The sequence below is a fragment of the Budorcas taxicolor genome, chromosome 11 (genome assembly GCF_023091745.1).
Source record: "Budorcas taxicolor isolate Tak-1 chromosome 11, Takin1.1, whole genome shotgun sequence".
NCBI lineage: Eukaryota > Metazoa > Chordata > Mammalia > Artiodactyla > Bovidae > Budorcas > Budorcas taxicolor.
In genome coordinates this window covers 61,421,244-61,523,306 of record NC_068920.1, presented here as the reverse complement: position 1 = coordinate 61,523,306, position 102,063 = coordinate 61,421,244, and the positions used below count along the sequence as shown (strand labels likewise).

Genomic DNA, 102,063 nt, shown 5'->3' with positions numbered 1-102,063 from the left:
TGAACAAGGCATGCACCACCAGGAGGGACTCTGAGTCAAATGATTGGCTAAAGACAACCGGGAAACTAATCCCATCACCATAAAACCCAAGACTGTGAGCCACGTGGCAGAGCAGTTCTCCTGGGTTCCCTTACCCTACTGCCCTCCATCCTTTCCCAATAAACTCTCTTGCTTTGTCAGCACAGGCGTCTCCTCGGACAATGCATTTCCGAGTGTTAGACAAGAGCCCAGTTTCCGGGGCCCGCCTTCCTGCAACAGTTAGACAGTTGTAAGGAGGGAGGTGCCAAAAAGCAATCTCTCCACAAGGTCCTCAGAGACCTGGATGCCTGTATGCATCTCTCTGCTCTACCATCCACAGCATCATCCTTACCCAAGGCTGGCTGGAAGATGGTTGTCAGTGGCCATTAGGAAAATGTGTTTCTTGAGTTTTAAAAATTTACATTTATAGAAAGGGAGGGAAGAGAGAGAAAAAGTCTTTGCTCTCAAGCCAACAGCTTTTTAAAAAAGTATTTCCAGGCTATGTGTGGGGTTCTTCATTGCTGAGAGTGGGCTTTCTCTAGGTGTGGCGAGCAGAGGCTTTTCTCCAGCTTTGGTGCTTCTCTTGTGGTGGAGCATGCGATCTCGGGTGGGCAGGCTTCAGAAGATGTGACTCCTGAGCTCCGGAGCACAGGCTCAGCAGTTGTGGCACACGGGCTTAGCTGCTTGGCAGCATGGGAGATTTTCCCAGACCAGGGATCAAACCAGTGTCCCCTGCATTGCGAGAAGGATTCTTAACTACCAGGGAAGCCCAGCCCACGGCTTTTTAAAAATGGGTTGAGCTACCTTAAGAAGTTACATTCTTCCCTTGGTAACTGTTGGCAGGAAACACCTTGTATAGATTAGCCTGTATAGATTCTCCTCTAGTGAGGGTGGAAGCCTGGCCTGATTCTGGGTTCCTGGGTAGGAAGGATGTAGATAGAAGATGAACAGCATCTGCAGGGTAGAATATAATCTCATGTACACAGAACTGCATACATGTATGTTTGTGTGCACAGGTAGAGACGTGGAGAAGGCTGCTCGCCGAAATGCACTAACTGTGGTTATCTTTGATGAGCTGTTTCTACTTTACAATGCATGCGTTTATACTGTACTGATGAAAAGCCATTTTAAAAGACCCCACCATAAAACACAACCATTTCATACGTCATGATTTTGGATAGAAACAGAATCCCTGTCTTTTCTCAAGAGCATGTAGAGAGTTTTAGGTTAATCCACACAATAAACAGTGACAATAACTCATTATTGCGGACACCCTGTAGATAAGAACCACTGGCCACAAGCTGGTATGAATTCCGTTTTTGCATTTCACTTAACTACCACGTGCCTGCTCTGTGCCAGGAACTGGAGATTCAGACATCATGGTTCCCAGTCCCTCCTCCACCAGGTGCTGGTGGCCCAGTGGTGTGTGACAGCATATACAAATAGAAGAACTGAGGCACCACATGGCTGTTTTCATGAAGAGCATGGGACCACACAGAGGAAGTGATCCACTGGTTGGGAGAAGTTGAGGAAGGGCCTCCCAGAGGGTGTAAAGCTTGAATTGAGGGGGAACAACCAGAAGAGGCAGATGGTGTCAAATGCAGTGCCCAGCATGCCTACTAAGGACCTGGGGCCACCTGCCCTTCTCACTGTAGGCCAGCCTCACCGCAAGAACTTGACTCTGGCATTGAAAAGCAGTCTAGGGTTCTGTATTCATTTTCTCTTGCATGTAACCAAGTTCCACAAACTTAGGGGCTTAAATGAATATCCATTTATTAGTGTGGTCTGTGGTCAGAAGTCCAGGAAGGCATGGCTGGATTCTACGCCCTGAGTCTCAAACCACTGAAATAAAGTTGCTGTGCTCTTTCCTGGAGATTCTGGGGAGAATTCCCATTCAGGCTCATTTAAGTTGATGGCAGATTCGGTTCCTTATAGCTCCCCTTCATCTTCAAGACAGCAGCATTCCCACCAGGCATACCTTCCAGGACCATCATCTCTCACCTCCCCTTCTGCTTTCCTCTTCTGCTTCTAAGGGTTCATGTGATTGCACTGGGTCACTTTAGATAATCCAGGACAATCTGTGTTTTAAGATCAACTGATCAGTAACAGTACTGTGAAGCCTTTTTAGAGCAGTTGTCCTCAAACTTTTTGGCACCAGGGACCAATTTCATGGAAGACAACTTTCCCACAGATGGGGTGAGGGGGATGGTTTGGGGATACATCTATTGCGACTGTATTTCTATTATCATTACATCAACTCCATTTCAGATCATCAAGCATGAGATCTGGAAGGTTGGGGACTCCTGCTTTAGAGGAGTAAAGTAACAGATTCACAGTCCTAGGGATCAGGATCTGGAATCTTGGGGTGGGTGGGTGATAATTCTGCCCACCACAGTACCCTACCTGGACCTTGGCATCCATCAGTACCAAGCACAGAGTACTCCTGATGAGCCCAGAGGAACACTGTGCCTCTTGCTAGGTGACCAGGGTCAGTCCCTGCCCTGCCAGGCTTCTTCCTCCTTTGAGAGGTGTAGGTGGATTTCATGGGCTTTCCTGGTGGCTCAGTGGTAAAGAATCCATCTGCCAACGCAGGAGACAGGGATTTGATCACTGGTCCGGGAAGAGTCCCCTGGAGGAGGTAATGGCAACCCACTCCAGTATTCTTGCCTGGAGAACCCCATAGACAGAGGAGCCTGGCAGGCTACAGTCCATGGGGTCACAAAGAGTCAGGCAACTAACAGTTCCACTTTTCAGTGAAGTTCATTGGTGCAGGAGCCCAGCACTGCCTGCCCTACAAGAAAAAAAAATTTTTTTTAAACACATGTAAACATTTATTATTTTTATAAAAAAATTCATCCCAACATTAAAAAATATCAGGAATAGTCTCATGAAAATCTAATCTGCTTTCTTTCCAAATTCAGAGGCTCTGGTAACCCCAAGTTCCTGGCCAGGCTGACACTGGGGTGCACCAGGGAAGGGAGGAGGGTTCGCACACCCCTTCTCAGAGGTATCTGCCCCAAGAGGCCCTTCTCTGGGCCTACACCCAGCTCTCCAGGGGGTTCCACTCGGAAGGAAACATAATCTACCGGGCACCTGCCAATGGCAGCAACTGAATACAGTAAGTCCTTTAATTCTCGCAACAACCCTGGGAGGAAGGTCTTGTTCCTATTTTATCGATACAGAAAGCTAAGCGCAGTCACGCGCCCAGGGCGCATGGCTGGGACCCTTCGCCAGCTTGGCCTCTAGCCTCTCGGATCCGCTCAGCCCCTAGCGTCCCGCCCTCTACCGCCCCCGCCCCCGCCCCAGGCGAGACCGCGTAGCCGCCCCCGGCTCCAGCACTACTCTCCGGGCAGGGCGGGAAGGGGCCAGAGCCGGGGACGCGCCGCGCCCGCCGCCAATCCTCCACCCGTGGGGCCCCGCCGCAGTCACACGAAGGGCCGCGCGGAGCGCGCCAAGCCCGGGCCTCCAGCAGCCGGAGGGCTGAGTCCGCTGCCCCGGGCTCCGGTCTGCCCCATCCCCGCCCCGCGCGTCGCCGCCGCGATGCCCGGGGACAGCCGAGCCGCGGGGACGCATCACTCGCGCCCGTCGTCCTCCGAGGAGCCGCCAGGCCTGGAGGTAACGGCGCCCCTAGGGCTGGTGGCTGCACGCGGACGGCAGCGCCCCCAGCCCCGCGTCCGGAGTCCTCGGGACTCCTGGGTGGAGAGCGACCCCGAGCCCAGCCAGTGCCAGCCGCTGGGAACGAGGGCCCCGAGGTGGAGATGCGGCTGCAGAGCCCCGCCGCCCCCGGGCTTCTTCGGTCTTCTGGGTGCTCGGGTGCGGGAGGCGCACCGCCGCTGGAGCGCAGAGGCGCCGTGCCCCTGGCCGCAGCCCCGCGCGTTCGGGCCGTTACTGGAGCTGTCAAGGAGGCGGGGGCCAAGCTGGGATCGGCGCTCCGGCTGCGTGTTGGGGGTCCTGTCTCCATGTGGCGCGTCCCCGGGTCTGGGTGGCCCGTGCCCGCCGCACGGCGCTCCATGGCGGAGGGTCCCGCTCAAGGGAAACGCCCGGGAGGCTGGAGGATGCGGGGCGGGGAGCGCTGCTGTCGCCCTGGCTCTTCGGATCCCTGCGGCCGGGCGGACGCGCTGCGCAGTCGCTCAGCTCCGCTTTCACCCAGACCGCCTGAGCTTGGGAAGACTGGGAACTGGAAAGAGTTCTTCTCGGGCTGCTTCCTTTCCCTGGACAAGAACTCAGTGGAGAGGCAGGCAGGGCGCCAATGGAAAGAGCCTCGGCTCTGATTCAGGAAATTTTAGCTGTGAATGACAAGACGCTGGAAGCCTCTGGTTTCCCGCTGTGTAAGGGTGGCGGTGATAAATCACACCCGTCTCCAGACGACGGTGTCGGTGGGGCCCAGGGCACCTTGCTTGGCGCACGGAGGCGTTTCCTTTAGTCCTGCAAGCGTGTGGGAGATGATAGGTGTTGTAGTCCTTTGTCTCCTTGAGTGTATGGAGAAGTCTTCCCCTTCCTCCCCCCTTCAGCTATGTGGCCCCTGCAACCTGCTCAGGATGGTCCAAGGGGCAGGCTTCTGGGTGGGGTTAAATGCCCTGTTCCCCCAGTGCTCCCTGGCCTACTGGCCTCCCAAAGGAGCTTGGCAACTTCCAGCAGGCAGATTCTACCATGTCCCCTGTCCCTTAAAGGATTAAGCGGAGAAAAGCAGGTCAAGGAGGAAGAGAAGGAAAAGGATTCTTGGTCCCTGGCTCCAGCCCAACCCAGGTCTTGCTCCCCTCATTCTGCAAACTGATGACACTGGCGGTGAGCACCAGTCTTCTGCGGCAGGAAAATCTTTTGAGACTGTCAGGTGTGTCTCACTGTGTGTTTAACGCTTCTTTGTCAAAATTAAAGAATGTAGAAAAGTAACTGCAGGCCTCCAGAAATGCCAGGAGGGCTGAAAACAGCCCAGAGTCCCGGCTGAGTCCTGAGTGAGACGTAAGCTTAATGCATGCCTGCAGGGGCCAGCCTGGGAGCAGGCGGAGCGGATGAAGAGCCTGGTACCAACAGGTCACTGTCAGCAGAACCCTAGCTTCTGAGATAACAGTATTGACTAAGTCATTGAACTGCAGCTCAGCCCTCAGCCACTTGGTACCAATCTGACCTGGTTAACCTTTTTAAAAGTTAGTTTGGGGTCACTTAATAAGAAACTGCCTAGTCACCTGAAATGCATTTCTGCCCTCTCCTTTGAAGCAGTTTTTTAAAACCCTTTTCAACCTGGTGTTGCTTTTGGCTGCCAAGCCAGGCCTCAGCAATATGTGAACCGTGAACTTCCAGATGTTCAAGCTGGTTTTAGAAAAGGCGGAGGAACCAGAGATCAAATTGCCAACATCTGCTGGATCATCGAAAAAGCAAGAGAGTTCCAGAAAAACATCTATTTCTGCTTTATTGACTATGCCATAGCCTTTGACTGTGTGGAACACAATAAACTGTGGAAAATTCTGAAAGAGATGGCAATACCAGACCACCTGACCTGCCTCTTGAGAAACCTGTATGCAGGTAAGGAAGCAATAGTTGGAACTGGACATGGAACAAACTGGTTCCAAGTAGGAAAAGGAGTACGTCAAGGCTGTATAATGTCACCCTGCTTATTTAACCTATATGTAGAGTACATCATGAGAAACACTGGGCTGGAAGAAGCAGAAGCTGGAATCAAGATTTCCGGGAGAAATATCAATAACCTCAGATATGCAGATGATACCACCCTTATGGCAGAAAGTGAAGAGGAACTCAAAAGCTTCTTGATGAAAGTGAAAGAGGAGAGTGAAAAAGTTGGCTTAAAGCTCAATATTCAGAAAACAAAGATCATGGCATCCAGTCCCATCACTTCATGGGAAATAGATGGGGAAATAGTGGAAACAGTGTCAGACTTTATTTTTCTGGGCTCCATAATCACTGCAGATGGTGACTGCAGCCGTGAAATTAAAAGACGCTTACTCCCTGGAAGGAAAGTTATGACCAACCAAGATAGCATATTCAAAAGCAGAGATATTACTTTGCCAACAAAGGTCTGTCTAGTCAAGGCTATGGTTTTTCCAGTGGTCATGTATGGATTGAGCATTACGTTACTAGCATGTGAGATGAGTGCAATTGTGTGGTAGTTTGAGCATTCTTCGGCATTGCCTTTCTTTGGAACTGGAATGAAAACTGAACTTTTCCAGTCCTGTGGCCACTGCTGAGTTTTCCAAATTTGCTGGCATATTGAGTGCAGCACTTTCACAGCATCATCTTTCAGGATTTGAAATAGCTCAACTGGAATTCCATCACCTCCACTAGCTTTGTTCATAGTGATGCTTTCTAAGGCCCACTTGACTTCACATTCCAGGATGTCTGGCTCTAGGTGAGTGATCACACCATCGTGATTATCTGGGTCATGAAGATCTTTTTTGTACAGTTGTTCTGTGTATTCTTGCCACCTCTTCTTAATATCTTCTGCTTCTGTTAGGTCCAGACCATTTCTGTCCTTTATGGAGCCCATCTTTGCATGAAATGTTCCCTTGATATCTCTAATTTTCTTGAAGAGATCTCTAGTCTTTCCCATTCTGTTGTTTTCCTCTATTTCTTTGCATTGATCGCTAAGGAAGGCTTTCTTATCTCTCCTTGCTATTCTTTGGAACTCTGCATTCAGATGCTTATATCTTTCATTTTCTCTTTGCTTTTTGCCTCTCTTCTTTTCACAGCTATTTGTAAGGCCTCCCCAGACAGCCATTTTGCTTTTTTGCATTTCTTTTCCATGGGGATGGTCTTGATCCCTGTCTCCTGTACAATGTCACGAACCTCATTCCATAGTTCATCAGGCACTCTATCTATCAGATCTAGGCCCTTAAATCTATTTCTCACTTCCACTGTATAATCATAAGGGATTTGATTAAGGTCATACCTGAATGGTCTAGTGGTTTCCCCTACTTTCTTCAATTTAAGTCTGAATTTGGTAATAAGGAGTTCATGATCTGAGCCACAGTCAGCTCCTGGCCTTGTTTTTGTTGACTGTATAGAGCTTTTCCGTCTTTGGCTGCCAAGAATATAATCAATCTGATTTCGGTGTGGACCGTCTGGTGATGTCCATGTGTAGAGTCTTCTCTTGTGTTGTTGGAAGAAGGTGTTTGCTATGACCAGTGCATTGTCTTGGCAAAACTCTATTAGTCTTTGCCCTGCTTCATTCCGCATTCCAAGGCCAAATTTGCCTGTTACTGCAGGTGTTTCTTGACTTCCTACTTTTGCATTCCAGTCCCCTATAATGAAAAGGACATCTTTTTTGGGTGTTAGTTCTAAAAGGTCTTGTAGATCTTCATAAAACCGTTCAACTTCAGTTTCTTCAGCGTTACTGGTTGGGGCATAGACTTGGATAACTGTGATATTGAATGGCTTGCCTTGGAGACGAACAGAGATCATTCTGTCGTTTTTGAGACTGCATCCAAGTACTGCATTTCTGACTCTTTTGTTGACCATGATGGCTACTCCATTTCTCCCGAGGGATTCCTGCCCGCAGTAGTAGATATTGCACTCATCTCACATGCTAGTAAAGTAATGCTCAAAATTCTCCAAGCCAGGGTTCAGCAATACGTGAACCGTGAACTCCCTGATGTTCAAGCTGGTTTTAGAAAAGGCAGAGAAACCAGAGATCAAATTGACAACATCCGCTGGATCATGGAAAAAGCAAGAGAGTTCCAGAAAAACATCTATTTCTGCTTTATTGACTATGCCAAAGCCTTTGACTGTGTGGATCACAACAAACTGTGGAAAATTCTGAAAGAGATAGGAATACCAGACCACCTGACCTGCCTCTTGAGAAACCTATATGCAGATCAGGAACAAACAGTTAGAACTGGACACGGAACAACAGACTGGTTCCAAATAGGAAAAGGAGTACATCAAAGCTGTATATTGTCACCCTGCTTATTTAACTTATATGCAGAGTACATCATGAGAAACGCTGGGCTGGAGGAAGCAGAAGCTGGAATCAAGATTGCCGGGAGAAATATCAATAACCTCAGATATGCAGATGACACCACCCTTATGGCAGAAAGTGAAGAGGAACTCAAAAGCCTCTTGATGAAAGTGAAAGAGGAGAGTGAAAAAGCTGGCTTAAAGCTCAACATTCAGAAAACGAAGATCATGGCATCTGGTCCCATCACTTCATGGGAAATAGATGGGGAAACAGTGGAAACAGTGTCAGACTTTATTTTTGGGGGCTCCAAAATCACTGCAGATGGTGATTGCAGCCATGAAATTAAAAGACGCTTACTCCTTGGAAGAAAAGTTATGACCAACCTAGATAGTATATTCAAAAGCAGAGACATTACTTTGCCAACAAAGGTCTGTCTAGTCAAGGCTATGGTTTTTCCTGTGGTCATGTATGGATGTGAGAGTTGGACTGTGAAGAAAGCTGAGCGCCAAAGAATTGATGCTTTTGAACTGTGTTGTTGGAGAAGACTCTTGAGAGTCCCTTGGACTGCACGGAGGTCCAACCAGTCCATCTTAAATGAGATCAGTCCTGGGTGTTCTTTGGAAGGACTGATGCTGAGGCTGAAACTCCAGTATTTTGGCCACCTCATGCGAAGAGTTGACTCATTGGAAAAGATCCTGATGCTGGGAGGGATTCGGGGCAGGAGAAGGGGATGAGAGAGGATGAGATGGCTGGATGCATCACCGATGGCACATGAGTTTGAGTGAACTCTGGGAGTTGGTGATGGACAGGGAGGCCTGGCGTGCTGCGATTCATGGGTTCACAAAGAGTCAGACACGACTGAGCGACTGAACTGAGATGGCAAGCCATTCTGGTGCTTTGACCAATACTTTCAGTTTTGAAATAGAAATAATCCGATGCTAGTGATTCTCTGCCTTACTGCTGGGCAGAATTACCCAGGGAGTTTTTAGAAATGTTTCTCGGTTTGGTGGGAGGTGAGAGGGAGGTTCAAGGGGTAGGGGACATAAATATACCTATGCCTGGTTCGTGTGGATAGATGACAGAAACCAACACAATATTGTAAAGCAATCAGCCTCCAATTAAAAATAAATTAATTAATTAAAAAAAGAAATTATCTGGGTTTAGACTCTACCTTGAGATTCTGATTTAATTGACCTGGGTGTGGCCTGGGCAATAGTAATTTTTTTCTCCTTATTTTGGCTGCACTTTCGCCTGCATTTTTGCAGAATGCAGGCTCTTCCCAATCAGGGATCAAACCCACACCCTGTGTATTGGGATTGTGGAGTCTTAACCACTGGACCGCCAGAGAAGTCCCAGCAACAGTAATTTTAAAGCTACTAAGTATTGAACGGGGCAGCCAAGGCTGAGAGCCCATGTCCTAGGCTGTTTCCTTGTGACTCTATGTGATTACCTCTTGATACTTCTTTTGTATCAAAAGGTAATCTTGTGCTTCTTTTTTTGTGTTCTTCTTAAACCTGTTTGTCCAACTCTTAGATCACCCTGTCTGGGGGCTCTTGGTTCACTGGTGTTCCCTTATAGCAATTTTCAGAGAGGTTCCTTGCCGGAGGAAAGGGCAGTGACCAGGAGGGCTTGAGAAGGTGTTAATTAAATCAGGTAGAGATCAACTCATGCACGTGTCTGCAGTCCTGTCTTGTTCTGGTCTGCGCGACCCCACGGGCTGCAGCCCGCCCGGCTCCTCTGTCCATGGGATTCTCCAGGCAAGAACACTGGAGTGGGTTGCCATTTCCTCCTCCAGGGGAACTTCCCAACCCAAGGACTGAATGTGCATTTCTTGGGTCCTGAACTGGCAGGCAGATTTTTTATCACTGCGTCACCTGGGAAACCCTAAATCAGGTGTGGTCACAAGCTGAAATGTCCACAGGGGCCAGGGAGCAACATAAAAGTAGTGACCCGGATAGGAATAATCCAGCTGGGGAGGGGACTGGGGCTTGTGACCCGGAGGGCACGTCCTCTGGACAATGAAGACCACAGCTACCCACCTCCAGTTGGTTGTGCCACGTGGGCTATCAATTGCCAAAATGGCCACACACTGCATCTTGGATCTATTCCCCCTCCGCAACGGGCCTTTGCAACCCCTTACATCAGGAGGTGGAGTCTATTTCTCCAGACCTGAGACCACTGGCCGGGAAACTTGCCCTGGCCAGTGGGAGGCTGGCAGATGTGACGCCAGCAGAGGCATGGAAATCACTGCAGCGTTGGTGTGTGTCCTCCAGATGCTTCTGGGGACCCACTGACCACGTAGCAAAGGGCCCTGGCCAGCCTGCTGCGTGCTGCACACAGCCGAGACGTGTGAGCGCAGCCGGTTCCAGACCATCTAGCCCCAGATGACTGTAGAGACCGGCTAAGTTGGCCCTGACTGGAAGGACTGCCTGGCTAACCCATAAAATTGGGGAAAATACTAAGCGTCCCTTCAGGTGACTGAGTACCAGGGCGGGCTGCAAACACTTACTGCAGTGCAACCCAGCCTGGCCAGATGTCACGATCTTTTGAAGAGAAACCAGAAGTTCACATTTCTGTGTTGGCTCCAGCTTTGTAAAACGTTTGGGTCAGTAGCCAGCATCCAGAAAGCACTCTCTAGGCCGAACAAAACATATCTTCAGGCTGCCCTTGGCCCTTAGGCTGTTGCTTTCTGCATGGAGGCACACGATCTGTTTATACCCACACCAAGTGGCCACTGATATTCTCGCCCTTCCTGCCCAGGTTAGCCTCCGAAGCCATTTCTTTGTATGGAACACTCGCCACACACTTCGAAAGCATCCCTTGGCTGTCTTCCCACATGGAAATGGAAGTTGCTGGCGTTGGCAGTCCTCAAGGAGAAAGTGAAATTTGAGATGGGTCTCCATGGAGGAGGGTGGAAAGGATATTCCTGGCTTTAGGCAGGCAAGGGATCAGGCGTGGGCGTGGAGCTGGGAGTGGGACAGTCAGTCCATCAGTTTGGGCCAGAGAAGGGGATTCCTGTAGGGAAAGTGGGGGAGCCAAGGCAGGAGGGAAAGGCCCTAAGGGCTAAGCCGGGGGGTTGACGTTTGATTTTGTGGGCACGCCAGGCAAAGTGTTGTCGACTGAAGGTTTGAGTGAGGTGCATGGGGAAGCAACGATCTGCTGTATTCTGAACATCAGAGTGCCCTATGGGAGGAGAGAGGGGAGGCAGAGAGAGAGACAGAGAGAGGGGACAGTGTTTCTAATGACATGGGGAAACTGACAAGGAGAAGCATGTTGCTTGAAATTTATGGTAACTTTACCTTAAGTTTTATAAATTTTCTTCTATATCTAAATAAGACATTTTGGCTTTTATCTTTCTTTGAATTTTTTTTTTTTTTTTGATGTGGACCATTTTTAAAGTCTTTATTGAACTTGTTGGGGCTTCCCTGGTGGCTCAGTGGTAAACCACCCACCTGCCATTGCAGGAGACTGGGTTCGCTCTGTTGTCAGGAATACCCTCTGGAGAAGGAAATGGCAACCTGCTCCATTATTCTTGCCTAGGAAATCCCTTGGACAGAGAAGTTTGGTGGGCTACAGTCCTTGGGGTCACAAAAGAGTCAGACTCCTGACTTAGATTTAGCAACTCAACAACAACATTTAACTTGTTACAGTAGTGTTTCTGCTTTTATGTTTTGTTTTCTTTGGCTGTGAGGCATGTGGGATCCTAGCTGCCCAAGAAGGAATCAAACCTGTAACCCCTGCCTTGGAAGGTGAAGTCTTAGCCACTAGACTGCCAGGGAAATCCCTTGGCATTTTTCAAAGCACCTTTATCAACAGCTTCGGTTTTATCAGGGTTTCTGAACTTAAAGGTATCTGGAGCTTACAGTTGTTCATTCCACCGGAACTTCTGGACTCCATCTCCCCCTCCCTCCTGGACCCCCTCCTCCCTCTTGCCCTGAAGGATTTAAATTATTCACCTTCCTCAGAATGAAGGCTTACAAAGTGGGGAGGGTAGGAGGAGAAAATGCAAAACTCTTACATTTGTTTTTAAGTCTTGGGAAGTGGAAAGGAAATGTCATGGCTCTGAGAAAAGGGAAGGAAAAAAAAAATCAGGAGAAGTCAATCATTGTCCAAGTGCCATGAAAATACAAAACCTATGAGAAACAGTAGTAAAATGGCCATATTTAGACCAGTGATGTTTTGATCTTGACTGCACATTGGAATCCCCTGGCAGCTTTAAAAGTTCAGCGCTGGGTCCCACCTCCCAGATAACTATGCAATTTGTCTGGGCTGCAAGGTCTTTACAAGCAAATGCTCTGAAGGTGATTGTATTGTGCCTGGGAGGTGAGATCTATTGTCTGGGCAGTCAGCAGTGTCTCCCCTAGACTGGGGCTGCTGTTTTGAGATATGAAGCCACTTTTCAGCTCTGTCTGGAGGAATGCCTGATATCCAGTCTTTGCCATTTTCACAGTAGACATGGGTGTGCATACGTGCTAAGTTGGCTCAATTGTTTCCAACTCTTTGCAACCCTATAGACTCTAACCCGCTAGGCTCCTCTGTCTATGGGATTCTCCAGGCAGGAATACTGAAGTGGGTTGCCGTGCCCTCCTGCAGGAGATCTTCCTGACCCAGGGGTTGAACCCACATCTCTTCTGTCTCCTGCACTGGCAGGCGGGTTCTTTACCATGAATGCCACTGGGTAGTGATTCCCAGGTAAACTTGAAAAGTATATGCAGTTCTGGAATGGCGTGTCTAACATAAGCCACTTTCTTGGGTTGGATGAAAAGTCATTCATTTTACGAGGAGGATACAAATGGGCTTAACACAGGTGAGAGAGCTCATGTACCATAACTCTGCCTGTTGAGAGTACTTCTTCCCAAGCTCAAATGGGTAGGAGACTTAGAAGTTGTACACACGTGGGATGGAGGGAAGGAAGAAAAGAAAAACCAGAGGACAGAGCAGATGGGATCCTAAGAAGAGATAGGTGTCAGAAACAGAATAGCCATTAAGAATGGGAAGGCTTTGAAACATTAATGTAAGTTAGCTGTTGTGAAAGTGTAAGCCTAATTAAAAATGACAGGCATGAGTTTGGCTGGCAAGGGGTCATTTGGATGGGGTGCCATGATGCTTACTTATTCAATACAGGGAGTCTGGGTGGGGTCTGAGGGAGGTAGCCCCAGACACCCATGGGCCAATTGCCTGAGAAATTACTCTGGACACCTGATATGAAGAGGCGACTCATTAGAAAAGACCCTGATGTTGGGAAGGGTTGAGGGCAGGAGAAGGGGAGGTCAGAGGACGAGATGGTTGGATGGCATCACCGACTCAATGGACATGAGTTTGCACAAACTCCAGGAGATGGTGAAGGACAGGGAAGCCTGGCGAGCTGCAGTCCATGGGGCTGCAAAGAGTTGGATACGACTGAGCACTGAGCGACTGAACAGTAACAATGTTTTTTTTTCCCCATTCTCCACATGGAGGCTGTGTGGATGATTACCCTCAAATTGGTAGCTGTCCACCTGTTTATATTTGTGGACAAATGGTTTCCCCAGGACTGGAAAGATTTTCTTGTATATATGTGTGTGTGTGGCATGTGGGATCTTAGTTCCCTGACCAGTGATCACTAGAGAACTAACCTGAACAGTGAAAGTGTAGAGGCTTAACACTGGGCCACCAGGGAGTTCCCTCATCATTAAATAATAATAATAATAAATTAATTAATTAATTTGCAATGGGTCTGAGTTGTGGCATGCAGGATCTTTAGTTGTGACATGCAAACTCTTAGTTGCTGCATGTAGAATCTAGTTCCCTGACCAGGGATCAACCCCAGTCTCCTGCATTGGGAGCACAGGGTCTTAGCCGCTGGTCCATTAGGGAAGTCCCTCTTGGAAATAGTAATGCCTAAAGGAGATCCGCCCTGGGCGTTCTTTGGAAGGACTGATGCTAAAGCTGAAACTCCAGTACTTTGGCCACCTCATGTGGAGTTGACTCATTGGAAAAGACTCATGCTAGGAGGGATTGGGGGCAGGAGGAGAAGGGGACGACAGAGGATGAGATGGCTGGATGGCATCACCAACTCGATGGACGTGAGTCTGAGTGAACTCCGGGAGTTGGTGATGGACAGGGAGGCCTAGCGTGCTGCGATTCATGGGGTCGCAAAGAGTCGGACACGACTGAGCAACTGAACTAACTAACTAAAGTGAAGTGAAGTGAAGTCGCTCAGTCGTGTCCGACTCTTTGTGACCCCATGGACTGCAGCCTACCAGGCTCCTCCCTCCATGGGATTCTCCAGAAGAGTACTGGAGTGGGGTGCCATTGCCTTCTCCAGAACTAACTAACTAATGCCTTAAAGAGATTTCACTTTAAATATTTTCTTTAAAAAAACTTCGGTATCAGAATTCTTTGCTGTCCCAGTGTGATCTTTTAGGAGCTTAATGGAATTTTCTTAAATTTAATGTGTTCATTAAAAAAAATCAACTTTTGTTGATGCCAGCTATTTTGTAACTAAAATATTACAGCTGTCTAAGCATGCCCTGGGGAACTCTAGTGTTCCTAAAGGTTCAAGATATTCCACAGAACAATAATTGATATTAGGTTTTCTAGTAAAATATTTTTAACTGCATAAAAGAAAATATGTAGTAATTGTTTAACACATTTATATGATGTTTTTTGGCTTTAATGACCTGTCTTTAAGACCCCGAGAACGCATGTGAATCAGTAGATGTTATATTCTTATAGCAGTTAATTCACCTGTGAGAGTGTTGTTCCACATCAAATTTTAATCCAAATGTTTTTTTTGTTGTTGTTGTTTATGGGGGGGAGGGCAATTTTTAACAACTTCATTGAGCTATAATTAATATGCACCAAACCATACTTGTTTAAAGTCTATAGTTTGAGGCTTGGTGTATGAATGTGCTCAGATGCTCAGTCATGTCCAACTCTTTGTGAACCCATATTCCGCAGCCCGCCAGACTCCTCAGTCCGGGGGATTCTCCAGGCAAGAGTACTGGAGTGGGTTGCCATGCTCTCCTCCAGGGGATCTTCCCAGGGACTGAACCTTCATCTCTTAGGTCTCCTGCATTGGCAGGCGGGTTCTTTATTACTAGGGCCACCTGGGAAGCCCAATATGAACGTAGAAATATACCGTTTAAGCACATTTATTAATAGATCTATGCGGCTTCCCTGGTGGCTCAGACAGTACAGAATCTGCGGTGTTACCCAGGTGGCTTTCATCTTTTCCTCTGAGAGCCTGTATTTGAATTCCCGAAAGCTAAGCAGGCTTCTCGCTGCCCAGAAAGCACCTGGAGGCCACCATGCGGCAGCGTTAGTGCTGGCTCCTCCCTGGGGGCCGGGGGGGGGGGGGGGGGGGGGGGGGGGGGCGGTGCGGCGCGGGGCCGGGGGCGAGGAGAAGAGGGCTTTCCTTTCGTGCTCAGTACTTCCAAACAGAGAAGCCGAGTGTCCCTTCTGGCCCTGACTTGCTCTCCCCTCTCTCTCCCACTGAGGACCAGGAGCTCCTCCTGGCCGCTGCCTACGTCTCGGACGCCCAGTACAACAGAAACGTCCCGTTTGAGACATCGCCTCAAGCCATCAGGTAATTCAAGTGTCCAACTGGCAACGCTTGAAACAGTGTTAAACCTAGAGTCGCCTGCCCTTTAGCACTTCATGTTCTTGAAGTTGAGCCCAAACTAAAGCCACTGAATCGACTAATATTTGGAGCAATGTTTGGGGTCTGGCGCGTGGCGTCGGGCAAACCCCAGGGCTGGTGCTCTTCCACGTTTTAGGAGCGCGGTGCCTCGCGCTAGGGCGGCACTCAGCCACCTGCCAAGGCCAGATAAGCGGGTGACACCGGGACAGGGAGACATCTGAGTGGGAAACGCGGCGTCTTTTTCGCCAGGCTGTCCTCTTGGAGCTTCCCACGTGAAAAGAAGACGTGTTCTTTTACTTTCGATTGCCTTTTGACGGGACTCATATGTTCTTTTCATGACAATTCAGCGTTTTCTCTCTAAGCCCCTAAAGGTTGAACTAAAACCAAAGATTCAGCTCAGAATAAGAAAAAAAAAAAATCTTACCATCAGGACTGAGGTGTCAGTACCTCCAAAGGCAGCAGCGGATGCCTCATGCCTGGATGCTGTCTGGCAGGTTTGGGGGATACCCGCTACAGGAAGAGAACCGTGTGACCGTGGGATCTCTCTGGGTCCACCATGCCGAGATGGGCTGATACATATTATAAATCAGTTAGGCTCCTGCACCATGTGATATTAATAACAGGTCACCCTGACTGAGGGTTTGCTCTGTGTCAGCCCTCCGAAAGTACATCTCAGGGTCGGGGGTCACCAACACCCCACCAGGAGGGTATTCATCCTAGCTTGAGACTAAGAGACTGCACTTTGAGAGCCGGTGAGTTTTTTCGCTGTGAACATTTTGTAGTGTGCGCTCAGTCAAACGCTACCCCTCGCTTCCTAGGATTGAAAGAGCGGTCAGAGCCTGGCCTTTGCAGTTTACCTCCCATTCCTCCTCTTCGAATGGGGCTCGGGGTAGCTGTTTAACTCCTGCTCCTCGCTTGTAACTTCCTCTGTTCTCCGCTCCAGACTTTACCACTTCTATAACCACTGGACGATGCGGGCAGCCACCTACTTCTTCATTTGGGTCGACCTTGCGCTTGCCCTCTTTGAGGAACCAGCCGTGTTCCCGCTCCCTTTCTTGGTAAGCTCTCAGCACAGAATGGCTAATCAGACTTTGTCACAGATGAATTCAGTCGCATTTTTCCCCTCAGATTTTCAGTATGTATGAATTTGGTTTCATTTTTCTTTCTGGGGGAAGGGGTTGGAAGAATTCTGTCTATTTCCCCAGCTGATGCTTTTCCTTAGTAGACGTTGGAAACAAAGTGGCGGTTTTGGGTCCTCTCTGCATACAAGGGCACGTTGGACAGACAAGTGATGTTTGAGGGCATGTTTATTTAATGTTGAGTAGACACTGTGACCATACAGTGTAATATGTGTCTTGTACTTGCGACACTTCCAGCTTTTTTCATAGTCATAAGTTATTATTTATAGGTGCTTTGAAGTAAAGCATCAGATTACCCAGTTACTGCAAATGGGTTCCAAGTAATAAACTGATGACCTGCTCACATTAATTCCCGACTCACACTGCTCTCGTCTCTCAGTGTACCTGTGACAGAGACTGTATGACTTGCAAAGCCTAAAATATTTACTGTCTGGTCCTTTGACAGATAAAGTTCATTTGACCCTTGCCTTAAAGAACAAGGTTTTCCTGCCTCCCATGAGTCTGCGGGTGACTGGCTCAACTGGGCAGATTTTTCTCTTGGCTGGGGTAGTGGGTCTGGCGGGCAGCTGGGGGCTCACAGAGAGCCCCTGCTCTCTGCTCTGCTCTCTCTCGGCCTCTCCCCGTGGCTCAGGCCTCTCCCTGTGGATGGGGGTCTAAGAAGCTGCATCCTAACATGCAAGCACCATCAACCTCCGCTCACACCAAATTTGCCAATGCCCAGGTGCCCAGAGCCCATCACATGCCCAAGCCCTGAGTCAACAGGGGAGGACCCTGCACAGGGAGGTAAAAAAGGGAGGTTTGTTGGGTGCCATCAAAGTTGGCAATCTTCCGTGGGTGCTTCCAGTGTTGGTGGTATCCATTTGATGAGGATGTCACAATTAATGATGTCTCTGGGCAGAAAACTTTTAGCCCAGTGTCTGTCAAAACAAACACCAAACCTGAAGAAGCAGAGCTGTGCATTCACAGACTGGAACAGAGCTGGTCCCCGCCCCCGTTGCCCGACCCTGGACAAGGTGCGCTCCCGTGGATCTCTTCTCAGCCCCTTGCGTCTCTTCTGTGTCCCCACCCTGCTGTTTATATTGCTCACACACAGCTTGGGCTTGGCTATCTGATCAGCCAGTGTTTGCACTTCACGTCTCTAAAGTCAAATTACGGGGGATGGGTGGGGAGGAGGGGACGACAGAGGATGAGATGGCTGGATGGCATCACTGATTCAATGGACAGGAGTTAGAGCAAACTCTGGAGATAGTGAAGGACAGGGAAGCCTGGCATGCTACAGTCTGTGGGGTCACGACTTAGTGGCTGAACAACAGCAACAGCATTACCAAGAAAATCTCATCTTGAGCCAGGGTGTCCTGGAATGCCCCCGGCCCTTTTGTAAGTCTGGTCTTGACAGTAAGTCTCTATAGCCCCTCAAGGATGAACAGGCTGAGAGCTGGACAGTTCGAAGGGGCTGCAACCCATATCTGAGCCCGGGGCTCATGAGGGCTGGGGTCAGGAGTGGAGAAATTGTGCCACCTGCTGCTTTCGGGGCCCAGAGCCAGCCCCTTCCTCCTTCCCTTGAGAAGTCCATTCCCTCCACCCTCACGGAGCTCTTCTCTCCCCACTGGTGGAGAGAAGTACTCCTGTTAGGGAGGATTTACTGTCTCCTGGCAACCGCAGGCAAAATATTAATATCAGTTGCACTCACAGACTGCAAAGCTACCTGCCTGTGGGAGTTTGGAATTGATACCCGTAGCTCAAGGAGGAGATGGTCAGGACATCGAGGTGGGTCTGGTAGCATCCAGCGAAATAAGAGCAGCAGGGCGGGAGGGCAGCGATCTAAGGAATGGTCCGGCATTTCAAAACACATCTCTGGAGCGTTATTAGAGACACTGAACTTCTAGGTGTCTGTTCTGAGTATGAACACGGGGAATTTGAGAGCATAGCACATGCCCATTTCTGCCAATCCCTGACCCCAGCTTTTCTGAGGAAATGCCCTCTGGGGGTTCTCTGCATGCTGATTTACCCACCCCCACCCCTCACCCCCGCCCCTTCCAGGAAACGCTGTCAGCTGGGTCATGGGATTCGTGGTTGAGAGGCATGTTTCGTTTTAAGAGAAAGAAAACATTCCAACCAGTAAGAATTTTGCTGTAACTTTCAGCAATGTTAAGCTAAGTGTTAGTTGCTCAGTTGTGTCCAACTCTTTGTGACCCCATGAGCTGTACCCTCCAGGTTCCTTGTCCATGGAATTCTTCAGGCAAGAGCACTGGAGTGGGTTGCCATTGCCTCCTCCAGGGGGCCTTCCTGACCCAGGGATGGAACCTGCGTCTCCCGCATTGCAGGCAGATTCTTTACCATCCGAGCCACCAGGGAAGCCCAAGCAAAACTGAGGGACATTGCTAAGTCTCACGGGGCAGTGTCAGGAGTAAGAGAGCATGAAGCCACAGCTCTGTTTTTTGCCACAGGTTACCTCGATAGCAGAAGTGCTCTGTCTGACTGCCTTCTTCGGGAGACTGGTTCACTTTGCGAAAGTCACTCCTCAGAAGGTCTTCTGGAAGGATACAAAAAACATCTGCGTCATGGTAACCATAGTGGTGAGTGCTCGTTACAGAGCCTTCGAGAGGCTGTGGTCAAAGGCAGAAAGTATGAAAAGACTCGGTAGGTTTGAGTGGGTTCAGGAAAATGACAGATGCTGGGAGAGCAAGCACCAGCGGCACAACTGCCAGAAAACCACAAGGGAAGCGCACATTGGGCAAAAAGTGACGGTGGGAGTATTTGACTGTTTCAAGGGCACTTCCAAATTAAGGGAAAAAGAAACAGAAACTACAGTTTTAAAAACTGTGCTGCAGGGCAGCCTCAGAACAGAGTGCTAGTTCCAACTCTGGCATATATCCTTCCATTCCTTTTTCCTTGAATTGCATTTACACATATGAACATGATTATTTTGTTCCCTGCTGTGTATTCATACTTAAGTTCAGGAACATAGTACCTGTATTATATATACCTATACATAGTATATCTGTATGAATGCTGCTCAGTCATTGAGATTGAAAGATTAATGTATTAATTGACAGCTTCTTAGCTTTTTCATAGTTCAGTGTAGCATAAAGACCAAATAGATGTTTTGATTTTTTTAAATAAAAATGCTCAACTTTTCTATGAAAAGTATGTGCTGTAAATTGGTGATGGCATCTCCTAAAAGAGGAAGTAAACACTAGCAAATATGAAAAATATGTTTAACTTGACTAATTAAGAAATATATATGGGAGGGCATGGTTCTTGAGAGGCTAGCCTACTGTGTTCCCCCTTTTCCTGGAAAAGAAATAAAGCCACTCTTTATGCGGCTGCTGCTAAGTCACTTCAGTCGTGTCCGACTCTTTGCGACCCCATGGACTGCAGCCTACCAGGCTCTTCCGTCTACAGGATTTTCCAGGCAAGAGGACTGGAGTGGGGTGCCATCGCCTTCTCCGGCCCCTCTTTATACCCCCCCCCCATAATAGAACTATACATGAAAGCAACAATAAAAGGCCATGCGTTTGCCTGTAAAGCAATCATAGCAAGATTGAAAACAGTTCAGTCCTTTCATCCCTTCAACTTTGCCATCGCTTACTCGAGGGAAGAATCAGTTGTTTCTTCTGGAAGGCTGGTTAGCAATCCCTTTGGAAAAGCCTTTTGTGTGCAAGTGCTTGCTTCCATATTTCCATTCCTGGGACTTGATCTTTAGGGAAGAAGGATGTGTTCAAAGATTTATCCACAAGATTGGTCATGGCTGAGCTGTTCTTAGTATTGAAAAATTGGAAACAGCTGGATTTCCTGACAATCAGTTCAGTTCTATTCAGTCAATTGTGTCCAACTCTTTTTGACCCCATGGACTGCAGCACGCCAGGCCTCCCTGTCCATCACCAACTCTCGGAGCTTGCTCAAACTCATGTCCATCGAGTCAGTGATGCCATCCAGCCATCTCATCCTCTGTTGTCCCCTTCTCTTCCTGCCTTCAATCTTTCCCAGCATCAAGGTCTTTTCAAATGAGTCAGTTCTTTGCATCAGGTGGCCAAAGTATTGGAGCTTCAGTATCAGTCCTTCCATTGAATATTCAGGGTTGATTTCCTTTTAGATTAAGTGGTTGGATCTCCTTGCAGTGCAAGGGACTCTCAAGAATCTTCTCCAACACCACAGTTCAAAGGCACCAATTCTTTGGCGCTCATCTTTGTTTATGGTCCATACATGACTACTGGGAAGACCATAGCTTGGACTTGATGGACCTTTGTTGGTGAGGTAATGTTTCTGCTTTTTAATATACTGTCTAGGTTTGTGATAGCTTTTCTTCCCAGGAGCAAATGTCTTTTAATTTCATGGCTGCAGTCACCATCTGCAGTGATTTTGGAGCCCCCCCCAAATAAAGTCTGACACTATTTCCATTGTTTCCCCATCTATTTGCCATGAAGTGATGGGACCAGATGCCATGATCTTCGTTTTCTGAATGTTGAGTTTTAAGCCAGCTTTTTCACTGTCCTCTTTCACTTTCATCAAGAGGCTTTTGAGTTCCTCTTCACTTTCTGCCATAAGGGTGGTGTCATCTGCATATCTGAGGTTATTGGTATTTCTCCCTGCAGTCTTGGTTCCAACTTGTGCTTCATCGAGCCCAGTGTTTCTCATGATGTACTCCGCTGCTGCTGCTAAATCGCTTAAATCATGTCCAACTGTGTGCGACCGCATAGACGGCAGCCCACCAGGCTCCCTGATCCTTGGGATTCTCCAGGCAAGAATACTGGAGTGGGTTGCCATTTCCTTCTCCAGTGCATGAAAGTGAAAAGTGAAAGTGAAGTCGCTCAGTCGTATCCAACTCCTAGCGACCCCATGGACTGAAGCCCACCAGGCTCCTCTGTCCATGGGATTTTCCAGGCAAGAGTACTGGAGTGGGCTGCTATTGCCTTCTCCGGATGTACTCTGCATATAAGTTAAATAAGCAGGGTTACCATATACAGCCTTGACATACCCCTTTCCCAATTTTGAACCAGTCCATTGGTTCTAACTGTTGCTTCTTGACCTGCATACAGATTTTTCAGAAGGCAGGTAAGGTGGTCTGGTATGAAGCAGAAGTAGGTGTTTTTCTGGAACTCTCTTGCTTTTTCAATGAGCCAACAGATGTTGGCAATTTGATCTCTGGTTCCTCTGCCTTTTCTAAATCCAGCTTGAACATCTGGAAGTTCCCGATTCATGTTCTGTTGGAGCCTGGCTTGGAGAATTTTCAGCATTACTTTGATCGCACGTGAGATGAATGCAATTGTGCAGTAGTTTGAGCATTCTTTGGCATTGCCTTTCTTTGGGAGTGGAATGAAAACTGACCTTTTCCAGTCCTGTGGCCACTGCTGAGTTTTCCAAATTTGCTGACAAATTGAGTGCAGCACTTTCACAGCATCGTCTTTCAGGGTTTGAAATAGCTCAACTGGAATTCCATCACCTCCACTAGCTTTGTTCGGAGTGATGCTTCCTAAGGCCCACTTGACTTTGCAGTTCAGTCTGGCTGTAGGTGAGTGATCACACTGTCGTGGTTATCTGGGTCATTAGGATCTTTTTTGTAGAGTTCTTCTGTGTATTCTGCCACCTCTTCTTAATATCTTCTGCTTCTGTTAGGTCCATCCGTACAGTTTCTGTCCTTTATGGAGCCCATCTTTGCATGAAATGTTCCCTTGGTATCTCTAATTTTCTTGAAGAGCTCTCTAGTCTTTCCCATTCTATTGTTTTACTTTATTTTTTTGCACTGATCACTGAGGAAGGCTTGCTTATCTCTCCTTGCTAGTATTTGGAACTCTTCATTCAGATGGATATATCTTTCGTTTTCTCCTTTGCCTTTCACTTCTCTTCTTTTCCTGACAATAGGAGATAAATAAAATATGGTACATCCACATCTGTTAGAATGGCCTTATATGCACTTATGTGTCTATGATCAAGGAGAGATTGCTTCTTGTTTATTAGGTCAAAAGAGCAGGTTACAGTATAGTTGGAACACATCTTTGTTACAGGAAAAGAAGAAAGAGTAATAGAGCGTCATAGAATGATCTGGAAGGACACCAGCTAAGGGGTTATGCCAAGTGAGGCAGGGTGATGTATTGTGAAATGCTGCTGTGATGGGAGTGGTCCCGGGCGGTGATTCGCTGAGGGCACTTTACAATTAGCATCTCAGCACAGCAGCCAGCCTGCCTCAACCTAGAGTGTCCACTATCTTTTCTCACCCTTTCTCAATTTGGTTTGAGTTCCTTCATACATCTGCTGAACTCCTGAAATACACAGAGTTGTCTCTCTGGTCTCATTTTTTTTTTTAGAAATATCTTCACTTCCTATTATTAAAAAATGAACACAGTAAGTCCCCTGCATACGAACCTGCAACTTGCAAACTTTCAAAGATGTGACCTGTGTTCACATGCCCGGTCGTGTGAGTCGTTCACGTGTCTGGTGTGTATTGTCATGTGTGTGCGTCTTCTGCAAGTCGGTGTGCTTTTGTGTACTTTTCTGTACAGGACTGTATAGAGTACCTCTGTATGTATCTTTAGTTCAATTCCAAGAGGTCCATGAGCGATCGTAAGGGCAGCAGTGATGTAACTGGTACTACTGTACTTTTCAAGGTACTGTACTCTAACATTAAAAATGTTTTTTTTTAATTTTTTGTGTTTGTTTTATCTAAAATGTATTTTATGTGAAAAGTATTATAAGCCTTTACAACAGTAAAGCTGTTGCTGTTGCTTAGTCACTAAGTTGCGTCTGACTCTTTTTCGACCCCATGATCTCTAGCCCGCCAGGCTCCTCTGTCCATGGGATTCTCCAGGCAAGAATACTGGAGTGGGTAGCCATTCCCTTCTCCAGGGGAGCTTCCCAACCCAGGGATCGAACCTGCATCTCCTGCATTGCAGGCAGATGCTTTACCTCTGAGCCACCAGGGAAGCCCCATTACAGTAAAATACTGTAAAGTAAATTACTATTTAGTTAAGTACTGTGTATAATTGGGTACCTAGCTAACTTTGTTGGAGTTACAAATGCACTCCTGGGACATAACATATTCATATATGAGTGTCTTACTGTACAAGAACCCTAGGTCTGAGATGGGACTTATGACGACATCTTCAGTTCAGTCCATAACATGGTATCGCCTGACACAGGAAGGTGGAGGATGAGACGGATGGGAAAACTTAAAAAAAAGGGAAGAATTGGAAGCGCGTGCACATCTTTCATGGCCGTGTTTGCTGCATGACCCCCTCCTGGGACAGGGTGGGAAGTCCGTCCTCATCTCCTAAGACTTCCAGCACGGAGCCGTGACTATGATGGACGCGTGAGCACTTTTCAAGCCCAAGTCCGACCTGGTCGCCATGCTCTCTTCTCTAAAGCGTCCCGAGTCCCACCAGAGAAAAGCCAAAGTCCGTGTCGGAGGCTCTGTGTCCCTCCCGCCGGAGGTCCTCCCCTCCTAGACCTGCACGGCCACGCCACCTCCTCAGAGCCCCGCCCTGCACACCCTCAGCCCCTGTCTCATCCGGGTTTCCTCCAGAGAGCTGAGCACTTTCTCTCTCTAGAGCTGGGACAATGCCTTGCGTGGAAGAGGCACTCCTCAGAGGTGTATGGAGTGAACCGGATGAGGGTGCAGGGTGCCCCGTCCAGGTCTGTCCTGCATCTATAATACTCCTTCACCTCCATCACCCTTATTTGAAATACTTGCTGGGCTCCCCAGGCTCTGGGAATAAGACTTATCTTTTTAGCCTGATCCTCAAATTCACCTGCCCTCAGTCTGAGGTCTTGTCACTTCCTGCTCCCCTCTGCCCCCACTGCCAGGAATCCCTGCTTCCTGAGCATCCCTTTGCTGTGTCTGCCTGCCACGGCTCTTGACTTCTCAGAGTTGTGTGCTTTTAAAGCTTTTATTTGCATTAAGATTACATCAAAGGGGACTTCCCTGATGGTCCAGTGGTTAAGAATCTGCCTGCCAGTGCAGGGGACCCAGGTTCGATCACTGGTCTGAGAAGATTCTATATAAGGTGGGGCAACTAAATCCACGTGCTGCAACTGCTGAAGCCTGCACGCCCTAGAGCCTGGGCTCTGCAGCTAGAGAAGCCGCTGCAGTGAGAAGCCCCTGCACCATGGTTAGAGAGTAGCCCTTGCTCGCTGCAACTAGAGAAAGCCTGAGCACAGCAGCAAAGACCTGTGCAGCCAAAAATTTAAAAATTAATCAACAACAACAACGAAAGATTGCATCAGGGAGTGCTTCCTCCAGGAAGCCTCCCCAGATACCGTGACCCTTGGTGAGCTGTCCGTCCATCCCTGCTGCGCTGGAATAACCCCTCTAACTCCCTCCAGGTGGTGCTCCATGCAGCGGCCAGCACCAGCCTCTTTCTGAGTCTGTATTTTCTCTCCCACTGTGATTGAGCTTTCTCAGTCCTCGTTGCCTTGCCTCCAAAGGGACTGATCTAATATTTCTGATGATGGTAGATTATTCTTTTTTAACTTATATTTTTCTAAACTGCTCTGGGACCTTCTTCCTTTGTCCATCCTCAGGATCACCTTAATAAGGATTGATAAGAATTTTCTGTAATCTGGATATTTTTATCCTGTTGTGTGTGTGCATGCTCCGTCTTGTCCAATTCTTTGTGACCCCCTGGACTGTAGACCAGTAGACTAGATTCTCCAGGCAAAGTTACTGGAGCGGGTTGCCATTTCCTACTCCAGGGGATCTTCCCAACCCAGGGATCGAACCTGCGTCTCTTGCATCTCCTGCCTTGGCAAGCAGGTTCTTTACCACGGATGCCACCTGGGAACTGGGCTAGAAAACCTGCCTCATATGTGGAACTGAAGGAAAATACCACATGGTGTGGACACGTGGTAGTGCTGGTAACTGGCGAGGCTCTGTTACCAAGCCTTCTGGGGTCCAGTCCCAGGCCTGCCCCTCTTGCTGGCTGTGTGACTGGGGCCTCATGATCTCCCTGTCTGTATGTCAAACATTTCCATCCAGGAGTGGTACCCTCTGCAGGGGGCGTGGAATAGTCTGTGCAAAGCTCACTAGAGGCCATGGCGCATGGTGAACTCTCAGAGGCCATGGCACATGGTGAACTCCCAGATGATAGCTGCTGTTAATGTTCTGCTATGAAACTGGATTATGCTGTTTATGAATGGGGTTCTTTTCCTGTGATGCATTGTGACCTTCCTCCTGGGTCAGTGAACATGCATCTGTATGGCACTTCCTCAGTCCTCTCGCAGTACTGACATCTCCGCCCCATGTCTGTCACAGCTGACCTTGATTGATCTGGTCATCTATGCGTCCCTGGAAGCTGTTAACATCCGAGGAGTTCGATGGTCAAGGGCCTTGAGGCCAGTCTTCCTCATTAACTTCCCTGAAAGTCGTCAGGTAAGGATATGATTTAGGATACACAAGAGGGTGTTTTTTTGTTTTTTGTTTTTTTTTTACTGAAGTGTACTTGAATTATAGAGTTGTGTTAATTGTTGCTGTACAATAAAGTGACTCAGTTACGCATTTATATGTACATTCTTTTTCGTGTTCTTTTCCACCATGGGTAGGGTGTGAGCACAGCTATCATGGGATACTGAGTATAATTCCTTATATACAGTAGGGCCTTGTTTATCCATTCTCCGCACACCAGTTTGGCTTCCCTGGAGGCTCAGTGGTAAAGAATCCCCCTGCCAATGCAGGAGATGTGGGTTAGATCCCTGGTTTGGGAACATCCCCCGGAAAAGGAAATGGCAACCCACTCCAATATTCTTGCCTGGGAAATCCCTTGAACAGAGGAGCCTGGTGGGCTACTGTCCATGGGGTTGCAAAAGAGTCGGATACGACTTAGCGACTAAAACAACAACATATCCCAGTCTGCATCTGCTAAGCGAGTGGGGTTTTGTTTTAGCAGAAAATTCGCTGATTGTGTGTAAATGAAACGAAGTTTTGTCTTCACAGATCCGAAGGGCTTTCCGAAGCATCCGGAACACGCTGCCCGACATCCTCTACGTGTTCCTCTTGTTCCTCTTCAGTATGATGATTTTCTCCCTCATGGCCTTGAAGCTTTTTGGGGACAGGTGAGCAGGCTACTCCGGAGCTTTCTGCCAGAGATCTCTCCCGTGTGTGTGTTCAGCCTGCCGGTGCCAGAATCGGTCGGCAGTGGCTGTCTTCCCCGTTCAGACCCTGCAGGAGGGCTCCAGCAAGGGGGAAAGGGTGTCGGAAATCACAGCTTCATTTATGTCTGTGGGCTTTTTTTCACTCTGTGTCATTGATTCCTCTTTAGGGATCTCAGAACAGTGGAAGGGTCGCCGTACTTCACCAACATCCTGGACATAGCGTTTGAGCTCTATGTGCTGGTCACCACTGCAAACAGCCCGGATGTCATGTACGTGAGTCACCAGTTCATGTCCACTGACATCTGTTATATAACAGAATCCACTTTCTTAAAAGCCACTGTAGGAGAAAACAATGGCGATTTTCTGTTTAATCATATTTGTTGTAAAATTTTTATACAGTATTTTTTTTTTTGGCCACACCATGGGGCATGCAGGGTCTTATTTCTCCCACCAGGGCTCCCTCACCCTCAGGGGAAGTCCCTATGTAAATTTAGATTTAAATAGAGAGGGTAGGTTAGTGCCAACACTTGGCACTCTTCAAAAATTTTATGAGGGACTTCCCCTGCAGTCCAGTGGCTAAGACTCTGAGCTTCCTTTGCAGGGGGCGCTGGTTTGATCCCTGGTTGGGGAGCTAAGATCCTGCATGCTGAACAACATGGCCAAAAAGAAAAAAAGCAGGTTAAATTAAAACTAAATTTAGATGACCTTTTTAAAAAAACCAAAAGCAACAAGAGACATCTCTGGAGACATCACTTAAGTGTTAGAACTCAACTCTGCTCTGGAATGTTCTTTGAGTCTTGAGTTGAAACACCTAAGCCATTTTCGTAAAGGAAGCACCGCTTTCTCCTAAGCATTGATGTGGTTTTCTGGCTAAATGAAACAGGAAAGAAATGTAAAGGTTAGGAGCTGTCCCTTCCCCCAGTGCCAATTCTCCACACATGTGGACATTATTTAGGAGAAAAACATCAGGCTTTTTTTTTCCCCCTAATATCCTGTGTATTATGGATTTGCCTTGTTTGTGGAGGTAAGATTATTCAACAGTGCCCCCTGAGTAGATGACTCCTGGGTCCTAGAGTGTGGCTGGAGCTCTAACTGCGAATGTCCGCTGTGGGGGAAGGGCGGGCTTCCTGTTGTCTAGTTGTGTTTAGGACCATTGTGTCAACTTGTCCTGGGTTCCTGCTCACTCTGAGGCGTGTCTCTAGCAAAAAGTGAGCGAGGTGAAGCTCCTGGCCCTCCTGTTTTTTCTTGGCTCTTTCCCTCGGCGGACTCCCTCCGTGTCCCCTGCTGTACAAAACCCAGTTTCCATGAACGGGGGTGTGAGCATGCATCCTGATCGATGCCTTTTGTCCCGGCGCTGTCATTTTTTAAAATTACTTTTTATTTATTTTCGGTTATGCTGGGTGTTGGTTGCTGCACTGGGGCTTTCTCTGGTTGTGGCGAGTGGGGTCTGCTCTTCACTGTGGGACGTGGGCTTCTCATCGTGGTGATTCCTCCTGTTGCGGAGCGCTGGCTCTAGCCTCACGGCTTCAGCAGTCTCAGCACACGGCCTCGGTTGTTGTCCTCCACAGGTTTAGTTGCGCTGTAGCATATGGAATCTTCCTGGGCCAGGGATCGAACCCGTGTGCCCTGCATTGCCAGGCGGATTCCTACCCATTGTACTTCCAGGGAAGGGCCCAGTGCCATTATTAAGGATACTTCTTTCATTCTTATAGTCCGAATGTGGATAGAAGACTATCTGCCTTCCCCGCATCCTGGCAAGGCATTCTAGTGTCCCTGAAAAGCCTTGAGTGTAAACCCAGGTCACAGTTCAGATTCTTTCTATAATTCTGGGCAAGTGGATCTCCTTTCTGGGCTTGGATTTTCTCATTGGGAAGGGAGGGAGTGGGATGGGGGCATCTCCCAGATCTTGCCTGCTCTGGAAGTTGGCACCTCTCTAAGGCACTAAGAGCTCCAGAAGGCAGGTCTGGAGTGCGCCATGTAGCATGAAGCATGGTGATGGCTTTGAGGCCCCATTGCACTGTCTGGGGGAGACTTAGACTGAGACAAGGTTTTCCTTGCCCCATGCACATGGACTGTCCATGTGGGATGTCACCTATGGTCAGCCTTCTATGCCCTGTGGACCGAGGGCGTGGAAAACCATGACAGATGGTTATTTCCTTCTAGGATGCCTGCCTACGAGCTCAACTGGTGGTATTCTCTGTACTTCATAGCCTACGTCATCATCAACACCTACATCTTCATGTCCGTCTTCCTGGCTGTTGTCTACAACAACTACAGGAAGCACTTGAAGGTGAGACGCCTGAGCTGGGGGGCCAGCGGGGGTCCGGCACCTGGCTGGGGTGGGAGCTGGGAGGCCACAGGAAGCACTTGAAGCTGAGACGCCTGAGCTGGGGGGCCAGCGGGGGTCCGGCACCTGCCTGGGGTGGGAGCAGGGAGGCTAGCCTGTGCACTTGCTAATTTGAATGTGCTCATTTTCCTTTTGCGTTGATGAATCTGAAGATTCACTTGCCTTGCTGAACTCTGCTGGGCCAGGTGGCTCTTTGTCAGTCTGGTGTGGCTCTGACGGTGTGTCCCAGCTTCAGGGCAGATCCCGGACTTGCTCCTTACTCTTTTTTTGGTCTCTTTTTGACTGGGCCACTTGGCATGTGAGATCCTGGTTCCCGACCAGGGATTGAACCCTGTAGTGGAAGTGCAGAGTCTTAACCACCCGACCACCGGGGAGGTTCCTTGTCCCTCACTCTTAATGCATCTGGTTGTCTATGGCTCCTTGAAATCTTTTCTTCTTTATTTTAGTGTTTTTATGGACTTAGTTTTAAATTTTTATTGAGTATTAAAATAAAATATTTTAGTGTTTTTATTTTTAGATTTTTAGTTGATTTACAATGTTGCCTTAGTTTCAGGTGTACAGCAAAGTGATCCAGTTGTACATATACATATATCCACTCTGTTTTAGATTCTTTCCCCATACAGGCCGTTACAGACTGCTGAGCAGAGTTCCTGTGCTATACAGTAGGTCAATTTCATCATCTATTTTATATATAGTAGTGAAAAGTGATTTCACTTTCATGCATTGGAGAAGGAAATGGCAACCCACTCCAGTACTCTTGCCTGGAGAATCCCAGGGACGGTGGGGCCTGGTGGGCTACCGTCTATGGGGTCGCACAGAGTCAGACACGACTGAAGGGACTTAGCAGCAGCAGCAGCAGCAGTGAAAAGTGAAAGTGAAGTTGCTCAGTCATGTCTGACTCTTTGCGACCCCGTGGTCTGTAGCCTACCAGGCTCCTCTGTCCATGGGATTTTCCAGGCAACAGTACTGGAGTGGGTTGCCATTTCCTTCTCCAGGGGATCTTCCCGCCCCAGGGATCGAACCCGGGTCTCCCGCATTGTAGACAGACGCTTTTCCGTCTGAGCCACCAGGGAAGTCCAGCTGTATATAGTAGTGGGCATATGTTGATCCCTGTCTTCCCATTCATCCCTCCCTGGCCTTCCTCGCTGGTAACCATGCCTGTCTTCCATATCTGTGACTCTATTTCTGTTTCGTAAATAAGCTCATTTTTACTATTTTTTTTAGATTTCCCATATAAGCAATATCATATGATATTTGTCCTTTTCTGTCTGACTTACTTCATACGAAGTATGAAGGAGCCAAAGCTGATGAAGACATAGCTGCACCTGTTAAGAATTTAAGGTCTTTAAATGATAAATGCTAGAGAGGGTGTTTGGAAAAGACCCTGATGCTGGGAGGGATTGGGGGCGGGAGGAGAAGGGGATGACCGAGGATGAGATGGCTGGATGGCATCACGGACTCGATGGACATGAGTCTGAGTGAACTCCGGGAGGTGGTGATGGACAGGGAGGCCTGGCGTGCTGCGATTCAGGGGGTCGCAAAGAGTCGGACACCACTGAGCGACTGAACTGAACTGAGAGAGGGTGTGGAGAAAAGGGAACCCTCCTACATGCTGATGGGGGTGTAAACTGGCGTAGCCACTATGGAAAACAGTGTGGAGGTTCCTTAAAAAACTAAAAATAGAGTTACCTTATGATCCAGCAATCCCCCTCCTGGATGTATATTCAGGAAAAACTAATTCAAAGAGATAGCTGTACTCCCATGTTCATTGCAGCACTATTCACGATAGCCAAGTCATGGAAGCAAGCTAGATGTCCATCAGCAGGTGAGCGGATAAACAAAAAGTGGTGCATATTTACAGTAGAGTGTAAAGAGAATGAAGGGAGCCATTCGCAGCAACACGGGGGGGAACTCGAGACGATCCTACTAAGTGAAGTAAGCCAGAAAGAGAAAGACAAGCATCATATGATATCACAGATATGTGGAATCTGAAATATTATACCAATTAACTCATTTACAAAAAAGAAATAGACTCACAGGTATAGAAAACAGACTTGTGATTACTAAAGGGGAAAAGCAGGGAGGGGTCTATTCAGCTAGGTCAGTTCAGTTGCTCAGTCGTGTCTGACTCTTTGCGACCCCATGGACTGCAGCACGCCAGGCCTCCCCGTCCATCACCGACTCCCAGAGCTTCCTCAAACTCATGTCCATTGAGTCGGTGATGCCATCCAACCATCTCATCCTCTGTCGTCCCTTCTCCTCCTGCTCTCAATCCTTCCCAGAATCAGGGTCTTTTCAAATGAGTCAGCTCTTTGCATCAGGTGGCCAAAGTATTGGAGTTTCAGCTTCAGCATCAGTCCTTCCAATGAACACCCAGGACTGATTTCCTTTAGGATGGACTGGTTGGATCTCCTTGCAGTCCAAGGGATTCTCAACAGTCTTATCCAACACCGCAGTTCAAAAGCATCAATTCTTCCATGCTCAGCTTCTTTATGGTCCAACTCTCACATCCATACATGACTACTGGAAAGACCATAGCCTTGACTAAATGGACCTTTGTTGACAAAGTAATGTCTCTGCTTTTCAATATGCTGTCTAGGTTGGTCATAACTTTCCTTCCAAGGAGTAAGTGTCTTTTAATTTCACAACTGCAGTCACCATCTGCAGTGATTTTGGAGCCCCCCAAAATAAAGTCTGACACTGTTTCCCTTGTTTCCACATCTATTTGCCATGAAGTGATGGGACCAGATGCCATGATCTTCGTTTTTTGAATGTTGAGTTTTAAGCCAGTTTTTTCACTCTCTTCTTTCACTTTCATCAAGAGGCTCTTAAGTTCTTCTTTGCTTTCTGCCATAAGGGTGGTATCATCTGCATATCTGAGGTTATTGATATTTCTCCCGGCAGTCTTGATTCCAGCTTGTGCTTCATCCAGCCCAGCGTTTCTCCTGATGTACTCTGCATATAAGTTAAATAAGCAGGGTGACAATATACAGCCTTGATGTACTCCTTTTCCTATTTGGAACCAATCTGTTGTTCCGTGTCCAGTTCTAATTGTTGCTTCCTGACCTGCATATAGGTTTCTCAGGAGGCAGGTCAGGTGGTCTGGTATTCCCATCTCTTTCAGAATTTTCCAGTTTATTGTGATCCACACAGTCAAAGGCTTTGGCATAGTCAATAAAGCAGAAGTAGATGTTTTTCTGGAACTCTCTCGCTTTTTCCATGGTCCAGCGGATGTTGGCAATTTGATCTCTGGTTCCTCTGCCTTTTCTAAAGCCAGCTTGAACATCTGGAAGTTCACGGTTCACGTATTGCTGAAGTCTGGCTTGGAGAATTTTGAGCATTACTTTCCTAGCGTGTGAGATGAGTGCAATTCTGTGAGAGTTCTTTGGCATTGCCTTTCTTTGGGATTAGAATGAAAACTGAACTTTTCCAGTCTTGCGGCCACTGCTGAATTTTCCAAATTTGCTGGCATATTGAGTCCAGCACTTCCACAGCATCATCTTTTAGGATTTGAAACAGCTCAACGGGAATTCCATCACCTCCACTAGCTTTGTTCTGAGTGATGCTTCCTAAGGCCCACTTGACTTCACATTCCAGGATGTCTGGCTCTAGGTTAGTGTTCACACCATCATGATTATCTTGGTCGTGAAGATCTCTTTTGTATAGTTCTTCTGTGTATTCTTGCCACTTCTTCTTAATATCTTCTGCTTTTGTTAGGTCCATACCATTTCTGTCATTTATCGAGCCCATCTTTGCATGAAATGTTCCCTTGGTATCTCTAATTTTCTTGAAGAGATCTCTAGTCTTTCCCATTCTATTGTTTTTCCTCTATTTCTTTGCATTGATCACTGAGGAAGGCTTCTTATCTCCTCTTGCTATTCTTTGGAACTCTGCATTCAGATGGGTATATATTTCCTTTTCTCCTTTGCCTTTTGCTTCTCTTCTTTTTATAGTTGTTTGTAAGGCCTCCTCAGACAACCATTTTGCCTTTTTTGCATTTCTTTTTCTTGGGGGTGGTCTTGATCACTGCCTCCTGTACAATGTCACAAACCTCCATCCATAGTTCTTCATGCACGCTGTCAGTCAGATCTAATCCCTTGAATCTGCTTGTCACTTCTACTGTATAGTCATAAGGGATTGGATTTAGGTCATACCTGAATGGTCTAGTGTTTTTCCCCACTTTGTTCAATTTAAGTCTGAATTTCGCAATAAGGAGTTCATGATTGGAGCCATGTGTGTGTGTGTGTGTGTGTGTGTGTGTGTATACATATATGCAACTGTGTGTGCTGAGTTGCTTCAGATTAACTCTGTCTGACCCTATGCATCGTAGGCCCCCCTGCTCCTCTGTTCATGGGGATTCGCCAGTCAGGAATACTGGAGTGGCTTCCCATGCCCTCCTTCAGGGGATCTTCCCGACCCAGGGATCAAAGCTGCATCTCTTGTCTCCTGTATTAGCAGGCGGATTCTTTACCACTAGTGCTGCCTGGGAAGCCCTATCTATCTTCCCTATCTATCTATATATAATTGAATTGCTTTGCTGTACACCTGAAACGAACACGACATTGTAAATCAACTCTGCTCAATTTGAAAAAGAGAATTTCTGGTCTAGCTATGTTATCAGCTTACAGGGGGCAGTAGGGATGGGCATGCACATGGCCCATTATAACATGAAGAGGGCTTCTCCTCTTCTGGAAGATTGTCTGTGCACAGTCAGGCTTCATGGCAGCCCCGGACCCCTTCCTTCCAGGCCACTTCTAGCCTCATTCCACTCCGCTGCTTTCCCCCCCTCTCCTCCGTGTCTTCCTCGACTTGATGGCAGACCTGGCTCCTCCCTCCCGGCGGCTCCCTGCCTCTCAGCAGCGCGCCTCATCTCCTTCGTTTCCGGGCACCTGCCTCCCGGGCAGAGCGGAGTGTGGGCCTGTCTGCCCCCTGCTCCCTTGTTTCTTGGCGTTCTGAGTGTCCTTCATGGGTTTGTTCACTTGCACGTGGTTAGCGGAGCTCTGTTTCTTCAGACACTGGATGGTTACCCATCTCTGAAGCCAGGAAGGGATTTTGGACCTTGCGATTTAACAGACTCATCAGTGACTTCTCTCTGTGATGCCTCCTGTGGCATGAGTTCCTGGGTTGCTATTGTTGTAAACCCAGGAGCAGGAGATATTAGGAGTCTTCATTAGGCATGGTGAGACCTTTACACGTGGGTATCTCCTGCTCATCCAGAAAGGATACACGTGGTCCCCAGGATGCACTCATCTCAACTCTTCCATTACTGTGAAATGTTTAAGGCCAAGAAATGAGGCTTCCTTGAATCTTCCTCTTAAAAAAAAAATGCACACACTTCTGGTTTTTTTTTTCCAAGAATGAGATCCACACACTGGCATACCTGAAGCGTCACAAAATGACAGAAGCTTTCAACATCCTGAAAGTAAAGGTGGGCACAGAGTTTGTGGTGAAGGAGGCCCGGTGGAGGCGGCTGGTCAAGGTGGTGGCACCAGGTATCAGCAGTTCTCACCTGGAGCTCCTGTTGAGGATCTCCGACGAGGGACAGACGGGGCACGTGGGTAAGAAGCCTCACTGAGAAGTGGGGGGATGGGATGTTTTCTCATTTTCTTTTTAAAAAAGCTGTGTATTTATCTGGCTGAGTCCCATCTTGGTTGGGACACATGGGGGGATGGGATGTTGTTTTCGTTTTCTTTTTTAAAAAGCTGTGCATTTATCTGACTGAGTCCCGTCTTGGTTGGGACACATGGGTTTCCCTCTAGCTGTAGCATGTGGGCTTAGTCGCCTGTGGGTCTTAGTTCCCTGATCGGGGATCGAACCCTCAGCCCCTGCAATGGAAGGCAAGCTCCTAACCCCTGGGCCACCAGAGAAGTCCCTCATTTTCTCACGTTTGCAAATAGGGATGTGTATTGGCTGGCAGTGTTACAGTGGAATGAGGGTCCTGGGCTGCGACTGAGCGACTTCACTTTCCCTTTTCATTTTCATGCATTGGAGAAGGAAATGGCAACCCACTCCAGTGTTCTTGCCTGGAGAATCCCAGGGATCGGGGAGCCTGGTAGGCTGCAGTCCATGGGGTCGCTAAAAGTCGGACGACTGAGCTACTTCATTTTCACTTTTCACTTTCATGCATTGGAGAAGGACATGGCAACACACTCCAGTGTTCTTGCCTGGAGAATCCCAGGGATGGGGGAGCCTGGTGGGCTGCAGTCCATGGGGTCGCGAAGACAGGACTGAGGTGGCTTGGTGGCGGCGGCGGCAGCTGTGTTCTGACCAGGGTGCATGTTGTCAGCATGTGATGAGCCTTCCAGACGCCCTCTACCTTGTAACACGGTCATCCCCTGTCCGGGATCCTGCTTTAAGGAGCACATCTAAAACATGGAAAATGGCTGTGCAAATAAACGCCTGAAGTGCATTTAGCATTTCCAAGTGAGAAGTTGGAAGTAACCTCCATTTTCCTGTATAAGTGGCTGATAGCGATTTTCAGTAACGCTTGATATTGGTAGCATGCTTGCTGTGTGTGCCACTGTTGTGATTGTTGTGTGTGATCGTCCCCAAACTCACTGAGGTGGGGGTCTTGTTATCCTCTTTTATCAGTATGGGAACTGAGCCTCAGAGAGGTCAAGTCATTTGCCCAGGGCCACACAGCTGCAGTGTGGCACAGGCTATCTAGACTCCACGGCCCCTGCCTTTTCCATTATTCTAAACTGCCCCAAATTCTAACGGTCGCTTAACAGGAAATGTTGGTGACATCATCATCAAAAATGATCATGAAGGGACTTCCGTGGTGGGCCAGTGGCTATGACTCCACGCTTCCAAGGCAAGGGCCATGGGTTTGATCCCTGGTTGGGGAACTAACATCCCACATGCCGTGCAGTGTGGTCAGATAAATAAATACATTTTAAAAGATGCTTTTGAAAATGACCATAAAGATGAGGTAGCAATGGGGAAAGATATATGATGATTGCAATACACCCCGACTTCAGTTCACCAGTTTCAGGAAGAGTCTAGGGGGAGACACATCCAAATGGAGTGGTAAGTCTGAGAGGATGTAAATTTACATGAGACAAGGAGTCTCAAACCAGTCCAGCAGAGCCAGGGCTTCATTAGGACTCATTGCCTGTGTGAGAAGAAGGAAACAGTGGCAGTGATCCTCTGGAACTTATCAGAGTGTCCAGGGAAAAGAGGCAACTGCGTGGCAAGGCACTGTTGAACGGGGAGTGCCAGCATCCTCCAGTGAGGGTTTTGGGTCCCGGAGGCAAGGTCAGCAGGGTTTGACAGGCGTCTTTGCTGAGCCGTGGGCATGTGCCTTCAGCCACCCAACTCGATGGCTCAGAAGCCAGGCTTCTCAGACCCTGAAGAGTCGGCTTTGGTGGCCCTGTTAGCGATTGGCAGTGATACATTGTGGGTCCTCATGTCAGACTTAAGGTTCTGCTAATGATGGGGGGAGAGTGGCTGGGTAACCCTTGAGCACCAAACTTTCCAAGGTCTTTGGAAAGTGCATGAAGCTTTAAAATTTCTAGCCCGCCATGGATCTGTATACTTGGGTAAAATACAGCAAAGATGAATGCCTAGAAAGGTGGAATTAAAAAAAACATGTAAAATTCAAGTCCCAATTTTTCACTATTAAATTTTCCCTCCTGGGTGGATTTTTTTTTTCTTTTTAAGTTTTTTTGTCCACACTGTGCTGCATGTGGGATCTTAGTTCCCCGACCTGGGATCGAACCTGCATCTTCTGCAATGCAAGGTAGATTCTTAACCACTGGACTGCCAGGGAAGTCCCTGCTCTTCTTATTAAGGGCACCAGTCATATGAGATCAGGGCCCACCCTAATGACCTCCTTTCTGCCTAATTACCTCGTCAGAGGCTCCATCTCCAAAATACAGGCACACTCGGAGGTGCTGGGAGCTAAGCGTTCAGCATATTAAGTCTCAGGGGACACAGATCAGCCCATAACTCCTGTTTGGCTGGTTCTGGCCTTAGATTGTTGCCTTCTCTAGAACTTTCTTCTATCTCTGGTTTACCATCCCCCACGCCCTAGCACTGCTAATCTTCGAAAGCTTGTGTTGGATTTATAGCCTTAGGTTATCAAAACCTCCGACTTGAACATTTACTCAAAGCACAGCACTGCCGTGGTTCTGCTTCATCCGTGGCTTTCGCCCTCACATGATGTGAGTCCAGCTGGTCTGAGGCTGCAAAGCTGCAGCATGATGGCAGCCAGACCTCACCCAGGCAGTGCCCTGACTTTCTGATGCCCTGGGGACATTCAGCAAAGGACATTGTGCGGCCTTCTGAGCAGGTGAGGGGGGCAAAGGAGGTCGGCAGATGCCCTTGAGACATACATACCCATGGCTGGAGTCAGCAGGCCTCGGTCCTCAGCTCTGAGCCCTGCTCAGTTTTTTGTTTTTCAACTTTTTATTTTGTACTGGGGTATAGCTGATTAACCATGCTGTGACAGTTTCAAGTGGACAGCAAAGGGACTCAGCCATCCATATACATGTATCCATTCTCCTCCAAACTCCCCTCCCATCCAGGTTGCCACATAACATCAAGCAGTGTTCCTGTCCTTATTCACTATGCATTTTAATTATAGCAATGTGTACATGTCTATCCCAAACTCCCTAACTATCCCTCCCCCCATCTTTCCCTCCAGCAACGTTTGTTCTGTAAGTCTGAGTCTCTTTCTGTTTTATAAGTTGATTTGTATCATTTCTTTTTAGATTCTACAGGTAAGGGGAACCATATAATATTTCTCCCTCTCTGTTTGACTTACTTCACTCAGTATGACAGTCTCTAGGTCCATCCACCCACGTTGCTGCAAATGACATTATTTCATTCTTCTTAATGGCTGAAGCAATGGCAACCCACTCCAGTGCTCTTGCCTGGAAAATCCCATGGACGGAGGAGCCTGGTGGGCTGCTGTCCATGGGGTCTCGAAGAGTAGACACGACTGAGCAACTTCACTTTTGTTTTTCACTTTCATGCATTAGAGAAGGAAATGGCAACCCACTCCAGTGCTCTTGCCTGGAGAATCCCAGGGACGGGGGAGCCTGGTGGGCTGCCGTCTGTGGGGTCGCCCAGAGTCGGACACGATTGAAGTGACTTGGCAGCAGCAGCAGCAGCTGAGTAATACACTGTATACATCCACCACTTCGCCTTTATCCATTCTTCTGTCCATGAACATTTAGGTTGTCCACGTCTTAGCTGTTGTAACCAATGCTGCAATGAGCACTGGGAGGCAGGCATCTTTTGGGATCACGTTTTTCTCCAGATTTTTGCCCAGGAAGCCCTGCTCAGTTTTGCCACCTGAGTCATGATCCTATCTGTAAATTAAATGAGACCAGGACTCATCTAGTTTGAAAAAAAGGAGTCCGTCTGAGTCACAGGTTTTATGAGTGCTCCATGGAAGTGGCAAGAAGGTGCCCATGAACTCATGGCTTAGCAGACTTCCCCAGTATTTTGCCTTTCACAAAACAGGGATGTCAATTTAAATACTGTTACCAGGGCAAACATGTCCTTAAGGAAGACAGCCAATTAGATTTGTTAAAATCTAGGGAGCATAGGTTATCTTTTAGGGGAGATAGCAATTATTTCTGAGGGTGTGCAAAGACTCCTTTGGTTAACCAACACTTTGTTTTTTTAAAAATTTTTAAAGGTTTTTTTTGATATGGATACTTTTTCTAAGTCTTCATAGAACTTGTTGCAATATTGCTTCTGTTTGATGTTTGGCCTCAAGGCATGTGGGATCTTAGGCCCCCTCCAGGGATGGAACCCCAACTTCCTGCATTAAAAGGTGACGTCTTAACCACTGGACCACCAGGGAAGTCCCTAAGCAACACTTTCAAAGACAGTTTTAATAACAGAAAGACAAACGGAATTTCGTACATCACTGTGGTCTCCACTCAGTACAAGCAGGGAGACCAGTAGTTCTGTGAGGCATGCTCGCTTTCTCCCTTGATCTATAACTATGGGCATGTGTGGTTTCCAAGGTTAAAGGCTGGAATTCCGTTAGTGCCAAAAGGGTTAGACTTAAATCTGGTGTTAAACTGAGAAAGGTGAAACTTACAGATGTGGAAAGAAAAGAGCTGAATAGAACTGTTAACAGAGAGTATAGAGAATAGACTCACAACTAGAGTTGGCAGACTGTGATCCGCAGGCTGTATGTGGTCACTGCCCGTTTCTATAAACGCATTTTACTGGAACACAGCCAGGCTCATTCAGCTGTGTTTTGCTTATGGCTGCTCTCACGCTAAAGTGGCAGAATTGACAAGTTGAAAGGGGATCAGTTGGTCCACAAAACTTAACATATTTACTCTTTGCAGAACAGAATTTGCTGACCCCTAATCTCCAACATATAGTACCAGAGGGGCACAAATTTCTTGACACAAAATTACCATAATTTGGATTCTCTTTGTCCTTTCTTGTTCTTTTTTTTTTTAATGTTTATTTATTTATTTGGCCCTGCTGGGTGTTAGATGCAGCATATGGAATCTTTAGTTGCAGCACATGGGATCTAGTTCCCTGACCTGGGATCGAACCCTGGCCCCCTGCACTGGGAGCACGGAGTCTTAGCCAGTGGACCACCAGGGAAGTCCTGTCCTTTCTTGTTCTACAGAATCTTCTGGATGAAAAGATGTGAGCCCAGTGATACTGATAGAGTCCCTGTTGGTTGAGGTTATTTGACGACTGAGGTTTTGGCTGGATTCTGTACACACACACGGAGTTTTATTTATTTATTTGACTTGTCAGGTCTTAGTTGCAGTACCTGGACTCTTTTTTTTTTTTTTTTTTGGTGTTTTCTTCATTGCAGTTTATTCTTTTTTTAATATTTATTTATTTTATTTTTATTTTATTTATTTATTTTTTTTACTTTACAATACTGTATTGGTTTTGCCATACATCAACATGAGTCCACCACGGGTATACATGAGTTCCCACTCCTGAACCCCCCTCCCACCTCCCTCCCCATACCATCTCTGTGGGTCGTCCCAGTGCATCAGCCCCAAGCATCCTGTATCCTGCATCAAACCTAGACTGGCGATTTGTTTCTTATATGATATTATACATGTTTCAATGCCATTCTCCCAAATCATCCCACCCTCGCCCTCTCCCACAGAGTCCAAAAGTCCGTTCTATACATCTGTGTCTCTTTTGCTGTGGCGCATACAGGGTCATCATTGCCATCTTTCTAAATTCCATATATATGTGTTAGTATACTGTATTGGTGTTTTTCTTTCTGGCTTACTTCACTCTATAATTGGCTCCAGTTTCATCCACCTCATTAGAACTGATTCAAATGCATTCTTTTTAATGGCTGAGGAATATTACATTGTGTATATGTACCACAGCTTTCTCATCCATTCGTCTGCTGATGGATATCTAGGTTGCTTCCATGTCCTGGTTATTATAAATGGTGCTGCGATGAACATTGGGGTACACGTGTCTCTTTTAATTCTGGTTTCCTTGGTGTGTATGCCCAGCAGTGGGATTGCTGGGTCATAAGGCAGTTCTATTTCCAGTTTTTTAAGGAATCTCCACACTGTTCTCCACAGTGGACTCTATAGTTGTGGCCTTCGAACTCTTAGTTGCAGCGTGTGGGATCGAGCTCCCTCACCAGAGACTGAACCCCAGGCTCCTGCATTAGGACCTCAGAGCCTTAGCCACTGAGCCACCAGGGAAGTCCCTTGGCTGGATTCTTATCAGTAGGTTCCCTGGAACCCTATTTGTGGTTGTCATGTCAGTGTCTCCCTGCCCTCTGATGGTGGAGCTCACATAGCCCAAGTCTCTGAACTCAAGTTATCACATCAACTAATTTTCCCAGGCTGCCCTTCCCCCTGACTGGGTACTACATGCCTTTGGCTGTTAAGACAAATATATGTGTTTTGGTTCTAACTCTAAAGACCCAGAATCGAATCTAAGAATAAGATATCCTTAGATATCCTAAGATATCTAAGAATGCTTTCATCCACCTTGATGTTCTTAGGATCACTGAGTGTGTAGTGTTAATCTCTTAGTCATGTCCGATTCTTTGCAACCCCATGGACTATTGCCTGCCAGGCTCCTCTGTCCATGGGATTCTCCAGGCGAGAACACTGAAATGGGTTGCCATTTCCTTCTCCAGGGGGTCTTCCCAACCCAGGGACTGAACCTGGATCTTCCATGTGCAGGCAGCTTCTTTACTGTGGCACTCCTAGAGAATATAGGCAACATGACTGTGGAGTATCACTCGGTGTTTCGTCTGACTCAGGCTGCTCACTCGGATGAGGCCACACTTTGAGCATGGCTGGGGCTTTCTCTTTGCCTGGGTGTCTGTTGATCGTCTTAAATTAATCATTATGGTGACATCTGTAGAACCATGACTGGTTGTTTACTTCTGAAACGTGGGGACCTGGCCATCATCTAGGCCTCTAACCGAGAAGCATTCTAGAATTTAAAACCTCTATCCCAGAACTTCCCTGGTGGTCCAGTGGCTAAGAATGTGTGCTCCCAAGGCTGGGGGCCTGCGTTCCATCCCTGGTCAGGCAACTAGATCCCATATGTCGCAACCAAGAGCTTGCATGCCGCAAGTTAAGGTCCCACATGCTACAACGAAGATAAAAGGTCCTGCAGGTAAGACCCAGCACAGCCAAATGAATAAATATTTTTAAAAAATACTTCTTTAAAAAAATTAAAAAAAAAATCCATCCCACTCTTTAACAACTATCTTAGCTATACCTGAATCTGTACCTGCAATTTACAACTTTCTTTAAAGCTTAACAAAGCCTTCAACTTGGTTTTCAAAGAAGCAGCAACACTCTTGTGTACAATCTGATTTCATCCATCGATGTGATGTTTCTTTAAGTTGTATGTAACGGGAGGTTCGTACATAAACAGTGGACTCCTGTTCATGCAGCCCAGTGGACTCTTGGTCAGCACCCCACATGCCTGGTGGGGGAGAGGTGCACAGGTTGATGTAGAATAGTCTGCTGGCCCTGGGCATTCAGCAGGTCCTGAGAGCGTTGGCTCAGCAGCTGGGTGGGTCCAGGCTCGTCAGGAAAGTGATCCCTGTGGACCTCCCTGGTGGTCCAGTGGTTACGAATCCACCTGACCACGCAGGGGACACAGGTTCTATTCCTGGTCTGGGAAGATTCCAAGACTCATGCCAAGGGGTGCCTGAGCCCGTGTGCCACAACTACGAGCCCGTGCTCTGGAACCCATACTCTGCAACAAGAGAAGCCGCTGCAGTGAGAAGCCCGCACGTTGCATCTAGAGAGCGGCCCCTGCTCGCCACACCCCTGCCCACCACAGCCCAGCCCGCCCCACCCCTGCCCGCCGCACCCCTGCCCGCCGCACCCCTGCTCGCCGCAACTAGAGAAAGCCTGCACAGCAGTGAAGACCCAGTGCAGCCAAGCATTCATTACCTAATTATTTTTAAAAAGAAAGTGATCACTGTGCTGTGGCCTGGGACGATGCGCCAGTGTGTTGTGGAGGCTGTGGGTTTGAGTGAGTCCCTGAGAAGGGGCAGAGAGGAGAGTGGGCTGAGAAAAGGGTAGGGGTTGAAGGGAAAGGGTTATACCTACCTTGGAGGTTTTGAGGCTGGGATGGGGCATGGGATTGAGGCTGGAAATGCAGGTCAGGCAGATGTGGGAGGCAGCGACTGTCTTCCCTGAGGAGGGAAATGAGGTGGGAGGCAGGGAGGGAGGCAGTGGCGTCTGTGAACCAGCAAAGCACATGCTTGGTCGGGCTGCTTTAGGCTGGCTCAGGGTCTGCGTGAGGACAGGCGGGAGGCGGGGCCACTCATTGGCCCCGTGGCCTTGGCCTTTGAGGCTTCAGGTCTTCATCTGTGAAATGCAGATCCAAGAGTGCTGTCTCGGTGTCACTCTTTGGACCTTAATGTCACAGCGGCCCCGTATTGGGGGGTCGTCTTTTCATTGCAGACAAAATGAACTTTCTACGCTTGGCTGACCTCCTCAACATCCGGGTGGTCGCCATCAACATCAAGAAACACCCACTGGAAACTTGGATGCCTCGGGTATACCAGTCGTCCACAAGCCTCTTGGTCCAGAAGATGGTTCAACACAGGCAAGTGAGATGGGGCCAGTTTTCTCTCAAGTTGTTTTCAAAGTAATGGAATCAGTTAGTGCTTTCTGGACTGAATACATTTCACTACTGAAGCTATAAGTCACCCCCTGCTCGCTGTGTTTGTTTTTTCAGGGAGGCATGGAAAGGGTTTTGGACAAGCTGTGTTTAACCTTAGCCAGAGGCCAGGTTTTTAGATTTCGCTTCCTTTTTCAATTTTTTTTTTTTTTTTAATGCTCAAGAGCCACAGACTGGCTGTGTTTCCTGAGTCAGTGAAGCGAATCACTCTGATTTCAGAAAGTTCCAGCCCTATCAGAGTCATTAGGAAGTTGATGGCAAGTGTATTCTGACTCTGTAAAGAATGTGGTAGGAAGACATGAGTTAGCATCACTAGAATGACTGTTAAGAATGTCAGCTGAATCTTTTATTCTCAAGTAGATGGACTTGGTGAAAAGCAACTGATTGGAAAAGACACTGATGCTGGGAAAGACTGAGGGCAGGAGGAGAATGGGGGGCAGACTGATGGTTGGATAGCATCATCGATACAGTGGACGTGAGTTTGAGTGAACTCTGGGAGATGGTGAAGCACACGGAAGCCTGGAGTGCTGCAGTTCATGGGGTCGCAAAGAGTCAGACGTGACTGAACAACACACTGGACTCCAGCAGGAGTCCTTTATCCTGGTTGGAGACCTTATTTTTACTACATGTTGCCTGGAATACTCCTATCAGCAGAGATTCTCCCTCTTGCCGTCTTTGAATTCCTTGTCTCATAAAAGTGAATGATGGGATGCCCCTGGTGGTCCAGTGGTTAAGACTCCACACTCACAGTGCAAGGGTCCCGAGTTCTGTACCTGGTGGGAACTAGATCCCACATGCCATGACTAAAGACCCCAAATGCTGCAAGAAAGATCTAAGATCCCACGTGCCACAGCTAAGACCTGTTGCAAATAAATATTTTTTTTTTAAGAAAGTAAATGGTTCAGAAGTCCTTGAAAGTAGCCCCGCCCATGATGCAGGTAAATATCCCTTTCAGCGCCCATATTCTGTATTAACCAAAACCCTCCATGTAAAGGGTCCCTTCCATTCATCTCCACATTGAGCTACAGATGTGTTTCACATGATGGATGTTTGTGTGTCCACACGTGGCATCCAGGGCTGGCCCCTAGAGTCTGAAGCTTCCCCAGAACAGTGGGCTAGGACTCTATCTTCCTGCAGCCACGTCCAGGATTCACCCAGGAGCACAGCACACAGATGCCTGCTTGGGGTAACCCGCTCTGGCGTTGAAAAGCTGATGCTGAGCCCAAATAGCACATTTTTTTATCCCTTTTCACCCCTGACTTGGTGAGAAAATAGGACATGTTGACTCCCTGGAAGTCTTGTGTGTGTATAAAGCGACTATATCCCAATTTAAAAAAAGACACACAAGAAAACACACACATACATGCCGGATTTCAAAGACTTCATACCAAAAAAAGATGTGAAATATCTCGCTTGTAATTTTTACGATCATTACATGTTAAGCAGGTGGTAGTTTGGATGTACTGTGTTAAATAGAAAATATTGTTAAAATAATCTTAACCTGTTTAGAAAAAGAAAAGAGAATTTGGTTTAAAAAAAGAAAAAGAAGTTTTCAGGAGCTTTCTTAGCAAAAGATTCCAGTTTTCCAGGGACAAGCACTGGAGATACAGTGGTTCCTAAACCTTTTCCTTGCCTTCTGATTCTACTGAACCTTTCCTCTGACCCAGCTGCTGTGCTGGAAAGGCGAACTTGGGAACACTAGGCCTTCATCCTGCTCCCTCGCTCTGTCTTCATTTTCTCCTTGGCAGGAAAGCCTGGGAGGCAGGAGAATTTCAGGGCCCTGACCACGCTGGAACCTTTCTTTCCATGAGAGGTGAATGTGTGTGTGTGTGTGTGTGTGTGTGTGTGTGTTGGTGGAGTGGGAGGTGGTGAGTGTATCACATTCATCACATTGACAGGAAACACATCTGTCCCTGGAGGGCTCTAAAACTGCCTTTTTCTTTTTTAACTGCAAAATATGACAGAATCTCTTCTTTTTTTCCTCCTGCCAGGATTTTTGTCTGGGTTTACGATGTCATCATTCTAATAAATGCCATATTCATTGCTTTGGATGAGAAAGACTCCTTAATTTCCTACGCAGAATGGCTTTTCCTTTCTCTGTATATCATTGAGATTCTCCTGAAATTGTACACGTATGAACCCAGCGCTTATTTTGGAAGGAAGCAGTTCTGGAACTGGTGAGTCTGTGTGTTTTTTTGTGGGTGGCCGGGGGACCATGGGTGAAGACCGGGCTTCCTGTCACACTGTGGGAACACAGCTTCGTCTGCCTAGTTTGGAGGTTTCTTTTTTGTTGCTTTTTGCTCATTAGTCTTGTTTTGTTTTTTTGACCATGCTACAGAGCATGAGGGATCTTGGTTCTTGGTCCTCCCAGGAATCGAAGCTGTGCCCCGTGCAGTGAAAGTGTGGCATCTTAACCACTGGACTTCAGGGAAGTCCCCAGGCTTCTTATAATGAAGTCTTGAGGACATGGGAACATCTGGTTGTCAGAGCTGTGATTTATGATGTCGGTTCAAATGACTGGCTAAAATTAGAATCACATCTTGAATTTGAAAAGGAATCTTAGGACACACACCCAGTGAGACAGTTCCCTCCAGAACTACCGGGCCCCACGCTCGTCTAGTCTTATTATCAGAAAACATGGCCTGCGTGGCTGAATGATGTGGACCTTAGCGAGCTCTTTGCTGGGCTGGATGTGTCTCTGTGACTTTCTGTCCTCCAGGCTGTGTACCTCCCAGCCTCAAACGATTGCCCGCGTGCCACACACCATCTCGGGTGCCGCCGAGTGTCAGGCATCACGGAACACCAGATTTAGGAGGACACAGTTTGGAAAGTTGGATCTCTGTAGTCACTACTTTCGGTGCCAAGAAACTCACTAGACTTCTTGTGTGGCCCAACAGGAGGGACCTGACCAGTGTTGCCCAGGACCATGGCACTTTTGTCAGAAAGAAAAGTAATGGCACGATGAATTTCATCTTTAATTAGAAAGTTGCAGAACCTCCCTGGTGGTCCAGTGGTTAAGACTCCATGCTTCCAATACAGGGGATGTGGGTTTGATCCTGCTCAGTGTAGCCAAAACACAAAAAGGAAAAAAAAATTTAAGTTGCAATGCATTTAGTAAAATTAATGCCAAGAAAAATTATACTGTGTCTTCTGAAAATGTGTCAGTGTTCTTGCAAGTATGTAGCTGTGCTGGAAGGCAGAGTGATGTGAATTAGTTGATTTCTACAGATTGCCTGGAATGGTTCATTGGTGCAGCCAGTCAGTGATCAAACACAGTCTTTCTTTCTTTGTACCTGCTGTCCTAAAAATCATGGAAATGAGTCTGATGGCTGGATCTTGGCTTTCCCTAGGAGACTGGATTTAGCATTTTCTTAGGATTCACTGTATCCTGAGCTTGACAGACCTTTCCCTTGATTCCTTACTGATGTTGCTTCTTCACTGTTAGGTTCGATACGCTGATCATCATCGCAGCCCTGCTGGCCACTGTGGCCAACACCACCATTCAAGGTCAGTGTCATCACCCACTGCCAGCTTCTCTGCTTCCTGGATCGTGTGTTCAATCAGTAATCTTTGTAGAACATCCATGGTGCACTCTTGGGGTGTTTGGAGCCATGCAGAGGGGATGAAGGAGAGTCAGTAAGAATGTTCCATGTTCTGGAGAGGGATGGCAGCTTTGTCTGTGTTTAGCTGTATGGTTGTTGTTGTTCATTTGCTCATTTGCGTCCAGCTCTTTGCGACTCCATGGACCACAGCACGCCAGGCTTCCCTGTCCTTCACCATCTCCCAGAGTTTGCTCAGACTCACATCCATCGAGTCGGTGATGCCATCCAACCATCTCGTCCTGTCGTCCCCTTTTCCTCCCGCCTTCAATCTTTCCCAGCATCAGGGGCTTTTCCAGTGAGTCAGTTCTTCACGTCAGGTGGCCAAAGTATTGGAGCTTCAGCTTCAGCATCAGTCCTTCTAATGAATATTCAGGGTTTATTTCCTTTAGGACTGACTGGTTGGATCTCCTTGATGTCCAAGGGACTCTCAACAGTCTTCTCCAGCACCACAGTTCAAAAGCATCAAGTCTTCAGTGCTCAGCTTCTTTATGTAGAGATTCATGTGCAGGCGTCATCATACCAAACACTCACCTGGTTATTTCTCCAAAACTGCCCTTGGTCTCAGGGCTCACCCTTGACCTTCTGCCCATGCTGGCCCCTGGCCCCGGACCCAGATGTGGCGTCAGCCTCTGCCCGCCGTCCTCCCACCCTCTTCCTTCCACCCTCCTCTGGCTTCCCGACATGTGCCCTCAGCACCCGCACCCTCCTTCCTGTAGAGGCAGAGAAGATTATTTACAGATAAAGCAGGTTCTCTTTTTTTCTCAAATGCTTATTTATTTGTATTTCTGGCTGTGCTGGGTCTTCATTGCTGTGCGTGGCCTTTCCTGGTTGCAGTGCACAGGCTCGCGGGTTCTCATCGCAGTAGCTTTTCCTGTTGCAGAGCCCGCGCTCTGGAGCATAGGCTCAGTAGTTCTGGCATGGGCCTAGTCACCCCGTGGTACACGGGATCTTCCCAGACGAGGGACTGGACCCATGTCCCCTGCATTGGCAGTCGGACTCTTAATCACTGGGTCACCAGGGAATCCCAGACAGAGTAGCTTAACCTGACTGTGAAATGAATGCTGGGGGAGAAGGGCTTGCTGAAATGTGCTCCGTAGCACGGGACCCACAGTCACTTCTTGATGATGGTCTGAAGTCTGGTCCTGCGCTCATGAGCCTTTGCTCTAGGGCTGGCAGGGCTGCTCAGCTCACTCTGATCAGCTTGCAGAGCCCTCCCTTCCTGTTGCTTGGAGCCATCACCCTGTTCTTGAAGTGAAGTGCATATTTTCCCAGGACCCCCAGAGTCTCAGGCGTCATTGAATTAAGGGACAAGCTGGAGGCTCAGAAAGAACAATGAGAGTTGACTGTGTTCTTTTTCCAGCGAGAAAATACAACAGTCAGCAGGTACTGGATATTGTCTTGATTTTGAGAATACTCCGGCTCCTACGGGTCATCGTCAGCATTCAGAGGTAAGGATGAAACCATGGGGAACCGTTGCACCTGAATGGTTTCCCTTCTCTGGGGCTCGACAGAAACCATCCTGCCTGGGAGCTAGAAACATGCCCACCTGTGTCCCCAGGGTGGAACTTGTATAGAGGACCTGGGTTCTCCGGGGGCAGTGGGCGGGGGCAGTGGGCAGGGGCAGGGAGCCTGTGAAGATGCTGAAGGGGACCCGTGGCAGCTCCCTGAGGGCAGGAAGTCAGTCCATCACTTTCATCCACGTGACCTGGTCCCCCAACTGTGCCTGCGTGTCATGACGGCAGCTAATGCTGGCAGCTAATGCTAACAGTGTGATAACCATTGTCTTACTGTTGTTCAGTCCCTAAGTTGTGTCTGACTCTTTGTGACCCCATAAACTGCCGCACTCTAGGCTCCCCTGTCCTTCATTGTCATGTCCATTGAGTCGATGCCATCCAGCCATCTCACCCTGTCACCCCTTCTCCTCCTGCCCTTAATCTTTCCTAGCATCAGGGTCTTTTCCAATGAGCCAGCTCTTTGCATCAGGTGGCCAAAGTATTGGAGCTTGTTAAATCCTTCCAACAATGCTTGATGTAGGGGCTTTGATGATCCTGAGTTCATGGGTCATGGCATTGGAGCTCAGAGAGAGTGAGAGGTTTCCCCAGTGATGCACAGCTAGAAAGAGACAGAACTAGGCACAGACCTAGCAGTCTGCTCCCCAAGCCTGGAAAAGCCACTCTGTTTTGGATAGGCTAGGTTCCTTCCTAGGAGTATAGGGGGATGCCTCCATTCCAGGACTGGCCTGCTACCCCACAAAATACTCTTTCAACCTAAGTCTCCAAGGAAGCTTTAACACAGACTGGATTTTTGATGTAGAAAAAGGTGGAGGAAAAAATCAGGTGAGACTGCATGGTTTTTCTTTTCTTTTTAAGTTTTTTGTTGTTGTGGACCATCTTTAAAGTCTGTATTGAATTTATTGCAATATTATTTCTGTTTTACTTTTTGTTTTTTTGGCCACAAGGCACGTGGAATCTTAGCTTCCCAACCGGGGATCAAACCCTCACCCACCTGCATTGAAAGGTAAAGTTTTAGTCGCTGGTCCACCAGGGAAGTCCCAGGCTGGGTTTCAGCCTTTGTCTTACTGGTGAAACTGATTATCTTTCTCATGTTTTTTTTTTAACTGGCTTGCTTTGCTCTAGGTGAAATACAAGTTAACCACCTGCTGCCCCTCCCACCCAGTTCGGTAGATGGACTGACATTGGCAAAATTGTAAAGGCAGATTCCTAGCGGCATTTAGAGAACAGATGCAGGACAGGAGGGAGAGGCATTAAAACCAAAGGTGCTAGGATGCTGTCAGTTTTATTCTTACGTGCCCTGTTCCTTGTGTCAGAAACTTCATTTTATCCCAGGTTCCGGGTGATCGTGACCACCTTAATTAACATTGGCCCCACAATGCTGACATTCGGCGGCCTGGTCTTGGTGAGTGTTTTCTTTCTGATCCACGTGAAGCAAGTGGTAAGACGTTCGTTTTTTAAAACTTACTTTCTCATTTCTGGCTGCACTGGGCCTCCGTTGCTTTGCATGGGCTTGCTCTGGCTGCACCGAGCCGCGGCTACTCTCCGCTGCAGTGGGTGGGCTCTTCATCGTGGGTGGGCTCTTTATCGTGGAGGCTTCTCTTGCTGCAGAGCACAGATTCTAGGGCTTCGGTAGTGGCAGCACCCGGGCTCACTAGCTGTGGTTCATGGGCTTTCGCTGCCCAGGGCATGTGGAATCTTCCCGGACCAGGGATCAAACTGTGTCCTCTGCTTTGACAGGCAGATTCTTAGCCACCGTACCACCAGGGGAGTCTAAGAGATTCATTCTTAGCAGCTCTCTCTGAGCCTTATTTTAAGTGAGCGAAAGAAAGAGAGATGAAATCAATGAGATCAGTGGTTTCTAGGAGCCATTTTTAAAAATATCAAATGTGTATAAACGTCCAGCCTTTATACCTGCAAACAGTTCAGCTACGCTGGCTGCTGTAATGAACACCCCAGCCTCCGCAGGTTAATCTCGTTACAGTTTTTCTCACCCGCAGTCCAGGGGGGTATTCCTAGCCCTAACCACCAGGTGGTTCTCAGGGATTTAAGCTCCTTTCAGTGCATGGCTCTTATATCTGGATTGTTTTTTAAACTCTACTGGGAAATCGCTATACAGTATGACAAATATTCGAAATCTAATGAGTCGGGCTTTCCTGGTGGCTCAGCAATAAAGAATCCACCTGCCAATTCAGGAGACGTGGGTTAGATCCCTGGGTCAGAAAAACCCCCTGGAGAAGGAAATGGCAACCCACTCCAGTATGCTTGCCTGGACATTCCCATGGACAGAGGAGCCAGGTGGGCTGCATGCCATGGGGTCGCAGAGTCAGACAGGAGTGAACGGCAAGAGCAAATTGAATGCCCTGACTTGCTAGCAGCATCACTTTGACTTTGTAAATGGGGACTCTGGGAGAGGTCAAGGTGTGGTCCAGCCAGTGTGTCTCCTGTCCCTGAACACCCCAGTGTTGGGTGGGTAAACCCCAGCCACCCTTTTTGCTGATGTTGCTGGAACTCATGGCTAGGGGGCAGCCGTTCCTGGAATGAGGGCAGCAGCCTTTCCTGCTGGCTGTTGTCACGTGGCCCACCCCTGTCCATGTCCTCCTGCCTCCCCTCACCCCGCGTGCCACCCCATGACCCTGCCGCCCACCCTAGGTGGTCTACTATGCATTTGCCATCATTGGGATGGAAGCGTTCCACGGCAAAGTCCACTTCCTGGACCCCGGTTCTGGCAGTCCTGATGCCGCGGTGTGTGGGAACCCAGCCTTAAAAGACTCAGCATTTGCCCGAGGCAGGTACTGCAAAAACAACTTCAACAACCTGGCGTCCTCACTCATCCTGCTGACGGAGCTCACTGTGGTTAACCAGTGGCATGATATCCTTTCTGAGGAGGAGGTGTGGTGGGGGCTGCTCAGAGCAGCTTCTGGGAGGAGAAGGAAGTGGGAGCCCGCTCCAGTATTCTTGCCTGGGAAATCCCGTGGACAGAGGAGCCTGGCGGGCTACAGTCCAGGGGTCGCAAAGAGTGGGGCACGACTGAGCAACTGAGCTACGACCTCGCAGGTTTGGTGCCTTAGCTTTGCACTCCTCGCAGACGGCTTTGCCCTCGTGACACACCAGGCAGCAAAGCTGTATTTCATCGGCTTCCACGTTGTGGTCGTCATTCTCATCGTGAAGTGAGTGTTCTCCTGCCAGTGGACCTTTCCAGATTCCACCCCCCCGCCAACCACCCTCAGAACTACAGCCGCTCGCACCTCCCTCCTCCCTGGCTCCACCCTGGAGTTCCCTGAGGATGGGTCACCTCTCCCTTGCTAGATGCCCAGGACACCAGAAGGGAGGCGTCTAACTTCTATTCACACTTGTGTTCCTCAGCGTCAGCCAGCCGTGCATATCAATATGTCATATGCATCTCATAGCCTCACAAGTTGGTTGGGTCAGAAGGGCTCTGGGGTCCTGGTGGGTCTCCCTACCCTTCCCCACTGGGATGAACATCCTTGTGAATTGCATCCACCCTCTGCTGAAATCTGCCCAACTCCTGGGACTTGTTAGAACCTAAACGAGCTAGTTTCCTTGTTGTCCAGCTCTGGTCCTCACCTGTCCTTGCACAGGTAGAATGGAAAGGTGCCACTGGTTAACTCTCTTCACTGGTTCCAGTTCTGTCCTGATCTGTCTTCTGGGGGTGGGGGAGCTCAGCCACTCTTTGAAAGCAGTTACAACATCTCAGCGCTTCAGAAGGCTTTCCTTCCAGCTTGCCAATCTCTCTGATTCCAGTTCCTTGTGGGAATCTGAGTCCCCCTGATCACGGGTTTGCATTTTCTAACTAACTTTGGTCGTTTGTTTACTCATTGGCTGTGCTGGGTCTTGACTGCTGCTCAGGCTCTTCTCTGGCTCCAGCAGGTGGGCACCGCTCTCGTGCTGGGGTGCAGGCTCTCATTGCGGTGGCTTCTCTTTCTGCAGCACGCATGCTCTGGGATGCGTGCACTTCAGTGCTCGTGGCCCGTGGGCTCTAGAGCACAGGCTCAGCAGTTGCTCCGCAGCTTGTAGGATCTTCCCAGATCAGGGGTCAAACCCGTGTTCCCTGCATTGGCAAATGGATTCTTTACCACTGAGCCACCAGGGAGGCCCTTGATCGCTGAGTTTTTTCCCAGAGGTGTTTTCTGGCTGTTGTACCCTTCTCAGCGCCCAGGGCACACAACTCTTGGCGTGACAGCCCAGCCCCGGGCCTTGTTACCTCAAGGCTGCTTTGGCCACCAACCCACTAGTTTTGGTAGCGGGAGGGGAGGGGAAGAACCGCTCAGTGCTGCTGGTCCTGCACAGTCTGGACAGAACATGCAACAGGAACAAGAGAAAAACGCCTCCGAGTGGCTCTGGGGTGGGCCGGGGCACCGTGAAAAGCTGTGGGGGTTTTTCTGCTGCTCTCCTCCCCAAGGTACGAGGAGGTGGTGGCAGCCGGGGCTCCGGCAGCACTGTGTTACGTCAGGGTGGTGAGGGGCTGGGATTCCCTGCTCACAAACTGACGGGCCACTGTGCGTGTGTGTTGTGTGTGTGTAGTGACCGAGCGTGACACCTAGGGCCCAAGGCAGAGAGAGCTCATTCCTCATGGCAGAAGCTGCAGCCAGAGCAATACCTGGGTCTGTTCCCTGAGCCCCAGTCCCCACTAAGCAGCGAGAGGAGGGCCAGCTGGACGGGCTGGATTGTAGAATGAGAAATTCAAAATGAGGAAACTCTAATCTGTATATCTGGGAAGACCTGCCCATCCTCCCCTCTGGAGAGAGAGAGAAAACCAGAAATACCTTATTTTAAAACCTTTTTCCTTGTATTTCCTTGTATTGGAGCATAGCCAGGTAACAATGTGATAGTTTCAAGTGAACAGGGGCGAGACTCAGCCACACATATGCACGTGTCCATTCTCCCCCAAACGCTGCTCCCCTCCAGGCTGCCGTGCGACATTCAGCAGAGTTCCCTGTGCTAGATGGGCCCCTGTTGGTTTTCTGTTTTATTTTTAAAATTTAATTTATTTTAAATGAAACAAAGGTGAAAATTTTTAATGATAAAAGGTACAGTTCCCCAAGAAGATAGAGATCATAAACTGTTAGACACCTTAACAGCAAAGAAACAAAGATACATAAAGCAAAATCAGAAGAAATATAAGGGAAAAGAAAAAATATATAATCATAGAGAGACATATTAACATTTCTCTGAGAATATTTTATCAAGTGCAGAAAAAATAAGAATAGGAGCATCTTGAATGACATCATTAATAATTTAAATATAATAGATTTATATTTAATTTATAGTAATCATATCCTACACAAACATATAAAAAATTTCGTATCTCATATGTTGTTATTAGATGTCCAGAGGACATTTAGAAAAACTGGCAAAAAGATAAACATTACTAAATTTCAAAGAGTTTATCTATGTTAAATACAGCAGTGTGTACATGTCCATCCCAGACTCCCTAACTGTCCTTTCCCCCCATTCTTCCTCTCTGGCAAGCATAAGTTCATTCTTTAAGTCTGTGAGTCTGTTTCTGTTTTGTAAGTAAGCTCAAGAAAGACCGTGTTTTCACTCCTGAATGTAAGCAGGTCTCTGGGGAGGAGAGGTCTTTGCTAGCCACAGTGATCTCTGGGGAGGAGGCAGCGCCAAGCTTTACTCCCATGGGACATCTCCGGAGGCTAGTGTACTGGGTTGGTCAAAAAGTTCGGGTTTTCCATAAGTGAATTTTTTTTTACAGTTAATACATCCCTAAATTGACTCCCAGTGCCTTTGCTCCAGGATCCAGACTGTGCAGAAACATGAGACATTCATGGAGAGTTGTCTATCAACCATTATTTGGCCTAAGCTTCCCCTTAAACTGTATTTTTGTCCTTGGTCTGGCAACACTTGTGATAAAATTGGAACCATATACAAAGAAGATTTACATTGCCCCTGCACAAGGATGACTCACAAATTGGTGACTCATTTCATAGTTTTGCAATACAGGGGCAGGGGATTAAGAGGTACAAACTGTTACATGTAAAATAAGATACAAGGATGGGCTTCCCAGGTGGCGCTAGGAGTAAAGAACCTGCCTACCAGTATAGGAGATATAAGAGCCTCGGGTTCCATCCCTGGGTCAGGAAGATCCCCTGAAGAAGGGCATGCCAACCCGTTCCAGTATTCTTGTCTGGAGAATCCTGGTGGGCTACAGTCCTTAGACTCCCGAAGACTTGGACATGACTGAAGTGACTTATCATCAGCTACAACACAGGGGATATAGTCAGTGTTTTATAATAACTATAACTGGAATATAACCTTTAAAAATTGTGAATTAAAAAGCCCTCTATTTTCTTAATAGTCACTGTTTAAATAGGATGTAGAGGAAGAATGATTTTCCAGATGCAAGCAAGTTGTGCCCAATGCTTGAAAGACATGTTGCCATTTCTTCTTCATGTTCTGTTTTCTTTGCAAAGATGGGCAGCCTTTTTCTCATGTGGGCTTGGAAACTCTTTGGCATCACGGTTTCCCATCACCTAGACCGTGGCTGACTCAGTATAACACCCTCTGCCTTTTATTCTTTCTCAGTATTTTCATAGCATTCATCTTGGAGGCGTTTTTTGTGGCATATTCGTTAGAAAAGAGTGAAGTGGAAACTGCCATTGAGAAGAAGATTCAGGAGCTTGGAGTGGGGGTCCAAGAGTGAGTAGCAGTTCCTGACATGGCTCGTGGACTTTGGAGATGGGGTGTTCTTGGCAGGGTCCTGACCACCTTTAACCCCCGAGGTCCCATGGCAGCCAGCTGGCTCCTGGGTGCCAGTTCTCAGAGACCCTCACCGGCTGCACGGGTGGCGTGGGGCCAAGGCTGGGAGGACAGAGAGGGGCTCAGCTGAGGGACTCGGCCGTGTTCACACACGTCTTCCTCCCTGAAGGGAAGACATGAAGGACGGGGGGCTCATTGACAATGTGGACACCAAGGACAGTGGCTTCAGTGCGGACGAAGGAGGCAACAAAAAGCAGGACTTGAGAGGCCTGTACTTCAGAATTGCATCCAAAAGTAAGTGTAACCCAACCCGAAGCTGCCTCTGATCCATCCTTCTCATAGCAGCTGCTGTGATGTTTCCAGGATGCAAACCTGACCTTCAGGGGCTTTTTGTGGGTCAAGGGTAAAGGCCTGCCATGGGCTCGGGGGCCCCATATCTGGTTCCCTTGAATATCTCAGCCCAGGACCCCTGTGCCTTTGCCCTTCAGCCCTGCTGGCCCCACTTCCTGGGCTCCCTTGCCCCATCCTGCACACGCTGCTCTCTCCCATGCTCTCATCCCGTCCACCCCTCCTTGCCTAACCAAGGCCTCTCCTCCCACAGGTCTCTGCTTCCTTGGGGCAGCACGCTGGGCTCCCCAAGAAGTCAGGTGCTCCTGGGAGCTCCCCCAGCTCTCCTCCCCCATCTTTTAGCACAGGTCAGCTGCACAGTCACTGCTGAGTGACTGCCTGGTCACCATCTGTCTTCTCTGCAGACTCAAAGCTCCACAGGTGCAGGGCTGTGTCTTTTTTGTTCTCCATTGTATCCCCAGGAGATCAGTGGAGAAATAACTCTAGAAAGAAAGAAGAGATGGAGCCAAAGCAAAGACAATACTCAGTTGTGGATATGACTGGTGATGGAAGTAGGGTGCAATGCTGTAAAGAGCAATATTGCATAGGAACCTGGAATATTAAGCCCATGAATCAAGGCAAATTGGAAGTAGTCAAGCAGGAGATGGCAAGAGTGAACATTTTAGTAAACGTTTTGGGAATCAGTGAACTAAAGTGGACTGGAATGGGTGAATTTAACTTAGATGACCATTATCTCTACTACTGTGGGCAAGAATCTCTTAGAAGAAATGGAGTAGCCATCATAGTCAACAAAAGAGTCTGAAATGCAGTACTTGGATGCAATCTCAAAAATGATAGAATGATATTTGTTCGTTTCCAAGGTATACCATTCAGTGTCAGAGTAATTCAAGTCTATCCTCTGACCAGCAATGCTGAAGAAGCAGAACAGTTCTGTGATGACCTACAAGACCTTCTAGAACTAACACCCCCAAAAGATGTCCTTTTCATTATAGGGGAATGGAATGCAAAAGTAGGAAGTCAAGAAATACCTGGAGTAACAGGCAAATTTGGCCTTGGAGTACAGAATGAAGCAGGGCAAAGGTGAATAGAGTTTTACCAAGAGAAGGCACTGGTCATAGAAACACCCTCTTCCAATTACACAAGAGAAGACTCTACACATGGACCTCAGCAGATGGTCAACACCGAAATCAGATTGATTATATTCTTTGCAGCCGAAGATGGAGAAGCTCTATACAGTCAACAAAAACAAGACCAGGAGCTGACTGTGGCTCAGATCATGAACTCCTATTGCCAAGTTCAGACTTAAATTGAAAAAAGTAGGGAAAACCACTAGACCATTCAGGTATGATCTAAATCAAATCCCTTACAGTGGAAGTGACATTAGATTCAAGGGATTCGATCTGATAGAGTGCCTGAAGAACTATGGATGGAGGTTCATGACATTGTTTAGGAGGCAGTGATCAAGACCGTCTCCAAGAAAAAGAAATGCAAAAAGCCAAAATGGTTGTCTGAGGAGGCCTTACAAATAACTGTGAAAAGAAGAGAAATGAAATGCAAAGGAGAAAAGGAAAGATATACCCATTTGAATGCAGAGTTCCAAGGAATAGCAAGAGGAGATAAGAAAGCCTTCCTCAGTTATCGATGCAAAGAAATAAAGGAAAACAATAAAATGGGAAAGACTAGAGATCTCTTCAAGAAAATTAGAGATACCAAGGGAACATTTCATGCAAAGATGCACACAATAAAGGACAGAAATGGTATGGACCTAACAGAAGATATTAAGAGGTGGCAAGAATACACAGAAGAAATATACAAAAGAGATCTTCACTACCCAGATAACCACGATGGTGTGATCACTCACCTAGAGCCAGACATCCTGGAATGCAAAGTCAAGTGGGCATTAGGAAGCATCACTACAAACAAAGCTAGTGGAGGTGTTGGAATTCCAGTTGAGCTATTTCAAATCCTGAAAGATGATGCTGTGAAAGTGCTGCACTCAATATGCCAGCAAATTTGGAAAACTCAGCAGTGGCCACAGGACTGGAAAAGGCCAATTTTCGTTCCAATCCCAAAGAAAAGCAATGCCAAAGAATGCTCAAACTACCACCCAATTGCACTCATCTCACACGCTAGCAAAGTAATGCTCAAAATTCTCCAAGCGAGGCTTCAACAGGACATGAACCGTGAACTTCCAGATGTTCAAGCTGGTTTTAGAAAAGGCAGAGGAACCAGAGATCAAATTGCCAACATCTGCTGGGTCATCAAAAAAGCAAGAGAGTTCCAGAAAAAACATCTACTTCTGGTTTATTGAATACGCCAAAGCCTTTGACTGTGTGGATCACAACAAACTGTGGAAAATTCTTAAAGACATGGGAATACCAGACCATCTAACCTACCTCCTGAGAAATCTGTATGCAGGCCAAGAAGCAACAGTTAGAACTGGACATGGAACAAAAGACTGATTCCAAATCAGGAAAAGGAGTATGTCAAGGCTGTATATTGTTACCCTGCTTATTTAACTTATATGCAGAGCACATCATGAGAAATGCTGGACTGGATGAAGCACAAGCTGGAATCAAGATTGCCGGGAGAAATATCAATAACCTCAGATATGCAGATGACACCACCCTTATGGCAGAAAGTGAAGAGGAACTCAAAAGCCTCTTGATGAAAGTGAAAGAGGAGAGTGAAAAAGCTGGCTTAAAACTCAACACTCAGAAAACGAAGATCATGGCATCTGGTCCCATCACTTCATGGCAAATAGATGGGGAAACAGTGTCAGATTTTATTTTGGGAGGCTCCAAAATCACTGCAGATGGTGACTGCAGCCATGAAATTAAAAGATGCTTACTCCTTGGAAGGAAAGTTATGACCAACCTAGACAGCTTATTAAAATGCAGAGACATTACTTTGCCAACAAAGGTCCATCTAGTCAAAGCTGTGGTTTTTCCAGTGGTCATGTATGGATGTGAGAGTTGGACTATAAAGAAAGCTGAGCACCGAAGAATTGATGCTTTTGAACTGTGGTGTTGGAGAAGACTCTTGAGAATCGCTTGTTCTGCAAGGAGATCAAACAAGTCAATCCTAAAGGAACTCAGTCCTTTGTTATGCACCGAGCCCGTATCTCCGAACCGACCGAGAGAGCAAGTCCACCACAGTAATGCAAAGGCAAGAAGGGAGTTTATTTCTAGCGCGCTAGGGCCCAAGTCTCTTCCAGCACAGTGGAATCCGACAAGAGCCCCAAACAAAGGAGTATGGCGGCTTATATACAGGCAGTTCTTTGTCTCAGTTACAGGAGTAGCTGGCGTTACATGATTGGCCAGGCAGGATGAGCGCATGTCCTGTCTTTTTTTGGTAAACATGACTCAGGTCCTAGAGCCCGTCGTTTGGTCCCTAACATCCTTAATATTGCAAGGAATGATGCTGAAGTTGAAACTCCAATACTTTGGCCCCCTGATGCGAAGAACTGACTCATTTGAAAAGACCCTGATGCTGGGAAAGATTGAAGGTGGGAGGAGGAGGAGATGAGAGAGGATGAGATAGTTGGATGGTATCACCGACTGGATGGACATGAGTTTAAGCAAGCTCCAGTAGTTGCTGATGGACAGGGAGGCCTGGTGTGCTGCATCCCATGGGGTTGCAAAGAGTCAGACACGACTGAGAGACTGAACTGAACGGCACTGAACTGTATTCCCAGGGCCTCACAATGTGCCTGGGACACGCGGTCATTACCATCAGCTGTTTAATTACTTTACTGACTTGCAGTGAATTATGGATTGACTGAGTAAACCCAAGGGGGCTTCCCTGGTGGCTCAGTTCAGTTCAGTTAGTTCAGTCGCTCAAGCGGTGAAGAACCCGGCTGCTAGTGCAAGATATGTGGGTTTGATCCCTGGGTTGGGAAGATCCCCTGGAGAAGAAAATGGCAACCTGCTCCAGTATTCTTGCCTGGGAAATCCCATGGACAGAGGAGCCTGGTGGGCTACAGTCCATGAGGGCACACAGAGTTGATAATACTTACCAACTAAACAACATTAAGTGAATGCAAAGCTGTCTGAATTCCAGCTGGGGCTTTGGCGGGGACACGGTCTCTTGCAATTAGACACAGCACAGCATAGATGCAGGGAGGAGTGGGGCGGGCATGCCACCCCAGAGGTGGGCCTCCTGCCTCCTTCAAGGAGGACCTTCTCCTTGGTCTGCAGAGCCTCCGGGGGGGTTGGGAGCTCTGTGGGATGGCCTCCGAGGTCCTCCTTCGGGAAAGCCCAGCTCTGAGGGGCTGGATGCTCCCCTCCTCCCCCCACAGTCCGGTTCCATGTGTCCTTTTTCCTTCCTCCCAGAGTATAAGACGGTGGACACTTTGTTGCAGCAGATGTTTGAGTCTGAAATAGCTCCAGAGGGTAAAGACCCTTCCTTGGAGGAGATTCTGAACTTCTCGCCCAAGAAGCTCAATTTTGATAACAGTGCCTGATCCCGAGCCTGGGAATCGTCCACGACTGGAAACCAAGATAAGCTATCGTTATTGTTCGCGTTTCCTACCTAGAGGTTACTTTCTTGGCCCGGGCTCCCATCTGTGTTTTGATAAGATTGTGGATCGCCCTGCCCGTCCTGAGTTGTTGGCTCTGTGTGGTCCCACTGGGGTCATGCTTAGAGCTGATCACAGAAGTAAGGAGAGTAATATCTATAAGGAGTTTGTGGAGGGCATTGCTCATACATGTAAGTACTTTTGATGGATATAGAAAAGATTTTCTTTATTTTTATATGGTACTTTGCTAAATGAATACTGTGCTGTGGTGTTACTGAATGAATTTAAAATACCGAAATATGCTAAAGGAACACGCCCTAGTATGGTAGCTTTTAGATGCGGTGTTTATTTGAAATGAAGAACAATATGAATGTGAAGATCAAATTCTGTCATAACTGCTTCTTTTTCAAGGGAGGCTCTCAAAGTTTCTTGAATTAAATTACAATTATAGCAAGATTTTGAGTCAGTTGCTCCCTAAGGCCATTTTCCCCAGTTTCAAATCTCTCAATACAGCAACCTACTCCTTCTGGGAAATTAAAGGATTTATTTTATTTAAAGGGCTTCCCTGGTGGCTGGGATGGTAAAGAATCTGCCGGCCAAGTAGGAGACCTGAGTTCGATCTCTGGGTCGGGCAGATACCCTGGAGGAGGAAATGGCAACCCACTCCAGTATTCTTGCCTGGAGAATCCCGTGGACAGAGGAGCCTGGCGGGCTGCAGATGGAGTCGGAAAGAGTCAGACATGACTGAACGACTAACATTTTTCATTTTATTTAAAACATTTTTAATTGTGGTAAAATAGACAACATGAAATTTACCACCACAACCATTTCTAAGTGTACAGTTCAGTAATTTTAAGTATATTCATATCATTGTACGGCAGACCTGCAGAACTTCTCATCACCCGGAAGGCAGCTCTGCACCGTGAGGCAGTAACTTCCTTGCCCCTCTCCCCAAGCTCCCACTGGCCACCATTCTGTTTTCTGTCTCTGAACCTACCACTGATCACAGCTGCGTCCTGAGTAAGTCAGTCCTTTCCAGAGGCGTCAGGGCAGGACTCCTGGTTCTTCTGTCACTGGCCCTGTCCTGAGCAAGGGGATTGGCCGGCGAGCAGTACAGCTTCCTGACCTGAGGCCTCTGAATGCAGTGAGGGCTCGGTCACGTGTCACATGTCAGGGTGGCAGCTGAGCCTGGCCTGGGAGGGACCTTTCCTTGTTCTGAGGGTGACCTGGTGCAAAGTGAAGGCTTCAGGACCAGGACTCTCATGTCAGACTGTTTCCTGCCTGGCTCCCCACTGACCATGCCACCTAAACTCTCTGGGCCCCACATCCTCGCCTGCAAGTCTGGGGCAGATGGCACCTGCCTCCCAGACTGTGTGCACTGTGTGGACAGTGGTTGGAATGTTGACTGTGTGCTCCAGATGGCGTTTAACCTCCTGGGTTAAAACCTAGAAAGCTGGTGTTCGGCGTTGCTACTTGGAATTCCATTACCACCATGATTCCCAGGAGATGAGGGCCTCGCTGACTCATCTGTTGGGATTTGTGGAGTCCTGCCATCCATCCAGACCTCTCTTATTTCTTTGTATATTTAACATTTATCATTCTGTAAAGGATTAAGCTAAATGTGCTTAGTGGCAACTTAATTTTTTAAATTTGAAAATATGCTGGCCATTTCTTCTTTTAATTATTTCAAAACGATGCAGTCATTGTAAAACATTCAATACAGAAATATAGCAAAAACGAAAAGTTGCTCTTTTCTATGTTATAAAGTTTTTATTTTGTGTTGGGGTGTAGCCGATTAACAATGTTGTGATAGTTTCAGGGGAACAGTGAAGGGACTCAGCCGTACATTTAAATGTATCCATTCTCTCCCAAACTCCTCTCCCATCCAGGCTGCACATAACCTTGAGCAGAGTTCCCTGTGCTGTCCAGCAGGTCCTTGCTGGTTATCCATTTGAAATACAGCAGTGTACACATGTCCAACCCCAACCCCCTAACTATCCCTTCCCCCATCCTTCCCCCTCAGCCCCTCTCTTTCATTCTTCCACTCACAATCTGACCCCCGCCTTTCCAGGGGTAACTGCCAAATGTGTGCTTATCTTTCTGGAAGTAAATCTACCCATTTACAGTCATGGATATCATGTGTATTAATATATCATTTCCTTTTTTAAAGTTCATATTTATTTACTTAGGCTGTGCCTGGTCTCAGTTGCAGCACGCAGGATCTCAGTTCCTTGACCAGGGGTTGAACCTGGGCCCCTGCATTGGGGGCGAGAAGTCTTAGCTACTAGACCACCAGGGAAGTCCCTGTATCATTGCATCTTTTATCCTAAATGGGATGATGACATTTATCATGCTCAACTCAAGATCTTGCTTTTCCTCACTTACTAGTGATTGTTTCCTGGGGAAGTGTAGACACAGATGACACACACTGCTGTCAACGGCTCCATACCATCTGTGTCTCTTGACTTGTTCACCTGCTCAGTGTTAATAGCGGAGGAAACTTTGCAGTGTAACTTCTGCTTTTCAAGTGTGAGCCCGGCCGGAGGAATGGACTCGCAAGGGTCAGACATGACTTAACGACCCGACCACCACCAGCCCGGGAGGAAAGCAGGTCTCGGGGTCAGACGCCTAGGATCGGATTGCCACTTTCTTGCAGCAGCCAGGGGGGCACCAGCCCGCCCCAGCAGCTGCCTGCAGTGTAAGGCAGGGGACGTGGGGCAGGAGTGGTGGCCGCTGTGGCCACTTTTCTCCAGGTCTTTCTTCTGCTTTTTAGGGGACTAGTCACCCCCACATTTTGGCACCTGGGCTCCCAGCTGGACACGTCATTCCTCATCTCCCTGGCAAGAGACACAACCAACTTGATTGTGTCTGGTCTGTGGGCTGTGAGCTCAGCTGGGGTCCACAGCTTGAAGGTCTTGCCCCTGGGAACGATGTCCACCTCTGCTGGGAAATGGCAGCCATCAGAACATCCTGGAAGCCTCCTGTTCAGCATGGCAGGGTCAGCATTAGCACAGGATTGCCCACCCCAGACTAACGAGAGGTCACAATCACCTTTGTCTTCTCTAAGCTGCCTTATGTGGGTTCTGTGTTACTGGAGCTTAGCCTGCCTGCAGCTGGACCGATCCAGAAAGGGGTTCACTTGGACCATTCAGAATAGAGCCAGTGGGACAGATGGATTGACTCGATGAGGGAGGAGGACCGAGGACACTGACTCCTGGGACTGGAGATGGAGAAGGTGAGGAGGAACAGCGTTGTAGGTGTGTTTACGTACCGTGCCGATGCCCAAGCATCTCTGAGCGCTCATCTCTGATATGCCTGGGCCACACTTGCGGCTTCTCGGGTGCATCTTAGGGAAAAGTACCTCTTAGAACTATTGCCTTAGACACAGATATAATCCAAAGCGAAAAGGCACTGGTAACAGGGATCTCTGAGTCTCTGGAGTAACCAGCGTTGTTCTCAGCTGGGACTGGGAAAGTGGAGCAGGTGGTGGCAGTAGGGAGTGAGAATGAATGGGAAAGACCTCGACCCAAGTGCAAGTTAAGTGTTAGTCGCTCAGTCGTGCCCGACTCTTTGTGACCCCATGGCCTGCAGCCCATCAGGCTCCTCTGTCCATGAGATTTTCCAGGCAAGGATACTGCATTGGGTTGCCATTTCCTTCTCCAGGGGATCTTCCCAACCCAGGGATCGAACCCGGGTCTCCTGCACTGCGGGCAGATTCTTTACCAACTGAGCTACAAGGGAAGCCCAAGTAGATATTAAATCTGAACCTTGGTGAATCCAGCCCATACCGGGCACTTAGGATGAGCTGGGCCCTTGCTCAACTCGAGACATGGGGTAAATGGAACCCAGCTCTGTCCCCAGGGAACTCCAGTCTCCGTCGGTGAGTTGGAGGTTTCTTTGCCCCCAACACTGCTGTCTGTGGCGTCCATCTCAGTTTCCCCCACCTTTAAGTTTTTTGATAAGAACCATTTTTAAAGTCTTTATTGTATTTGTTACAATGTTACTGCTGTTTTATATGTGTTGATTTTTTTGGCCCCCAGGCCTGTGGGATCTTAGCCCCCTGACCAGGGATCGAACCCTCACCCCCTGCACTGGGAGGTGAGGTCAACCACTGGACCACCAGAGAAGTCCCTCAGTTGCCCCTTGGATGCAGAGCTTTTGTCCTTGTGCAGATAAACTGTGTATGTGATCCAGACAACTGATTTATAAAGAAATGAAGATAACTGCTACAGTTCGTACCATGAAATGGAGAAAAAAACCCAAAACCCCATCACTACCACCACCACCAAAAACGATCTACTTTCCTAAAGTGCGTATTTAATAAAATGACTTCGTTTCGATGGAGCCTTCCTCCCTGGGGACAAGGCTGTAGCTAGGAAAGCTGACTGTGCAGGTGGTGAGTGGAGTCCTTGGCACAGATTGGGCACCAGATGGGTGGCAGCAGCACTGAGATGACGCTGGTCAGGTTGAGGTTGCTGGTGTGAAGGACGCGGAGGGTGTCTTGGGTGTGATGGGGCTGAAGACTGAATAACTGCAAATGGGCTGGCAGAGAGGCAGGACATGTTGACAGGGGCTGGAAGCAGAGGCCAAGGGTCCTCTCTGCCCAAGACAAGAAGGCACCACAGCTGTTTTTCACAGATGGACTCATTTAGCTCTGAGTTTAGTACAACAGGGGGCTTCCCTGGTGGCTCAGGCGGTAAAGAATCTGCCTGCAGTGCAGGAGACCTGGTTTCCATCCCTGGGTCAGGAAAATACCTTGAAGGGAATGGCAACCCACTCCAGTATTCTTGTCTGGAGAATCTCATGGACAGAGGAGCCTGGCAGGCTCCATGTGGTTGCCGAGTTGGACATGACTGAGTAACTGACACTTTCACTTTAGTAAAACAGCACCCTTACCTGTTTTAGTCGTTTCCACTGAAAACATTTTTAAGAGGAAAGAAAAAAAATCCCACGAATGTCTTTATCAGTGCTCAGTTGTTTTGACACTGTGAGTAAATCTAATGTTGGTTTCCTTCTAATATGAAGATATGTTTGATCAGTCATGTAGGTTATATTATTTTTAAAATAAAAACATATTTGCAGGACCTCCCTGGTGGTCCAGTGGTTGAGACTTCACCTCCTAATGCAGGGGCCGGTCAATGAATGATGTTGGCTGCTGTTATTTCAGAGCTCATTAATGATGTATGGGGTTTATATGACTATTTTCAAGATCCGGGATAGTCTTTTCCATGGTACTTTTAAAAAACAGACACCTGCATTATTTCCCATGGATAGCAATAAAGAACAGGTATGACAAAGGGCATGTATGTGTGCTAATCACTTCAGTTGTGTCCAATTCTGTGTGACCCCATGGACTGTAGCCCGCCAGGCCCCTCTGTCCATGGGATTCTCCAGGCAAGAATACTGGAGTGGGGTGCCATGCCCTCCTCCAGGGGATCTTCCCGACCCAAGGTTTGAGGCCGTCTCTTATGTCTCCTGCACTGGCAGGCGGGTTCTTTACCACTAGCACCACTTGGGAAGCTATACATATATATACACACACAGTTATATATATAAAGGACATGCACATTTTATTCATAAAAACATGAAGTTCGCTGGATATATCTGGGGAAATTTTGCTTATTTTATGCAAATATAAACCTTTAAATTTGGATGAAAAAACCGGACGTGGCTCTTTTCTGGCTGAAAGTAAACCGGTCAGTGTTTTAAGCGCTTTCAGAGCACGTCCTTGTGCAGACTGTCCTCATAAATGCTTGCATCCACCCCAAAAGCAGTGTAATCGGCTGCTAGGCAGGGACCTTATCCTGTTGAGTATTTCATTGAAATATCTGTAACAACTATTCACATGGATATGCTTTGTGGGCTTTTATTTTTAAGAAACATTGACAATAATAGCAAATGTAGACATCGAGGTACTGAGTGAACGGGCAGGTATTTACAAGGTGATCTCCAGGGAGGGTCCATATTTTATTTCCGTGAACGCTTATATTCTAAGAGCAATACAATTAGCCTATTACAAAGGGTCTTGATCTTGCTGGTGTAGTGTTCTTGAAATGTTTTCTTTAGCTTCTGCCTTAACAAATCCAAAGATGGAAGATGATGACAATCGGGTATATTCAACATTACGTGAAAAAATTCATTCCACATGTCCAGGTGAGGAAGCCTGATGAGACAAAGCCGTAAAAGAAGGATGAAGTGTAGCCTTCAACACGCCTGGCAACCCCACTCTTGCATCTGACTTCACTCTCACCTAAAGCCAGCTTAATGCATCAAGAATGAAAATGCTGACTCTACTATAACTAAGAGGAATTAGAGGTTCAGTTAAATGTCTACATACACCTTGTTGAACAAGTTATGAATGGAGAAATAGAACCGCTTAACTTTCTCAGTGCAGAGGGCCAGGACTGTGCTATGTCACCCTGCTTCCCAAGGCATGGATGTTTGTGGCAAAGATCCATCTTCCGCCAGACAGAAGGCAACATCCACTGTAGCACCAATGTTAATGCTGCTGCTGCTGCTAAGTCGCTTCAGTCATGTCCAACTCCGTGAGACCCTGTAGACGGCAGCCCATCAGGCTCCCCGTCCCTGGGATTCTCTAGGCAAGAACACTGGAATGGGTTGCCATTTCCTTCTCCAATGCATAAAAGTGAAAGTGAAGTCTCTCAGTCGTGTTTGACTCTTAGCAACCCCATGGAATGCAGCCCACCAGGCTCCTCTGTCCATGGGATTTTCCAGGCAAGAGTACTGGAGTGGGGTGCCACTGCCTTCTCCAATTTCCTAAATTAAAAGCTCATTTAGATTAGAGCTGATTCTAGAGCTGTGATTCTCAGTCTTGGCTACACAATGCAATCACCTGGGGAACTTTAAAAAACACTGATGCTTGAGTTTCACCGTTGATCTCATTGATCTGGGTTTCAGCTTGGGCATAAAGATTTACAACAGTATCCAAGCTGATTATGTTGTCAAATCAGCTTTACTGCAATATAACTTACAAACCATATGATTTATAATGTCTTCAGGTACACCCATTTTATAGCATGTATCAGTACAGCTTCCTTTTAAATGGCTGAATAATAGTCATCGTATGGATACATCATAACGTCTTTATCTACTCAGCATTTTATGGACATTTGAGTTGCTTCCACATTTTTTGCCTATTAGGAATACTTACGTAAAGGATTTTGTATGGACATCTGTTTTAATTTCTCTTGGGGGTGTATCTAGGAGCAGACTTGCTACATCTACTTTATATATTTAAACTTTTAAGGGCCTGCTCGACTACTTTTCAAAGCAGCTGCACCATCTTACACTCTTACTAGCTATGTATGAGCATTCCAATCTCTCCCTGTCCTCTTCTTAGTGGTACTGACAAATGTCTGTCTTTTTTATTACAGCCATCCTAGCTGGTATGAAGTGGTATTTCACTGTAGTTTTGATTTACATTTTCCTTTTCATGTGTATATTGATCATTTATACAACTTCTTTGGAGGAATGTCTATTCAGATCCTTTGGTCATTTAAAAAATGGGCTATTTATCTGTTTATGATTGACTGCAAGTATTTTTAATATATTCTGAACACAAGTCCTATATCAGATACATGATTTGCTAATATTTTCTCCAGTTCTGAGTTGTTTTTTACTTTCTTGACAGTATCATTTGCAGAAAAAAAAGTTTAAAATTTTGGTTTAGAACAACTTGTCTATTCTTTTGTTGCTTTTTGGTATTTTTTTCTAAGAAACTGCTTAATCCAAAGTCACAGAGTTTTACTCCTGTTTAGAAGAAACAGAATTTTCTTCTAAAACTGTTATAGTTTTAGTTGTTACTTTCATGTCTATGATCCATTTTAAGTTAATTTCTGTGTATTCTGTGAGGTAGGAATTTAATTTCATCCTTTTGCATGTGAATATCTAGGTATCCCAATAATATTTATTGAAAAGATTATTCTTCCCAATTGAACTATATTGGCATCCTTGTCAAAAACACAACTGATTCTCCCAATGTAAAAGAGAGAAGAAGAACTGAATAGACATGGCCCCAAAGAGGAAACGCAGACGGTCAACAGGCACATGAAAAGACACTCAACATCGCTAACCGTCATGGAGATGCAAATCGAAACCACGAGGTATCTCTTCTCACCTGCCGGAATGGCTGTCATCAAAAAGAACACAAATAACAAGTCTGGTGAGGATGCAAAGAAAAGGGAACCCTCATACACTTGCCCAGTGTTGATACCCACCTTCTAAAAAGACCTTCAGGCTTCCAGATGCCCCCTTCATTTTTCACTTTCATGTAAGTGCCAAAAAGCATGCAGTATATGGTTGCAGCAACTCCAAAGTAATCAATCTGAAAAGAAATATGGGTATCAACAGGGACCTCCTGTGCAGCACAGGGAACTCTGCTCAGTGTCATGGGGCAGCCTGGCGGGAGGGGAGTCGGGGGAGAAAGGACACACGTGTATGTACGGCTGAGTCTCTTCGCCGTCCACCTGAAACTATCACCATGTTATTAACTGGCTATACTCCAGTACAAAATAAAGTTTTTTAATAAAAGAAAATGAAAATATGGGTATGTATCAATGATTAAAATAGTAATTTACACGTGAGTAAATTATCATGTCTGTCCAAGTTATGCAGCAAATACAATAAATCATAGGAAACAGTCACAGGATTTCAGTTTTGAAGAATTTTGGAAGCCACACGTCAGCCCTCACACTGACGTGCCCTGTGAGTGGCCGTCTAGGCTTTGCTGGAGGCTTCCACAGACGGCGGATCACCCGCCCCCGCCGGAGCATCTCAGGAAGCTCCGTTCTTCCCGGGCCACTGTCTCGTTCCCTGTCACACAGCCAGTGCAGGGTTAGCCCGGTGGACATGCCCCCTCCTCCCCAGGGGCCAGCTGTCGTTTCTGAGCTGCACCCCAAGCCTCACAAAGTGTGACGTGCCTACGACTGAAAACAGCTCTGCAGTGTGGTCTATCCCCAGGGCTAGAAGAGGACTGCTGCTGCTGCGAAGTCGCTTCAGTCGTGTCCGACTCTGTGCGACCCCATAGACGGCAGCCCACCAGGCTTCCCCGTCCCTGGGGTTCTCCAGGCAAGAACACTGGAGTGGGTTGCCATTTCCTTCTCCAATGCATGAAAGTGAAAAGCAAAAGGGAAGTCGCTCAGTCGTGTCCGACTCTTAGCGACCCCATGGACTGCAGCCTACCAGGCTCCTCCATCCATGGGATTTTCCAGGCAAGAGTACTGGAGTGGGGTGTCATTGCCTTCTCTGAGAAGAGGTCTACACCAGCTCAAACTATCTGGATGCCCAAATTCACGTCGAGACTGCAATGAATGTAGTACAGGAAACGTTTTCAGATCTCTCTAGGTCTCTACCTGGTAGTTCCATGGCTTGTTACTGAGCATCTCAATACACTGGAAACCAGAAGTTTCACACTTTCCTGTAAATGCAGTTCCTTTCGGGAAAAGTTTCATGTCTATACTCTGACCCAGGTCAATCAGGACCAAGCCGGCAGATAAGTCATCATCTTTGTTGTCTTGTTCCAAAAATCTGTGTTAAACACAAGCAAGCACCAGGCTGTGTAAGCGCAGGAAATAAAAGGCTGCTGGGGAGATGCCAGAGAAGCACCCGCTCAAAGTGCAACACTTGCCTGTTTCCGAGGATGAAATTGTCTGGCTTGATGTCTCCGTGGATGATTTCACAGTCATGGACTTGCTGGATCATGCAGAGCATTCTGATGGCAAAAGCGAGGACTAGTGCCTGAGGCATCACTTTTTCAGGGGTATTTTTATAGAGATTAATGGCATTCTAGAAGCAATGGACAGTGGAATGTCCTGAGTAGGCTGCCCATGATGAATGAAATTTCAAACCAAGAGCTCTGTCCATGCACCACTCCAATAAAAGCTTCAAGTGCAAGAAGGGACGTGCAAAGCAAATCCCTTCATGCTTGTGTCATCAAAGCATCACACTTACCAATAGCGTGCCGTAGCTGTAGAGGTCCCCTACTAACACGCTGCCATTCTGGAACAGGTGGGCTGAATAGAACCTGATGAACATGTGCTGCGCACTTGGGCTCAGTCTTTCCATCAGCTGGGTCCCAATGTAGAATTCCCAGAGGTTGGGAGGCTTCTGGACCTGCAAAGCAGGCAACATAACATTCACATCCAGCTCGTGTTCTGGAAAAGGACTGCAAGAAAGCAACTTCATCCAAGAAAAAGGGGGCATGGGGTAGAAAAGTGATGACAAGCTATGAATTGCTGCTGCAGTATGGGGATTGCTGCAAGGCAATTTTAGCAGCAAGGCAGTTCTGAATCCCTGTGGGATATGGTTTTGTTTCCTAAGTGCTGACAACAGATCTAAATGAAACCATTACTATCTTTTTTTAAAAGACTATTTCTTTTAATATTTATTTGGCTATGCTGGGTCTTAGATTTAGCATGCAAAGTCTTAGTTGTGGCAAGTGGAGTCCAGTTCCCTGACCAGGGCTTGAATGCAGGCACCCTGTGTTGCGATTTGATTTCAAAAAAGGAAAGATTTATCCATTTGAATGCAGAGTTTTAAACAATAGCAAGGAGAGATAAGAAAGCCCTCCTCAGGGATCAATGCAAAGAAACAGGAAAACAACAGAATGGGTAAGACTAGAGATCGCTTCAAGAAAATTAGAGATACCAAGGGAACTTTCATGCAAGATGGGCACAATAAAGGACAGAAATGGTATGGACCTAACAGAAGCAGAAGATATTAAGAAGAGGTGGCAAGAATACACAGAAGAACTACACAAAAAAGATCTTCATGACCCAGATAACCATGATGCTGTGATCACTCACCTAGAGCCAGACATCCTGGAGTACAGAGTCAAGTGAGCCTTAAGAAGTATCACGACGAACAAAGCTAGTGGAGGGGATGGAATTCCAGTTGAGCTATTTTAAATCCTAAAAGATGATGCTGTAAAGGTGCTGCACTCAATATGCCAGCAAATTTGGAAAACTCAGCAGTGGCCACAGGACTGGAAAAGGTCAATTTTCATTCTAATCCCAAAGAAAGGCAATGCCAAAAATGTTCAAACTACCACACAATTGCACTCATCTTACACGCTAGCAAAGTAATGCTCAAAATTCTCCAAGCGAGGCTTCAACAGGACGTGAACCGAGAATTTCCAGATGTTCAAGCTGGATTTAGAAAAGGCAGAGGAACCAGAGATCAAATTGCCAACATCCATTGGGTCATCGAAAAACCAAGAGAGTTCCAGAAAAACATCTACTTCTGCTTTATTGACTACACCAAAGCCTTTGACTTTGTGGATCATAACAAACTGGAAAATTCTGAAAGAGATGGGAATACCAGACCACTTGACCTGCCCCCTGAGAAATCTGTATGCAGGTCAAGAAGCAACAATTAGAACCGGATATGGAACAACAGACTGGTTCCAACGTGGGAAAGGAGTACGTCAAGGCTGCATACTGTTATCCTGCTTATTTAACTTGTGAAATGCCAGATTGGATGAAACACAAGCTGGAATCAAGATTGCTTATTTAACTTGTGAAATGCCAGATTGGATGAAACACAAGCTGGAATCAAGATTGCTTATTTAACTTGTGAAATGCCAGATTGCTTATTTAACTTGTGAAATGCCAGATTGGATGAAACACAAGCTGGAATCAAGATTGCTGGGAGAAATATCAATAACCTCAGATATGCAGATGACACCACCCTTATGGCAGAAAGCAAAGATGAACTAAAGAGCCTCTTGAAGAAAGTGAAGGAGAGTGGAAAAGCTGGCTTAAAACTCAAAATTCAAAAAACTAACATCATGGCATCCAGTCCCATCATTTTGTGGCAAACAGATGGGGAAACAATGGAAACAGTGACAGACTATTTTCTTGGGCCTCACAATCACTGCAGATGGTGACTGCGGCCATGAAATTAAAAGATAGTTGCTCCTTGGAAAAATAACTGTGACCAACGTAGACAGCATATTAATAAGCAGAGACATTACTTTACTGACAAAGGTCCGTCTACTCAAAGCTATGGTTTTTCCAGTGGTCATGTATGGATGTGAGTGTTTGACCATAAAGAATGCTGAGCACCAAAGAATTGATGCTTTTCAACTGTGGTGTTAGAGAAGACTCTTGAGAGTCCCTTGCACTGCAAGGAGATCAAGCCAGTCCATCCTAAAGGAGATCAGCCCTGCAGTATTTACTGAAAGGACTGATGCTGAAGCTGAAGCTCCAGCAATTTGGCCACCTGATGTGTAGATAGAGCTGACTCACTGGAAAAGACCTGATGCTGGGAAAGATTGAAGGTGGGCAGAGAAGGGGACAAGAGAGGATGAGATGGCTGGATGGCATCACTGACTCGATGGACTTGAGTTTGAGTAAGCTTCAGGAGTTGGTGATGGACAGGGAAGCCTGGCATGCTGCACTCCATGGGGTTGCAAAGAGTTGGACACGACTGAGTGACTGAACTGGAATTTGAACTGTGTTGGGAGTGGGGAATTTTAGCCTCTGGACCATCAGGGAAGTCCCTGAAACCACCACTATCTTAAAAAAAAAAAAAAAAAAGAAAAAAAGAGACCGGCAATCTCAAGTTCTAAAATGCATTTCTATATTGTTTAGATCATTTACCTTCAAAGCAAATTTCTCCTTATTTTTGCTGTTGTTCACATCTCCATGGGTAACTTCATAGACTTGGGCGAAAGCCCCTTCTCCAATAAAGTGATCAACGTAGACCAGCAAAGAACCTGAGGAGAGAGAGAAGTCAAAATGAAAAAACAAAAAAGAAGCTCAGAACACTAAAGACTGTCAAAACGAAGTATTTGTAAATTATTCTTGGTGCTTGAGTTGCTTTAATAAATAAACGTGGGTACAGCTCCCTTAGGAAGCGTTTGGCCAGTCTTCCATGGAGTGATGGGGGAGCCAGGGCAGCATGGTTGGGGACCAAGCCCGTCCCCGAGCAGCCAGCCTCGGGCAGCCATCCTCGTCACCCATGCTCTCATGTCTAAAGGGGAAATACCTGTGCTGCCTAGTTGGCAAGACTGTTGTGACATCAAAGAACATGTAAACATCATCCGCAAAGTGCTAAACAAAGGTCTACCATGCCTACGAAAAACGCAAGCGTTTTAACATCAGAATGAAAGGGACAGAGTATAATTGTACCGATATTTCTAACAGGTAATTTAAAATTTTTATTGCAGTAAACTTTCTGTTTACAGTTTTTGATTGATAGAAACGTTGCCAAGATGGTAGAGTTTCTGTTTGTTCTGCATCCAGTTTCCCTTTTGTTAACTTTTACATCACCAAGGTACACTGGTAACAAACAAGAGCCAAGACTGGCAGGTTACTGTTGCCTAGCTGCACACTTTACTGAGACTTCACTAGTCCTCGCCTACTGTCCTAGGGGGTGGTCACGCCTCCTCGGCCTCTGCTGGCTGTGGCAGTCCTAACTTTCTGTTTCTGATAGCAGTGGCAGCTCCACGGAGCACTTGTCTGATGAGCTGTAGAACGCCTCTCACCCGGATTTGTTTCGATATTGTTTAGTGACACTGGAGTTATTCATTTTGGGAGAAAGACCACAGAGGTCAAGTTGTAATAGATAATAAAAAAAAAAAAAATCACGTTTAAAATCTAATATAAAGAAGTCGCTTTCTGGTTTGTAGCTGGCATATAAGGAGTTTGGAAGGCATCAGTGTGTGAGCCAAAGAACAGAGCATCAAAATAGTGACCAAAAAAACTGACAGACTTCCAAGGAGAACAGATTACTTCACTATCACAGTTGGAGATTCCTACATCCCTCTGTCAGCAACTGACAGCCAACAGGCAGAAAGTCAGAAAGGGCATGGCTGACAGGAACAGCACCGCCAACCAGCTGGATCTAACAGATATTTACGGAATAATCTAACAACAGCAGAACGCACATTCTCTTCAAGCTTGCGTGGAACAGTCACCAATAAAGATCACGCTCTGGGTCATAAAATACAGTTTAAAAAAAGAAATCATACACTCACGGAATTAAACTAGTAGTCAGTAACAGAAGGAGAGCTGGAGAGCCCTCAAACGCTTGGAGCCAAAGTAACACATTCCGAAAACACACTTTACTGAAATGGTGAGATGCATGAAATGCAGGCTAAGAGAGAAGTTTACTGCACTGAATGTCTGTGTTAGAAAAGAAGATCTAAAATCAGCAATCTTAGTTTCTACCTTAGGAATCTAGAAAAGGAGCACATCAAATCCAAAGTAGCAAGAAAAAAGAAATAATAAGAATTAAAGTAGAAATCAATGAAATTTAAAAGTAAAAATCAATATAGAAAATTAGTGAAAACAGAAGTTGATTCTGTGGAAAAAAAAAAAAAAGTTGGTTCTTTGAAAATACCAATAAAAGATAAGCCTCTGCCAGGCTAAGAAAAAATAAGGAGCACACATATCACTAATTGTAGAAATGAAAGACGGGGCATCACTATAGATCCTGTGGACATTAAAAGGATAATATAGCTTCCCTGGTGGCTCAGTGGTAAGGAATCCACCTGCCAATGCAGGAAACACAGGTTTGATTCCTGGGTTGGGGAGATCCTCTGGAGAAGGAAATGGTATGCTTGCCTGGGAAATCCCATGGACAGAGGAGCCAGGTGGGCTGCAGTCCATGGGGTCACAAAGAGTCAGACTCAACTGAGCACATGTGCGCGTTCCATCGTTTATTTAAGCAGCGCCTACCGCTGTCTGTGTTGCTTCCAACCTGCTGCTTTACACACACACATCACTTTGAAGGTATGCAAGTGTTATCTGCAGAAATTCTTAAAAGTGGGTGTCTGGGTCTAAACGTAAATGTGTTTTTAATTTTGATAGATAACTGCCCAGTTGCCCTTTATAGTCACAGTCACAGCAGCAATCAAATCCTATAGTTATGCCTTAACAAGATGCTCTCATCTTACTACTACAGGTGAAACTGCAGGTGAAACCTGTTATTGGTGGGCGGGGCGGGGAGGTGACAGGAGGAGAAACACCACACACACACACCAGTCAGCATCAACTCCCGTAGGGAAAAGAGAGTTTAAACTGTCATGACCCATATGGTGCTTACCTAACTGGAATTCAGTCTTGGGCTTGATGGCTGGAAGCTTACATGCCCATTCATAAGTATTTGGATAGGAACTCACTGGTTTAGAAAGCCCAGATAAAAGTTTGAGAATCAACTCCGCATCCCAGGGGTTCTCAACAGTGAAGTCTTGAAGGAATGGGAACAAAAAAAGGAAATGAATTCAGTAGGCAAGACTTACCAAATAAATCATAAGACAAAGCAAGTGGAGCCCTTCGTTAAATAAACTTTTAAGTCTTATCTCTAAAGAGCATTGATTCAAATAATAAATTATCATTTCAAAAGTCAAAACTGGTCGTCCTGCAGTTCATTGTCTGTCATTTTCAGACCCACAAGTTTGCGTGTTCAGTTGTGACAAAGGAAATCCAAATCAGGAGCATCTGTTCATGATTCTGCCTTTAACAGAACTGGGGGTGCACATCTTAAAGGCAGACTTGGGGATTCCTTACTGACATGCTCAGCTGTGTACTCTTTAAGCCGTTTGTCCACTTCTACCTAGAAAACATGCTGCCTTTTAACACCTGCACTCCTGCTTGTTGTTCAGCTGCTAAGGTATGTCCGACCCTTTGTGACCCGTGGACTGTACTATGTGCAATGCATCTGCATGAGATACACTTGAGATCTACAAAGAGAAACATTTCTAAAGGGAAGAAAAGTTTCTGCCCAATTTAGAATGCTCTAACACATTCCATTAGTGGCAGTTACCAGTCTAATCCAACATGACTGACACTTACTAGTGCTAAGCAGATGCAGGACAGTGTTCTGAGCCCTTCCTGTTTAGTGACTCACATGGCCCTTACAGTAAGACGCTAAGGGAGGTACTGCCACCCCCTCCACTTTACGGAAAAGAGGGCCACAGAGAATTGAAATGATCTTGGCCAAGATCCAACGACAGCCTAAGAGGGGTGGCTAGGATGAGAATCTAGCTAGTCCGGGGACCTCCCTGGTGGTCCAGTCGTTAGACTCCATGCTGCCAATGCAGGGGGCCCAAGTTTGATCCCTGCTGAGGGAACTAGATCCCTCAAGCTGCAACTAAAGACTGAAGATCCCACGCGCCATAACTAAGATCCAGCGCAGCCACATAAGTAAAGTAGTAAATCTGTGTTTAAAAAAAATCTAGCTAGTCTATCTTCAGAGTCTGTGCTAACCACTATTCAAGACTATTTCTGTGTAGCCTTGGGGTAAGGATAGGGGTCCTTCGATCCTGAGCCTGTTTACTTTTCTGTAAAATGGAGCTAACAGTGTCAGATTAAATGCCTGGCACATAGTGGGCCCCCCAATTCCACTTGCTTTTTTCAACAGTAGTTATTTTGATATTTTAAAATTAAAACAAAATTATTCCTTCAAGGCGGCTACTGTTGTATGCACAGTGAGATAAGCTGCACGTTTGTGTTCTACTCAACGTCATTCAAGTTCCTACTCTTTTGAGTTTCTTTCATGAAGCAGCTTTTACCAGGCTAGCGTCCTTATTCAGGGAACAGTTAAGACTGAGCATCGGTTCATACTTGGAGCGTCGACATTCCCAAGCGGGCCAGCCTGCATCAGTTCAGCCTGGAGCCCAATGCTGGCTTCTGCCGGATCCTCTGCAGTGGCCAAGTCGGGGTCTGTGACTTTACAGGCCTTGAGACCCTGCTCCACCTCACTCGTCAGCACGGCTGCAGCAGGCTGGCCCAGACGGAGCAAGGACGCCGAAGGGCCATCTGTGGGGCACACTGGGTCTGGGCTTGTCTCTTCGACTGGACTGGATATGATGAAGGGACAGAGGAAGCAAAACACGTGATTACAAGCTTACTGGGTTTGATTGCATCAAAGTCCCACAGAACAGTTACCTTTTCATTCTATGAAGGACATTTCAAATCTGCTTTACAAAGTTGATTAAAGCACTTTCTTTGTACAAATATATGTGAATACATGGTTCATACAGTATGAACAAATAAAAAACATGGTAATATTAGATAAATAGGTGAGGTGAGACATTGGATATTCTTTAGCAGGATATGCTGGGAAGTTTATTTCCCTGAGTTGTCCTCTAAGCATCAGTACTGTGAACGAGGTTAAATATTTAACTTTATTACAAAAATGGCTTCTTTTATGACACTGAAACAAACAGAAAATGTCAGCCATAATTCGATAACCTAACAGCAGTACATTTAGACACACACACATACACACAACACGGGGACATTTAGACACACACACACACACTGGGGGACATTCAGACACACACACACTGGGGGACATTTAGGCACACACACACACACAGTGGGGACGCTCACACATGGACACAGCTGACTCTCATCACTCATGGAGTCCATATTTGTAAATTCACCTACATGCAAATACTAATTCTGGAGTAATTTTAGATTTAATCATCTGTTGCAAAGATAACAGAGAATTCCCATAAGCTCCTCATCAATTTCCTCTAATACTACCATCTCACATTAAAGTGGCTCTCTTGTCAAAAGCAGTAAACCAACCTCTGTCGTACTACCACTGACAAACTTCCAGACCTCGTTTGGATTTTGCCAGGTTTTCCACAAGATACCGTGCTTGCTCCAGGATCCATTTGTGGACACTGTGTTGCATTTAGTTGTCACCTTCCTTACTCTCCTCCTGTGAGTTTCTCGGTCTTTCCTGGTTCCCTAAGGCCTTAGTCAGTCCAGCTATTCTGTAGTCTGTCCCTTGATTTGGGCCTCTCTGTCTTCATCATAATTAGGACTGTCCTGGTATGGGAAGACATGCCCTTCTCCTTCCTCCCATGATTTCACCATGCAGTTCTACTCCCCAGTCAGCGGAAATCAGGGACTCTCTGCTGCCCCAGCCGCTTCTCTCACTCCCTGCTGTGTTAAAACCAAGTGTGCCCGTTAATCATTGCATTTAATTTTTTTTTATCCTTTCAAAATATTTATTGAATTTGTTACGATTGCTTCTGTTGTTTTATGTTCTGGTTTTTTTGGCTGCAAGGCATGTGGGATCGTAGTTCTCCAACCAGGGATCGAACCTTCATCCTCTGCACTGGAAGGTGAGGTCTTGACCACTGGAAGTGGTTAGGGAAGTCCCTAATCACTGTACTTACATCTACAGAGTACCTTCTGACTTAAAGCTCTCAGTTAATAAAAACTCTGGCAGCCCTTAAAGACAGGAATGAGGTACTCCTTTACAGATTAAAAAGCAACACCACAATGAAAATGGAGACAGAGAGAACCACACACCCCCCCACAATACCTGAACTTTCTCTCTTTCAAGGGTTCCACCTTGTTTCTTGCACAAGGATCCACAGCCACATGGGTGTGCTGGCTTGCCACCATATTTTCTGAAACACACAAGAAAATAGAGATGGACACTGTACACACACGTATGACTAAATGGTATGAAGTCTGGGACTCCTTTTTTGCACTGACTTTTATTACAGTTTCAAAATAATGTTCCATGGTAAAAAGCAGTGTATTTTTTAAAATGAGGGGAAAAACAGAAAAACTTCTGTTATTGTATTGTATTGTCTACCTTATACATCTAATCCACACAATCCTTTAAGAGAAAACAGTCCAGATGGGACTTCCCTGGTGGCTGAGTGGTGAAGAATCTACCTGCCAGTGCAGGAGACATCCGATCCCTGACCTGGGAAGATTCCCTATGCCGCGGGGCAGACCAGGCCTGTGCGCCACAGCTCCTGGGCCTGTGCCCTAGAGCCCAGGAGCCCCAGCTGCTGAGGCCCGTGCTCCCAGAGCCTGTGCCCTGCAGCAAGGGGAGCCACTGCCGCGAGGAGCCCGCACACGGCAGCCAGGGAGAGGCCCCCGCTCGCCGAGGCCGGGGAGGGGTCCCCTGCTCGCCGAGGCCGGGGAGAAGCCCGCAGGGCGATGAAGAGCTCACAGCCCAAAACAAGGAAACAAACAAATAAAACTATTAAAAATCTACAGAGAGGTAAACGAGATAGGGTAGAAATACAGAGACGACTTCTACCAAGTGACGCTAACACAATATAGAGCCAGGTGAAACTCGACTAGCTACTGCCTCACGGAGCAGGTGCTAATAAATAATACTCTTCAGTACTAGAACATTAGCTTCCCTTCATATGACCAACGCGGCAAATACACTAAGAAAGGCCAATACTGACGTTATGAAAGATGCTTGACTTAAAACAGATTAAGTTCTCCAAATTGAAACAAGTTTTAAATTTAAAAAAAAAGTATCAAGTCTGTGATAGCACTTGGCAATTGTCCAAGTTTCAACTAAATCCTTTAAAATTCAGGTAAGAAATATATTTGGTTAGTACAGTAAGAAAAGATTTTTACTTAGTTAAAAATGTTTAGGCCTATAAGCTCAGACTTCATGTTAAAATAAGTTTTCATCCTTTCATCCAGGGGAATGGAATTCTTTGGCATCTGCTTCAGGGAACAAATGCTACTTAAAAACAGAAAAAGTGCCAGCAGTGATTATTTGGCTAGTGGTCCCAGATCTTACAGCACAAGTGTGCCTCTGAGACACCGTGGATTTGGACCCATTCCACTGCAATAAAGCAATTACACAAATTTTTTGGTTTCCCAGTGCATGCACGAGTTACGTTTACACTGTACTGGAGTCTTAAGTGTGCAACAGCATTATGTCTAAAAAGCAATGTGTGCACCTTCATTAAAAAAGGCTTCATTGCTAAAAAATGCAAACCATCACTTGAGCTTTCAGCGAGTCATAATCTTTTGGCTCGTAGAGGGTTTGCCTCGATGTAGGTGGCTGCTGAATGACTAAGGTGGTGGTTGCTGCAGGCTGGGCTGGCTGCGGCCATTTCTTAAATAAGACAACCATGAACTCTGCCAGGGCAATTGGGTTCCTTTCATGAATGATCTTAAAATAAGACAACCATGAACTCTGCCAGGTCAATTGGCTTCCTTTCATGAATGATCTCTCTGCAGCAGGCAATGCTGTCTGATAGCATTTTACCCACAGAATTTCTTTCAAACTCGAGGTCAATCCTCTGCTGCTGCTTTATCTACTAAGTTTATGGGATATTTTAAATTTGTTCTTGTCACTTAATCTTTATAGCATCTGCACCAGGAGTAGGTTCTGTCTTAGGAAACCGCTCTCTTTGCTCATCCATGAGAAGAGGCTCCTTACCCATGAAAGTTTTACCACGAGATGGCAGCAAGTCAGTCGCACCTCCAGGCTCCACTTCTAGCTCCCTTGCTGGTCCCACATCTAGTTATTTCCTCCACTCAAGTCTGCTGCTGCTAAGTCACTTCAGTCGTGTCCGACTCTGTGCGACCCCAGAGACGGCAGCCCACCAGGCTCCCCCGTCCCTGGGATTCTCCAGGCAAGAACACTGGAGTGGGTTGCCATTTCCTTCTCCAATGCATGAAAGTGAAAAGTGAAAATGAAGTCGCTCAGTCATGTCTGACTCTTCGCAACCCCATGGACTGCAGCCTTCCAGGCTCCTCCGTCCATGGGATTTTCCAGGCAAAAGTACTGGAGTGGGGTGCCATCGCCTTTGCCACTCAAGTCTAGAACCCCTCAAAGTCATCCATAAAGGTTGGGATCAGCTTCTTCCAAACTCCTGTTAGTATTGATATATCTTTTGACCTCTTCTCATGAATCACAAATGTTTTTAATGGTATCTACAAGGGTGAATCCTTTCCAGAAGGTTTTCAGTTGACTCTGCCCAGATCCATCAGAGAAATCACTATCCATGGCAGCTACGGCCTTATGAAATGTTGCTCTTAAACAATAAGTTGAAAGGACTCCTTGGTCCACGGGCTGCAGAATGGATGCTGTGTTAGCAGCCATGAAAATAATTTCATTGTATATGTCTCCATCAGGGCTCCTGGGTGACCAGGTACCCTGTCAGCGAGCAGTACTATTTTGGAAGGAATCTATTTTTCTGAGCAGTTGTTCTCAATAGTGGGCTTCAAATACTCAGTAAACCATGTTGTAAACAGATTTGCTGTAATCCAGCTTTTATAGAGCACAGCCAGAGCCGACTAACCATAATTGTTAAAAACCTTAGGACTTTTGGAATGGCAAATAAACACCGACTTCAACTTAAAGTCATCAGCTGCATTAGCTCCTAATACGAGAGTCTGTCTGGCCTTTGAAGCCTAAAAACCAGACCTCTACTTCCCTGGCTGGCAAAGTCCTAGATGGCGGCTGTTTTGTCTACACTGAACATCTGTTATTTAGAGTAACCCCTTTCATTAGTGGCCTAACTAGATCTGTGTAACTTGCTGCACCTTCCGCAACAGCACTTGCTGCTTCCCTCTGCACCTCTGATACAGAGATGCCTTCTTCCCTTAAGCCCAGGAACCAACCTCTTCTGGCTTCAGACTTTTCATCTGCAGTGTCCTCACCTCTCAGCCTTCATAGAACTTTTATGACATTAGAAGAGCCTAACTTCATAGAACTGAGTTAGGGCCTTGCTTTGGGTTCAGCTTTGGCTTAAGGCGGTACTATGGCTGGTTTGCTCTTCTCTCCAGACCACTCAAATTTTCTCCATTACTGGCGATAAGGCTGTTTGGCTTTCTTATCATTTATGTGTTCACTGGAGGAGCACTTTTAATTTCCTTCAAAAACTTCCTTTCCATCCATAACTTGGCTAACTGGCTAAGAAGCCTGGCTTTCAGCCTAACTGGACTTTGACGTGCCTTCCTCACTAAGCTTAATCATTTCTAGCTTTTGATTTGAAGTGAGAGACATGACATTCTTCTCTTTGCTTTAACACTTAGAAGCCACTGTAGGTTAGTAATTGGCCCAATTTCAATATTTTCCTTTTTCAGGAAGAGAGAGGCCCGAGGAAAGTGAGAAAGACAGGGAACTACCAGTTGGAGCAGTGAGAATACACACAATATCCATTAAGTTTACTATCTCCAATGGGCGAGGTCTGTGGCACCCAAAGACAGTTACAATAGTAACACCAAAGATTACCCATAACAGGTCACCATAACAAATGTAACTATAATGGAAAAGGTGGAAATACTGCAAGAATGACCAAATGTCAGACATCAAGTGAGTAAACGCTGCTGGAAAAATCATGCCAGTAAGCTTGCTTGACATGGGGTTGCCAAAAATCTTCAATTTGTAAAAAACCCAGTATCTGCACAATGCAACGAAGTGAAGTGCGATACAGTGAGGTACAAGGCTTAGTCGCTCAGTCGTCTCCGACTCTTTGTGACCCCGTGGAGTGTAGCCCGCCAGGCTCCTCTGTCCATGGGATTCTCCAGGCAAGAACACTGGAGTGAGTTACCATGTCCTTCTCCAGGGGGTCTTTCCCACCAAGAGACTGAACCTGCATCTTCCTGAGTCTCCTGCATTGGCAGGTGGATTCTTTACCACTGTGCCAAAAATGAGGTATGCCTGTATTATTTTGCAGGTCTGGTATTTAATAGGTAATAATTATCTGTATTCAATAACTATGTCATTTATTAAGCTTCATTTCAGGTGTATAAAGATCTTTGATATGAGAGTGTTATGTCTGGGGAAAATAGGACTATCTGTGAGTTTTATCACACCACTAAAAAAAGTTTCAAATATGATTTTCTGAGTATAGTATTTGCTACATCTCTAAAGTAATAAAATTTGTAGATACATATCAAGGATTAAAACTTGCTATTAGTTATTCTTATCAAATTAGAAAATGTTTACTATTTTAGCATTCAAGTAATTTAATCTGTCTGTCCTGGCTATTTTATTTACTGTAAATCATGAAATAAACCTCTGTCCTGTGCAAATGGGTGGGACATTTGCCCTTAAATACTTCTGCAGTCTTTTCTTCCGTTCTACTTATAACCTAACACTATTGACTTTGAAAAGGCACAGAGACTTTACGAGGACATTATACTTATGTAATACTACCATGAATGGATTTTAAGTTTCCTCTTTATGACTTTCCAATGTCCCAATTAGAATTTTCAAGAAGACGACTATGATAGTAGTAGAAGTGAAGTTGGCAGAAGGTGGGACAGAGAGTGCAATGCGCACCTTTATCTTCCAGCGGGTGCACGGGGTCCGCAGGAAGCCTGTGGAAGGGCGTAGACGCCAGCTGCGCGGCGGACCTGAAGTCTCCTGGGCTCTTGGGGCTGGGTGCCAGGCTTTTGTTGCAGCGGACACCCCACACGGTTGAATCATCCAGAAACTCGTCAGCGTGAGGCACTTCCTACAACGAAAGATGAACTGGAAACAAGGCAGTAGGTTCCCTGTTTTGCAGATGAAATTTAACACGTCGATACTTTTTTTAGATTAAAAAAAAACGAATTTTGATTTTTTCAAAGGAATGGATGTAACCCCTGGCTTACACGCAGCCAAGGACATCAAGGGTCTGGTTCTTCTCCCCAGAACTGGTACACTTCATCTTTAACACACGCCAATGGAACTGGATCACGTGCAAGAGTCACAGTTTATTTAGCAATTTTTTTTTTAAAAAAAGAAAAGTCTGGATTTACAGAGGAATAACAAAGATATTATGGAGTTCCCATTTAGCCTTTATCAAGGTTCTTAGGTCCGGGAAAGATATATATTCCCCCAGTGGTTCCTCTTGTCTACAGGGAAGACTCTCAGAGGGCAAGGATCACATCAACCTCATTTTTCAATTTCCACATCTCTCAGTATGTGTTGTGCATACTGCAAATAATTATAGGATAATGTTTTAAAAACATGATCTTCACATAATATTCTGTTTTTCCAGAACTGCTTTTTAAACACACCATCTCATCTGACTGGCACAGTTGTTTGGTAAAAGAAACCGAAAAGGGTTGCACAACCATTTCATGGCTGAAGCAGAGACTCACATTTGGTTTTGCAGGAAACCTGCTCACGGAACGTTCTCCAAAGGTCCTGGCTCCTGCAGGTTTATTTTTCAGCTGTGGTAATCTAAGGAAAAATTGACAGAATTATAAACAGTAAAATACCCTAAGGAAATAAATTCTACCACTTAAGTCACAGTGTTAAAAACATTCTCCACTTAATTAGTTAATATTTACATACATATTTCCTACCCTTACAGCAAATCTGAGTGCAAGCTGAATTAACTTGAGTAGGCATATACAAGAAGATCTATAGGTACTTTATGAGGGGTGGAAAATACGGAATTTTCTGTTGCACTGAGTTTTAAGGACAAGAGTGAGGGCTGTGACCAACAGGACGGCGTGGATGCCACGTGTTTCCTTTCCCCAGTGCGTGGTCTAGCCACGGAATACAGATCTCTTCCACACCATCACACTTGAGTTCACACCTCTCTTTCATGATTTAAATTACTAACAGTGAAACTTCCTGGTGCTACCCTACGCTATCGTAATGCAGCTCAGCCTTAAAACAAACGTTCTCTGCCAATGTAAGCCACGTCCCTTTCTATGTCATCAATCCTGCAAATACATACAGAGCATGTATGGATGCCTGTATTGATGAATTCATTTACAGCTAACACAATTTCAAATCTACAGGGTACCTCGGCTCTCTGATGCTTTGCAACCACACTGTCTCCTTTCGTAATACATGCTTTTGTCATGGGAGGACTGCTTTCTTCTAACGCTGAAAATGTGGAAAAGAACTTCAGCCACAGTCTCCTGGTCCTGTGGTCACAAGGCTCATCCCTGGCAGCTGGGGCTGAACCCAGCCCGTCTGACTGGCAGGTGGTCTTCTCTCCACAGCCCCACCTGGACCCGACACCACCCGTCACTATGGCAACATGCTTTTCACTCAGAGTTATCTTAACCACATATGTCTTTACCCATAATTTTCTTTGTTTCCATCTTCAAATACAGGAAAAGCAGATGACAAAGAAGAGATGATCTTATTGACTCCCCAAGCCCCAGAAGATGGTGCATTTTCTGCAGGAGTACAAAAACTGTAGTTAATTAGTGTAACAGGACAAAAACACTACCCTTTAGTTGAAACTTTAACTACAAATAAGAAAATGGAATAACTAACTGACGTCAGCTTTGGAACTCTAGGCCATGCGGTAGTCCCTCTGCGCCAATAGGAAGGGACTGTCACAGGCACTGGCACCCAAGCCGCCAGGCCTCGAGCCCCTGCCACACCTAATGCAGCAATCACGATGCTCCTAGCACACAGCTACGGGCACTGACACGGAACACAGCTCTCCACGACTTTTCTACAGTTAAGCTATGTCTTACATGCTATGTCTTTTCTACAATTAACTCTTTGTCTTCATTGTGATCTCTCTCTGGCTTCCAGCAAAAATCCTCTGACTCGAGACAAATAGGAGGTGGGGGGTGGAACAAGTCCTGGTGCCCAACACTCGCCCTGAACACCCCTCTGCCCGGCAAGGCTCAAGTTCCCCTCAACCCACTGTCCTTCCTGGCCACTCCTACCGAGGCCTATTTTGCCCTCGTTTAGCACTTACTATTTTTTAAGAAATAAATCAAGTCCATGACACACACTGAGCACCTGGCAAAACGCTTCTACGTTTTACTTCACAACATGCACTCATCTGACAAGCTAACCAAGGGCAGGCCTACTTCTGCATAATCCTTGCTTTTTCCACAGGCAACCACCTGCTATGTTATCCATTTAGTAGCTATTAAATAATTTGTTATTACTTTGAAATTGGGCTTCAAACTCGTTTTGACCTAGAGATGGCCATTCCTCTTTGTCATCAGAAATATCAGGAAGTGTAGGAGCCTGAAACACATTCATGATGAAGCCTTAAAAGAACAGAAGAATAACCGTAAACATGATTGCAAAAGAGCTCTCACTAAGTCACAGTCAGATGTTACATATTCACACAGCAGGCTTTACGTACCGAGAGCTTCCTTGGTGTGCACCGTGGGTGAGGGCTGCACTTTGGATGGTGTTGCCTGAACCAGTCCCAGAGATGTGTTTGGAGTTGTGTGAAAGGAACTTGTGTTAACAACCTTCTGTGTTTCACACCCTTTTAAAGAAATGGGGACAAACTGCCATGTCAGTAATCAGAATAATTCAGAAGACACACAATTTAAGAAACTCAGTATACATTTTATTATTGTTGATAATTCTCACTTGCTGTTGTCTAGTCACTAGATCGTGTCCACTGACCCCATGGACTACAGCCGGCCAGGCTCCTCTGTCCATGGGATTTCCCAGGCAAGAATACTGGAGTGGGTTGCCATTTCTCTCTCCAGGGGATCTTTCCGACCCAGGGCTTGAACCCGAGTCTCCTGCATTGGCAGGTGGATTCTTTACCACTGAGCCACCTGGGAAGCCAATTTCTCACTAGGAATTTCCATCATTCTAGTACTATCACGTCTTTTATTTTGATCTTTATAAAAGTCCCACAAGGTGGGTAAAGAAAGAATTATCTGTTAACAGAAAAGGAAATAAAAGCTCAAAAGAGTTAATTAAGCAGCTTGGTCTAAAACCATATCAAATGAGCAGCCTAGTCATCAATAGCACCCTTTGCTCCACTGTATCCCAAGAAATAGCAGCTACGCTGTACATCTTAGGACCTGTTTTCCATCTCACTCAGCTGGAGTCCAGGTACGGCCCTGCACAGCCCAAGCTCTCCTAGCTCCGACCTCATCTTCCTCACCACGCCCACCCCCGGAGGCCACTGGCTGCTCTGCTGTGCTCAGAACACATCAGGGACACCAAGGACTCTGCCCTGCTAGTAGCTCCGCCTGAAACGGGCTTTGCAGGCTGGCTCTGTCTTTACCCAAATAGCACTGTCATCGTGAGCATCTTTCCTGGGCCCCTAACAGCCACGCTTCCTTGCCCCCCCGAGCGGGGTGGGGGGCTCTCTGTCCTTTCTGTCTGTGGCTGCACCTGCAGTCACTCAGGACAGCGCTCGGTGTCCACGTGTGCTCGGTCTGGTCCTGGTTAAATGCAGGTGTCGCCTGCTGTTTGGAGTAGCTCTGCTTCCACTAAACTGTCACTGGAAAGAATGTCACGGTACATGGGGGTGGGAAGTGAATGCCCCATCCACGTCCTAGTTTATTTATAAAACTTACTTTTATGTAAGTACCTCTAACGAAGTAGTATAAAACAGAAATATCACACATCACTCCGAAATAACCACCGTGGCTTCCTCACAACATATTACAGACGACTCTTATTTTAGAGTAATCTACTGGGAAATTTAAGAGGAAAGTTTTCACAAATCAAGTTTCCAAAGGATTCTAACTAATAATCTGTGACTATCAAGTAGATTTCCCCCTTTATTGGAAATGGCCCAGGGCTTATCTAACCCCTGCGTTCTGAGAACAGGAGAGCTGACAACCAGGTTCGTTAAGGCCTAGAGTCCCCGTAAATTGTGGCCAGCTAACAGACCCCTGAGTAACTTGAACGAGTCTGGGCAGAGGTCAGACACAAGTGTATTACAATTAAACATTACCTTCTTTTGTCTCTGCTCCGCTCTGTGGCCTGAATTCATGAGTACTTTTGTTCACACACCTGGAAGAGAAAACTCTTGAGACACACTAACTCTCAAGAACAGCAAAAGAAATGTTGGCGATTGCCAGCCTGTTTTTGAAATAAAGGTGGGGGCGTCTCTGGTAGCCCAGAGGTTAAGAATCCGCACCCCCAGTGCAGGGGCACAGGTCTGATCCCTGGTTGGAGAACATCCTGCATGGCGCGTGGCATGGCCAAGAGAGAGAAACAGGCGGGACTGCCTACAGTGTAAGTGACTATGTTTCCTTTCACGTCCTTTTGAGGACAATAACTCTTACAGATAAAGGCCAGGTATTCATGTTTGCCTGACATAGTGATTATAGACGTGAACACCTGATAATCATTTGCACACGTGGAAGGGAGGTTAAGGGTCTCCCTGATTCGAATGATCCCATTTGTTACACAGGCCAAGGGGCTGACCGGCAGCTCTGGGTCTGGGTGCCCAGCGTGGCTCTTCTGAGTTACGATGTGGGAAAGCGCTGGTGCCTTTGCTGTGGAGCCGTAGTGCCTTGTCCTCTAGACTTCAGTTATCAAGAGTGGAAAAAATGCTAGAGGCACTTACATCACAGTCTGGTTTAAGTCCAGTGGGGACAGTGGACTTCATCTGTCTGTTTAACACCGCTTCCCTTAATGAACCCTGTGAAGAGGCAAAGTAAAAGGTGCAAGGCACCCTCAATTCCACAAATCCCCATTAAACTGCCATAAAAACCGGAGTTGCATATGCAGTGCCAGGGAAGGTGCCTCTTCTCTGCCAGCTGTCCAGGCCACTGAGAGTGAGGGGTCCCCTCGGTCCCTGCCTGGGCCAGGGTCACGGGCAGACCGCAGTGCTTCTGGGATCCGCATGCTCATTGGGTTAAAGAGCTTCACCCTTCTGTAAGGGGTGGCTGGACACGCAGCATGCCTACAGGGTCTGTCACTGCCGTTGTGACCATCTTACGATCACGAGAGTTAACTATGAAGAGCTAATGAAGTCACAGCCCACACACAGCAGTTCTCTTCTTAAAAAAATTTTTTTTGGCCACACCACATGGCTTGCGGGATCTTAGTTCCCAGACCAGGGATAGAACCCACACCCCCACACTGGTAGGGGGGTCCTAACCACTGGACTGCCAGGGAGGTCCCAGCAGTTTACTTTTTACATACACGGTTCAATACAGGACACAGGTCTGAATTAGTATCCTAAGGTGACTACAATAGCAGGATCATTTTAAAGTCTTATTTCCAAGGGAAATCATTGGTGAAGTTAACCTCAGACACCGAGGAGAAGCAGTCCTTAAGAACCATAATCTGTGCTAAGGGTTTTAGCCCAAGGGAAAGATGGGAGGCTCACTTTCATTTTTCCTAAAAGAGCAAGAAAATTTTTTTATGTTTAAAAAAAGAGAGCACCAAAGTGACTGAAGATAAAAATATAAACAGAACAAGTGATACGACAATAATTGTAATCTCTGCCATCTAGGAAAACTGCTCAGACCTGGGGGGAGAAACCTCCACAGCAGTGTATGGCAGATTTTGGTAAACTGCATTATGGATATTAACCCCAAAGTGTCCCAGGGGAAGACAGAAGGACCGTGAGCACACACTGTCAAGTATTCAGGTACCAATCCCATAGGCAAGTAACTATCTGGGCTGTAATACCCCTACGTTGTGTTCCGTCAGAGTTGGTGAGCAGAGGCAATTTCAGTTTAGCAGCTGTATATTCTTCAGCTACAGAAGGATTGGTAAGTTTCAGGGTATCAGGATTTTTAATTTAAGAGAGAAGTATGAAGTAGAACAAATATTCTTAAAAGAAACAGAGTGCGGCTGAACGATCTGGGGCTAATGTGTTGGCAATGTGGTTTCTCCACTACATGCCCACCTAAACATCATTTTGAAAAACAAGCCTCGCCCATCAATTACACGCTGCCCTTACTACTGCAGGTCACACAAAGAATTCACCAGACACCACTGCCACTGCCACTGTCTCTAGGGCCACCTCTGGCTCACCTGGCATCTCTGCTGCCCCCTGAAAACATGGCGTCCATCACGGGCGGGCCTGCCAAAGGAGCCGGGCAAGCCACACCCTGGCTGGCGGCCGGGGACACCAAAGCAGTGGCGACAGCACTTGCCGTAAGAGGGACAGAAGGTGCCTCCCTGGGCTTCTCGTCCACGTTCTTCGAGGTCTGCTGAGGGACGGCTGGAAGACCCGGAGCTCTTAGTTCCTGCTGGGAGTCTGTGTGTGCCTCCAAACACGCTGGACTGACCTTTCACAGTAAGCAAACAGACACAAAGCCATGAGGCTGCCAGTTAGGTCTTACAGCTTTGTCTTCAGAAGATGCCTTGCCTCTCGAGGCAGCCTCTTACCTCCCTAGGTATTCTGAAATGAACAGTCAGCAACAACAAGGCCACACCACATGCTGGATGCTTCTGTAGCTTAACCACAGATTCAACTGGTGCTTCATATTTCTAACCACTAAATACCAGCCACGACCGTGCATGAGAAAAATACTAACAAATCAGTGCCACCAAATGCTCATAATGGTGTTCTTCCCATTAAAATACGCTTGGTGACCATTTCCTCGTCAATAAATAGGAAACATGAATATTAACTGTACTAATTGCCACAAAAGCATGGCTCATCATGGGAAGGATATGGACACAGGCCTTTAACTTAATTAAAATCTCTGCTTTTCTACTCATATGCACTTAGACTGCACATGTACACTCTTACGTTACCAAGTTAAAAGACACAGAATTAATTCCTCAGCATGTAAAAGTATTCTCACAAATTGTTAAGGAAACACTGAATAGCTAGGGCAAGAATAGTTATTTCACAAACAAATGGACAAAATGTAAAGTTTATTCTCAATAGTCATCAAAAAAGAGATAATTTAAATTTTCTTATCTACTGAATTAGTAAAGATCAAAAATAATCATAATATTCATTTCTGAAGAAACATGTTAAAAAACAATAATCAGACTTTCTCCACAAATATCAAAACACACGACAAAGTTATAGCAAACACACAACATGGTGTTTACTGTAAGAAACACCATGGCCTTATGGGAGGCTCAAGAAGAGAGGTTTAAAAAGCCTACTGACCAAAGCAGAGACGGTTATTTCAGAAATGGGTCTTTCATATATTAAAAATTCAGTCTATGATGAAGATATCTTAAGTGATTCCCCGGGGGCTCAGTGGCAAACAATCTGCCTGCAGTTCAGGAGATGCAGGTTGATTCCTAGGTGGGGAAGATCTCCATTTAGAGAAGGGAAAGGCTACCCATTCCAGTACTCTTGCCTGGGAAAACCCATGGATAGAGGAGTCTGGCGGGCTACAGTCCATAGGGTTGCAAAGAGTTGGACACAACGGAAGTGACTGAGCATGCACAAAGATATTTTAAACCAATAGGGAAAAGCTGAGCTGGTAAATAAATGACTTAGGAACAACTGGAGATCCGTTTGGAAAATACATCCTCAGACCACTCATACACAGAAATAAGTTCATTAAGAGAGGCTTCTGGTTAAAGACAGTGGCTTAAACATACATTTTATCATCCACATCCTCCCAAAACCTCACTAAAATGACAGTAGAGGAATCCTAACACATCAAACAGCAGTCAGAGGAGGTGATCTCCACAGAAGCGCAGAAACTTGAACGTGTCGCAAGTGAAGGTGGAGCTGAAAACAGGAATACGGCCACAGTAGGTCTATAGGAAAAGCAAGCTCTGAGACCCGTTCCTGCAGGTGCTGCCGGCTTCTCAATACAAATTACTCATTATATTTGAATTTTCATTCTGTAACAGTCATTGCACCTCCCCTACAAAAGGAAAATCAGATAAAGGACTATATGCACTAATGCACAGACACACACACACTACACACCCTGTTCTCTAACTCCCTCGCTCATCCTGCACTGTGAGTGTCCTTCTGGGCTGGTACCGAGAAGCCCAGTGTCACTCTGGCTCCTGGCTCTTTAAATGTGACTTCCATCCTTGCTGGAAGTGTGTCATTGTCTTTCCCCCCAGTTCTTGGTGGGGGGAGGGGGGAAAATAATTCGGAAAGCTAGTAACTAAACTGACATCAGAAGTCACTCTACAAATAAAGCATGGAAGGGACGAACAGAAACAGAAAGCACTGCAGCGGGCGTGGGAGGCGACGGGGAGGAGCCCACGCACCTCAGACGTCCCCCGGGAAGAGGGCAGGTCCTCCTGCGACACCTCCACCACCTGGTGCAACTTCTTATGAAGCTCATCCATTTTCTGTTTTAATAGTTGTTCTTCCAAAGCATTTGCTTCTTTCCTTTTCATATAATGCCTCTCTTCATTTACTTTAGGAAAGACAAAGTATAGTTTGCAGGTGAGATTTAAACTCAGGTCAACAGAGGAATCTGTGCAAAATCAGCAAAAGTTTATTTTTAAGATGGCAACTATTTTTTACTAGTCTTTTTCCAAGAGTATTAGGTTTTTAGAACTGAAATACTATCTACTTTTCAATTATAATTTTTACCTATCCTCAGTACAGTTACTTTTAAGTTCAGGGTGCGTACGTTATAAAAATGTACATGATGAGCAACACAAATACTTGGTAATACCATGGTATGATACTAAGCACTTTTAACAATCACAACTGTGCAAATCATTTGAAAATGGAAGTGTTTTCAAAAGACAGAAGTTTCTCGCTGCTTGCTAAGGAGTAAGAGTAAAGTGCACTGAAAGGCCAGCATGTCAAGGACACTGCTGTCGGTCCCATTTCCAGCAACTGGCTGACATAAGCACGTCACATACCAATCAAACTGTCCAGCTCAGGTATAGCATCTGTGCAAGGCACGAAAGGGTCCTCCCCGAGTGTCACCTGACTGTCCTCTCGGTTGTTAACCAAACGAGAAATAATGAATAAACAAAGATTGGCCAACGTAGGGTGCACAGCACAAATAGTCAGATGCTGTCGAAGTCTTGAGAGGAACAGAGGTTCATTTTCCTCTGAGGTCCCTGCTGTTACAGCAAACATGTGCTGTAAAACTGAAGTGCCAACGTTGTTGTTAACATTCAGTCTTCGCTGCAGAATCAGGACCCACTGTACAGCACAGCCATGAGTAACACAGCACTTTGATCAGAGGACTCCTGAATGTCTTATTTATAACAGCTGCAGACTTTGAAGAATCTCTTCTCAACTCTAGTTCTTAATTAATTCTTTACAGTATAAATAACTGACCCAGGGGTTTACAATTGCTAGATACAGGAGCTCACATCCATACGCATGCTATCTGAAAGCTTGAAACTATCCACTGCATTGGCACGGACATCTCCTGTAGTGCTGTCTCAGCTCTAGGCTTTGCTGTCAAGACATCAATTTAGGCTTTGGACAAACGTGGCTGCTACCCCAGTATTTAACAAAGGTTTTAGGCTTCTGATGGAATGAGCTAGAGATATTTTTTTTTGAGATTCCTTCAGGACAATCACTTATCTACTACAAATGTAATTACCCAGAGATGAGAATCATGTTAAGTGACCTAGGCGATCTCAAATTTAAGATTGCAAGTACCCCATTGTTCATGCTTTCTCCGTAGATTGTATCTCTGGGCTCTCAGCTCTTCAAAGGAAAACTCCGATTCTCCGCGAATAAGCTTCTCCTTGCAATACATGACAACCTGCTGAACATCAGCTTTGTCTGCCACAGATGGGTGTGAAGAATATTCTGATTTAGAAATCGTAATCACCCTTTGTTCCCTAAAATGGGGAAAAATAATCATTTATGACAGTGTACTGCAACGGCTCTGGAAGGAAAATCAGTCACAGATGAAGGCACCGATTGTACTTGCATGTCTGACCCTTTATCACCAGCTGCAGGTGTTGCTCCAGAAAGTTGTGGACCCTAAGGAGACAGAAAAGAAACACAAATAATCACTGATCTGAGAAGAATCCGTCATCCAGACGACTGCAGAAAACAACATGGAAACACTTGCAGGGTCTCTGAATCATCAAGTAGATTTATGTGTGCTCTTTCAAGTCACCATCAATAGCTGAAGCCTTGGTTTGCATGATCACTTTTATGACAGGTTTTACAACTAGAGTCCAATAAGAAAGTGTTTGGACCTGTGGGTCTTCTTCCAATAAGAAAGGCCCACAGTCTAGGGGCTGAGCCACAGGGCCTAAGTGTAATGAGATTAATATTCCAAATGGCTACATTAGAAAAAAAATTCTGAACCTTTTCTTCTGGTACTGTTCTCTGCTCAGGAGTCCACAATGCTAGCGTTCAGTCACTAGACAAGTATTTACTGGATCTCTCATCTGTGTTGTGTCAGGTCCTGAGCAGTGACTGTGGAAAAGATCCATCTCTGCTGCCCAGACACCTGGAGCTGGGGCAACAGGAGACAAGACAAGGTGGCATGCATGCTGCTGCTGCTGGGTTGCGTCAGCCGTGTCCGACCCTGTGTGACCCCACAGACGGCAGCCCACCAGGCTCCCCCGTCCCTGGGACTCTCCAGGCAAGAACACTGGAGTGGGTCGCCATTTCCTTCTCCAATGCAGGAAAGTGAAAAGTGAAAGGGAAGTCGCTCAGTCGTGTCCGACTCTTAGCGACCCCATGGACTGCAGCCTGGCAGGCTCCTCTGCCCGTGGGATTTTCCAGGCAAGAGTACTGGAGTGGGGTGCCATTGGCACGCATGAGTTGGATGTAAATTGGGATAGTGTGAGTATCTGTCAAAGTTGGAATTCATAGTCTCCTTCTAAGAAGGTGTTACATTAATGAAACTTAATACACGTGTCCCTGGAACAGAGCGTTTCCACAGGATTTAGCTTAGAGCAGGTCCATAGCAGACTCTGAAAGAGCACTGGTACCCTGAGGAGGAAAGAAGCTGGGAGAAAGCAGAGAACGTGTACATGCAGATGAGTCGCTAGGGCAGGAGTCACCCCGGCCCCTGGCATGGCAGCAAGGGCCCAGTATTTATTGGTTGGTGGCAGACAGGAGCTGTCATCTAGGGCTTCTGCTGCCTCACTGATACAGTAAGTTTGCCAGTTCCTGATAGAGAGGTTAGACATAGTCAGGTCCCAAGTTTGAGGAGAGTAAAAAGAAGTTAAAAATTATCATTTGGCATTAGTGAGTAGAAAAGGAAACACAGGCAATGTGCAAAACATAAAGTGTGAACGGGGAAACTGGAAGCGTAACTGCCAGAAAACAGAAAAGCTCTGGCTGAGGTGACGGTTCCAGGATCAGAGCATCTGAAGTATGCTCAGGTGTCTGCAGATGGGTGTGACCTAAGCTAGAGAATCCCGGGCCAGGGAGGGGAGCCCCACAGAGCAAAGGACAGAGGCTGCTGGGGGGGAGCAGGCGAAGACAGGAGGTCGTGCAGCGGTGTCACCAGGTCAGACGAGTGCAGAAGTTACGGTCAGAGAGGGAGTGATTTTCCATTTAATACTGGAAGTGGGCAGGCCCAGAAAGGTGCCACAGCACAGGTGGCTGATGTGGAGGTCAGTGCTGGGAGACAAGGTCAAAGAAACGAGGTGCCTGAGTGACACCATTCAACACCCTTCCCAGTTTCCACGAGACTACAGCTGTCATTATTACCTGATTCTTAGAAATGCAGGCTGAGTTACTTCCTGGATTTGAGTTTGATGTTACCATTTGATTTAAAATCTGAGCATCATGCAGAGGTTCTGAGGTTCTCACTATGACACGAAATGCATGAAATGAAAAGAAATGAGGCTAAAACCATATTAAGTGAATATAATACAAATACACTCCTCTAAGCTTTCAATAACTAGCACTGAAAAATGAACTCACTCACACTATCTCAAAAACATAATTAAAACACCTTATAAATAAAAGTAATGTTGTAGAAACAATTCTCTAATCAATTCAAAATGCCCAAGGAAGTCCCTGAAAGAAACGTAAACTCTAGCTATTTTAAACAACAGGATAAGTAGTCGGTGCTTAATGCTGAAATGTAATCTTTATTTCTTAAAAAAAAAGAAAAGAAAAAATCCATTTCTTTAAGAGTTGCATTAAGTACCTTTAATTTAATTCAGAACAGATGTACTCCAGAATAAGTATTGTCACTCAATTTGGGGTAATTTTTACTTTTTGAAAATCCTAAAACTACAATGAAATTACCAAGCTTTTTTGGTTTTTTTTGGAGAGTTTTTCTTTTAAAGTGCTAAGACAGAGTCCCTGCTATGCAGGGCTATGAAGCAGGCATTATTATTATCAGAGGGTCTTCCCCATTACTAAGATAATATAATCAATAAATACTGGACGGATTTGTTTTTTAAGGGGAAAAAGGCAGTGCAAATCAGAGACTAAGTTACTGATACTTTGGATATTTTAGAAAGTGTTATTTTACCTTGAGTAGACAAATGGGTTTCAGTGAGGCGTGTCTGAAACATCCTAAAAGACAACAGTAAAGGCATCAATATAGATTACAATTCACAGTTCAATATGCATTTATGTTAAGAGTGAAAACTAAACAGGATAGACAGCTTACTGTGATCTAATAAAGACTGAGGTTAAGACAGATTGCAAAGTTGAATTTTAGATTTGCTTCAAAATTAAGAAAAAAAAAACCTGGGCTTATTTTCACACCCAATGCACTTAATTAGAAAAATTCCTCCTTTTGCCTCATTTATGTCAGTATTTTATAAATTCACATAACAAGTGTACCCTCCTCTGTGGGTATCAATATGCACATGTTACAACATGTGCATACTGTAGGCTTTCGCTGGTGGCTCAGCAGTAAAGAATCCACCTGCAATGCAGCAGACTCGGGTTCGATCCCGGGTCGAGAAGATCCCTTGAAGAAGGAAATGGCAACCCACTCCAGTATTCTTGCCTGGAAAATCCCTTGGACTGAGAAGCCCGGTGGGCTACAGTCCATGGGGTCACAAAGAGTTGGACATGACTCAAGTGACTTAGCACACAGCATGTGCTGATCTTTGTGAAGAGAAACAAAATGTTGGAAACAAATGTTCCATTCGAGAACAATGAAATTATGACACTGCTCTGGGACAGACTTCACAACCACTTTCTAAGTGGTATAAAAGTCCATAATTTCTTAAGAGCAGTATAACGCTCAGCATATACAGTCAGACATACAGTACAATTTACTACTGTAATACAGAGGGTCTAAGCACACACGCAGGCATCAGAAAAGACACTGGAAGGAAGTGCTCAAAAATATTAATGATACTATTTCTGGACAGTTTTTCTTTATACTAATTCCACATTTTCCCCAATGACAAGCATTTCCCTGTACAAATATAACAATAAAAATCTTTAAAGAGCAAACCACTGCCTTTCAAGGTAGGAATCACTGTGTGGAGTCTCCCTGGCAAACTACCTGTACTGTTGTTGCAGCAGCTCTCTAGGTTCGGCCTGGTTCTGAATTCCTCTCCGAAAAATGGCACTGGCGTGTTGCCACTCCCCCTGGCCTTCCAGGTGCCCGGCCCAGGCTACGTACAGAGGAGCTGCCTGGGTTCCGATACCGTGGTTGTACAGAAACTCAAAAAATTGGTGAAGGTCACTGTTGCACTTGGCCTGCAGAAATCCAAAGCAGACAGACATTAAAGAAGGGCGCTTGCCAGGCACGGCGTGGCTCCCAGTCCAAACAACACTCAGTGTTCGTCCTCAAGGAGGCAGCACGACATACTTGGCAGGGGAAGGCCTGTGTGGTCCTCTGATGGTAAGCCTCAAAGTCAGCTCATCCCCTTCCTTGACATTCAGCATCCCCCAGTATTTCCCAAGACAGTAGGTTCTGTGCCGTAATATTAATATATAAAGTTGTACTCGTTCAAATTCCACAGGGTGTGTCTAATCCTCACATTTTGAAGCTTAGTCAAGATAGATAACAAATTCCTGTTTCTCTATTCCATTCATGATTTTATGACCACAACTTGTACCCCAAGCCTTTAGCTCAAGATTGAACAGATCCACCCTTTGAAAGACTAACCTGAGGCAGCTTTCTCCTTTTAGCGCTAAATTTCATTTCTGAGAGTTAATATTTTCTTAATTATTCACAATGAATTTAATTTACTCAAGGAACCCTCTTTAGCACCAGGGAGTGGTGTTTATCTACTCTCCCCTGAACACACTTCTCAGCCAACAAACCCTCTTTTCAAGGTTTCTACCTTGAAATGTGAAAGTGTCAGTCGCTCACTTGGATCCGAGTCTTTGTGACCCCATGGACTGTGGCCCGTTAGGCTCCTCTGTGCATGGGATTCTCCAGGCAAGAACACTGGAGTGGGCTGCCATTTCCTTCTCCAGGGGATCTTCATGACTCAGGGGTCGACGCAGGTCTCCTGCATTGCAGGCGGATTCTAGACCACCTGCGCCGCCAGGGAAGCCTGGTTTCTAGCTTCTAAGAGTTTTAAAATTCAATCACTGATTCCACAAGACAGAAGCCAGAAGATTGTAAAATACAAGTCTCTGGCCACACAACTTAAAAAAAAAAAAGTTATAACTTAGAAACATAAGGAATCAAATAAAAAACACCCCAAAAATGATCCTAAAATCTGGGGTAAAAAGCAAAAGTACAACATCACTAGTGTGTGATTATACCTCTGAAAGTATACTTACAAATTGTAGACAATAATTGATGAACCTTGGGTCATTGTGATATCTCTTCTTATCTAAAAATTCCTTCATTAGATGCTCTAATAAAGTTGTTAAGTATTCTTTATTCTCAGGAAAATTCTCTTCTACCCATCGCATATAACTAGAAAAAATATGGATAGTATTAATTTTTCAGGGCAGCATAGTTTGTTTATAGAAAAAATAAATAAACGAAATGCTAACCTTTCCCATTCACCAAGTGGGTCATCGCCCTTGTAGCTCTGCATATGGGCTTCAAACATTCTAGAACACAGAAACATAGGTACATGGGATTATTAGGAATACTTCCTAAAAGCAAAAGTTATATTTCATATTTATCATGAATATACCTTAAAATAGAAAACTTAAGACATCAATTCAAATGCTATAATAAAAATGAAAACAGTATTCACTCAGAAACTCAAAAGCAGTGTTTTTTTCAGAAGAAAGCAAGATGCAAGGCCGCTGAGGTAGGTCTACAGGAAGCAGCTATTAATAAAAGGTCTCCAGCTCCAATGTCACTGCCACCATGAGGGGCACTAGAACCTTGCTGCTCCTCCTTCTAGTGTTGGGACCCAGGTGTGGCGTTGACCAGGACCCCTCGCCTTGCTGCTTAGGAATTTGGCTGGAGATTTGAAGAGAGCTCTTGAAAGGTGCACGACAGCCCACGATTATTCACCCAGTTATGTCCAACTCTTTGCAACCCCATAGACTGTAGCCTGCCGGCCTTCTCTGTCCGTGGGGTTCTCCAGGCAAGAATACTGGAGTGGGTTGCCATTCCCTTCTCCAGGGGATCATCCCAACCTACGGATCAAACCTGGGTCTCCTGTATTGCAAGCAGATTTTTTACCGTCTGAGTCACCAGGGAAGTGCATGACAGCCCAGGGTCCAGCAGATCGGGACTTCCAGGACATAGTTTGCTTTCCGGGCCTCAGTGGGACACCAGGATCCCGAGGGGGACTACCCGATGACAGTGCTCGGAAGTCAGTGGCTGCAGCTCCCTGAGAACTTGCCCTACTTCTGCACACTCAGCCACAGCGTAAAAACAAACCAGCCGAGCCAAGAAAGTTCTCCAAGAGGCCCCAGGTGCTAGCAGGATGAAGAAACCAGCAAAAAGAAAGACCACAGAGGGGAAAAACAAGCAAACAAACCCAAAGGACAGAAGGGGTAAGAGTGCGACAGGACTTACTATTTTCAGGTAGGGTGGTCAGGGAAAGCCTGCCTCTCTGAGAGGGTAACGTCTGACAGGGCCAGAACCAAGCAGCTAAGTTAGGAGAAACGTGAGGGGGTGACAAGATCTAATGTGTATTTTAAAACTGTCTCTAAGTGACAAAGCAGGTGGGGGATGAGAACAGTTACAGAGCTATTGCAGAGCCCCAACCAGTATGGGAACTGTTCAAATGTGGAACTGGGGTGTTTTGGAGAAAGAAACAATGAGACTTGCGGATGGGACTGAACACGGGGTAAGAGAGAGAGCCAAAGTAAGGAAGACTTTCAGGTTTCTATCAAGGAAGTTCGATGATCTTTTCGAGGGGAAAAAAAAATTTGAAAGTAATATTTTCTTCTAGCTGTCACCTCACAATACAAATAAAATCAAAGTTTCTTATGACTCAAAATCCAGAAGCCTCAAAAGAAAAAGCTAGTTAAGTGGACTACTTATAAATAAAAAGCTTCTCTATGTCAAATAAACAAAACACCAAGCAGAGTTAAGAGAGAAATGCTAAATGAGGATGACGAAAAGAGCTTCTAGAAATTGGGGGAAAAAAACAAACCCAATCCAATTTAAGAAATGAACAAAAGGCATTTCACAGAAAAATACTCAACCTCTCTCAGGAGAGAAATTTGCCTCACTGAGATAACTTCTCATCTACCAGACTCCAAAAATATGACAACAATGTAGAGGGGAAGTAATGGAAAAAGACACACTTACAACTTGCTTGGAGGTGGGAGTGTGCTCAATCCCTGCCAAGGAAACTGGTAATAATATCACCAGAATGACAGATGGATTTCCTTTTGATCTAGCAAACCCACTCCTAGTAATCTAGAGGACAGATACATGAAAAGCACCATGGGTACAAGATTTTTCGCCATGGCACTATTTGTTATGGCAAAGAAGGTCCACATTCCAAGCGTCCAACAACGGGGTACTTTTTTTAGGTCAATTATGGCACATAAAATACCATGCAGTTGTAAAAAAGAAAGAAAAAAGAATCTATAGAATGACAGACTGAAATCTCCAAGGATAGCATTAAAAAAAAAGTGCATCTGCTCTGCTACTTTTTATGTTTAATAAAGGCAGGAATTGTACACATACGTACATATGTACATACATATGTTCGTGTTATTATAAATATTTACACTCTTGAAAAATAAACTAGAAAAATGGTTACATACAAGGCATTGGGAGAGCTGTCAGATAAAGATCTCAGTGAACAAGATTTAACTAAATCTTTTTTAACCACATAAACATAGTACTTATTTTTAAAAGTTAAAAAGTATTCCTACATCTTGAAACTCCCTCTTGTGCCTCATAGCAGATAAGTTTCCACAATTTATAAGCAGTTTAAAAGTTCCTAATTTAAGTTATGAAACAACTTTCTCCCGAAACATATGTAATAGGCAGCCCAAAGTAAGATGCCCGTCTGATACCAATCACACTTCCCTAGTAATATGGTCTAAATACACTGTACAGCAATACTAAAACACTCAGCTCATCAGTGCAAATTAGCCTTTGGAATGTCAAAATAAGGTCAGAAATATCTGGTTTCTATTTTAAAATGGGGGAAGAGGAGTCTGTAAAATTGAAATCCTTTGCAGTCTGGGCTACAGAAAAAGTCTGAAGGCAGAGTTAAGGATCTGAGTCTTTTGATCCCAGACAGTTAATATCACACTGGTGCTAATAAAACTAACCAGTTTTACTTTCCGTAGCACAAGATTTAACTGTTTTAAATGCATTTAACAGTCTGGATAAATCACCTAAGTCATGAAAAGCAAAGACATGGGAATTTTAAAAAGTGTTAGCAGGTGGACATAAATGACAAACAGTGGAACATTTTTTCCCTTAAAGTGCACATTACTCAACGATTTTTAATAATTGTGGGATTATGGGATAGTGCAATTTTAAGTTCTTTCCCTTTCTAAAATTTTAAAATAAGTGGTTTCGAAAATTTCTCATGAAACCTACAGGCAAGTGTTAGTTTTTTGCGGGTTAGACATTTTAATTCCATCGAGGCGATCTGCCCAGAGGAGAATTCCTTACAATCAAGGAGCTCTGGGGGCCTCAATTTCATCCAAACCCCTCCCCACTCCCGTCAAACTGCCACCCTAGCGGCAGCTCGGTCATAGGCCCAGGGTCTCAGCGGCGGCCCGCAGCGCAGCAGGGAGGGATGGGGGTCGTGAGGCTGGGAGGGGACAAACTCCAGGGCCAAGAAAAGGGGCGGGAAGGCCAAGGGAGGCAGGTCTGGGGCGGGCCCGGGACCTGCAGCCCACTAGGCCCGAACTCAGGTACCCCGGCCCCCGGAGGCCTGCAGCCGGAGATCACGCCCCCGCCCACCCGTCTCCCTCCCACCAGACCCACACCTACTGAAAAACATTTTCCGGGTTATCCATGGCGAGAGGATCCAGGCCAGCAGCAGTCCCAACTGCGCTGTCGGGTAGGAGCCGCCGCCAAGTCGAATCTCCCGCGCAGCCTCAGTCGCCGCAACGACCGTTTTCAAGGCGCCTGGCCATTGGCCTCGGTTGCAAACGAGCTGGCCAATCGCCTGGGCCGTTGCCTGGAGACCAAGGTCCGCCTCCCTCTGGTGCGCCGGGAGCTCCTCCCACTTCCGGCAACCCAGTTGAATCAAAAGCTCAAGCTGAGCGGAGGGCGGGCTAGGTTTCAGGGTGCGGCGTGACCCGGACCAGCTAGTTTGGCTCAGGAGTAGGGAATGAGTTTTTTCCTTAGCCGTCCAAGCTGTAGCTGGCTTACAAAATTCCATGATTAAGGCATCACCCTGAGGAAGGCAATCTGGGAGAAAAAGTTTCTTGAGGTTGAAAAAATTGTGCCACTTCGACGCTGTGCTTACTTAATATAAACCAGAGTCGTTATTCTTGG

At 46.4% G+C, this 102,063-nt stretch overlaps 2 protein-coding genes and 1 non-coding gene across 3 annotated transcripts; 2 read left to right on the top strand and 1 right to left on the bottom strand.

Moving 5' to 3' along the window:
* The first annotated feature begins 3,558 nt into the window (after positions 1-3,558).
* On the top strand, positions 3,559-59,911 carry LOC128056932 (two pore calcium channel protein 1-like). Its single transcript, XM_052649759.1, has 19 exons — positions 3,559-3,633; positions 15,409-15,497; positions 16,495-16,609; positions 19,138-19,266; positions 25,938-26,054; positions 26,616-26,734; positions 26,941-27,042; positions 28,937-29,063; positions 34,477-34,678; positions 43,031-43,175; positions 45,242-45,427; positions 46,696-46,757; positions 48,213-48,300; positions 49,699-49,768; positions 51,016-51,235; positions 51,443-51,533; positions 54,925-55,038; positions 55,268-55,392; positions 59,781-59,911. Exons 1-19 carry the CDS (start codon positions 3,559-3,561, stop codon positions 59,909-59,911), a joined length of 2,307 nt encoding a protein of 768 aa, XP_052505719.1.
* LOC128057045 (U6 spliceosomal RNA) lies at positions 54,229-54,333 on the top strand. The gene has a single exon (XR_008200238.1). It is a non-coding gene; the product is annotated as a U6 spliceosomal RNA (small nuclear RNA).
* A 6,021-nt stretch (positions 59,912-65,932) lies between the features above and the next one.
* On the bottom strand, positions 65,933-101,579 carry BUB1 (BUB1 mitotic checkpoint serine/threonine kinase). Its single transcript, XM_052649106.1, has 25 exons — positions 101,554-101,579; positions 98,175-98,234; positions 97,956-98,094; positions 96,721-96,917; positions 95,728-95,771; positions 94,953-95,053; positions 93,217-93,260; positions 92,931-93,115; positions 91,565-91,716; positions 89,396-89,652; positions 87,357-87,415; positions 85,791-85,919; positions 85,588-85,692; positions 84,756-84,855; positions 83,818-83,899; positions 83,012-83,186; positions 78,275-78,362; positions 76,555-76,790; positions 75,035-75,178; positions 72,586-72,701; positions 69,935-70,096; positions 69,612-69,769; positions 69,337-69,511; positions 68,203-68,309; positions 65,933-66,128 (listed from the first exon to the last, which is right to left on the bottom strand). Exons 1-25 carry the CDS (start codon positions 101,577-101,579, stop codon positions 65,933-65,935), a joined length of 3,237 nt encoding a protein of 1,078 aa, XP_052505066.1.
* Positions 101,580-102,063: the final 484 nt, after the last annotated feature.

Coding starts and splice junctions, on each gene's coding strand:
- LOC128056932 (XM_052649759.1), top strand. CDS start 3,559: ATGCCCGGGGACAGCCGAGCCGCGGGGACGCATCACTCGCGCCCGTCG. Junction 43,176..45,241: donor CAGAAGATGGTTCAACACAG/GCAAGTGAGATG, acceptor TCCTCCTGCCAG/GATTTTTGTCTGGGTTTACG. Junction 55,393..59,780: donor CTTCAGAATTGCATCCAAAA/GTAAGTGTAACC, acceptor CCTTCCTCCCAG/AGTATAAGACGGTGGACACT.
- BUB1 (XM_052649106.1), bottom strand. CDS start 101,579: ATGGATAACCCGGAAAATGTTTTTCA. Junction 96,918..97,955: donor TCAATTATTGTCTACAATTT/GTAAGTATACTT, acceptor GGATTTCTGCAG/GCCAAGTGCAACAGTGACCT. Junction 75,179..76,554: donor TGGGAATGTCGACGCTCCAA/GTATGAACCGAT, acceptor CATTCCTTCAAG/ACTTCACTGTTGAGAACCCC.